Source organism: Gigantopelta aegis, chromosome 3 (genome assembly GCF_016097555.1).
Source record: "Gigantopelta aegis isolate Gae_Host chromosome 3, Gae_host_genome, whole genome shotgun sequence".
Classification (NCBI taxonomy): Eukaryota; Metazoa; Mollusca; class Gastropoda; order Neomphalida; family Peltospiridae; genus Gigantopelta; species Gigantopelta aegis.
In genome coordinates this window covers 35806082-35924561 of record NC_054701.1, presented here as the reverse complement: position 1 = coordinate 35924561, position 118480 = coordinate 35806082, and the positions used below count along the sequence as shown (strand labels likewise).

At 38.8% G+C, this 118480-nt stretch overlaps 4 protein-coding genes across 4 annotated transcripts in view; 3 read left to right on the top strand and 1 right to left on the bottom strand.

Moving 5' to 3' along the window:
- The window catches only part of LOC121389922 (probable imidazolonepropionase), a 9345-nt gene extending 6585 nt beyond the window's left edge, over positions 1-2760 (bottom strand). Inside the window, exons 1-2 of the mRNA XM_041521593.1 lie at positions 2527-2760; positions 513-619 (exon numbers count right to left, since the gene is read on the bottom strand). Coding sequence (XP_041377527.1) covers positions 513-619; positions 2527-2675 — 256 coding nt within the window. The 5' untranslated portion in view covers positions 2676-2760. The remainder of the gene's footprint in view (positions 1-512; positions 620-2526) is intronic.
- A 6937-nt stretch (positions 2761-9697) lies between these two features.
- LOC121367947 (latent-transforming growth factor beta-binding protein 4-like) lies at positions 9698-69771 on the top strand. The gene is made up of 17 exons (XM_041492417.1): positions 9698-9899; positions 11317-11380; positions 16499-16693; positions 28089-28214; positions 32600-32722; positions 33013-33135; positions 36123-36245; positions 37073-37195; positions 39520-39642; positions 44561-44683; positions 48776-48901; positions 55035-55157; positions 56604-56726; positions 58307-58581; positions 61098-61271; positions 64049-64187; positions 69578-69771. The coding sequence occupies exons 1-15, from the start codon at positions 9864-9866 to the stop codon at positions 61176-61178; spliced, it is 1887 nt and encodes a 628-aa protein (XP_041348351.1). The 5' UTR covers positions 9698-9863; the 3' UTR covers positions 61179-61271; positions 64049-64187; positions 69578-69771.
- A 15026-nt stretch (positions 69772-84797) lies between these two features.
- Positions 84798-100592, top strand: LOC121367950 (chaoptin-like). The gene is made up of 2 exons (XM_041492420.1): positions 84798-84925; positions 99569-100592. Exon 2 carries the CDS (start codon positions 99576-99578, stop codon positions 100590-100592), a length of 1017 nt encoding a protein of 338 aa, XP_041348354.1. The 5' UTR covers positions 84798-84925; positions 99569-99575.
- A 51-nt stretch (positions 100593-100643) lies between these two features.
- Positions 100644-103311, top strand: LOC121367949 (toll-like receptor 2). Its single transcript, XM_041492419.1, has one exon. The coding sequence runs from the start codon at positions 100644-100646 to the stop codon at positions 101691-101693; it is 1050 nt and encodes a 349-aa protein (XP_041348353.1). The 3' UTR covers positions 101694-103311.
- The last annotated feature ends 15169 nt before the right edge of the window (positions 103312-118480 follow it).

The following is a 118480-nucleotide window of genomic DNA, read 5'->3' as shown; positions in this document are numbered from 1 at the left end:
CAATTGACTAAATTAGAATGATTTGCGGAGATGTGTGTGTATGTGTGTCAGTGTGTATGTATATATATATGTGTGTGTGTGTATGTGTGCGTGTGTGTGTGTGTGTGTATGTGTCTTCGTGTATTTGTGTGTGTGTGTGTGTGAGAGAGAGAGAGAGAGAGAGAGAGAGAGAGAGAGAGAGAGAGAGAGAGAGAGAGAGAGAGAGAGAGAGAGAGAGAGAGAGAGAGAGAGAGAGTGTGTGTGTAGATCAGTAGTTTAGTGATAGAGCGCCAACCTGAGATCCGATGGGTGGAAGGATATATCGCTGTTAATGAACTCGGGTGTCTTCCCCGCCCCCCACATGAGCTCCACGACTAGCACAACAAAGCCCATGGTATACACTGTACTTTTTATGGGGGAACTATTCTTATTTACCCATCTTGCAGATGATCTAACCAAGTAGCCAAATTGCTAGTACGTCCAGCTTAAACCTTGCATATCATTAGGTTTGACCGAAATACATACAAATATACCTGGAATAACACATTTATCAGTTGCATCAATCGTGCGGTCAAATGTAGCATCTGCATATTTGGCTTTAATGACGTCATCTTCGCCAAAATCGGCAATTAGTCCATCACTAGAGAATAATAAAAGAAAAAAGCGATCAAACTACATGAGTACGACAATAAAACTGAAAATACTTTTAAAGTCACTGACCCTGTAACCTTTTCTGTTTCGCATAACATTCATTTACGGCGGACTCTTAGCTCCATCGGTAGAACGCTCGCCTGCGGTGCTTGAGTTATAGGATCGAACCTCTTCAACGGACCCATCCTCCCCCTGTCCCAACAGATTAATAAACAAGGCCGTGGGAAGCGGTAAGGCTGGTCCTGTCGACGCCTGAACAATATTTTACCTGGTTTTAATATTAGAAAACAAACATAGCGCATAGTGTAGTTAATCCTGCTCCAAATATAATATCGCCAAATACTCTCATCGAAAGTAATAAATTTCTGCTTCAAAATGGAAGGAAGGAAATGTTTTATTTAACGACGAACTCAACACATTTTATTTACGGTTATATGGCGTCAAACATATGGTTAAGGACCACACAGATATTGAGAGAGGAAACCCGCTGTCGCCACTTCATGGGTTACTTTTCGATTATCAGCAAGGGATCTTTTATATGCACCATCCCACAGACAGGGTAGTCCATACCACGGCCTTTGATATGTCAGTCGTGGTGCACTGGCTGGAACAAGAAATAGCCCAATGGGCCCACCAACGGGGATCGATCCCAGACCGACCGCGCATCGAGCGAGCGCTTTACCACTGGACTACGTTCCGTCCCATTTCAAAATGGCCCCAGAACTCAGCAAAAAGTAACTATTTAAAAACAAAATATCAATGGGGGCATTATTTTACACCCTCAGCGCGTGGTGGAGTTAAAATAGGCCTTACGAATAATTTACGGCGTCCAGCGGGCCTGAGAGCTTTACTAGAGCGACATAGATCTCCCCCTCCACCTGATTATAATTATATTATATCTGTTTGGTGGTTTTGGCTCTAGTTGTAAAATTTCGTCTTTGTTAAAAATATTTCTTTTTTTTATGTGAACACTAGTCTATGCAAGAAAGTGATAAATAAATAAATAAAAATAAATTTAGAAAAAGATAAACAAGACAAAAAAAAAGAAGAAGAAAAGAAAAGAAAAACTGATGTAAAATAAAAGGTACACAGTAACAGGAAAGTATAATCAATATTTGAATAAATTAATTCTACCGTACTTTTATATTTGTAGTAATTGATGTGCCTACATCCAAATAAAGTTCAAACACGCTGCTCTGGGGACATAGTTCTACAGCCTGGATTGCCTTTGAAGGATGTAATATTAATAGCAGATTCGCGATTAAATAAAGGTATCAATGATCGAAGGGAAATTACTCTTGTATTATTATTAATTTGCATGAGTTACGTTTTTCCTTTAAGTAAATCTGTCTATAATACATCGTTAATTTATTAAAAGTTAAAGTTTATTTTCTTTAACGACACCACTAGAACATATTGATTTATTCATCATCGACTATCAGCTGGCAAACATTTGGTAAATAACATATAGTCTTAGAGAGGAAACCCACTACATTATTTTCATCAATACTAATAGCAATGGGCATTTTATATGCACCATACCAGACAGGGTAGCATATACCACGGCCTTTTATATACCAGTCGTGGTGCACTAGCTGGAACGAAAAATAGCCCATTGGGCACACCGACGGGGATCGATCCTAGACCGACCGCGCCTGTGCAAGTGTTTTACCACTGGGCTACATCCCGTTCCGTTATTTTATTATTACATGCACTAGGAAACAGATAACAGATGAAATTTCAAGAGCTGAAAAACCAAACCTTTGATATACCATTCGTGGTGCACTGGCTGGCACGAGAATCGCTCATAGAATAATGGAATAACTTGTAATGGTAGACTACACGGTATACACTATATAACACAAATACCTATATAAATATAAAACATGTGCGCACCTGTTGACGACAAGACTGAGTCCCTGTCCATTTCTCCCGTCAATTACGGCCACATTCTGCATGTGTTTTCCATACAAAACTCGATCTCCCGAGTCAGTTACCTGCACCAGTTGACGAGCTGACTTCACCAAGAGTTTATACTGGGTCATTTTTTCTTTCCCTTTACGAGTCAACGTGCGTGTGTGTGTACAAAGCGACTCTGTCACTTTTAACTGGTACAAGGTCGTAACGACAACACTGGGGGTACAGTGACCTAAATGATTAGAAATACCAGTGGCGGTTCTAGGCTTGTTGGCAAATGGGGTGGGTTGGCTGGGGATATCTCAATAAGCACCGCGCAATACTAATAGGTTATATAATATGCTGTGACATTTAATGATTACAGCGTTTATTCAAGCCTCTTGTCAGATCCGAAGTACCAATACCTGGAGGGGTCTTTAGGGGAGAGAACACAGATTCTGGGTGTGGGTGTGGGGAGGCACAAGCTATATATTTATCTTTATTCATATGAAGTAGGACCTCAAGTGTGTCTGTGTATGTGTGTTCGGGGTTCGGGGGTCGCACAGGCAACACCCGCCGGTTCCTACGGGTCTATTTGACCGTGTATATTGACTTAGTAGTTATGAATGGCGGGACGTAGCCCAGTGGTAAAGCGCTCTCTTGATGCGCGGTCGGTCTAGCATCGATCCCCGTCGGTGGACCCATTGGGCTATTTCTCGTTATAGCCAGTGAATCACGACTGGTATATCAAAGGCCGCGGTATGTGCTATCCTGTCTGTGGGATGGTGCATGCTACTAATGGAAAAAAATATAGCGGATTTCCTCTCTAAGACTATATGTAAACATTACCAAATGGTTGACATCCAATAGCCGATGATTTATAAATCAGTATGCACTAGTGTGGTTGGGTTGTTAAAGAAAACAAACTTTTTAGTAATTGTGTTTGTAATACAGTGTGGTAAAATTTGTGTCTCGTCTTTACTCCCTATTTCGTCTTGAATTTTTACACACGTGTATTTGTTTCACTGACAGGCGCAGATCCAGGGGTAGGTGCTGGGGTGGGCACCTCTTTCCCGGAACTTCAAAATATCATGAAACTCATCTATTATAATATACTCCCTCCCTAGAAAAATCGTGCAGCCGCTCCTGACTAAGACCCCCCCCCCCCCCCCCCCCCTTGCATTCGCAGCTGACTAGATTATTATTAACAAGACATTTTAAGTTATAGTTTATGACCTGGTACGAATGTTTTATTTAACGACACCACTAATGCATATTGATTTATTAATGATTGGCTATTGGATGCCAATCATTTAGTAATTTTAACATATAGTCTTAGAGAGGAAACCCGCTACATTTTTCCATTAGCAGCAAGGGATCTTTTATCCCACAGACAGGATAACACATACCACGGCCTTTGATATACCAGTTGTGGTGCACTGGTTGGAACGCGAAATAGTTTAATGAGCCCACCGACGGGGATCGATCCCACATGACCTTGTGCTCTATCCACGCAATTGTTTGACTCTTGGAAGCGAAGTTTGGCTCCCACAGCATAAACAATCATGTAAGAATCGTTGGTGAGTGGTTGGGACGACAAGAACCCATCGACTTCATATCATACACGACATCGCGCCTCAAGCGAGGGCTCTACCCACTAAGCTGAATATTGCCATTATGTTACAATGACAAATGACATCACTCAGTTGTAAGACGCATGGAAGTGACGTTTTGCGTCCACAGTATAAACATCTAAGAATCGTGGTGAATTGGTTGTGATGGTAAAACAAAAGTCTTCGAATTCATATCCTAAGGCAAGCGCAATTCTTAGATGCTCGAAAGCGAAGTTTGGCTTCCACAGCACAAACAACGATCTAAGAATAGCGAGGCACTGGTTGGGATGAGAGAAAAAAAAAAACCCCAACCCACCCTCGATTTAAATCCTACACGACCTCATAAAGTATCGACAAAGCTCAACATTGCCAGTATGTTACAATCACAAATAACGAACTATGTTACAATAACAAATGACGTCCCGCAATTGTTTGACGCTTGAAAGCATCATAAAAAAACAAGTTTAAAAATTGTTGGTCAATGTTTGGGACGAGAAGAGAACCATCAACTTGATATCCTACACGACGTCGCACTTTACTAAGCTCAATATCGCCAATTGCTCCCAGAGCATAAGCAACAATCTAAGAATCGCAGGGAAATGGCAGGGACGTGAAAACAAAAAAACCCCAACAACATCGACTTAAATACTACACGATATCGCTCTCTACCCACTCAAGTCAATATTGCAGTATTATGTTACAATGACAAGTGACGTCATGTAATTGTTAGATGTTTGAAAGCGAAGTTTGGCTTCCACAGCATAAACAACGATCTGTGAATCGAGAGGCACTTCATATCCTACACCACTTCACGTTCTATCAACTGAGCTCAAGATTGCAATAATACATGAGTGGCCGTTAGATACCATTTATCTCACAACGAGTTGTTTATATAGAGAATACTACATGAGTGGCCGTTAGATACCATTTATCTCACAACGAGTTGTTTATATAGAGAATACTACATGAGTGGCCGTTAGATACCATTTATCTCACAACGAGTTGTTTATATAGAGAATACTACATGAGTGGCCGTTAGATACCATTTATCTCACAACGAGTTGTTTTAAAATGTATCTGATGAGCAAAAGCGAGTTTGATACATGTTTAAACAACGAGTTGTAAGATAAATGGTATCTAACGGACACAAATGTATTATTCTATTTCTTACATATCCTAAAACCCCCCAGTTTTTAAGCAAATTTTAACATCTTTATCGACTAAGAGATATGTACCATCCCTTGCACTTGTAGCTGACTTACTCATCACAAACATCTGATTGCCAGGTTATCTATACGTCACAGTGTAATCGATTTCCACCGTGCTGTTTTTTTTATTGGACGTATGTCATTGGTGACCTGGTCCTCACCTAGGAGCAGCCAGTCGTATGTCTTTGAATTGTTGACACACGTACATGTGTAAACAACTATGTGTTATTAAAAATAACTAATGGTGTTCTCACCAATGGGTATGTAAGAAAATCACTAATAACGTCATGCATTTGTTTAAGTCTTTGAAGCGAAGTTTGGCTCCCACAGCATAAACAGCCATGTAAGAATAGTTGAACACTGGTTGGTACGTGAAACCCCCATCCACTTCCATATCCTACAGAACACTGCACCTCAAGCGAGAGATCTACCCACTAAGCTAAATAGGGGCCGTCCAAATATTGCGTAACGCTATTTTTGTCAAAATTAGACACCCTCCCTTCTCCCTGTAGCGTTCCGTACCCCCCCCCCCCCCACACACACACACATACACCCCCGTTCACAAACAAGTCATGCTATGGGTGTGCTGTTTTGCGATTTGGGAAAGCCTAGGTATGCAATATGTTACACAACATGGCACTATATCCACTAAGCTCAATATTGCCATGATGTTAGAATGACAAATGACGTCACGCAATTGTTAGATGCTCGGATGCGAAGTCTGGCTTTCACAACATAAACAACGATCTCAGGGTAGTGGGGGAACTGATTGGGACGAATACAATTATACAGTTGGTAACCAGTTGGAAGCAAAGTTTGGCTTCCATAGCAGGGGCGTAGGCTGGGGTGGAGCAAATGGTCCGCTTTCTGAACAAAAACATACAGGTTTATACATACGGAGTTTCTGTTGGTGCAACACCAAATAGAAAAAGGGTCCACTTAGTTCATATTCGACCCCCCCCCCCCAAGGTCCAGATCACGCTACGCCCCTGTATAGTAGAAACAATATCCAAAAATTGTTGGGCATTGGTTGGGAGGAGAAAAATCCTACATGACATCGTACCTCGAGCGAGCGTTCTACCCACTAAGCGGAATATTGTCATTATGATAGAAATGACGTCCAAACATATATATACACAACAGCGCGCTCTACTCACTATACACGATATTGTTATTATATTACAATGAAAGGACGTCACGCAATTATTGTTTAACACTTGGAACGAAGCTTAACTCCCCTACTATAAACAACGGGACGAGAAAGAAAGAAAGAAATGTTTTATTTAACGACGCACTCAACACATTTTATTTTCGGTTATATGGCGTTAGACATATGGTTAAGGACCACACATATTTTGAGAGGAAACCCGCTGTCGCCACTACATGGGCTACTCTTCCGATTAGCAGCAAGGGATCTTTTATTTGCGCTTCCCACAGGCAGGATAGCACAAACCATGGCCTTTGTTGAACCAGTTATGGATCACTGGTCGGTGCAAGTGGTTTACATCTACCCATTGAGTCTTGCGGAGCACTCACTCAGAGTTTGGAGTCGGTATCTGGATTAAAACACCCATGCCTCGACTGGGATCCGAACCCAGTACCTACCAGCCTGTAGACCGATGGCCTGCCACGACGCCACCGAAGCCGGCCAACGGGACGAGAAAAAACCCATCGACTTCATATCCTACTCGACACTTCTGTTCATATTCTACACGACATCGCGCCTCAAGCGAGAGTTCTACCCACTAAGCTGAGTAGGTTCTAAGAGACCAAAACAATTCCTATTGCCGATAATGTTAACGTTTACTAATAAAACTGATATAAGCAGCGTATCAACACACCCAGGAAGTACTAAAAAATGTTGCACCTTACATCTAATCTACCTGCAAGAAAATGAGGTGTGTGTGTGTGTCTGTGTGTGTGTGTGTCTGTATGTGTGTGTGTGTGTGTGTGTGTGTGTGTGTGTGTGTGTGTCACATACCATTTAAGAGATTTAATTGTTTTTATTAGCAACCATAATTTTTGCTGAAAATTGGTCCATTTTTGGGGGTACCCCGCATTAGTTTCAGCCTCTGGTATATACTGCATAACAACTGTATAACAAATAAAAGTGTATTTATATATTGTCAATGGATAATAGTATTTGCACAAATAATCAATGTCACATATTACTATAAATCACACCCATAGCTGTTTTTACTCCGTAAATATTTGACGATACACCGCGAACTTTGACACAGAACTTTCTTTGGTACCATGCAACCAGTATAGTCATTATGTTATAATGATAAATGACATCCTGCAATTGTTAGACGCTTTGAAACGAAAGTTTGGCTTCCAGAGTATAAGTAATATGTGGTTGGGATGGGAACACAAGATATTGCGTTCCAGGCGCCAACTTACCTATTAAAATGACAGGCCCTATTTTGAGACAATACGGCGAATATTTCACTATTAGAGCCATTTATTTCATAAATGAACTGATATAGCTTGAATTTTGTTGTCTAGATTATTCATTTGCGTACATCCGAAGTGCGTGGTGCAGGGGTGTAACATTCTCTTTGAGAATGGCCAATACAGCACAAATTGAAGTTTAGAGTAAAATTCGGTGTCCGTAAAATTCTTTGATATTTGTATTTGTATTTTTGCACAGTTCTTTACACTGTTTTTGTTTGAACCTTGAATTTTTATATTGATGTTGATCATCACTTTATTTATTTGCATTACCATAGTTTGACACCCAATAGCCGATGTATTTTTCGTGCTGGGGTGTCGTTAAACATTCATTCATTACATCCGAAGTGTTTCTGATCATCCTGGTGTTTTTAATATCACGAAATACATTTTTCATTTTACTAAAAACACACGTATTTCTGAGAAGTAACGGTTATGGAAATGGACTGTAGTCTTTTTAAAATAATATATTCCTGTTTCAAGTTCACAGACTCGTTTCACTCTGTTTTAACTTTATTCAAACGTATTACAGGTTTGCAGGTTAACCAAATTTAGGTGTCCATTTTCACAGGTCTACGACTTTAATGTAGTACTAAACCAAATAACTTCCGGCTGGGTCAAACTTTTGTTAGAGCAGTTAACACCACAAGTCCTGTCATTGGTGAAAACTGTGTGCGTGTTGGTTGTAAAAAAACACAACAAAACAAACAGACAAAAAAACATTAGTTTCATCTGGGGAAAAAACATGTATACAATTTTATTTCATCTATATTACCACTGTGTCAAGTAGCCTTGTGCTTGAAAAATGTATGGGGTACCTGTGAAAAAAGTACTCGAGTTTTGTACGGAACTAGGGTAGTCATAGACAGTACGCGTTATATCTTAAAGTGAGCAGCTTCAGCCCCCAACTATTTTCTGACTCACTTTAAGGGTGAGGGGTGGTAGTATTTATATCCGTGGTTTTTATTTCGATTGATACGCTGCAGGTAGGAGTTTTAGCCACAATGTTACTATTGTCGTCTATGCGGTTTGATTAGGTGGCATACACTCTTACGCAGAATATTGCCATTATGTTCTAATAATACACTCGTCTACTCGACAGGAAATTAATTAAATAGAATCAGACTGGAGTGAGTCGACTGCCGACAATCTTAATCTGCGGTGAAATATTAATCTATCTTTTTAAGCTGCTGGCGGACTTACGCCAACGACGATTTTCGTTCGTCTAATAAAAAGAAGGACCCCCCCCCCCCCCCCCCCCCCCCCTCAGTGTGAACATTGTCAGTGTACACTGACTGTGCGGCACATTTTGGTGGAGTGTGATCTTCTCAAGCCGACGAGAAATTATATATTTGGCAACAGAAATGTTATGGAATCTTTCCATCCAGAATTAATTGTAAATTTTTAAAAACACTTTGACTTATATACAAAGTTTTAAAATATACTTACCTTGATTTTATTATACTTTTCACCCACAGCTCCTTACACTGTGTTTTTACAAAAATATGTATAAATAATATTTTCATATACTTACCATTTGTGACACCCAATAGCCGATGTGTATTTTTGTGCTGGGGTGTCGTTAAATATTCATTCATTCATTCATTCGTCTAATAAAAGTCAATCTCGACTGTTGAAGGGGTACGAAGAACATTTCTTTTGCAAAATGTTTTCTTGTTGTTTTATTTTTGTTATTTAACCATGTTTTTTGTATGTTTTGTTTTTGTTTTGTTTTGTTTTTGTTTTCGTTCATTCACCTGTCCATTCATTCATTCATTCATTCATTACACAATGTAATTACTTTCAAAATTCCTGGCAACGCCCGTAGCTGTTAGGTAACATGGGTCAATCAAAACTAACATTCACAAGATATGGCTACGGACATGTGACAAAAAACCCTAGCATGATGTATGGCCATGGTGAAGAAAACAGTAATAAAAACGACAAAATTAGGTTCACTCACGAAAAATATGTTACATAACGTAACGTACTCCGCACTATTGCATAAAACAGGTGCCCACCATACCTGTGGAAGGATACTCATTTAAGACTAGCGGATTTAATGAACATCTCAAGTAACCACAACCTTGGTCGAATTGTGAGTATAGTGTAGGTCTAGATAACTGCTCTATGTACTACGGATTTATTTATTTCAAAAATGTTTTAAACTTCATACTGGAGCAGAGATCTCTATTAAAATAACTTTAACATCACTTCCTCAAAAAGAAAAAAAAAAAAAAAAAAAAAAAAAAAAAAAGAAGAAGAAAATGTTATAGATTTTTCTTTGGAAATGTAAATTATACTTTGAACTCTATTCGGATTTTTTTTTTAAAGACACAAATGATTTCATTCGATAGCAGAAACAAATTAATTTTGTTGAAAATTCCAAACATCGAGTGATTGGCAAATGAAACATTATTGGTTATCGCACAGATTCCACGCGCGTGTGTAGGAAATTATGCAGGTGGGTCTAGATTATGGCCAGCGAAATATTTAGGGTAATTCCAATCATACTCCTCCGGAAAATATATTGAGAAAAAAAATTCGCTTTGAGCAGGGAGTAACAACCCTGCACACGCGCCTGGAATATCTGTCTATAATTCTACGACGGTGAAGAACTGGTGCTGGTTTCATGGATATGTAGCATAAATGGTTTGTTTGTTTGGTTTTTTGGTAGCTTTTTCCTTGCCAAGGATTCTTAAGGAAAGCACTGTTTACGTCGAATGACAGAACATTACAATTTTAATATTCTGCAGTGAGTTATACAATGTAAATTTGTTAACAAAATATAGCAGTTGCAAGTAAGATAATGAAACTACGTGTCTCTTTTTAAATAGCCAATACAATAATGTTCATAAATGAATAACGGAGAAATCATGTTTTTGGCCTTTAAACAGATTTCACAAATGAATGAAGTAAAATTGTACAGGTTTCATTATTTATAGCCTATATAAGTATTTTCATGAATGAATAGATGAAATGAAATGAAACAAATAACTGGCATGGACACGAATTTTCATAAACGAATAATGAAAACTAGTTCGTTTTAAGAAGCCCATACAAGGATTTTCTTACATTAACAATAAAAATATGTTTCGTTTCAAAATAAATAATGGAAAATACTTCTTTATTACTTCTGATCTGGAATGTTTTCTTTTAAATACTCCACACAAAGATTTTCATAAATAAATAATGGATAGTACATATTTCTTTTATTCCTTTTCATTTTATATTAGCAATACTAATACTAGGACCAGACTACCAACTGCCAGCAGAAAGTTGGCCAACTCGACGTACGGTTGCGTTGTAATTTCCCCACCTCGCGACTTATGACGGATGCGCTCTAATAAACAACTAATTAATGAGTTATACGACAAATTGAGTTGTAAGAGCGCTCAGGACATTGTAGAAATCATGACAGCAGAAAGTTGGCCAACTTTGTGCTGGCAATTGGTAGTCTGATGTTAGCATTACATTTTATAAGATAAATTACATTTAACAGATTATATTTTCAGAAATGCAGATCGATGTTGTTATATCTTGTGGCAGTAGCAGTGGGATGTTTGCACGGTGTTTACGGTAATGGCAACGCAATACTTCATACTTTTTTTTAAAAACCCCATTATTAATTTTCTTTAAAATGGGAGCCTGCACATTATTTTCTCAAAATGATTTAATCTATTTGTGACGGAATATGCTTTTAATTTGTTTTCGCCTGTGGCGATATTAATTGTTTTAGAGGGCCGTGTGCAATTCCAATATGCACTTAAGCCCAGATGGGCAACTTGTTACGTGATACCTTTGCGCGACGGTCGTCGAGCTTTTTTAATACACACCCAGCGCAGGCGTGGAGGCCATGTGGCCAGTAGTTACGTAATAACTCCGGTAGTGCTGTTTATGACCAGGGGATTGCTCGCGGAATGGCGACAGCCAGTCTGGGCGATCTAAGAAAAATATGCCGGCGTGGTGGCTGTGGAAAAGTCACATGATACGTGAGGTGCCGCGATGTACCCCCAGACGATATTCGGTTTTTATGATAAATAGCTAGGGTTTAGACATATCGGGAGAAACATAGGAAGGCTGCAGGGGAAACGGGACGTCGTCCACTGAACGAAATATATAAGTTCAGTCCGGGCGTGGTAAATATATTTTTCTGCTCTGTGTATAACCTTGATGTGATTGATGTGACTTTAAATATTTTAATACTGTATAATACCAATATTATTTAGACGGTGCTGCCGGTCATCTGAAGCGTTTCTCAATTATCACACGTGTGGGTGTTGTGTCACGGTGAAGTTTAGCATATTGTGTAAACTAGACACCTAGAGATTAACTAATTAAGTGATCAGTTCTGGGTTGTTATTATCTGTTGTTGTTAATTAACTACTGCGGCAGTACATTTGTCAGCGTAGGTTTATACAGATTCCAAAGTGTATTGTGTTTTTGTTGTGTTTTCTAGTGAACTAAACGTGCTATAATAATATATACTTTATATAAGATCTTATCTCTGATCATACCTAGACGAGCCAGCGGGTATAACTGCCTGTTACAGAGAGATCTAATAGATATACAGTTAGGAGAGATATTTGGACAATCGTGTTTCATTCAGTTACGGGTATTATAGGATCCCCGTGACACTATCACAAGATCTTACATATACAGCAGCTATGTTGTAGCGCCTATGATTTTTTTTCTAATAAACAATACGCGCTTATACTTAAATGCGAGTGGCATATGCAAATTAACATACCGACTTAATGCCCTTCCCGACACACACCCTTAAACACATCTGCATCATATAGTTTACTGGCTCCCTGTCAAGGATGGAAATCACCATCAATTACTCCATCCAATACAATTTTTATGTCAGATTATATTTCGTAAAAAAAAATCGACATAGGTTAACCGCGAACATTTTCAGCTAGCTACTCTTATGACAGACCGGCCTCGGTGACGTCGTGGTTAGGCCATCGGTCTACAGGCTGGTAGGTACTGAGTTCGGATCCCAGTCGAGGCATGGGATTTTTAATCCAGATACCGACTTCAAACCCTGAGTAAGTGCTCCGCAAGGCTCAATGGGTAGGTATAAACCACTTGCACCGACCAGTGATCCATAACTGGTTCAACAAAGGCCATGGTTTGTGTTATCCTGCCTGTGGGAAGCGCAAATAAAAGATCCCTTACTGCTAAGAGGAAAGAGTAGCCCATGTAGTGGCGACTGCGGGTTTCCTCTCAAAATCTGTGTGGTCCTTAACCATATGTCTGACGCCATATAACCGTAAATAAAATGTGTTGAGTGCGTCGTTAAATAAAACATTTCTTTCTTTCTTATGACAGCACCGTCCCATGTAGCTGTTATGCAGTACTCTGAGAACGGCTTCTGGCAACACATCACCATTTAGCGTGTCGTTACTTGTAACAGCTTATTGCAGTCCGGTTTAGGAAATAGTTTCTCATGAAACAAATTCTGCAAAATTCTGATATGTTTTTAAAACAAATCTTTCTTTGATGATTACACATAGGTTGACCGCTGCAGTATTTAAATAACCCATTGGTTTGAAGTCACTTGTTATATGTAGTACTAACTGATAACAACTGTGTAAGTGGTGTACTGCCACTTGTATAGCAGCAACACAAGGCGGTGCTCTGGCATGAGGGCCGCTAACCAAAAATGTTCGTGGTCGACCTATGTTGATAGTTTTACACGGTACTGGTCAGTCAAGAACACTCCTAAAATTAGCAGTCACATGACTCTCTCAAAAGTGTTGTATTTTTCACAGAATATATTCTGACATAAAAATTGTATTGAACTGCATGGAGTAATTAATGGTGGTATGTAAACTTAAACAGTATTTTGAGAACAGTATCTACATTATTTTGAGAAAGGCTTCTACAGTATTTTGAGAAATATATCTATAGTATTTTGAGAAAACTTTCAGGCTTCTACGGTACTTTGAGAAAGAGGTGGATCCATTCAACTGATTGGTTTTTTCTCGTTCCAGCCAGTGCACCACAACTGGTCAACGGCCGTGGTATGTGCTTTCCAGTCTGTGGGGAAGTGCATGTAAAAGATCCTTTATTGCATTAGGAAAATGTAGCGGGATTCCTCTGATGACTACGAGTCAGAATTACCAAATGTGGCCTCAGATTACAGTTATCTTCCGGAAGTTTCACCGCGCAAGTAGTCTGCTGTTTGACTGTGATTATTTCATGGCAGACAGCTATGAAGTGGCAACTGTTTGACTGAAGTGACAGGGGATAGCATGTAGTTTGTAAACATGTGTAACTTGTTGACATTGAAGACTTGTTTGTGGTAATTCCGGCCCATGCAAAAGTAGTGCTTTTTGTGTAAAATGGGCGTACTCCGGCCTGGTCTAGAGGGTGTGTCTGTTTAAACCAATATGCTGGGAGAAAGAGCTGGACAACAGGGGTTGTCCTTTTCAGGGTATGTGTCCCCCATGCAGGCAAAGGTACATACAAAACTTCACGGGCCTGCTGATATTAATAAAAATGTTATAGCCACTAAGGCTATATAGAAACATATAGCGAAATTAATTGTGGTCTGAGGCCATGTTTGACATCCAATAGCCGATGATTAATTAATGTGGTGGTGTCGATAAACAAAACAATTTTTTAATTTGTTTTTGAGAAAGATTTCCATGTAGAATTTTGAGAAAGTATTTTAATGTTTGTAGCCACACCACACGAGTTCAGCTGCATCCAGTGTAAAAAGTTAAAAGTTCCGTTTCTGGCAAATATTCTTTACAAATTCTTATTATAATGAAAATAGCAATGGAGCGAAATAAATAAACTGCGTAATTACAGGCAGACTAATCTGCTATTTGCATCACGTCGTAAAATATTCACATGTTCACACTCAAATACATTTATTATATCCCCACATAAACACTGCATGGTCACATTTATTAAAATGGGTGGTCGTTTAAATTCAACTGCGACCTTGTACAATGTTTCTGGGGCAGTTACATACAGGTTTTTTTATGACTGAGATGCACATAAAACATACAAGCTGCTTGTAAATAATTCACTTAGTTTTTTTTTTTAAATAGAAATTTTATAACGTCACAGGAGAAAAAAAGCCAAGTTTGTAACACGTGGCGTATAAATAAATGCTTGGTATGACAAGTCACGTTGCGATAATTTGTAGTAAAATAAGAGCAAAAAAAAGAAGAAAAAAAGAAAGAAAAGTTTTTATAAAAAAATTCGTAATGCCACAGGGGACAAACTTCGTTATTAACACATGACGGTTTGGTATGCTTGTCACTGTGTTGAGAGAAAAATGAAGACACGTTGAGATATTTTGTAGTAAAATATAAGTGATTCATTTACGTCAGATACATGGTGAGCACGACACTTGTTATACAAAGTGGTACACCGGTCACCTGACGAACGATTGATCGTAGGATCGATCACCATCTTTGGACTCGAGTGTTTTTCCCGTTCTAGACACTGTCCCGCGACTGGTGAATCAAAGGTCGACATGGGCGAGACGTAGCCCAGTGGTAAAATGCTCGCTGGATGCGCGGTCGGTCTGGGATCGATCCCCGTCGGTGACCCATCTCGTTCCAGTCAGTGCATCACAACTGGTATATCAAAGGCCTTAGTATGTGCTATCCTGTCTGTGGGATGGTGCATATAAAAGATCCTTTACTACTCATGTAAAAATGTAGCGGGTTTCCTCTCTAAGACTATATGTCAAAATTACTAAAATGTTTGACATCCCATAGCAGATGATTAATAAATCAATGTGCTCTAGTGTTGTCGTTAAACAAAAACACAACAAAAATAAAACAATGCTATTATGTATTGTTCTTCCTGTTATATATGAATACACTTACAATTAACGAAAAATGTCCTGCTGTCAGTATTAAAAAAACAGAACCCCCCCCCCAAAAAAAACTAAATAAAAAACCCATCACCACCATTACAACTACTACTACCATCACCAAAACTCCACTACCCTCCCACTACCACTACCACAACCACCATCACCCCCCCCCCCCCACCAGCACCACACAAATACCTGACAGTACATAATTTATAATGTGAATGATATGGATACATATACTAGTATATTATAACTAAAAATAAACACTGAAGCTTGTAGCTAAAAAAAGAGAGAAAAAATATAGAAGGGAAGAAAGAAAAAAGAGGGAAGAAGAAAGGAAGGAAGGAAGGAAGGAAAGAAGAAAGAGTGACTTTAAAGATGGGATTTAGAAATAGAACCTGTCAAATTTTGTTTTGTAATAAATAGCTCAAGAACAAATAATTGTTATGTCTTGGTTCTATGAATCCGGACAAAGGTGCTCAATATTTATCATATACTTTAAATTAACAGTTTTATTTAGTAAAGTATATATTTTTCAACTTGCATAAATATACGGGGAGAGATGATCATACCTTGTCTAAATCCGTGTTCTAATTTGAAACTTTAGAAACAAAAATCCATTTTGAAGAACTCTTGAGGTTGAATTATTATACAAAGTTTTATTAATTTTTACAAATAATTTGAAATTAAAGAAATCCGAAACGTTTTTCAATAAAACATTTCGAGAAAGCGAGCTAAAAGCCTTTTCATAATTGTTAAAACACACTTTATATAAACGTATTAAAACGTTACTTAAATTGTTTTAACATTTTGTTGTATTCCTTTCTTCTGGTAATTTGTTTTTGCAGGCCTGGGGTGTGTGGATCCTAACGAGTGTCCCAGGCTGTACAACCATGCCAGGTTTCTGTACCAACACTGCGGGGACTGTCACAAGTTTGTCTTTTGTGTACAAGGAATGTATTTCCCCATGACGTGCCCGAACAACCTGTACTGGAATGACGTCACATACACGTGTGATTACAGAGCGACAAAATGTCACGCAGGTGTGTGTGTGTGTGTGTGTGTGTGTGTGTGTGTGTGTGTATGTGTGTGTGTATTGTCCCTGACCATAATGCGTTTATGAACAATTATTTAGTATATTTAAGATTTATACTATTAACAGAAAATACTATTGAATTTGCATTACGATTTGGCATTATTTGCATTAAAACCAGTGCACCGTGACTGATATATCAAAGGCCGTGGTATGTGCTATTCTATCTGATCGATGGTGTATATGTAGCAGTCGGTATTTTGTGCGTGAAGCTAGGTTCAACAAAGTTCACAACACCAGCTACGGGTTAGGGCATCATCTTTTATTCATGTAAACATAAGACACACGACACACCCATATGAACTACACGTAGGCATTGTGTTGATATATTCGATAACAACTGGGGAAACCTTTAAATTAAACTTCTACTATTTCTCTCTGATCTGAACTTGTTTCTCCAAATACTAAATAATTCTGTCCTGTCTGGTCAGTCCAAAGAAAGCATGCAGATACAGGTGAGCGTTAATTAGCCAATGGGAGAGAAAGAGACAAGGGTCAAAGTTTAAAGATAGCTTGGGTGTTTGTATTGTAGCTATGGCTACCAAAAGAGCTCACACTGACTACACTGATGTGGTCACGCGTGGTTGACCAGCATACACGAACACATCACAGGTACAGGGCAATACTGGAAAAAGGTGATAAAATGTTAATTATAGTGATATGTTGTTCAACCTGTAGTTGTTACAGCCTGAAAATAAACATTAATGAAATACATACTAAATACCATACTTAAAGGTACATACTCCTCTAAGAACCTGATATTAAACATTAGTTACATAAAACCTATATGCTTAAAATACACGTGTACTACATACTTCCCCCCACCGTGAAATGATGTCCTCATCATTTACCTAAAATATGCTGAAGAAGTGCATCATGTACCACAACTTCATTGGGAAGTAGACCCTGGGAAATAAGTGAAGTTACATAATCAGCTCTAGCAACCCAGTCTTGCTGAACTGTTGCTGACATAACATAGTCTTCACTTGTCATCCACCTTGGTTTCCGCCGGTCTCGGTTTGATCTCCTTGGAGCTGGAGAAGGTGGTGAAAGTGAATGTCGAGACGTCTCATCAAGCTCAACTGGATCTGGTTTTGGGAGTTCATCCAAAACATCAGTCGGATTGACGGTCTTCAGGGAAGTCTGGTCAGAGATATCTGGGTTTGAGAAAAGTTCTTCCTGTTCATCCTCTGAACTATTCTCATCGGATCCTTCTTCAGTATCCTGTTCTACCTCATCATCATTGTGACGGTACATGCTCTTAATTTCTTTTCGCCTGTGGCGATATTAATTGTTTTAGAGGACCGTGTGCAGTTCCAAATGCACTTAGCCCAGATGGGCAACTTGTTACGTGATACCTTTGCGCGACGGTCGTCGAGCTTTTCTAATACACACCTAGCGCAGGTGTGGAGGCCATGTGGCCAGTAGTTACGTAATAACTCCGCTAGTGCTGTTTATGACCAGGGGATTGCTCGCGGAATGGCGACAGCCAGTCTGACGATAAGAGAAAAATATGCCGGCGTGGTGGCTGTGGAAAATCCACATGATACGTGAGGTACCGCCTTGTACCCCCAGGCGATATTCGCTGTCTCTGAGAGTTTTGAATAAATAGCTAGGGTTTTAGAGATATCGGGGAGAAACATATTGGAAGGCTCCAGGGAACGTTAGTCCGTTTGGACTTGGTAAATATCATTTCTGCTCTGTTGTATAACCTTGATGTGATTGATGTGACTTTAAATATTTTAATACTGTATTATACCAATATTATTTAGACGGTGCTGCCGGTCATCTGACGCAGTAATCTGTAGGCTCACTGCCCTAAATAATTATAAAAAGCTTAACCAGTCATCCTAGAGGACCTAGGTAAACTGTAGGTTATTGTCTGTATTGTGATAGGTACCAGTATTAATTCTGTATTACAAGGTTATTGAATGAGTAGATAGGGTTAATTAAAAATTAACCAGTTAGGAATAGAGTTGTAATTCCTTTATTAATTAAGTTCCCCTGGAAACGTTTCTCAATTATCACACGTGTGTGTGTTAGCGTTTCTCAATTATCACACGTTACTGAACGAGTAGTAAGGGTTAATTAAAAATTAACCAGTTAGGAATAGAGTTGTAATTCCTTTATTAATTAAGTTCTCCTGGAAGAGTTTCTCAATTATCACACGTTATTGAACGAGTAGTAAGGGTTAATTAAAAATTAACCAGTTAGGAATAGAGTTGTAATTCCTTTATTACTTAAGTTCCCCTGGAAGCGTTTCTCAATTATCACACGTGTGGGTGTTGTGTCACGGTGAAGTGATTAGCATATTGTGTAAACTAGACACCTAGAGATTAACTAATTAAGTGATCAGTTCTGGGTTGTTATTATTTGTTGTTGTTAATTAACTACTGCGGCAGTACATTTGTCAGCGTAGGTTAATACAGATTCCAAAGTGTATTGTGTTTTTGTTGTGTTTTCTAGTGAACTAAACGTGCTATAATAATATATACTTTATATAAGATCTTATCTCTGATCATACCTAGACGAGCCACAAGCGGGTATAACTGCCGGTTACAGAGAGATCTAATAGATATACAGTTAGGAGAGACATTTGGACAATCGTGTTTCATTCAGTTACGGGTATTATAGGATCCCCGTGACAATCATCATCATCTTCATCTTCCTTATGATCATCATTATGATTATGCTCAGATGGCCCATCAGCTGAATGAGCAGCTGAATCTGACGGATATCCTGATGAAGCAACAGGTATCAGAATAAATTATTCATCTTCACTCTCTGACCCCGAAAAATGGGGTTGACGTCGTTGTCGTGTCGGATTCTGGATGTTCCGTCGTGGCTTAGGTGTAGGTAAGCCGTGACCTAAGATAGCACCTATGGGAAGTAAAAGATTACGATGTAATGTCCTTTTCCTCCCTGTGACGGAACATGCTCTTATCTTTTCGCTTGTGGCTATGTCCATTGTGTTGGGGGCTAGTGCAGCTTGGTTACGTAATACCTCCGCGCGACCGTGCCTCCTAATACACACCCAGACCAGATGTGGAGGCCATGTGGAGAGTGGTTACGTAATACCTCCGCGCGACCATGGTATCTCTAGCGAACTGGCGTCGATCAGTCTAGGCTTGTAAGAAAAATACCGTCTTGGTCGCTGTGGAAATATACACATTATAAGATTCGTTCCTGCGTACTGTCTCCGGACCAGTCTGGGATTTTTATAAGAAATAGCTAGCATTTAAGATATATCGGGGAAAAACATTGGAAGTATCCAGGGAAACGGACGTTGTCCAACTGAACGAACTATATTAGTTCAGACCGGACTTGGTAACTATATATTTCTGCTCTGTTGTATAACTTTGATGTGATTGATGTGACTTTAAATATTCTAATACTGTATTATACCAATATTCTTTAGACAGTGTCTCCGGTAATCTGACGAAGTAAATTGTAGGCTTCACTGTTCTAATATTTTTATACGAGTATTTGGTAGATAAAGCTTAGCCGGTCATCCTAGAGGACCTAGGTAAACTGTAGTTTATTGTCTTTATTGTGATATGTACCAGTATTAATTCTGTATTACAAGGTTACTGACTGAGTATTTAAGGGTTAACCAGTTAGGAATAGAGTCGTAATTCCTTTATTAATTAAGTTCCCCTGGCAGCGTTTCTCAATTATCACACGTGTGTGTGTTGTATCACGGTGAAGTGATTAGAATATTGTGTAAACTAGACATCTAGTGATTAACTAATTAAGTGATTAGCCCTGGGTTGTTATTATATTGTTGTTGTTAATTAACTACTGCGGCAAGTACAATTGTCAGCGTTAGAGTTAATACAGATTCCAAAGTGTATTGTGTTTTGTTGTGTTTTCTAGTGAACTAAACTTGCTACATATATATATTTATATCAGATCTTATCTCTGATTACTCCTAGAGCCGGGCCACTCGGGTAGTAGCCTGCCCGATACAGAGAGATCTAATTGATATACAATTAGGAGAGATATTTGGATAATCGTGTTTTATTCAGTTACGGGTATTATAGGATCCCCGTGACACTCCCCTCCCCATTCTCTTTAGCAACAACAAAAACTGGAATTGAAGGATTGTGTTGGTCAAGGATAACATATACATCGTCTTCCCACTTATCTGCCAACTTATGTCTCCCGTCAAAAGCTACCACTTTAACCAAAACCCTATCAGCTATGGATAAAATAGCAGCTCTGGCTTTATGGTCATAATATTTCTTTTGACGGGACTGTGAACTCTTGACCTGTTCCGCAGCTAAGTCATAGGCACTCTTCAATCTGTTCTGTAGTGACTTGGTGTACTTCAACACCGACCTTGGCTTGCTTGGTTCAATGTCAAGTCCAAAAGCTAAGTCAACAGGAAGTCGTGGATGCCTGCCAAACATAAGAAAGTATGGAGACCAACCAGTGGTTTCATGTCGGGTACAATTGTAAGCATGTACCAGTGGTCCAATATGAGTTTTCCAGTCTTTCTTGGAGTTGGAATCCAAAGTTCCTAGCAAATCACAAAGTGTCCTGTTGAACCGTTCGCACATGCCATTGCCCATTGGATGGTAAGGTGTCGTAGATGACTTGTCGATGTTCAACAGACTACACAGTTCCGTCATAAGTTTTCCAACAAAATTGGCTCCCTTGTCCGAGTGAATTCTCGTTGGAAGGCCGTAGTGGACAACAAAGTTATTGAAAAACAATTCAGCAGTAGTCTTTGCTGACATGTTCTTACTCGGATAAGCCTGTGCATACCGGGTAAAATGGTCTGTCACAACAAGTACATACTGTTGACCTCCTTTGGATGGCTCAAGAGCAAGAAAATCCATGCAAACGAGTTCAAGTGGTTGTGATGCCTCAATACTTACCAGTGGTGCTCTTGATGCAGTTGATGTCTTGCGCTTCACACATTGATCACATGACTATATGGTTCTGGACATCTTTCGTCATACCAGGCCAGTAAAATCTCTCCTTTAACAGTGAAAGTGTCCGATCCCTTCCTGGATGACCAACATTGTTGTGAAGACTGTATAATGCTGAGGATCGACTTGCAAAAGGTAACACCAACTGTGCAACTTCATTACCATCATGTTTGGTAATCCTATATAACACTCCATGTCTCAACTGGAAATGGCTGAAGTTCTTCAAGAGTGCTGCTATTTCTCCATTTCCAATATACTGGGTTCTGTCAGGTCTGGTGTTGTTCTGAAGATTTGTAATGACTACTTTCAGATCTGGATCTCTGTTGTGTGACTGTATCCATTCGTTAGCATTCATGGTACACCTTTCTTCGGTTACTTCCACGTCGTGTGTATCAACAACAGCTTCGGACAAACACAAGCTCTCTACGTGGTTGGATACATGGACCAAATTGCAGATAGCAGTCACAGATTCCAGGGGTATCTGCTCCATCTGTATTCCATCCTGGTGATTGGGCAACCTAGACAGAACATCTGCATCTAAAGAAGCTAACCACCGATGACCTGTAGCATCAAGACGAACACTTGTCAAAACATAGGTTAACGGGTTATTGTCAGTCATGACCACAAAGTTATGACCATACAAATAATCGTAGAATTTCTCAGAAATTGACCACTTTAAACACAAAAATTCCAACTTATGGGCAGAATAATTCTTTTCAGAAGAATTCAAACCCCTGCTGGCATAAGAAATAACCCTCATCTTACCATCTTGTTTCTGATATAGAACGGCATCAGTATGCAATTCAAACGGCATGGAATAATCTGGATAGCCCAAAACAGGAGGTGTTGACAAACACGTTATCAAAGTCCTGAAAGCTTCATCTTGTTGAGAGCCCCATGTCCACGTGGTGCTATGTACGGGCTTCTTGTGTCTGTATTTCCTGGATGCAGTCTTGGGCATCAGCTGTGATAAAGGTCTGGCTATTTTGGAAAAATCCTTGACAAACTTCCGGTAATAACCAGCAAACCCAAGAAAATGTCGTGCCTGGTATTCAGATTTAGTCCTTCCAAACACTGTTCCATCAAACGTTGGTAGGTAGCGGGTGCATTTGACAATCCGAATGGCATTCTGTTGTATTCGAAGAAACCCAAAGGCCCGACTGTAAATGCTGTTCTTTTCTTGCGGTTTTCTTCAATTTCCACCTGGTGATATCCACTCTTCATGTCTAAAACTGAAAAATAAGTGTTACCACCTAAGCAGTCAAGTAACTCTTCAATTCGAGGAAGTGCATAAGATTCCTTGATGGTTCGGCTGTTGAGCTGGCGGTAGTCTATGCACATCCGAAGAGAACCATCTTTCTTCTTAGCAAGAACAACGTTGGATGCCCAGGGGCTATGTGAAGGTCGGATCACCCCTGCAGAAAGAAGATCTCTAAGATGACTTCGGACTTCTTCATACATTGCCGGTGGAATACGTCGATGTCGTTGCTTAAATGGTAAGTCGTAGTCCAAGTTAATTTGGTGCTTCACCTGGGTTGTGTGACCAAGATCACTGTCACTCTTCGAAAACAAATCCTGGTACTTCAGAATGACATCAACTCCTTCTTGTACTTGTTCTGTGGAAAGATCGTTAGTGTCAACTTCAACCTGCTCCAAGATACTTTGTGAATCCATTGATTCACCAACCGGCAAATCATGAATAATAACAAGCCGAAGTTCACACAGTAAAGCTTTGGGAGCAACAACAACAGTGTGACATTGGATACATGAACCTCAACTTCATCTACATTTGTACAGTTGTAACTCACTACAGTTGGTGTGATGTCCAGATTACCTGTCAAAGTTGAACGTGGGGTTAATTGAAGTATGGCACAAACCCGATGATAATCAATATGTCTGCTCAACTGTCCTTTGATCACTGCAGTGCTGTTACCAGGTATAATGATGTTCTGCAACTCGGCACTCCTGACTAAAGCTAATCGTCCATCATTCTTGATAAGTTCCCTCTCCTGTAGCACAATACTTCTGAAAGCTAAATACCAAGGTGTGTGTAAGTCTGCTTTCTGTAAGAATCTGGTCCCATTCGTCATTCTGCAGTCATCCAAGAAGCGAGATAAGATATTCGTACCTAGAAGAACTGGAACTCTTGCGTTGTACCTTGTGTCAGGAAGGACTAGGAGTAAACAACACTTTCCTTGATCATCTATTCCACAGCCTGATAATGAAATGTGAACTTTCACAAATCCTGAATAAGGTAAGAAACCACAACCAGCACTTTCAATATTCAACAAGTTATCCAAAGGCTCTAGAGGTATGTGTGATAGGTTTTGATCATAAAACGATTTAGACATGATTGAAACGTTAGCACCAGTGTCCAACAAAGCACAAACAGAAATATTCTCCACCTGAATATATACTTCATTGGGATCACCAACTAAACCGTCAGGAATCTCCATGGGGCGCTGACATTCACCTATGGACGCCCCCTTCCCATAGGCCTGTGATAGTTTAAAGGACGTCTGCGATGATCCAATCTAACACGACATCCATAAGATAAATGGCCGGGATAGCCACATCTCCAACAAACAGGTTCAGTATCAGAGGTAGTATGATCAATCTGAGTGGACGGTGTTTCCCGTTCAGCTGATGCAGCAGGTTGATAATGGTCATCCATGTTCTGTGGGAATCTTCCAAAGGATCTGTCACCTCTACCAGAAAAATCAGTTGACAAATTTTTAAAACCTTGTCCACGGACACGATAATTACTTCTGCCTGTGAAATGGCCACGATGTTCATCACGTGATGACCTCTGATGAAACGGGGCAGCTGTATGTTGACAAACTTGTCACATGACCCACTGCTGATTCTGTTTCATGTCGGATATCTCGGTGCGCATGTCTCAGATCATAGACTTCAGTTCTGAAACTTCTGAATGTGTGCAATCAGGAGTCGCAGCCATCTTTACTGATGCAGATATGGTGTTACCCTTTGCTCTCTGTGCCTTACTTCTATCTAAATCAAACTCAACCTCACGCAAGTAAAGTCTCAACTCATCAAAATCATGAAGAGTCTCATACTTAAAACCTGCTAAACTTTTCAATGATGGATTAAGTCCATCCCACAATCTTCTTATGAACATTTCGTTCTGTTCATAAGAGGAAATGGATTTCTGTTCTGACAACTGAAAAAGAAGACGTTCCAGTCGTCTACTCCAAGCAGTGACATCCTCACCCTCTCCTTGAATTCGGAAAGAAGAGAAGAAGTACATCTAAGTGTCCCAAAAGCACTTTTCATCTTTCCAAGAAGTTCAGACATGGATGCCTTGGTACCAAGCTTCATCGCCATCATTGCAGCTTCTCCTTTCAGTGACTTCCTTACAGATTGCAAGGTCTGTTAAATGAGACAATCCACCTCGTATCTCCAGATGTCATATTCAGCATCTTTTCCTGGCTCACCACTAAACAACGGGTGTCTAGGAAAAGACTGGTATGCAACAGGTCCAGGTTTGGTAGTTGAATCAAAGAAAGATTTCTCAGTAGCTCTTTCCTTTTCCCTCTTGGGTTTATATTGATGTGCTGTCTCGGATAACCATTCTTAAAAATCCTCAGGATTATCGTCTTTTGGAGACATTCCCATTTTCCGAAACAAAGCACTCATATTCTCTAACTCTTCTGAACTCAATTCCATTATGATTACCAGCCAAGTTATATAGAATACAAAAACACATACTAAGTTTCTGGACAAACAGCAGACAGTAAGTATAGTCAACTCCAGAAAATATCACCAGATTAATTCAACATGTTCATGTTCATAAAACAATGTGAAAAATACAAACAAAATAATTGACTAAGTTCAATTCCACAAAGTATGAAGTAAGTAGATTAAATAAATGAGTGAAACCTATTAACAGCAAAGTACAAAAGCAATATGGCTGAAAATCACACTGAAATCAAAGTAATTTTTTTGAAAACAAATGAATTATTTCTCAATGCATAAAGTACGACTCATGTGTGGCTGGTTTCGACTCTAATTCCCCAGTCAATTGCTGAAAAGGAAACAATCAATAAACTAAAACGTGATAATGTAAATTATCAACAATGCTGAATTTTTTAAATCTAATTGATACGTGTAGCTATATTCAATTGCAATCCTGAAATAAAATATTAGAAACAAATCCAGGTAGGACTTTTCTTTGGCACTGTCACCTACATGAATATATAAAAATAATATTTCCATATGATATACTTACCATTTATGACACCCAATAGCCAATATGTATTTTTGTGCTGGGGTGTCGTTAAACAAACATTCATTCATTCATTCAGTCACGTATAAAGAACATTATAAATACTTATAATAAATAGTTAGGGTTAGTGACAGTGCCAAAGGAAAGTCCTTCCAAGTTCACAACAGGAAGTTTTAGACCGGAAGCGGAAGTAGAAACCAAGGTAAACAAAGGTTTGAGAATAAACAGGAATGAGAGGTTGGTTGTGCTAAGTCATGTCTTCAGTCCAGTCAACTGTCAAATTCCTACTGCAATTTTACAAAGTAAGTTAAATTACTCTTTATGTATAGATACAATATAGATAACTGTTATACTAATGTTTAGTTAATTTAGTTAATTTACGTAGGCTACCTAAATAGGATTTAAGCGTTTTATTTTAATCAATCTCCTGACACTTATTCTGCCATTTGATAATTTAAACCATTACAAAGGAAATCTGGTATAATATCCGCCCGGTCCCCTCCATTATTATTTTGGGTTAGGGGTTAGAGGTTAGGGTTAGGGTTGGGGTTAGGGTTGGGGTTAGGGTTAGGTTTAGATTTGGGGTTGGAGTTGGGGTTGGGGTTGGGATTAAGGTTAGGGTTAGGGTTAGGGGAGGGGGGGGGGGGACCGGGCGGATATTTTTCCCCACAATAGTTCTGTAGAAACACATTCTTTAAAGTTCTGCACAGAAACAAACGTTGGTTTTCAGTGTCCAAGATCCCGCAGTTTCAGATGAACGTTGTCCCTACGTCGGCTCCAAATGTAGCAGTCGGTATTTTGTGCGTGAAGCTAGGTTCAACAAAGTTCACAACACTGGCTACGGGTTAGGGCATCATCTTTTATTCATGTAAACATAAGACACACGACACACCCATATGAACTACACGTAGGCATTGTGTTGATATATTCGATAACAATTGGGGAAACCTTTAAATTAAACTTCTACTATTTCTCTCTGATCTGAACTTGTTTCTCCAAATACTAAATAATTCTGTCCTGTCTGGTCAGTCCAAAGAAAGCATGCTGATACAGGTGAGCGTTAATTAGCCAATGGGAGAGAAAGAGAAAAGGGTCAAAGTTTAAAGATAGCTTGGGTGTTTGTATTGTAGCTATGGCTACCAAAAGAGCTCACACTGACTGCACTGATGTGGCCACGCGTGGTTGACCAGCATACACGAACACATCACAGGTACAGGGCAATACTGGAAAAAGGTGATAAAATGTTAATTAGAGTGATATGTTGTTCAACCTGTAGTTGTTACAGCCTGAAAATAAACATTAATGAAATACATACTAAATACCATACTTAAAGGTACATACTCCTCTAAGAACCTGATATTAAACATTAGTTACATAAAACCTATATGCTTAAAATACACGTGTACTACATATATAAAAGATTCCTTGGTACTAATGGAACAATGTAGTGGGTTTTCTATCTACGACTAAATTTTATTGACATTCAATAGCCGATAATTGATAAATCAATGTGCTACAGTAATGTCGTTAAACAAAACAAACTTTAAAAAACCCCATTATATCAAATATTTGTTAAAAAGGTAAAGAAATATGGTTATGTTGCATTGCAGAACTACGCACATATTTAATTTTGGTGAACAAGCTTTACTATATTTAGATCTGTGTTAATTATATATTGTATTACAGTGGTCTCTCCAGTATTCAGGAAAGGGATGGAGGAAATCGGTAGAGCTGGTTCCACTTATAGGAAAGGATGATACCTAAGAGTAAACGACGATGAATCTGATTACTCTTGTAGTTCAAGACGATGATATGACTTGTGATTTTGGATGGCGGTCGAAATAAATGGATGGCGGTTATATTACTATCGCTGCCAATGGATGGCGGGCGTATTGAAAATAAGTCTTAAAAAATGATGGGCCCGCCATCGCTTATGACATGTAGCGAGACCCCTGTATTAACTGTTGAAATTATTAGTTAGATTCGTACACTCCTATAATGAACCAATGTGCTCTAGTCGTGTTGTTAAACAAAACAAACTTTAACAAACTTTAACTTTCTTTCTGTAGATGAATTCACTATGAGATTGTGTAAAGGGTATTTGTATTTACATGCGTTTCGTTTGTCGCTGAGTATATATTCTTGTGCTTTTCTTTTTATAGACGAATGCACCCTTGGAACACACAAGTGTCATCAACTCGCCACGTGCTTTTGGTACAGGACGGACTCAGCGTATCGGTGTATCTGCAGAGCCGGCTATGAAGGGAATGGGGTCACAGAATGCAATGGTCAGTTTACTAAATATTGCTCCTCTCAGAATTCAAGATAAAACACTTGTTGTCTGAAAATTAACAGTTCTCAATAGTTCATAGATACAAACATATATGAATACACTTACAACCCTGGCAATGAACGAGCACCACAAATACACCACCACCTGTAGTAGTAGTAGTAGTAGTAGTAGTAGTAGTAATAGCAGTAGTAATAGTAATAATAGCAGTAGTAATAGTAATAATAGCAGTAGTAATAGTAGTAGAAATAGTAATAATAGCAGTAGTAGTAGTAGTAGTAGTAGTAGTAGTGGCAGTAATAATAGTAGTAGTGGTAGTAATAGCAGCAGCAGTAGTAATATTAGTAACAGTAGTAACAACAACAACAACAACAACAGTAGTAGTAGTCGTAGCTGCAGTAGTAGTGGAAGCAGTAGTTGTTATGTTAATAACGTATAAAGTCAAGGTATTAAATCTTAACATCTGTTTTAAGATATAGACGAATGTAAAGACGGAAGTGGTAATTGTGATACCGGCACCGTTTGCACTAATACTGACGGCTCATTTGCGTGTTTGTGTCCAACTGCAAAGGTAAGATTCATGGACTGTTAGTAGTAATAGTATTATTACTACTACTACTACCACCACCACCACCACCACTACTACTACTACTACTACTACTACTACTACTACTACTACTACTACTACTACTACTACTACTACTACTATTATGACAACAACTGAAAATACCGCTACTATTTCTACTACTATTACTACTACTACTACTACTATTACAAATAAAAAGACCACTAGTACCACTACTAGTACTAGAAGAAGAAGAAGTAGTAGTAGTAGTAGTAGTAGTAGTAGTAGTAGTAGTAGTAGTAGTAGTAGTAGTAGTAGTGGTAGTAGTAGTGGTAGTAGTAGTAGTAGTAGTAGTAGTAGTAATAGTAGCAAAAGTAGTTGGAGCAGTAGCATTTGTAGTAGTAATGGTAGTAGTGGTAGTAGTACCAGTTATAGCAGTGGTAGCAATAGTATAAGAAAAGTATTAGTATTAATATTGTTAGTATTTGTATCAGTAGTAATAACAGCAGTAGTACTAATAGAAGTAGCCGTAGATGTAGTTATATCATGATGGGTGAACCAGTTTCAGTGAGCATAAGCATTCGGTTCAATATTTATAAACAGACAGTTATTATCCAAATAGCTTCCTTTGTAGTCATGGGCCAATGGGGACTCTTTGATTTAGGGAGGCTGGAGGGGTTGATTTGCCCGAAATTTTACCCAGATAAAAACTGCCCGAATTTTCCCCACTGTTTCCCCACTGTTTTGCAATATATAAACAAATATCCAGAAATATATATATGTTAAAACATATAAGGACCATGTCATGTCATAGGGTTTTACGTGCACATTCAGAACAAGCTGTTGTAGCGCACGCCTGTCGTGGGCACAAGGCCGGCTCCTCCGTTCATGACAGGAAAGGTGGGGGGAGGGGAGAGGAGGGACCGCCTGCACTGGCAGGTGCAAGGGTACACCAGCAGCCCGATCAAATCGATAGCAGGCGGGTGGGGGTGGTGCTATGGAATTTGAATGGAGCAGTTAAATGCCAAAGAGAAAAGGGTGCGCAATTTTGATTGAGGGAATTTGGCGCAATTTTGAACGGTCGGTCGAAAGGTAAATGGCCGAGCTAATATAGGTTTTGATATTAGTGAATCGAGAGTAGCTCATTAATTTTAGACCTCTACGATGCTGTGGTGTCTCCCTAGGTTGCCCATGTGGTGTCTCCCTAAGTTATTACCAGCAGCAAGTATTGGGGGTTTGGGTGGGAGAGGCTGATATTCTTTTGTTCAGCTTCCCCCGGGTGCATTGCAATTGTGTACTCGGAACCGGTATTCTTTTGTCCGGTTCCTTATTAGAGTACGTGCTGGGCCATTAAATGGGGGCGGGTGCATTGTTATCATTAGTCAATGCACCCTGTGTACTGATGCAGTGAGCGTGTAGTCTGTGTGTGAATCCTAGTTTTGTGTTAAGGTTGTACCTATTGTCTTAAGTCCCTATTCTAGTGAGTTCAACGGTCATTCATGACCACCCATCCCCCTCCGTCCTTGTATAGCATTGAATACAATGACGGAGGGGGGGGGGGGGGGGTAAACTAGCCTAGCTATCTAATTTGAAGGGTTAAACCCTTATAGTGTAGGTATTGGTTTAAAAAGCCTAGTGCTTGGCATACTTAACTTTATTACCAATGCAATAAAACGAAAATAACGGTGGCAAGTAGCAATTGTATACATATATGCACCAATCTAGGTACTTAGTTTGAAGAATTTTGATTCCCGCCCCCTAAATATAGGATTTTAGTAGGCTTACTTGGTTTGTCTTCAGGCTATCTGGATAGTTGGGTATCGGTTTTCCAGCATGTCTTTGCTTCTGGAACCCTAGTTGACTTACCTTAGGATAGCTAGGATGGAATGCATCAGTAATAAAAAACATGGTGCGGGTGCAAAGACAAATTCGAGCAGTTTATTTACAGTTAGGTATAGTGGGGTTCTTGATCCGTGATTGGCTGGATTGGACCAATGAGAGTGCTGCAAAAAATAGGCGATAATTAGTGGTGTCCTATCTTGGTTGATTATCTAACGATGTTGATTGGCTGGTTAATTAGCCAATTGGGTTACTGCGACTTCGATCCTGTCTTAGTAAGAAAGAAAGAAAGAAAGAAAGAAAAAAAAAGCTACTGTTTCGCTAATGGAAGTGATATATACCAATTGCCAATCACGGGTTTCAGAACATGAATATATATTTACAGTAATAATATGGTTATCGTGGTTAGGTCTGGCTGGTACCCCCACTGTCGTCCCCCCGGCGTGGAATGTCTATTGGGTCGCGATGCTTAGGGCCGCTATTCCATTTGGGGGTCCGTCCATATGGGGGATTGTTCGAGCTATTTTGTTAGGTATAAGCCCGATTTAGTCATTTCATAAGGACCACATATTTTTAGCAAGTATCTGTAGAGTTTTGCCAGCAGACGCCGTGACAATCATGTGACTTCAACAACGAGATAGGAGTACAGCTGGGAACAGACAAAAACAGTTTTTAAAAATAAGTTTTCTTTCAAAGTACAGTCTTTAAAAATCATAGAAAAAAGGTATTAAGAAATGTGCCGTGCTTATGAGTGGGTTAAGTTCAGTCTTGTTTTCGTTTCTCGTTTTAACCTTATTTTTACGAACATTTCTGAGAATGTGACAGACATTTGCAAAAGTCAATGACGTCAGAAATCTTCAAATGTACGTATTGTTGCGCACAAACGATGCAGCCACCGAAACAGGTCGCTCAACGAAACATATCCACGGACGATAATAGTATTTGTAGTAGTAGTAGTAGTTGTTGTTGTTGAGTATTGTTGCAGTTGTTCTTATTATTGTAGGACGTGGAAGCCATCTCGAATAAAAAAAATAAAGAAAAATAAAAAAATAAAACAAAACAACGTTAAACCGATTTTCTGTTGAGTGAAATGCAATGAAACTAGGTACATGTAATAAACTGTAGAGGCTAATTGCAGACCATGAAAACAAAATTGCCACACGAAGGCAGACATCTTGGATTTATGGCGGACATATTTGATTTTACTTGAACAAGCCCATCTCCAAAACTAATGAAATGATCAAAAAGAAACTTAGTGGAAATTATAAGACATCTGCCCTTCAAATAGAAATATCAATGACTAAGAGCGTCGGTTTTAAACAAAAGTTTGTTTTGTTTAACAGTAATCATCGGCTTTTGAGTCAGCATAGTAGTAGTAGCAGCAGTAGCAGCAGCAGCGGCAGCAGCAGTAGTAGTGGTGCAGCAGCAGTAGCAGCAGCAGCAGCAGTAGTAGTAGTAGTTAGTAGTAGGGGCAGCAGTAACAGTAACAGTGGTAGCAGTAGTACAGGTAGGGGCGGTAGTAGTTCAGCAGTATCAGGTCAGTAGTAGTAGTAGTAGTAGTAGTAGTAAAGCAGCGGCAGCAGCAGTAGTAGTAGCAGCAGTAGTAGTAGTAGTAGTAGTAGTAGTAGTAGTAGTAGCAGCAGTAACAGTAGTAGTAGTAGTAGTATTAGTAGTAGTAGTAGTAAGTAGTAGTAGTAGTAGTAGTAGTAGTAGTAGTAGTAGTAGTAGCAGTAGTAGCAGTAGTAGTAGTAGTAGTAGTATTATAGTAGTAGTATAATAGTAGTAGTAGTAGTAGTAGTAGCAGCATCAGTAGTAGTAGTAGTAGTAGTAGTAGCAGTAGTAGTAGTAGTAGTAGTAGTAGTAGTAGTAGTAGTAGTAGTAGTAGTAGTAGTAGTAGTAGCAGCAGTAGCAGTAACAGTATTATTATTATTATTATTAGTAGTAGTAGTAGTAGTAGTGATATGAACATCTATTTTCAGATATCGATGAATGTACAGATGGAAGTCATAACTGTGATCCAAAGGCAGTGTGCTCTATTACTGAAGGTTCATTTAAGTGTACGTGTTTAACTGGATATAAAATAGACGGAAATGTGTGTAAAGGTAAGATTGACAGAAGACTGGTCCAGTCCTAGTAGTAGTAGTGGCATCAGTAGTAGAAATAACAGCAGCAGCAGCAACAGTAGTAGTAGTAGTAGTAGTAGTAGTAGTAGTAGTAGTAGTAGTAGTATTGGTAGTAGTAGTAGTAGTAGTAGTAGTAGTAGTAGTACTTTGAAAACTAAAAATAATGCCTCGTAGCAATTTCTGTTTATTTTGTAAACAATAACGAATTATGGTACACACAACTATGATAATGTACCTTTAAGACACTAAATATAAACATCTATTTTCAGATATCGATGAATGTAAAGATGGAAGTCATGGCTGTCATCCTATCGCTGTGTGCTCTAACACTGAAGGTTCATTTGATTGCACCTGTAAAACTGGATATATCATGGATGGAAATTCCTGCATAGGTAAACTGGTTAGTTAGCATGATGAACAAATTTGTTTTCTTTAACGACACCACTAGAGCACATTGATTTATTAATCATCGGCTATTGGATGTAAATCATTTAATAATTTTCACGTGTCGTCTTTGAAAACCCGCTACTTTTTTTCTATTAATAGTAAGGAATCTTTTATATCAACCATCCCATAGACAGGATGACAAATACCATGACCATTTGATCGTTCTGACGTCTAGTCTCAGAGAGGGATATTATAGCAAGGGCTATTTTATATGCACCATCCCACAGATAGCAGATACCACGGCCTTTGATATACCAGCCGTGGTGCACTGGCTTCAACGAAAAATAGCCCAATGGGCCCACCGACGAGGATCGACCCCAGTCCGACTGCGCATCAAGCGTTAGCATAATGAAACCTGGGACCTGGGGCCAATTGTTTGAATGTTAGTTAGCTTAACCAGTGAACTGGATCAACACAAATTATAATTGAAAACATATGTGGAAGTTTGATTTAGGAGAACCAAAAGTAGCCATACACAATCAAATCTAAAGTTTTATTTGTGTTCGTGCAAACATAATTAAAATAAAAGTATTAGGCTAACTAATTAATTTAATTATGCAGTGAACAGCTCGGCCCTGGAATGTTTTCCATCCCAGATCCAAAATCACTGATGGATACCATAAGATATTACAAGCAGGAATAACAGAAATATCAATAATTTTAATAGTTAGTTTTGTTCTTGTACTAATAGCAGCGGTAAGAATAGTTGTAGACACACAACAGCATCAGTATCATCATCTTTATATCCATCATCATCATCACCATCATCATCATCATCATCATCATCATCATCATCACCATCATCATCATCATCATCATCATCACATCATCATCATCATCATCATCATCACCATCACCATCATCATCATCACCATCACCGTCACCATCATTAGTAGTAGTAGCAGCAGCAGCAGTAGTAGTAGTAGAAAGAAGAAGAAAAAGTAGTAGTAATAGTAGTAGTAGTAGTAGCAGTAGTAGTAGTAGTAGTAATAGTAGTAGTAGTAGTAGTAGTAGTAGTAGTAATAGTAGTAGTAGTAGTAGTAGTAGTAGTAGTAGTTGTAGTAGATGAGGAAACACAAGTAGTATTAGTAGTATGAATAATAATAATAATAATAATAATAATAGTAGTAGTAGTAGTAGTAGTAGTAGTAGTTATAGTAGTAGTAGTAGTAGTAGTAGTAGTAGTAGTAGTAGTAGTAGTAGTAGTAGCAGTAGTAGTAGTAGTAGTAGTAATAGATATATACTCTTCAAAAAAAGAAACGCAAAAGGGTACAAATGGGTTATAACTCTGATTTTATGTTTCCTACCGGTTCATGCTTTGTGAATATAAGGTCATTGCATGTCCCAAACACATTCCCACGGTTACATTCGATAAAACGCAGCTACTGTACAATAAAGTTCCAAAATGTGAATATTCGCAAAAACGCAGCCACGTGCAAACCATGTCACCACTGCACGTGCGTTGTCTGCACGTGCAACATGAACACCGACAGTATAAAAGTGCAGGGTGTTCGCTTGCCTGGCCTCTGTATCTGGCCGACAGTTGAGAATCCAGGACATGCCACGTCTCAGTGAACCGCAGAGAAACAATGCCATCGGCCGACTAGACGCAGGCGAATCCAGAACGGCCGTTGCCAGGGCATTCCATGTGTCCCCAAGCACCATCTCCAGACTGTGGGACCGTTACCAGGAACATGGATCAACACGTGACCTCCCTAGATCCGGTCGACCACGGGTCACTACCCCCGGGCAGGACCGCTACATCCGGGTACGCCACCTTCGGGAACGATTGACTACTGCCACCTCCACAGCCGCAGCAATACCAGGTTTGCGCAGGATATCCGACCAGACCGTACGGAACCGCCTACGTGAGGTAGGAATTCGTGCCAGACGTCCAGTTCGAGGTGTCATCTTAACACCACAACACCGTCGACTCCGACTGCAGTGGTGCCAGATTCATCGACAATGGCCTCAACTGCGATGGAGACAGGTGTGGTTCAGTGACGAGTCCCGATTTCTGCTCCGACGTCATGATGGAAGATGTCGCGTGTATAGGCGTCGTGGTGAACGTTATGCGGCAAACTGCGTGCAGGAAGTGGACAGATTCGGCGGGGGTAATGTCATGGTGTGGGCAGCCATCTCACACACTGGCAGAACTGACCTGGTCCACGTGCAGGGCAACCTGAATGCACAGGGCTACATTGACCAGATCCTCCGGCCACACATCGTTCCAGTTATGGCCAACGCCAACGCAGTGTTCCAACATGACAACGCCAGGCCTCACACAGCACGTCTCACAACGGCTTTCCTACAGAACAACAACATTAATGTCCTTCCTTGGCCATCGATATCACCGGATTTGAACCCAATTGAGCATCTATGGGACGAGTTGGACCGACGCCTCCGACAGCGACAACCACAGCCCCAGACCCTGCCCGAGCTGGCAGCAGCCTTGCAGGCCGAGTGGGCCACCATCCCCCGGGACGTCATCCGTACTCTGGTTGCTTCAATGGGCAGGCAGTTGTCAACACACGCGGAGGCCACACCCGGTATTGACTCCAGATGACCTTGACCTTGGTGGTGTGTCCTATCACTTACTCACAATGGACTAGAGTGAATTGTGAACAATCCTGCAACATTTGGTAATTATCGGACTCACCATTCAATAATTAAATCAATTCTCCAAATGTTACGACAATGTGGTTTTGCGTTTCTTCTTTTGAAGAGTATATAATGTATATTTTTATCATTATTTTCGATTTTTTACTCAAAGCTGTTGAGAAAGCTACTGTCTAAGCCAACTGACAGCACATTGTAATTGTTATATATTCTCGAGTTAACCATACAAAGCTTTTGTGTAGGATACATTAATTTATAGATACAACAATGATAATGTATGTTAAAAATATTAACCGTGAACAATTATTTTCAGATAAAGATGAATGTCGAGATGGAAGTCATAACTGCGAAGTTAACGCTGAGTGCTTTAATACTATTAGTTCCTTTACTTGCAAATGTCATACTGGATTTACCCTGGAGAATACTGTCTGTGAAGGTAAGCTGTTTAATTAGCATCATAAAACCCGGGGGATGAAATATATGACATTAACTATGTTTATCATGCAACCATGCTTGCTGTGACCCGATAAATCCTACATGATAATTCGCATAATTCACATAATAAAATACTAGAGGAATGTTAGAAATAGCAGTAGCTGTAGAATTAGTCATAATGGAAACAGTAATAGCAGTAGTTGTAGAATTAGTCATAATGAAAACAGTAATAGCAGTAGCTGTAGAATTAGTCATAATGGAAACAGTAATAGCAGTAGTAATAGTAAAAAAAGAGTTTGTTTCGTTTAACGACACCACTAGAGCACATTGATTTATTAATCATCCGCTATTGGATGTCAAACATATGGTCATTTTGACATAGTCGTAGATATGAAACCCGCTACGTTTTTCCATTAGTAGCAAGGGATCTTTTATATGCACCATCCCACAGACAGGATAACACATATCACGGCCTTTGATATACCAGTCGTGGTGCATTGGCTAGAACGAGAAATAGCCCAATAGGCCCACCGACGAGGATCGATCCTAAACCGACTGCACATCAAGCGAACGTTTTCCCACTGGGCTATGTCCCGTCCTCCAATAGTAAAAGCAATAGTTGTAATGGTAGTACCATACACGTTTGTTTGTTTTGTTTAACGACACCACTAGAGCACATTGTAGTACTTTACAAAGTTAAGTTATTAATTTTGAACATCTACTTTCAGATATACCATACAAGTTTGTTTGTTTTATTTAACGACACTACTAGAGCACATTGAAGTACTTTACAAAGTTAAGTTATTAATTTTGAACATCTACTTTCAGATATAGATGAATGCAAATCTGGAGGAAATAATTGTGACAATGGCGCCAAGTGCGAGAATACCGAAGGTTCCTATGTGTGTGTGTGTCCAGCTGGATATGTCCTGAAAAATAATGGCTGTGAAGGTAAAACAATCAACTAGTTGATTTCTCTAGCAGCAGCAGCAAAAACAGCAGCGGCAGCAGCAGCAGCAGCAGCAGCAACAACAACAACAGTAGCAACAGCAGCATTAACAGCAACAGCAGCAGTAGTAGCAGTAGCAGCAATAGCAATAGCAACAGCAGCAGCAGTAGCAGCAACAGCAGCAGTAGCAACAACATCAGCAGTAGCAACAACATCAGCAGCAGTAGCAACAACAGCAGCAGTAGTAGCAACAGCAGCAGTAGCAGCAACAACAGCAGTAGCAGCAACAACAGCAGTAGTAGCAACAACAGCAGCAGTAGCAGCAACAGCAGCAGTAGCAGCAACAGCAGCAGTAGCAACAACAGCAGCAGCAGTAGCAGCAACGGCAGCAGTAGCAGCAACAGCAGCAGTAGCAACAGCAGCAGTAGCAACAACAGCAGCAGTAGTAGCAACAACAGCAGCAGTAGCAGCAACAGCAGCAGCAGCAGTAACAGCAACAGTAACAGCAGCAGCAACAACAACAGCAGCAGTAGCAACAACAGCAGCAGTAGCAGCAGCAGTAACAGCAGCAGCAACAACAACAGCAGTAGTAGCAGCAGCAGCAGCAACAGTAGCAGCAACAGCAGCAGTAGCAGAAGCAGTAACAGTAACAGCAGCAGCAACAACAACAGCAGCAGTAGCAGCAACAGTAGCAGTAGCAACAGCAGTAGCAGCAGCAGTAGCAGCAGCAGCAGTAGCAGCAACAGTAACAGCAGCAGCAACAACAGCAGCAGTAGCAGCAATAATAGCAGCAATAGCAGCAATAACAGCATTAGCAGCAGCAGCAACAGTAACAGTAATAACAGCAGCACCAGTAGCAGCAATAACAGTAGCAGCAGCAGTAGCAGTAACAGTAACAGCAGCAGCAGTAGCAACATCAGCAACAGTAGCAGCCATAGCAGCAACAGCAGCAGCAGTAGCTTCAGCAGTAGTAGTACATAGTTTTACACCCAATAGCCGATGTATATTTCGTGCTGGTGTGTCGTTAAACATTCATTCATTCATTCAGTAGTAGTAATAGTAACACAGGGTTCGAAATAGGGGCCTTCGAAGGGCAGGTGAAACAAAGATTCATTGGTTAAAATCCGCTAAAAAAATCCATCACTGGTCATTTTTTTAAATATAAGAGACCGATGTATGCACGATTATCTCATATGTTTCTTAGAATTCTGTTATTTTAATACATCTGAGTTTCCAAAATGTTCACACATTATCTCAAACACTTCCCCCATAGTTCTACCCTGTAGTAGTAGTAATAGTAGTAGTAGTAGTAGTAGTAGTAGTAGTAGTGATGGTGGTGATAGTGGCAGTAGTAGTAGTGTGTTAGTAGTAGTAATAGTAGTAGTAGTAGCAGCGGGCAGCAGCAGCAACAGTAGTGGTAGTAATAGTAGTAGTAGTAGTAGTAGTAGTAGTAGTAGTAGTAGTAGTAGTAGTAGTAGTAGTAGTAGTAGTAGTAGTAGTAGTAGTAGTAGTAGTAGTGGTGGTAGTAGTGGTGGTAGTAGTGGTAGTGGTAGTAGTAGTAGTAGTAGTAGTAGTAGTAGTAGTGGTGGTAGTAGTGGTAGTGGTAGTAGTAGTAGTAGTAGTAGTAGTAGTAGTAGTAGTAGTAGTAGTAGTAGTAGTAGTAGTGATAGTAATAGTAGTGTAGTAGTAATAATAATAGTAATAGATATATGACGTACATGTATATTTTTGTCATTATTTTCCATTTTTTACTCAAAGCTGATGAAAAAGCTACTGTTTAAGCCACCTGACAGCATATTGTAATTGTTATATATTCTTGAATTAACCATACAAAGCTTTTGTGTAGGAAAGAAAAAAGAAAGAAAGAAATGTTTTATTTAACGACGCACTCAACACATTTTATTTACGGTTATATGGCGTCAGACATATGGTTAAGGACCACACAGATTTTGAGAGGAAACCCGCTGTCGCCATTACATGGGCTACTCTTCCGATTAGCAGCAAGGGATCTTTTATTTGCGCTTCCCACAGGCAGGATAGCACAAACCATGGCCTTTGTTGAACCAGTTATGGATCACTGGTCGGTGCAAGTGGTTTACACCTACCCATTGAGCCTTGCGGAGCACTCACTCAGGGTTTGGAGTCGGTATCTAGATTAAAAAGCCCATGCCTCGACTGGGATCCGAACCCAGTACCTACCAGCCTGTAGACCGATGGCCTGCCACGACGCCACCGAGGCCGGTTCTTTTGTGTAGGATACATTAATTTATAGATACAACAATGATAATGTATTTTTAAAATATTAACCGTGAACATTTATTTTCAGATAAAGATGAATGTAGAGATGGAAGTCATAACTGCGATGTTAACGCTGAGTGCTTTAATAGTATTAGTTCATTTACTTGCAAATGTCATACTGGATTTACCCTAGAGAATACTGGCTGTGAAGGTAAGCTATTTAATTAGCATCATAAAACCCGGGGGATGAAATATATGTTATTATGTCACTGCCTGATAACACCTCCAGTGCTAGCATTATAACCTTGGCGTTGCTATGCTTTATCAGGTCACAAGGAAATTAATTGTGCGCATGACGAATGTTCGCTCAATTTTCAGGCATATTGAAAAGAAAAACCGACCCCCCCCCCGACCCCCCCCCGACCCCACATTGGCTACGGGCCTGCAAAACTGTCGGGAATATTCTTGGAATTCGTGGCACATTCGGGATAAATCATGAGGGGTCGTACTGTATTCGTCAAGGTACCGTAGTGGAGAGTAGTGCAATCTCAGTATTAACGTACAGCAGTCGTGAGTAGTCGTAGCCCCAGTCATATATACACGATTTTTGCCCCGAATCGCCACGAATAGCCCGGATCCTATCCTGCCACGTTTGCTCCCGAAATGTAACCAAAATCGGCATGAATCGGATTCACTCACGACCTCACCACGACTACTCACGACTGCTGTAAGTTAATACTGAGATTGTACTACGTTCTTGAAGCCGATTCATTACAAATTGCTATGACGTAGTACGCCTCCACTACGGTACTTTGACGTATACAGTACGACTCGTCTCGAATTATCCGGATTGCGCCACGAATTACTACGACTGTACTAAGACTACTCACGGCTGCCTTCCGGTTTACTCCGACGTCCGCTAGACTCGCATAAAAAGGCCTGCGGTCAACAAAGTCCCACGATTACCCCCGACTATCACGACTGTGTCTACGGTGCACCTACTGATATGCAGGATACACGCACGACTGCTTTAAGAATGTGTCACGAACTGAAAAATTCCAAAAATACTCCCGACAGTTTTGAACATGATTCATGCCGATTTTGGCTATAATTCGGGAGCAAACGTGACAGGATTTATTAAAATGATCAAAACCTGTTGCACGGATAAAGTAAATGGGTATGTTTCAAACTATTTCAATCTCTCTAGGGGAATTAGACAGGGTTGCCCGATCAGCACAGTATTATATATTTTAGTAGCAGAAACTTTGGCAGAGGCTGTTCGGGAAGATTCCGAAATTAATGGGATAACTTTACCAGATGGCTTCGTTAGTAAGTGGGTAGGGTATTCAGACGACGGTAACACGACCGTATCAGACTTAGACTCAGTAAAACAATTATTTAAAATCTTAAATATTTATGAACGTGCATCAGGTGCTAAAGTCAATCTTCAGAAAACTAACGGTTTCCTAATGGGATAACTTAGGTACGAGAAAGATACGCCTCTTGATATAAGATGGACAAACGATAAAATTAAAATCTTAGGCTTTTATTTCGGAAATGTTGATGTCTCAGCTGATAACTGGGAACCCAAAATTCAAAAAATCAAAACAATCTTAAATATATGGAGTAATCGAAATTTAACTTTAGCCTACATGGTAAAGTAGTTGCAGTAAATTCTTTAGCAACTAGTGGCATTTGGTATTTATCAAACGTTTTGGAACTTCCGGAAAAATATGCCAAACAAACTGATAAAATGATTTTCGACTTCATTTGGATTTACAGGACATTTTATATCAAAAGAGCAAATTCAACTACCTAAAAAATTAGGCGGGTTGGGTGTTGTAAATATTCGGCTAAAAATTAAAGCACAAAGAATTAAATTTGTAAGTAGACTATTAAGTCCAGAAGGGGGAAGGTAATTGGAAATCCCTAGCGGATTATTTTTCAGGCCAATACAAAAATTTAAATATCGAAATACACATCTAAAATGTAAGATTCTTTTAATTTGGAATGACCTTGACATGACTCGAGACACTGACAGTTACCAACAAATGAACCGCTTCACGACAATCCTACTATATCACACAAACAGCACAATATTATACGTAGCGAAGGACTAAATTTAGTCAAAGACATCTGGGACATGGGAACGAACGACTTTTTGGACCTCGCTGGTTGCTCAACTAGCGCGGCATTTTATCGCCAACTAAAAGACCTACAAGACAACGTACCGCCGACTTTATTATGGACACTACGAAATGAAGACCCCTTTGATGGTGACTTAGACGCCATCTTTTGTATCAACGTAGGTGATACGAAAAAGGACGTGACAGTCGCGAAAACGAAGGACATATACGCAGTCTTGCTATTAAGAACTTACAAAGATGCATCATTTAAAACCAGGTGGGAAATAGCCTTTAATGAAACCATAAACTGGCAAAACATTTGGAAAACCTTAAACTCCGGCTTTATTGAAAATTTCCATTTTGACTTAATTTATAAAATGATTAGAAATGTAATTGCAGTTAGAAAACATCTATATGACTAGAAGATTGAGCCCACCCCGGAGTGCCTTGTGTGCGACAGAGTGGACTCAGTCTTGCATGCCTTTTTTTCACTGCAAAAAACCCAAACTTTTTATTAAACAACTTGTACCTATCTTCAAAAAACTCTTCGGCAACAAATTCCGTTTAAACCCATATGCCATGATTTTTGGCATCAAATACAATCCTGGAAATTATGCATCGCAGCTAGGAATTTTTCTCTGGAGCAAAGCAATAAGGGTAATATGGACAACTAGAAAACTATTGGAGGGAAATAAGCCATGTAATGAAATGGCACTTTTTAAACACTTGGTTTACTCAAGGGTGGAAACAGAATATTTTGCCGCCTTAGAGCGGCCAGACAGAAAAGAAAAAATCCTTAAACACTGGTGTTTTGAAGAGGTCATTGCCTCGTGCAATGACGCCTTCGACATTACTTATAAACTATGAGAAATAATGACTAATTGCACAAAAATGTAGAAAAACAGACTTGGACCCCCAGGCTTGTAGCTTTGGGGGCCAGGTTCGCAAACCAGGTTAATTTATTGTAAATACAAAATCTTAACATACACTAAAGAAGATAAATAAAACAATAATACAAACATGCACTAATTAAAAGTTTTCAAACAAGCACTAATATTCATATGTATATTTTTTTATTTCACATTCAAAGAGAACCTGGTTCATTGTATATAGGGAGGATTTTTCAAAATAAATTGAGCACCCGGCATGCTCGGGAGTGCTTGAATCTAAAAAAAAAAGAAAAAAAAAAAGAGGATAGAATCGGGGCTATTCGTGGCCATTCGGAGCAAAAATCGTGTATATGTGACTGGGGCTTTATTCATTCCCATTCGGAACTTGACATCGTTTTGAATTAAACATTTCAAAACAAAAAAGCAAGTAGCTTCCTGCAAAGAATGATCACATTAGAACAGCGTCTGACGTCACAGTCACTAGCAGTCAGTGATGGAGATCTTCAGGTCACACATAAACTTGCATAAAATTGTAATGTTGTGATACAAGTGACTTTGAAATACAATCAAAGTATTTTATTTAAAATTTGAAAAACATAACTTTTTGGCTGGCTATGCCATTCCCAAGATGCTTTCGGGCACATGCTATTATCCGACTTCCGGTAGTATTTTCTACACGATAAAACTATTAGTTTCCATACTTCTTTTGACTGAAACATATTATAAAACTATAACTAGAAAGGGTTTGCATGATTAAAAAATTATCAGGTTACTACGGTTTATATCGTGGTTATTTTGCTCAGTTCGATAACGCTGAAGCTCAACTATTACACTGTTGTCTAAACCTCGCCAAATATCCATTATCATTATCATCAACAGTAGTAGTGTAGTGGTGTGGTAGTGGTAGTAGAACTAGTATTAATCTAATATTGTACCGAGGAAGCAGTAGCGATAGCAATAGTCGTAGTCATGGTAGAAGCAGTAATAGCAGCATCAAAGGTAGTAGAAGTAGTAGTTTTGAAGGTGTTAAGTCTGGACATCTATTTTCAGATGTAGATGAATGTAAAGATACAAGTCATGATTGTACTGCTAGTAGAAGAGGTAGTTTTGATGGTGTTAAGTGTGAACATCTTTTTTCAGATATAGATGAATGTAAAGATACAAGTCATGATTGTACTGCGTGAAGAAGCAGTAGTTGTGAAGGTGTTAAGTCTGGACATCTATTTTCAGATGTAGATGAATGTAAAGATACAAGTCATGATTGTACTGCTAGGAGAAGTAGTAGTTGTGAAGGTGTTACAGGGACACACCCTAGTTACGGCTATTTGTTAACCATTACGGCGTTGTTTTTCGCTATTAAACCCCATTTTTCACAAATAAAACTGCACTTTACTTACATTTTATTATTTAGAATACACATTTCCATTCACCTGAAGTGCTTTTTGGTAATCCTGATGTTTGTAAAACCACGAAATGCATTTTTTGCATTTTTTTCACAAGACGTGCTGTCGAGAAAAAAACGTTAAGCAAGCGAGGTCCAATCTATTTTTAGAGGGGATATTTCCATTTCAATGTCACAGACGTTGGTATATCACGTGACCGTTATCATTTTGGTTCGGTCTGTTTTCTCGTGCACGGTTTGCGCAAACCCTTAAAACCAATAATTTTGCTATGTCTTACGATATCTGGAGAGGGGATACAACCAGGACAGAACAGTTGGAACATGTCCAGGAGAGGTGAAACGAACGCACCCCAAGTCTGTGAAATTTGTCGTGACGTAGGCATTGTTGTGCTTCGAGCGACATCTACCGGTGACATCAGAATACTATCTTTCAAAATTATTTCAAGCAATTGGGACATGGGGATTCCCATGGTATTTATCGATATAAAACCTGCTTTTTCACTTCATTTGATAAAAACGTGATCTAAATGTGTTACAGGTTTGTAGATTAACTAAATTATAATTTATTTTCGCTGGATGGAACTAGGGTGTGTGGCTTTAAGTGTGAACATTTATTTTCAGATGTAGATGAATGTAAAGATACAAGTCATGATTGTACTGCTAGTAGAAGAGGTAGTTTTGATGGTGTTAAGTATGAACATCTATTTTCAGATATAGATGAATGTAAAGATGGAAGTCATGATTGTGATAAAAGCGCGAAGTGCTTAAATACCGATGGTTCATTTGTGTGTGAGTGCCCACCTGGATATGCCATGGGAAATAATATCTGCGAAGGTAAGGTGTTGAGTTGCAATCAGCTAATAGATGTCCTTAATAATAGTAGCAGCAACAACAGCAGCAGCAGCAGCTACATTTCAACTAATTTTCGTGCTTATAATCCAATTAAAGTTCAAGCACGCTGTCCTGGGCACACACCTCAGCCATCTGGGCTGTTTGTTCAGGACAATAGGTTAGTTGTTAGTTGTTAGTGGTTAGTGAGAGAGAAAAAGGTGCAGTGTTCTTACACCTACCCACTGAGTCGTTAAAACTCGCTCTAGGTGGGAACCGGTACAGGTGTCACATATAATTTGCACTGTACTGGATTTGCACTCCCCAATCAAGATTATACGTAGAATAAGCACTCCCCAGTGCACATTATACATGTAATATACACTCCCCCAGTCTATAGTGTATGTATAAAATGCACTCCCTCTGAATAATATGCACTCCCCCAGTCTATATTACACATAGGCTATAATAATTTGTTAAGCACTCACATAATTATATTTTTTAGTTTTGTTTTATGTTTGTATGGCCAGTTCACTTTGTATAGGTTGGTATAAATCTCAGTGGCGAATCTAGACGAGGGTGTTGGGTATATGAATCAGGGGCGGACCAAAGGGGGCCAAAACCTTCCTGGATCCGCCTTTGCAAAGTTGCAGAATAAAAATAATAACTCATCATGTGTAGTGATCCCAGAATCTCTTCACCCATCCTTTGCTTCCCTTACTTCAATTAATATGACAGAAATGGTGTGGAGATAACATTGCAAAGCTTTGTCTTGAACAGATTCATATTTTAGAACCGAAAAATCATTACTTCAGACCCACCCTACCCCAGTTAAGTGCCATCTTATGCCCATAATCATTGCTGCATTCTTTGTTCATATCTGGGATCCGATATTGACAACCATTTTTTGTTTAAAACATTTATATTGTTTTTTAATAAAGGAAGTTGTAGATGATCTGAAAGACAAAGGAAGAAAAGCGAATTTTAGATGACCTTGCAAAAGATTTTCCGTTGTAAATAGAAAATGATTAATCTTAAGAAAGCAGAAGACTGGTAAATCAAAGGTCATGGTATGACCTATCATGTCTTTGGGATGGTGTATATAATAAATTAATGGGAAAATGTAGCAGGTTTGTTAATTCTAAGACTGTATATCAAAATTACCAAATGTTTGTCATCTTATATTCGATCATTGATAAATCAATGTGCTCTAGTGGTGTCGTTAAAAAAAACACCAAAAATATTGCACGTGCCTAGGAGCAGTGAGTTCAGTGCGTGATAATAAATAGATCATTATTAATCACATAACCTGGAACTCAAATTAATTATTACACATCTGTTAGTGTTCATTACTATACATATCATCTACACTAGCCATTTGTTATTATACACATATCTAAACTCCACATTCATTAATCTAACTAATCATAATCTAAATTCACATTAATTATTATACATATAACTTACCCTCAACATTCATTATTATACATATAATCTGCACTCCCCGTGCATTATTATACATATAATCTACACTCCCCATTCATTACTACGCATATAATCTCCACTACCCATTCATTATTATACATATAATCTACACTCCCCATTCATTATTATACATACAATCTACACTACCCATTCATTATTATACATATAATATACACTCCCCATTCATTATTATACATATAATCTGCACTTCCCATTCATTATTATACATATAATATACACTCTCCATTCATTATTATACATATAATCTGCACTACCCATTCATTATTATACATATAATATACACTCCCCATTCATTATTATACATATAATCTGCACTACCCATTCATTATTATACATATAATATACACTCCCCATTCATTATTATACATATAATCTGCACTTCCCATTCATGATTATACATATAATATACACTCTCCATTCATTGCTACACAGACAATATGCACTCTCCCTTTATTACTATATACATGTAAATGTAACCTACCCTCAACATTCATTGTTTACTATGCATATAATCTGCGCTCCCCGTTCATTATTATGCACACAATCTAGACAACACATTCCGTTTTATATGTATAGCAATGAATGTGCAGTGTAGAACATATATATAATCATAATTATGCAATGCAGAATACATTTATATTGAAAACAAATATAGTAAGTTCAAGGATCAAAATTCAGTCAAAATGTGTAAATCGTCATGAAAGTCAAACGATATGTAATGGTATATGACAAAATTATATACAAAATTTCAGCTCAATATCTCGAGGAATTGTGAAGAAAAAACCCATCCAGAAAACTTTATGTGGGACAGACGGACGGACGGATGGACAGACGGAAAGACAGAAATACAGATATGAAACCTATAATCCCCTCCGGTTGAACCGATAGGGACTAATAATGAATGTGTATTATATTCATTGAATAGCACTTAAATTATTATCAATCCAAAGTTCATTTAAGAAACAATTAATGTATTCAGTATTTAAACATAGTAGTGAAGAGTGCATATTATATTTGTAATAATAACCAGGGGAGTGCAAATAATTCAAGGGGAGTGCGTATTATATGTAATAATAACTGAGGGAATGCAAATTATACGTATAATAATGACTGGGGAGTGTATATTCTTTGGGAGTGCAAATTAAATGCTACACCGGGCTGCAAACCCAGTACCTACCAGCCTCATATTCCGTGGCAGAACCACGACACCACCGAGGTCGGTCTACAGCAACAATAGTTTTACTAATTACTAATTTCAAAATTCTGTCCACTAGATCACATTGATTTATTAATTAACGGCTATTAGATATCAACCATGTGGTTATTTTTACATTAGTAGCAATATTTCTTTTATATGCACCATCCCACAGACATAATAGCACATACCACGGCCTTTGATATATCAGTCGTGGTGCACTGGTTGGAACGCCAAATAGCTCAATGGGCCCACCGACAGGGGTCGATTCTAGACCGACCACGTATATAAAAAAAAATCTAATTTGAACAAAACCCCCAACACCCATGAAATAGCCTCTATATATTTTAGATGTAGGCTTTTTCTCGTTCAAGCCAGTGCAGCACGACTGGTATATCAAAGGTCATGGTATGTGCTATCCTGTCTATGGGATGGTTCATATAAAAGCTTCCTTGCTACTAATAGAAAAATGTAGCGGGTTTCAAAATTACTAAAATTATGTTTGACATCCAATAACCGATGATTAATAACTCAATGTTATCTAGTGGTGTCGTTAAACAAAACACACTTTAACTTTTATCTTTGAAGGCGAAGAATAAGATAACTTTTTCTGTTCATTTTCTGTTTTCACTCAAAATTGATGAGAAACTATTGTTTACACATTCATTCATTCATTCATTCATTCATTTATTTCAACTTATTTTCGTGCTTATATCCAATTAAAGTTCAAGCACGCTGTCCTGGACACACACCTCAGGACAGTGGGTTAGTGGTTAGACTGTTAGTGGTTAGAGAGAGAGAGAGAGAGAGAGAGAGAGAGAGAGAGAGAGAGAGAGAGAGAGAGAGAGAGAGAGAGAGAGAGAGAGAGAGAGAGAGACAGAGAGAGACAGAGACAGAGAGAGACAGAGACAGAGACAGAGAGAGACAGAGTTGGTGTAGTGGTCTTACACCTAATCATCGAGTTGTTAAAACTCGCTCTGGGTGAGAGCCGTACCCGGCTGCGAACCCAGTACTTACCAGCCATCGGTTGTTTACACTTGTGACAACACATTAGTTATGACATTCCCGAGTTAACTGTGCAAAAGGTTTTTGTGTTGGATAGATTAATTAGTAGTAGTGATTTTGGTTTTTATCACAAACAAATGTAAACAAATAGCGATTTATTATACATGCAATTATGATAATGTATCATTAACCAGGGACGTAGCGTGAGCTGGATCTGTGGGGATTCGAATATGAACCAAGTGGGCCTTTTCTATTTTGTTTTTGCACCACCAGAAACTCTATATGTATAAACCTGTATGTTTTAGTTCTGAAAGCGGACCATTTGCTTCAGCGGGAACCCCCCGACCCCCCCCCAGCCTACGCCCCTGTAAACATGAAAAATATATTTTCAGATATAGACGAATGTACAGCTGGAAGTCATGACTGTGATCCTAACGCTGTGTGTTCTAATACTATTGGATCATTTGATTGCAACTGTCGAAATGGATATAGCATGGCGAAGGGAAATGTCTGCACGGGTAAGCTGGGATATATATATATATATATATATATTTATCTTGATACCCATGATATCCATGTCATAAACCCATGTAATAATTTACTTTATTAACCCGGTTAATAATGGTATGCAAATTTGCAAGGTCTCTAGGTAATGTGTTGCTGTGGATGGGTCATTTGCTTACAAGCCAACAAGACCCGTGTACCTGAGCGTAACGTTTTCAAAGATTTGTTTAAAATGTGTGACGTCAAACTAATCTGTGCTAATCGTGATGACGTCACTGTGATTTACTAAAATAAATAATTAAAATTTTATCTTAGAAGTGTTATAGGATAAATAGAATTCGCTACTCGATTAACATAGACTCGGTTGATATTTTCCATATTAAAAAAATCCTCTATATATCCTCTCTCTCTATATATATTTCTCATCAAAGATTTGACATCATCAAAGTAATAATAAACATTATAGAAATATGTCTTGACATTACGGAAGCGTATTAGTGCCATCACACACAGTAAAACAATTCTATTTTCCAACATTTAAATCTTGGAAAAATCAACTTTAATGTTGGAAAAATTAATTTTCCAAGATTATAAATTATGTAGGCAAATAGAATTATTTTATTGTGTTTGATGGCACTAATACGCTTCCGTATGACATATATCTTTCTTTTAGACTTCTATAATGTGTACATGATACGGTAACACGCATATAATTATTATGTACGCCAGAATGCATCTAAAGACAACTCTCTGAACTCAAATCCTGGGGGACATATTGCCCAAGTATCCCTGACCTAACACGCTAACATGGCATGGTAAAAATGCTATTTTTTTTTCCTAGTCAAGATATAATTTATATTTAGGATTATTTTACAAATGACCATTAAAAATAACATGTTTGCTCTTAAAATAGTTTATAAAAATTAATATATGGTAGTTGGCGTACTTGTACTACTTGTACACCAATGTGATTAAAATTAGCTCTACTGGGTCTACCAGTAGATCTAACAGCATTGCGTGGACTTCGATGTCCAGATGACATTTCATCTATAAATAACAATTTAAATATCGACCAATTACACTTCGCCTTTTATAGCGTTATTCGAGAGCATACAAATTCTAAAAATATCGGGCGAGACTATTTATGCAATAGGCGAAGTTGTTGTTCTATTTCAGCATTGAAAAAACAGGGGGGAAAGTGCTGTAATAAACTCTGGATTGTATACTAGTATAAACAGATTTTATAGCTATAGCATCAGGATTTTGTTTTTCGTCTTGAAACTAATTTTATATAAAATTTTATATTGCAATTAGTTTCCGGCATACTTCGTAATTCACCCGAATCATTTCGTATACCCTCGGCATAATCCCGAATGTTTTCAAATTCTTTTTAAATCACTGGCATGATTTTGCAAGTAAGGTTTTGATTGGTCGAATAAAAGGTCAACTGGACATGAGCTCCAACGGGCTGCTGTTACATCCACATGTAATAGTGGAGATAATTTTAATTAGATTGTTGTAAAACGTGTCGTGAATAAACCGAACCGCGAATAAATCGAACCGTGGACCAAAAACCGAACTGAAAAAACAACAACAAAAAACCCCGGAACCGTCCCATCCCTAGTTGGAACCGGCCTCGGTAGCGTCGTGGTAGCCATCGGTCTACAGGCTGGTAGGTACTGGGTTCGGATCTCAGTCGAGACATGGGATTTTTAATCAAGATACCGACTCCAAACCATGAGTGAGTGCTCCGCAAGGCTCAATGGGTAGGTGTAAACCACTTGCACCGACCAGTGATCCATAACTGGTTCAGCAAAGGCCATGGTTTGTGCTATCCTGCCTGTGGGAAGCGCAAATAAAAGATCCCTTGCTGCTAATCGGAAGAGTAGCCCATGTAGTGGCGACAGCGGGTTTCCTCTTAGAATCTGTGTCTGACGCAATATAACCGTAAATAAAATGTGTTGAGTGCGTCGTTAAATAAAACATTTTTTCCCCTCCTAGTTGGAAGATGTACCAGGCTGCAAACCACGTAACTACCAGTCTGTAGTCCGATGGCTTAAAGCCGCACACCCTAGTTCCATCCAGCGAAAATAAATTATAATTTAGTTAATCTACAAACCTGTAACACACTTAGATCACGTTTTTATCAAATGGAGTGAAAAAGCAGGTTTTATATCGATAAATACCATGGGAATCCCCATGTCCCAATTGCTTGAAATAATTTTGAAAGTTAGTATTCTGATGTCACCGGTAGAAGCACAACAATGCCTACGTCACGACAAATTTCACAAACTTGGGGTGCGTTCGTTTCACCTCTCCTGGACATGTTCCAACTGTTCTGTCCTGGTTGTATCCCCTCTCCAGATATCGTAAGACTTAGCAAAATTATTGGTTTTAAGGGTTTGTAACGTTTTGTATTGAGACACTTACTTGTCTGAACTTTATTGTTACTGAAAATGTTCACGAACTGTGAAGAAAAATCTCACAAATGAACAACAACAAATCGGATGTTAATTGCGCGAACCGTGCACGAGAAAACAAACCGAACCAAAATGATAACGGTCACGTGATATACCAACGTCTGTGACATTAAAAATAGACTGGACCTCGCTTGCTTAACGGTTTTTTCTCGACAACACGTTTTGTGAAAAAATGCAAAAAATGCATTTCGTGGTTTTACAAACATCAGGATTACCAAAAAGCACTTCAGGTGAATGGAAATGTATATTCTAAATAATAAAATGTAAGTAAAGTGCAATTTTATTTGTGAAAAATGGGGTTTAATAGCGAAAAACAACGCCGTAATGGTTAACAAATAAACGTAACTAGGGTGTGTCCCTTTAACCACAACGCCATCGAGCCAATTGTTCAAACATTAGTTATTTTAACCAGTGGGCAACAGAAAATGTCTAAACCAAGGACAGAATCAAGACAAATAATAATAGAAAACATACCGCTTTTTGTTTATTTTTTATTCAGGAGAACGAAAGCTATCCAATACATAATCAAATCTAAAGTTTTTGTGTTCGTGCAAAAATAATTAAAAAGAAAGTATTAGACTAATGCTAGGCTGAGACTGCCAACTGCTAGCACAAAGGTGGCCAACTTTTTGCAACTTTCTGTTATCAGTTGCTAGTCTGAGCGCCCTTACAATGTTCGTCGTATAAACCATTAGTTGTTAATCTGATGGCACCCATCATAAGTCGGATGTTAGCGTGTACTTTTCTCAACATGTCCACGTTGACCAGTTAAAGGTCAATATTGATCAAAAACGTAATTCACTATTGTTTGGTATCTACGTATACCTTTTACAATATATATAAAGTATCAATAAAATAAAATTAAAAAGATTTACCCGCTTTTAATATATCCGCAATACAAAGTCAGGTTTTCCCCATCGCTTGCCAAAAACGCCTGTCGACTCGAAGAGCCAAGAAACGTGACCCCCCCCCCCCCCCCCGTGACTTGCTAACCGGCATAACATGAAATCGTGATTCGCAGCTTTTCAAACATTTTACTGGGAAGGTGGAACACGTATATTTTTAAAACGCAAAATTTTATTGTATTGAATTGAATTGTGTGGATGGAATATTCTTTTGGAGATAATTTTCAAATGTAAAATGTGGTGAACCATTGTTGAGTGTTTGGATGTATCAAAGCAGCAGTTTTTCCGAACTTTAAACCAACCGACAAATCGCAGGGTATGCATGGAAGTGGTTCTTAAACAGAACCCGTGCGTAATGGAAAGGCCCATTACTATGGGCAGAGGAGGATCGGGGGAACTGGGGGGGGGGGGGGGGGGGGGCTTTGAAAGCTCCAGCCAGTGCAACAATTGTATAATGTAGCAACGAAGCTTTTTATATATATATTTATACATGTACATGTATCTCTCTCTCTCTCTCTCTCTCTCTCTCTCTCTCTCTCTCTCTCTCTCTCTCTCTCTCTCTCTCTCTCTCTCTCTCTCTCTCTCTCTCTCTCTCTATCTATATATATATATATATATATATATATATATATATGTGTGTGTGTGTGCACCCTTCCCCTCAACATTTTAGCATCTTCCAACGCCCGTGCTAAAACAGGCACCAGAATATCCAGAAGACATTTGTGGCGAACAGACGTTGAAATAAAACTGTACACGCCAGAATGTTCACGTTCAGTGTTGCGACAATGTGCACGTTCAGTGTTGCGAGAATGTTCACGTTCAGTGTTGCCAGAATGTGCACGTAGTTAACAATGCTTGACCTTTTGTTCTGGCTACATAATTCATGAAAATTCCGGGTATATGTTATCAATTCCGGAATTGTGGATACCAGTCAATAATTCCGGATTGTAGTAGTAATGGTGGTGGTAGGTGGTAGTGGTAGTGGTAGTGGTAGTGGTAGTGGTAGTGGTAGGGGTAGTAGTAGTAGTAGTAGTAGTAGTAGTAGTAGTAGTAGTAGTAGTTAAGCAACGTTAAGCAAATCCATGAAAGAAGTTTTGATCATAGATTTAATAAAGTGTTGTTATGATGTTAAATTAAAAACCGTTTTTGTAAGATATAAAAGAAGGTATGTAGTAAATACAAATGTTTTTTTCGCTTCTTATTTATTGTACTCGTTTATTTCGTGAAAGAATATATTCTTGCGCAAAATAAACTTGTGCAACAAATAAGAAGTGAAAACGTTTGTGAAGTTCTGTGTGTGTGTGTGTGTGTGTGTGTGTGTGTGTGTGTGTGTGTGTGTGTATATATATATATATATATATATATATATATATATATATATATATATATATATATATATTGTGACGGTACATGCTCTTAATTTCTTTTCGCCTGTGGCGATATTAATTGTTTTAGAGGGTCGTGTGCACTTGTTACGTAATACCTCCGCGCGACGGTCCTCGATCGGTACGCCCAATACACATCCAGCCAGGTGCGGAGGCCATGTGGCGAGTAGTTACGTAATACCTCTGCGAGTTCGGTTTTTACAACCGTGATTTGGCGACGATGGCGTCAGTAAGTCCGACGATCAGAGAGAAATAATACCGCTTGGTCGCGGTGGAAATATCAGATGATAGGGGGAGGTACCGCCTTGTACCCCCAGGCGAATTTCTGATTTTATAATAAATAGCTAGTTTTTTAGAGTTATGAGGAGAACCAAAAAGGAAGGTATCCCGGGGGAACGTGTCCGTCCGGACTGGTAAATATATTATTTCTGCTCTGTCGTATAACCTTGATGTGATTGATGTGACTTTTAATATTTAATACTGTATTATACCAATATTCTTTAGACAGTGTCTTCGGTCATCTGACGAAGTAAATCGTAGTCTTACTGTTCTATATTTTATACGAGTATTTGGTAATATAAAGCTTAGCCAGTCATCCTAGAAGACCTAGGTAAATTGTAGGTTATTGTCTTTATTGTGATAGGTACCAGTATTAACTCTGTGTTACAAGGTTACTGAATGAGTAGTTAGGGTTAATTAAAAATTAACCCGTTAGGAATAGAGCTGTAATTCCTTTATTAATTAAGTTCCCCTGGAAGCGTTTCTAAATTATCACACGTTACTGAACGAGTAGTAAGGGTTAATTAAAAATTAACCAGTTAGGAATGGTGTTGTAATTCCTTTATTAATTAACTTCTCCTAGAAGCGTTTCTCAATTATCACACGTGTGGGTGTTGTGTCACGGTGAAGTGATTCGCATATTGTGTAACTAGACACCTAGAGATTAACTAATTAAGTGATCAGTTCTGGGTTGTTATTATTGTTGTTATTAATTAACTACTACGGCTGTACATTTGTCAGCGTAGGTTCATACAGATTCCAAAGTGTATTGTGTTTTGTTGTGTTTCTAGTGAACTAAACGTGCTATATTACTTATACTTTATATAAGATCGTATCTCTGATCATACCTAGAGACGAGCCATACTGGGGTTTAACAGCCTGTTACAGAGAGATCTAATATATATACAGTTAGGAGAGATATTTTGATAATCGTGTTTTATTCAGTTACGGGAATTATAGAATCCCCGTGATATATATATATATATATATATATATATATATATATATATATATATATATATATTACTATGCTTGCATGTGGTTGTGATCAAACTATCTGGTTTAATGAGAATATTAAATATAAGCATCTATTTTCAGATGATGATGAATGTGAAGATGGAAGTCATAACTGTCCTCCTCACGCCCTGTGCTCAAATTCTGATGGTTCATTTACATGTATCTGTGACGATGGGTATACCATGGAGGGAATTGTCTGTAAAGGTAAGCTGTTATACTGATAGTTCATTTACCTGTATCTGTGGCGATGGGTATACCATGGAGGGAATTGTCTGTAAAGGTAAGCTGTTATACTGATGGTGCATTTACATGTATCTGTGGCGATGGGTATACCATGGAGGGAATTGTCTGTAAAGGTAAGCTGTTATACTGATGGTTCATTTACCTGTATCTGTGACGATGGATATACCATGGGGGAAGATGTCTGTAAAGGTAAGCTGTTATACTGATGGTTCATTTACCTGTATCTATGGCGATGGGTATACCATGGAGGGAATTGTCTGTAAAAGTAAGCTGTTATACTGATGGTTCATTTACCTGTATCTATGGCGATGGGTTTACCATGGAGGGAATTGTCTGTAAAGGTAAGCTGTTATACTGATGATTAATTTACCTGTATCTATGGCGATGGGTATACCATGGAGAGAATTGTCTGTAAAGGTAAGCTGTTATACTGATGATTCATTTACCTGTATCTATGGCGATGGGTATACCATGGAGGGAATTGTGTGTAAAGGTAAGCTGTTATACTGATGGTTCATTTACCTGTATCTATGGCGATGGGTATACCATGGAGGGAATTGTCTGTAAAGGTAAGCTGTTATACTGATGGATCATTTACCTGTATCTATGGCGATGGGTATACCATGGAGGGAATTGTCTGTAAAGGTAAGCTGTTATACTGATGATTCATTTACCTGTATCTGTGACGATGGGTATACCATGGAGGGAATTGTCTGTAAAGGTAAGCTGTTATACTGATGGTTCGTTTACCTGTATCTGTGACGATGGGTATACCATGGAGGGAATTGTCTGTAAAGGTAAGCTGTTATACTGATGATTCATTTACCTGTATCTGTGACGATGGGTATACCATGGAGGGAATTGTCTGTAAAGATAAGCTGTTATACTGATGATTCATTTACCAGTATCTGTGGCGATGGGTATACCATGGAGGAAATTGTCTGTAAAGGTAAGCTGTTATACTGATGGATCATTTACCTGTATCTGTGGCGATGGGTATACCATGGAGGCAAATGTTTGCGAAGGCAAGTTGTTATACTGGTGGTCCATTTATCTGTACTAGTTGTAGTAGCTGTATTAGTTGTACTAGCTGTTCTAGTTGTAACAGCTGTTTTAGTTGTAGCAGCTGTAATAGTTATAAGTAATGCAGTAAGAGTAACAGTAGCAGTAGCAGTAGCAGCAGCAGCAGCAGCAGTAGTAGTAGTAGTAGTAGCAGCAGTAGCAGTAGTAGCTGCAGCAGCTGTAGCAAAAGCAGTAGTAGTAATAGTAGCAGTAGCAGTAGCAGTAGCAGCAACAACAACTTCATCACCAGCAGCAGCAGTAGCAGTAGTAGTAACAGTAGAAGAAGCAGTTGTATTGGCATACCTTGTAAATTGACGATATTAAATATGAACATCTTATTTTCAGATATAGATGAATGTCAAACTGGAAGCTATCAATGTGTTGTTAAATCAGTGTGCTCTAATACGGACGGCTCATATACGTGTACGTGTGAAGCCGGATTTACCATGGAAAATGATGTCTGTGTAGGTAAGCTACTGAATTGCAGTGGTAAAACGCTTGCCTGATGCGCGGTCGGTCTAGGATCGATCCCCATCTGTGGGTACATTGGACTATTTATCGTTCCAGCCGGTGCACCACGACTGGTATATCAAAGGCTGTTGTATTTGCTGTCCTGTCTGTGGGATGGTGCATATAAAAGATCTCTTGCTATTAGTGGAAAAATGTGGCGTGTTTCCTCTCTAAGACTATTTGTCAGAATTATCTATGCTGTAGCGGTGTCGTTAAACAATAAAAACGTTAACTTTAGTTTCAATAACTTAATGTCTGCATTACCTAATTATTGTGTGAGAAATATTCGATTAGTAGCTGGATCGATTGACTTGAGTGAAATTGGTGTTTTCCCCTTTAAGGGGCGTAGCGTGATCTGGACCTGGGAGGGGGGGGGGGGGGGTCGAATATGAACCAAGTGGGCCTTTTTCTATTTTGTTTTTGCACCACCAGAAACTCCATATGTATAAACCTGTATGTTTTAGTTCTGAAAGCGGACCATTTGCTTCGTCCGAACCCTCCGAACCCCCCTAGCCTACGCCCCTGCCTTTCTCAACCACAGTCCATCGACTAGTACACCAATGAGCACGATATGTACTGTCCCCCCACTAAAAGCACGTAAAACATTTAAGGAAACACTGGCTGATGCAATGTCAGAGAAAAATCACACCTGATAAAATAGAAACAGCCCTGACAAGACTCCAGAAAAGATAATCACAAGGCCCAGGCAGGATAACCAATGAAATGATGAAAAAAGATGGGAAATTTCACCTAGAATAAACTGCTACAAATATTCAACCACAGCTGGGAAAACAATGAAGTTCGTCATGCTTGAAGAGGGGCTATCATGATCCCAGATCCCAGATCCCTGAAGAAAAGGAAAAACAAATCCAAAGCAGCTAGATATTGTACCATCAGTTTGCTGCTAATGGAAACTAGAAAAAAAATGTAGCGGGTTTCCTCTCTCAATCCATACGTCAAAAATACCTAATTTTTGACATCCAATAGCCGATGATTAATTAATAAATCAATGTGTTCTAGTGGTGTCGTTAAACAAAAAACCCATTAACTTGTAGTTTAAAATGTATCGTTGTGTCGCTAAACAAACATTTCTTCTTAGTGTGCCCGTACCAGCCTCGATGGCGTCGTGGCAGGCCATCGGTCTACAGGCTGGTAGGTACTGGGTTCGGATCCCAGTCGAGGCATGGGATTTTTAATCGAGATACCGACTCCAAATCCTGAGTGAGTGCTCCGCAAGGCTCAATGGGTAGGTGTAAACCACTTGCACCGACCAGTGATCCATAACTGGTTCAACAAAGGCCATGGTTTGTGCTATCCTGCCTGTGGGAAGCGCAAATAAAAGATCCCTTGCTGCCTGTCGTAAAAAGAGTAGCCTATGTGGCGACAGCGGGTTTCCTCTAAAAACAGTGTCAGAATGACCATATGTTTGACGTCCAATAGCCGATGATAAGATAAAAAATCAATGTGCTCTAGCGGCGTCGTTAAATAAAACAAACTTTACTTTAAAACAAACTTTTAGTGTGCCCGTCAGCTTTCAGAACTTCCTAAGTCGTGCCTTGATATCAAGAACGCAGCCGACGCCAGTTTATCGGATAAATTTTACGAGATATACCCCAAACGTCTTGGTGGCGAGCCACTGAAAGTGTACTGCCACAACATGGCCTCGACACCTGTTGAGTTCCTGGAGTTCGTGGTGACAAATGGCGGACAGAATCCAGATTCTGAAGACCGTACGTGTAATGGTGAAGTAGACAACGTGGGCCGACCCGATGCTGGGATCACGCTATACAGCAGAATTCGAATAAATCCTGAGGTATCTAGCCTGAGATAACTGTACCAAAAAAAAGCTTGACTAATGAAATATCTGAGTCATTTCTAATCTGAGATATCTGTATCTGTACAAAACAAATTGTTGAATATATATATATATATATATATATATATATAGAGAGAGAGAGAGAGAGAGAGAGAGAGAGAGAGAGAGAGAGAGAGAGAGAGAGAGAGAGAGAGAGAGAGAGAGAGAGAGAGAGAGAGAGAGAGAGATAGATTTGTCACGAGTATTTTTTAAAGTAACTGAAAACGTATTTTTTCGGTTGTTTTAATTGTTATTATATTATGGAAAGTATATATAAAGTCATGGACTTTCTGCAAATTACATAAGTTCAAAGTACAAATAAAAAGTGCAAAGTTTGGCCTCTGTATCTGGCCGACAGTTGACAATCCAGGACATGCCACGTCTCAGTAAAAAAATATATCGGGCGACTAGAAAATAAACTTTTGCTGTAAGCAAGTAAGCAACATTCATAAATGAATCTTCGCCAGGACCGCTACATTCGTGTCAAGCCGGTGCGCATGCGTAACCGAAGCTACCGCCCCTCACACACACTTTTTGGCACCTTCATACACAAATGACAGGCTTGTCGGAATAATTGTTCAAAGTGGGGGGCATGGTGTGGGCATATCTAAAAAAACTGACCCATCGCTGCTCAGGGCCACAAAGTGGGGGGCCAACATGTCCAAAATGACTTTCACACAGGCGCCCCCCCCCCCCCCATCCCGGATTTCCTACGCCAGTGTTTTGACAGTAATGTGAAGTTATAATGCGTTTCTGGAAATTACAGAACCCTTTGAGGACCTTGACCTCATCTGTTTAGCTGACTGGGATCAAAGCTATACGTTTGATCGCCAAATATAACAACCTTAGATGTAATATTACAGAACCCTTTGAGGGCCTCACTCTGTTTAGCTGACTGGGAATTGTATGTTACGACAATGTGGTTTTGTATTACAGTGGCATATTATTATTTGTTGCATCATATACAAGTCTAAATATAACAATTTGGTGATCAAAAGTGGCAATAAAAGTCTTACATCAGAATCCATTTTCGAGTTGCTTTCTTTGTGCACGTGACACGAGGTAATGTTTTCGGATTTTGTTGGATTAGCGGAAAATGGCGAACTTTTCAAAAACTGACTTCGAGTTGGGTTTTTGTTTCTCGATTATTATACTTATGTGGTAGAGTTTGAGCACGCACATTTCCAGATCGGTAAGTAAATAACCGATGTAGTCAACAAAGATTTATTTTATGTGTTTTGACACATCAATTGATACCTGAAAAATACGTTTTTAGTCGCTTTAATACGCTAAAGTCTTATATTTTTTTTAGGATATTTGCCTGTTTTAACATCACAGACTCTTGTTTCACTCTGTTGTAACTTTATCCAAATATGTTACAGGTTTGTAACTTAACCAAATGTAGTGTGCATTTTAAGCGGTTGAAACTAGGGTCTGCGACTTTAAAGAAATCCGAGATCGAATCCAAGTTCTAACTTAATTGTCTGTCACGTGAGGAATGTTAAACAAGAAACTATCAACAAACAATGGCTGGTTTGATTACATTTCATCTTATTTTCGTGCTTATATCCAATTAAGATTCAAGCACGCTGTCCTGGGCATACACCTCAGCTATCTGGGTCCCGTTTCACGAAGTGATCTTAGCGCTAAAATCACCTTAAGTGTATAAATACCTTGAGTATTTAAGAAGATCTTAGGACTAATATCGCTTCGTAAAACGTCCAGGACCCCGTTCCACGAAGCGATCATAGCACTAAGATCACCTTAAGGGCATAATGTAGTTATGCACATACGATGATCTTAGGGCTAAGATCGCTCCGTGGAACGGGCCCCTTGATAGTGGGTTAGTTATTAATTGTTAGAGAGAAGAGGGCGTAGTGGCCTTAAAGCTACCTATTGAGTCGTTAAAACTCGCTGTGGGTGTACCTACCAGCCTTGTTCTCTCCACGGCTGAACCACGACACCAGCGAGACCGTTGCTGGTTTGACACCCGATCCTGGGGTTTGATGACAAATGTAAGCGGATATACCAGTGGCGTGGTCAGAAGACCGAGCACACACTCGCAAATAATTCACTGATACCATCGTGTCTCATCACAATCATCTAACGCAACAGACAGAGAGAACGAGGGAGAGAGAGAGAGAGAGAGAGAGAGAGAGAGAGAGAGAGAGAGAGAGAGAGAGAGAGAGAGAGAGAGAGAGAGAGAGAGAGAGAGAGAGAGAGAGAGAGGAAGGACAGAACACCGACAGAAAATCGACAGTGTATGTATGCGTGCTTGCGCAGGTGCGGGCATAATGATTACATAAATTAGCTTAGGGAATGTAAGGCCATGCTTCACGCCGAATGTATTATCACTAAGGGTTAACTGAATGTAAAATCTGCGCAGAATGATTAATCAAATGATGTAGCCAATAGTAAATCTTCTTACTGTCGGTAGAGTGTTGGACTGTCTGCTTGTTTTTGGTTTTGGTTAGAAACTCATCATAGTGCAGGACACCACGTTTGCTAAAACGATGGGCAGCACCATCAAGTATGGCCACGCGTCTGACTGCTAAACGGCACACCTCAATGGACAGAAGGCAAGATGTGGACCGGCAGGAACTTTCATCATGCGTTTTACTGGTGTCGCCGTTAAAATTGATCCACAGGTATTGTATTTTGTGTATTTTAATACATAACACGTGCATGTGATATATATACACACACACAGTAATATACTCTTGTAACGAACCGTAAGGGACCATGATAGTCAGTTCGTTATAGCAGTAGTTCGATTATATATATATATATATATATATATATATATATATATATGACAGACGCACACACACACACATGTATGTGTGCATATGTATGTGTGTGTGTGTGTGTGTGTGTGTGTGTGTGTGTGTGTGTGTGTGTGTGTGTGTGTGACGATGTACAGATAATTCGTAACTGCTCGTAGCGAGTTAATTAGTTAAAACCGGCCTCGGTGGTATCGTGGTTAAGCTATCGGACATACGGCTGATAGGTAATGGGTTCGCAGCCCGGTACCAGCTCCCACCCAGAGCGAGGTGTAACGACTCAATAGGTAGGTAGGTGTAAGACCACTAAGCCATTTTCTTTCTTACTAACCACTAACCACTAACAACTAATACACTGTCCTGGTCAGACAACCCAGATAGCTATGAATGAATGTTTAACGACACCCCAGCACGAAAAATACATCGGCTATTGGGTGTCAAACTATGGTAAATGCAAAAACAATGTGATGACCAACATCAATATAAAATTTCAACAGTTAAATTAAAACACAGTGTAAAGAACTGTGTAAAAATACAAAAATCACAGATATATAAAATTAAAATTTAGAGTAAAAGTCAGTATCGCGTAAAAATTGTAAAACTAATTCTGGATGGAATCGAAATGATTCCATCACATTTGTTTGTCTAAATATATCTTTTCGAGTTTCTTTGAGATGAGGACACTCCAACAAAATGTGGCGTACCGTCAGAGTACACTGACAGTGCTCACACTGAGGTGGAGGATCCTTCTTCAAGCTAAATGAATGGGTTAGCTAAGCATTACCGATGCGAGCACGGCCCAGATAGTTAAGGTGTGTGGCCAGGACAGTATGCTTGAACCTTAATTGGATATAAATAAGTTGAAATGAAAATGATTGGTTATTCTATTTATTACCCACTTTCACCTTTAACTGGTTTTTAATTTTTAAAAACACCCTTTACTGCCATTACGCCATATAACCTTACACGTATTACATGACGTAAATTAATGTAGATCGAACCACCTCGGTGGTTCCATTCAGCTGATTGGGTTTTTTCTCTTTCCAATCAGTGCACCACAACTGGACAAAGGCCGTGGTATGTATTTCCCTGTCTGTGGGAAAGTGCATATAACAGATCCCTTGTTGCATTTGAAAAAAATGTAGCGGGTTCCCTCTGATGACTACGAGTCAGAATTACCAAATGTTTGACATCGAATAGCCGATGATTAATTAATCGATGTGCTCCAGTGGTGTCGTTAAACAAAACAAACTTTAACTTTTAACGTACTGTAAGTGACGTCGGAATGGTGCATATATTTTATAAAAGCATTCTTGCTACTAATTGAAAAATGTAGCGGGTTTCCTCTTTAAAACTATGTGTCAAAACGACCAAATGTTTGACATCCAGTAGCCGATGTTTAATAACTTGAAGTGTTCTAGTGGTGTTGTTAAACAAAACAAAACAAACTTTAACTTTTAACTTTTATCGCATAATGACATTCTTTTAATAGCCAAACGTTTATAATAATTCAAAATATTACTATGGCTGTGGTTTTGGGAAGGCCCGTAGGGACGACTTTGGAAGTGTGTGTGTGTGTGTGGAGGGGGGGGGGGGGGGGGGGGGGGGGGGGGGGGTACTGACGGATCGGGTACAAACTCTATCAGATTTTGGTTACAATGGCAAACATTAATGTGATAAAAAGAAGGCTCACAAGTTGGTTCCAACGGGCCTGTTGGGTGCATTAGAAAATAATTATGTTTCTATGCTATTAAAGCCACTGCTTATAAAAAATATACCTGTTAATCTTGGTAGATCGTACTTTGTACAAAGTTAAATGTTGATTTGACTATATAGCCGGTCCTTATTTGCCAAGTCTCTATACACGGCGGTCGTGAGTGTAAAGTTCAAGGGTACATTACACGGCCACTGTATATATAGCCTCCACACTACCCGTTTCGCTATGACTTTTAAGACTCCCAGTAAAAAAGAGTTCCAAGATTTAAAAATGAAATTTGCTCAGGGGTTGCCATGGGATTCCTTTCATTGTGGTTCATTTAAAATGTTTTGGATGATACAATAGCGAGGTTTGTTATTCGAAATGAATGTGGTTTTCATTTATAGATATAAATATATCCATATTTCGAGAAATAGGGCCCTGTAAATCCGCGAGTGAATGTCTTTAAAATGGGCAGGGACAAAAATGGAAGGTCAATTAATATTAAACAAAAGTTCCAAAATAAATGCGGCGATGCGGCTTTATTTTTATTTTTTTTATTTTTTTATTTTTTTTATTTTTTTTTAAAGCATGGATTGCACAGAAAATGTGTGTATATTTAATACCGAAATATGGGGCATATTTAAAATGAAATCAGAATGCACGTCCTAGTTCATGCGCGATGGCATTTTGGCTCAAAATGCAGTTTTATGTCATAGCAAGAAAAGCCCGGCAAAAATCGACGTTATACCGCGGGAAATTAAAAACAAAAAATTTTGACGGTCGCGGGTCAAATCCGACGCGCGCGCTGACGAGAGACCAGACATTTATTTTGTTTGGCCTTAGTTAAAACTAGCCCGTAGAGTTACAGAGTAGAGTAAGCACAAAAGTTAATTGCCATCATCATCATCATCATCATCATCATCATCATCCTTGTCATTTTCAGCAAGAGTGGGAAACTTTCGGACAGAATTCATTCAAGGAAGTAGATAGACTTTCCAACGGTCAGATAATTAAACTCAAATGTGGCGGATACTGTGGCGGTTGTCAGCCTGTAGGCGATCTTCAACTTGTGTTAAACACAGGTATTTATTTTAAATTTATCATGGCAAGCTGGGTTTTTTTTTGTTCTTTTGTTTTTTTTTATCTGCTATAACTGTGATGCTGGTTTGGAAAATCATCATACCTGGTAGGGTCTCCGCGAGCACTAGAGTACTCGGGTACGGGCCGAGTCTAGCAAGACTCAACTCCGTTCACAGGACTCGAGTACCCGTTCAAAGAAGAGTACTCTTATTTAATAATATTTTTTAACGTCATTTTGCCATATGCTTGCTGCCGGTTACATTATAGGACTATGGGAATGTGTGAAATGCAATATAATGGCATGATTTGTCATTCATGTTCAGCGCTGGAATTAAGATACATAATGCTATTTTACTTTATTTCTTAGTCTCATTGTCATCTACTGTAAGTATCGGGTACTCGGGTCCGGGTCGAGTTTGAACATTAAGTCCTCGAGTCCGATATTTTATATTGATAGTAAATCTTAAAGCAGAGATGAATTGCATTTCATTGCATTTCAGGACATCAAGTTTTCAAAATTGTACGGGGAAACATACCATCGAACCCCCTGGAAACTTTTCGTTGCGCCCTCGATTTCAGTCAGCACCCCAATGTCTACATGCTTCCGTCGTGCCTGAAATAGTCTTTTCGTTTTGTCAAATTTATTTCTTCCATTTCTTTTCCTTTTTCGTGGGACAAGGGAAGTAACTCTTTCTTCTTTTTCTCATCAAAAACAAAACTCAAGTTCGAGTTACAGTTAAATCGGAGTGCAAATGTAACTGTGAAGAGAATTATCACGGGCAACGCTACCCTAATAATTAAAACAATATTCCTTGCTTCATTTATACATAAAATAGTTCTTTGAACTCTTGGTAGTCACCTGGCAAAACACTTGTATACCACAAAATGAAATCCCATAGACGACAATAGTAACATGTGTGACTAAAACTCCTACCTGCAGCGTATCAATCGACATAAACGCCACGGATATAAATACTACGACCCCTCACACTTAAAGTGAATAAGAAAAAATTGGGGGTCAAGCTGCTCGTTTCTGAGATAACGGGTAGCGTCTATGACTACCCTAGTTCCGCACAAAATTCGAGTACTTTTTTTTACAGGTACCACATACATGTTTCAAGCACAAGGCTACTTGACACATTGGTACTAGATGAAATAAAATTGCATATTTGTTTTACCCAGATAAAACAATTATTTGTTACAGCCAACACATTCACATTTATAACCAATCAAAGGACTTGTGGTGTTCATTTCTCTATCAAAAGTTGGGTGCACCTCGAACTTTGACCCAGCTGGAAGTTATTTGGTTTAGTACTACCTATACTGATAACATACATTTTTCAAAAAGTGTCCAGCTATGTGTCTTTGTGACAACCAGGGTCTGGTGTATTCTGACATAAACTGACAACCTCACTCAAACTGTTGTTTCTACAGTGCAACCTAATATAATGTACACCTCTATATATTGCACACAGTTTTGTACAAATGCAATATGTCATATTAAACAACAAAATGTTTTAAAATAAAACTCCTGAAGATATTTACTTTCAGTTGGGTGTGTGTACTCAGGTATATATGTAGAGACAACAAAGATAGTCAGAGTACCTCTACCCCTTTAAAGAATTCCATTAAAACACATGCACTTGATTGACCCCTAGATTATGAAGACCTTAACAGGCACATCAAAGAAATATCAGTATTAAATAATGCACTGTCTGAGGAAGGAAACACCAACATGACGGTACCTGTATGAAGTAATGACTTAATGTCCTGAACATTAGTGTTGGGAGGAAATCCTGTATGCTGGGTGTGGGTGTCTTCAAGTTACCAGGTGTGGGAATTTCAAATCCATCAGCCATGCTGATTTTCATAATGAATCACCAAAACCATTGCCAGCCACAAATATTCCTGACTATATTTTATTCATAGCCTAATGTAATTGGAGGTTTTAATAGTTGTGATATCTGGAATTATCATGCAGCTTTCACACGTTTATTTTTGATTAATTACTGAAAAAAGCTATTTTTAAATGACAAAATTATCCGAACATCTATTTTCTTGCATTATGTTCTAATCCAGATGAATACAATATGTATATTGGATGTATTCCTACAATCTGTAATCAAGCATTTTATTTAGCTAGTAACATTAGGTAATACAGCTTTAACAATAAAATAAATTATTAACTTAATCCAAGGCAGATAACCAAATCTGAAAACAATTGGTTCTGAATCTAGTATAAACTTAAAATGCTTTTCATGAGAGCTAACTAAGTGATTATTAAAGAAAATGTTTTATCTGGAGATCTAAATATATGTTTAACAACCTTATTGTTATGTATAAATAAGATCAGAAGGCAAAATAGTGACAACAAATTTAATTCTGTTTTTGGTAAAGTTTTTCTTCACATTTACTTTAAATTTTGCATAAAACTACAAATTTGTCTAAAATATACCTTAGCATCCTATAAATATCTCAAAATTACAATAAAAATCAAGTTCTTTACAAATTTGAGTTTTCAGAATTTCATACATGAAAAATTAAGTATGTTAATTGAAACTAGAGACATTAACCCACTATTGGCACATGCTATTTTTAATATAAAAATAAATTGCTATTAAAATCTTAGTTCAGGTTGCCTATATATAATACCATATTTAAGAGCAGTTGTATATGGCAATTCAAATACCATGTAAAAAGAAATTATTGAAATCTTTACAGTATGAATTATAGGCCAAAACCAATTTTTCCTCAGTGCTAACTTTGATTCAAACTCAATTCAGAGCCATGTACAGAGATTATTTTCAAGGTCAAGGTCATTGTGAACTTGAATGGTCGAGTGATGGCTAATTAATCAACCAGTATAATTTAATTAAATAAAATGACAAAATCATAATATTTTTTATTATGCACTGAATATGTGCTATAGGGTGTATACTACCAAATAAAACCCATAGACGACATTAGTAACATATGTGGCTAAAACTCCTACCTGCAGCGTATCAATCGACATAAACGCCACGGATATAAATACTACCACCCCTCACACTTAAAGTGAATAAGAAAAAATTGGGGGTCAAGCTGCTCGTTTCTGAGATAACGGGTAGCGTCTATGACTACCCTAGTTCCGCACAAAATTCGAGTACTTTTTTTTACAGGTACCCATACATGTTTCAAGCACAAGGCTACTTGACACATTGGTACTAGATGAAATAAAATTGCATTTTTTTTTTTTTACGATGAAACTATTATTTTTTACAACCAACACACTCACATTTATAACCAATCACAGGACTTGTGGTGTTCACTTCTCTATCAAAAGTTGGGTGCACCTCGAACTTTGACCCACCTGGAAGTTATTTGGTTTAGTACTACCTTCAGCAGATGAAACGAATAACATCACAAATTGGTATCTCTTCCTTGCTGGCATGTACTTTTACTTTAAAAAAGAAAAATAATGCTATCATTCCTAAAACGAATATCTATTCATTTTTAAAATAAGCGATGAAGTCAGTGGATTCCTTATGTCTACAGATCTGAAAAAGGACACTTTATTTGTATATTTATGTCGTAAAATTGTTGAAGATAGTGACTAACAGAGCTGTGCAGTTCATATGGCGGCCATCTTGGATTTTTTCGTTTATGGGTGTCGGTGGAAATATATTGAGCATGGTATGCGAGCCTATACAGATAATGAACTATACGAGATTCAAAACAAAAAGTAAATGCCAATTATTATTTTTTTTAATTATGATTTGTTTTGAAAAAATACAGAGATTAAAATGGCCGATAGGCCAAAGCTTATTTTAAAGGAACAGTCCTAACTTAACAGCCATTGTAAGATGTTTCCGAGTAACGGATCCATTATAACGACTAAAATGACATATTAAATAATTATCTTGTTCAGTATACCAGTGTCTGTAACGTTGGTAGTAGCCACTTTTAATTTTTTTTATTTTACTTCGTAAAATGTTTTTTTTTCTTTCATAAAACGGAATTATTAGAAAGTCAAATCCGTTTTGGTCTACTATAAACATATGGACGACAACATAAACCGTGTTTATACAGATATTGATATTCTAAACAAGTAAATATATTTAATATATCATTTTAATATTTTTTTTCATTTCATTTCAAATTATTTCCGTCGTTATAGCCAATTAAGGTTCAAACACGCTGTCCTGGGCACACACCTCAGCTATCTTGGCTGTCTGCGCAGTATAGTGGGTTAGTTGTTAGTGAGAGGGAAGAGGGTGTAGTGGTCTTAAAACTCGCTATGGGTCGGAGCCGGTACCGGGATACGAACCCTGTACCTACCAGTCCGATGGCTTAACCACGACACCACAGAGGCCGGTTTTAATCAGTAAAAAGACTCTGCTAGTCGGAAACGTCTTACAATAGGAGTAAGCACAGGCTGTTCCCTTTAAAGGGACAGCCCTGAGTTTACAACTATTGTAAAATGTTTCCGACCAATAGAACCTTTTCGATGACATAACATACAAATTAAATTCATTTTCTTATTTAAAATATCAGTGTCTGTATTTACAAGGTGTTTGTTGTTGTCCTAATGCTTGTAGTAGCCGGAGTTTACCTCCCAATTATTTTGTACTACAAAAAAATATATATCACGAATTAAAGTAAAACCCCGAGTGCTATAAACATTAGTATACGACCGCAAAAACATTCGATATACAGACACTGGTATTCTAAACAAGAAAATGTATTTTGTATGAAATAGTAGTCGCCAACAAGGCTCTGTTATCACAAACATCTTACAATGGCTGCAAACTCAGGACAGTCCCTTTAAGGCATTTCTGTATAACTACACTCCCTGCCCACTTGGCCAGTACCTAAACAGGCTGTAGTGTACGTAGCTCTGTGGTAGTATGTTCGTCTGACATGTGATTGATCGGTCGCAGGGTGGATCGCAGTCGATGGATTCCGGATGTTTCGTCCCACTCACATACATCAAAGGTTACAGTATGTACTGCCATATCAATGGACACGGTTTGGAAAGGACTTTTGTTTGGTACTGTTAACTATGTTAATATGTTTATTGAATTTGTTTTTTTAAATTTATATTTAGACCTCTGCTGGCATTTGAACCCAATGTTCTATGCTTGCGAGTTTATTGAGGTAGCCACTACCCCTAAATATTTAATTAACTCAACTTGCTATTAGCTGTTATGTATTTGGTCATTCTCACTGAATAAACCGAATCTTGACAAACTAATTTTTTAAAGGAATGAATCTAATCTTTACTGAATTGATTTGTCTAGGTTTTATTTTATATCGTAATATACTTGACAACCAGAATTACTATCATATCCTTAGCTTTCAAAGACACTCATCTTAATAATAATTTAAAGGATATGCATGTTTTATTTTTCAGAACAATAGCAATGTGTCAGAAAGTAAGCTCTATCGACATTGAACTGGAACAAATGGCTATAGTAGAAGTAAACCATTTAATTCGATATCGAGCTTTTTGTGTGAAGTGAAAAACAAAAACAACCCCGATGGTGCGAATTATTCCTTCAAACAGCTTGTACATACTATATTTTGAGAGTAAACACATTTAGTATCAGTTGCACTTTGAGATGTTGGTTCTGGGTTTTTGTTTAATACATTTTACGTATCCACCACTTATAGTAAAACCTATCCATTACTGAAACGCGATCGATCTAGGATCGATTCCCGTCAGTGGGCCCATTGGGCTATTTCTCGTTCCAGCCAGTGCTCCGCAACTGGTGCAACAAAGGCCTTGGTATGTATTATCCTGTCTGTGGGATGGTGTATATAAAAGATCCTTTGCTGTTAATCGAAAAGAGTAGCCTATGAAGTGGCGACAGCGGGTTTCCTCTGTCATTATCTTTGTGGTCCTTAACCATATGTTCGACACCATATAACAGTCAATAAAATGTGTTTAGTGCGTCGTTAAAAAACAACAACACTTCATCTTCCTTTCATTACTGAAAGGTAACATCAGGTTTGGGCCGCTACAAGAATTAAGACGACAAATACCATATTTATACAGTTTTTGATATTCTAAGCAGGAAACCTATCTTTAAATTGCAAAGTTAGTCATCAAATTAGGATCTGTTACTCGGAAATATGCATGCTACAATGGCAGCACACTAAGGACATGCCCTTAAAGCAACGCGCTCCTTAATGATTATCTACAGGCTGGTAGGTACTGGGTTCGCCTCCTGGTACCGGCTGTCACCCATTCAGTGGGTAGGTGTAAGGACACTTCACAGACACAGCCCAGATAGGTGGGGTTGTTTGCCCAGGACATTGTGCTTGAACCATAATTGGATGTAATCGCGAAAATAATTATGAACGTTAAAGTTTGTTTTGTTTAACGACATCACCATAGCACATTGATGTATTAATCATGAACAATTGGATGTCAAACATTTGTGTAATTCTGACATATAGTCTTTGAGAAGAAACCCGCTACATTTTTCCATTAGTAGCAAGGGATCTTTTATATGCACTTTCCCACAGACAGAATAGCTCATATCAAGGCCTTTGATATACGAGTTGTGGTCCAGTTAGTCCACCGACGGGGATCGCACCTAGACCGACCGTGCACTTTAATTTAACGCTGAGCTATTATGAAGAAGGAAGGAAATGTTTTATTGAACGACGCACTCAACACATTTTATTGACGGATATATGGCGTCAGACATGGTTAAGGACCACACAGATATTAAAAGAGGAAACTCGCTATCGGCACTTCATGGGCTACTCTTTTCGATTGGCAGCAAGGGATCTTTTATATGCACCATCCCATAGGCAGGATAGCACATACCACGGCCTTTAATGTACCAGTCGTGGTGCACTGGCTGGAGCGAGAAATAGGAGCTATTATGAATGAAATGAAATGATGAGAATCTGTTATCGAACGCAATGGGAGGCATCAGTTATTAAATGTGATATTGTATGTACGTGGTTTGTGTGCACGCTTGTGTGTGTGGGGGGAGAGAGAGAGAGAAAGAGACACAGAGAGAGAGAGAGAGAGAGAGAGAGAGAGAGAGAGAGAGAGGAGAGAGAGAGAGAGAGAGAGAGAGAGAGAGAGAGATTTGTTTTACATAATTATACACAATATAATTATATATAATTGTATTAAAACAGTTTCTAATAACATGGAAAATTATGATTTAAGCCTATATTCTAGATTGCCGTATTTAGATGGTCTTTAAACTGGGGCGGGGGTGGACGTGGAGGCAACGCAGACCCTGGCCCCTTCAGGATTACATGTATATACATTGTATAATATGTGAAATAGATAAAATACTAATCCTTTGATTTTAGATTCATGACGTCAATATTTATTATTACCTACAAATCCAGTTACATTAACCAATTGATCCCCATTACATTGATATTACCCATAGGCATCGGAAGATGGCTACTTAGACGAAGTAAAAAAAACAGTTTGGTTCCGGTTACCCGACCGTCCCTAGATTTGTTTACCTTTTTTCCTTTTTTTTTTTTTTTTTTTTTTTTTTTTTTACACCAGTTTTATTTAATAATTCATTAAGCTCAAACCTAATTTTCGTCGACTCTATAAACAACAACTGCAGAGAGATGCCACGAGATCTGTCAGTCCGAGATCTACATGTAGCTATTCGGGGTCGCGTTTTTTGGTCAAAATGATAAAACGCGTTTAGAGTTGCGGCCCTTAGCTTGGTGGTTGCAAACAAATATACGCAGCGTGTCAAGCAGAAATGAAAGAAAGAAAGAAAGAAAAAAAGCTGAACGAGGTGGAAATATGATACCCCTGAAGCTATAAGGAAATGTTTTATTTAACGACGCACTGAAGCTTACAAAGTCGAGTTTAATTTTCCTGTGTTATATTTAGCGAATTTCCTGAGTTATATTTTTCAAAGACAGAAAGAAATACAGTGGAAAAAGCAGATACACTTATTCGGTGGCCAGTAGGGGGAAGAAAGGAATGTGCGTAACACCCCAGCCCATTACAAACATTAATAAAGGAATGTATAGACGGCTTAATTGTTAAATGAAATAATGGAGTGTGTGTGTGTGTGTGTGTGTGTGTGTGTGTGTGTGTGTGTGTGTGAAACACCCCAGCCCATTGCTTTGAAGAAAGAACGTGTGACTGCAACTCAACGCTCCAACCTAACCTATGATCTTTTAACTGCATTTGAAACACGAGTATTTCCGTAGAGTACAAGCCTTTATAAACAGCCAGTGTATTATGTCTGGTATGTAATAAAGTAGCGGTAGAAATATCCAATCAAAAATCTAGTCATAGAGTAGAAAACACAAAAAACAAACGCAATGGTTTAGAGAGAGAGAGAGAGAGAGAGAGAGAGAGAGAGAGAGAGAGAGAGAGAGAGAGAGAGAGAGAGAGAGAGAGAGAGAGAGAGAGACTATATTTTACCAAATGGGTAAATACAGTGGCCGATCTAGGATTGATTCCCGTCGGTGACCCATTAGGCTATAGCCAACCTGTGCATTATGTCTGGTATATCAACGGTTGTGGTATGTGCTGTCCTGTACACACAGCTCTAGCTACTATAAAGTAGCGGGGTAGAAATAACAACTGATATCCAATCACAAATCTAGTCATGGAGTAAAAAAACACCAACAACAAACGCAATGGTTTCGGTTGTTTTTTTCTGTTTTTTTTCTCTTCTAAAGAACAATCGCTGGTCTCTCTAGAGACGACTACGAATGCAATGGACACACACTGGGTTACATCGAGAGGCCTTAAGGGCGACATGTGAATAATATGAGTGTTCATTTCTCTTCACATTGCCAGTTCACGTCGAACACTTCAACAGTCAACATCATGAATCAGTGTCACATTTGCGAAAAAAATAAAATGTTTGGACCCACGACCTAACTCGGCACGAACGAAATAAACATGGACTCTTGGAATCTGAAAATAAGCCTTCCCAACAGCAGCAGCAGCAACAGCCGGAGCCATAGGAGCCGGAGCCGGAGCCAGAGCCGGAGCCGGAGCCGGAGCCGGAGCCGGAGCCGGAGCCGGAGCCGGAGCCGGAGCCGGAGCCGGAGCCGGAGCCGGAGCCGGAGCCGGAGCCGGAGCCGGAGCCGGAGCCGGAGCCGGAGCCGGAGCCGGAGCCGGAGCCGGAGCCGGAGCCGGAGCCGGAGCCGGAGCCGGAGGTGCCGGAGCCGGAGCCGGAGCCGGAGCCGGAGGTGCCGGAGCCAGAGGAGCCGGAGCCGGAGCTGGAGCCGGAGCCAGAGGAGTCGGAGCCAGAGGAGCCGGAGCTGGAGCCGGAGCCAGAGGAGCCGGAGCTGGAGCCGGAGCCAGAGGAGTCGGAGCCAGAGGAGCCGGAGCTGGAGCCGGAGCCAGAGGAGTCGGAGCCAGTGGTGGAGCTGGAGCTGGAGCTGGAGCTGTATTCGTTGTGGTAAAATATGTACATTTAGCCAGTGCGTATCATGTTCCATTGTTTGGAATAAATCTTTGCACATTCTATTCATGCTATTCACAGTGTCGCCCTTAAGGCTTCTCGATGTAACCCAATGTGTGTCCATTGCATGCGTAGTCGTCTCTAAAGAGACCAGCGATTATACTTTAGAAATAAAAAATGAAAAACCAAACCATTGCGTTTTTTTTGTTTTTTGTTTTTGTTTTTTTACTCCATGACTAGACACACACACACACACACACACACACACACACTCCATTATTTCATTTAACAATTAAGCCGTCTATACATTCCTTTATTAATGTTTGTAATGGGCTGGGGTGTTACGCACATTCCTTTCTTCCCCCTACTGGCCACCGAATAAGTGTATCTGCTTATGTCACCCTATAAAATGTGTAAAAGCAGTGCCCTCTATCTCCACGCCACCCCCAATAAAGAATCCTGGCTACCCTAATATGTATATATATATATATGGCTAGTGAATTGTTAAAATCACCTATTAATACAACAGCATTAGGGTTTGGGGTGGAAGAAACATTCCTGAAACATCCCTGATCACATATCTGACGAGTCCCCAAAAATCCTCTTTGGGCATTTTGCATAATTAACCTAATTTGCATATTAATGAACAAATGCCCCAAAAGTCAGAAAATGGACCAAACAGCTCATAGTATCGCCAACTATTACCTTGAATTGAGTAAAAACACTTGAGTTTAATAATATTTTATTAAAACTTTTAGTATTTATGGGCCTTACAGACCAATCAGAACATTGCAAATACCTCCTAATTTGCATAATTTGTATGCAAAATGGCAAAAATCAGACAAATTACATGTATATACTATTGCTATTGGAGCATCTAATATTTTTCAGGGAAATGTGGGACAGTTTTCCTCTGAGCTTTTGCAAACATTTATCATCTTTGGGCCGGCATCCTTTTTACAATAAACAATTCCCAGGCATTTTCATTTTAAATTGCAACTTAAATTAATTTTTTATATAATATTCAAATTGTCTACAAAATACAGACATAGCTAGATCATAATTTTTAACTAAGGTTGTTGCATATGGGAGCCATGTTTAAAAAACAGAAAGAAAGAAAGAAAGGAATTTTATATTTAATGACACACTCAACACAACTACATGTATGTGGTGTCAGACATGTGGTTAATGACCACAAGTATATTTTAGAGAGGAAACTATGGGCAACTATTTTTTTTATTAGCACCAAGGGATCTTTAATATATGCATCATCCCACAGACAGGATAGTACATATCATGGTCTGTAACACCAGTTTTGAAGCACTCGCTGGAACGAGAAATAGTCCAATGATTACACCAACAGGGATTGATCCTAGACTGACCGTACACCAGGCCAGCACTTTACTACTGGGCTACGTCCTGCCCCCGGCAAATTAATTTAATTATATTATGTTTTTCCTCTAATACACATAGTAACTATTCAGACTAAAATAAGGGAAAACAACTTTCCTGTTTAACTAGGTTCTCTGTCTCTGTTGAGTATATATTTTCTTAACTGCGTGTTTCTTCTGTAGAACTAAATGAACTCTGCAATCACTTCTTATTAAACTATTTCCATAACCGACATTTATTCAGCAAACTAGTTAACAACACACACATTTTACCACATTCCAGATGTCTAAGAACTAAACACATCCAGCCCCCCCCCCCCCCCCCCCCCCCCCCCCCCCCATTGTCTGCAGTCCATCTCAGGTTATCACAAACGGACCGGTCATCGTGATGTGTAAACAGTCAATTCTAGCTACCTCAGCCAGAGTTGTTATTTCTTTGTAAGCCAAAACACCCAGCCAGAGATAGTTTATATAAAACACCTTCGCTGGATGTAAACACTTAGAGCTAGCATATGTCATTAGCCTGTCATGCGGTATGGCACCTAGGATTCAATATTCTCAGACAGTTTACAGCCCACCACAATCCAGTGTTGTAAGCTAACGCGTTATGTCTGTCAGCTATGGGTGATACTACAAAATTCTAGAGAGACAGAATAAGGTAGTGCTAAAAACATGGTTTTTGCCTTTTGTGGATATGGACATACAAGATAATTGGTTTGGGTTCTGTTCTATAAAAGCATAAATAAATGATTGGTTTGAATGAGACATTGTGAAATGATAGTACACGTTCCCATGATGCTGACAAGGTGATTAACTCATTTTTGTATAATTCACCATATAATGGGTTCTGGCACTAACCCCTCGATATATATATACATTACCCTCACCTTGCCGGAGGCCATTTGTTACATTAAAGTTACAGGAAATATATGCACCCCATTTTACACAAAACAATTGGGTTAAATACCATGCTTTGAGAAAGCGAACTACAAAAGGAGGCACACCCTTTTTCAAAAGGAAAGGAAAGGAAATGTTTTATTTAAGACGCACTCAACACATTTTATTTACGGTTATATGGCGTCGGACATATGGTTAAGGACCACACAGATATTGAGAGGAAACCCGCTGTCGCCACTTCATGGGCTACTCTTTTCGATTGGCAGCAAGGGATCTTTTATATGCACCATCCCACAGACATGGTAGTACATACCACGGCCTTTGATATACCAATCATGGTGCACTGACTGGAACGAGAAATAGCCCAATGGGCCCACCGACGGGGATCGATCCCAGACCGATCGCGCAGCAAGCGAGCGCTGTACCACTGAGCTATATTGTACGTCCCGCCCCTTTTTCAAAAGTGTCATATGTAATGTCCAATGATTTACTAGGTGAAAGGCTTTTTTCGCATCCAGAAATCAAACATACACAGGACTACCTTATGAAATGTAAAAGTTAATAATTTCCTTAAAAGCAAATAAACACTTATCGGTGGATGTCCTACTTTTAAAACCAAACTGATATTCCGATGTAATCAGGTCTGTTTGTGATAACAATACATGTTCTATAACTTTTGATATCACAGTTGCTAATGCAATTGGACGGTAATTAACCTTTATCTGTTACGTCTCCGGTTGTGTTTTTCACAATAGGAACAAGAATAACATATTTCAAACTACTAGATACATGCCCGTGTACAAGCATGGCACTGAAACAAACTGACAATACAACAAACAATCTCTTGGACGTATACTGGAGGTGTTCCGCTGAGAGGCCGTCATTCCCTGCTGATTTCCCACTGCTAAGTTTAAAAACAAACTCCATTACCTCACTGGGATTTACGTTCATTTCAGCAGCATAACTTGAATAATTAGTAATATACTCTTCAACATATAGTCGATGATGCTGACCCGTCACAGAATTTAGAAGTTCTTTATAATGTTCTTTAAACATACCTGCAATATTCTCTTCCCCGGTCACACCATCCACAGTTGTTGCCAACAGAGGTTTTTCTCCAAACTTCAGGAAAGTTCATGTCGGTCAAATTTTGTGCTATAGCATCTGCCTTCATTCTATATTTCCCATTTTGACACATTAAGGGGTGTATACTACCAAATCAAATCCCATTTCCGAGATAACGGGTAGCGTTTATGAATACCCTAGTTCCGCACAAAATTCGAGTACTTTGTTTTACAGGTATCCCATACATGTTTCAAGCACAAGGCTACTTGACACAGTGGTAATTGATGAAATAAAATTGCATACATTTTTTGCCCAGGTGAAACTATTTTTGTCACAACCAACACACTCACATTTATCACCAATCACAGGACTTGTGGTGTTCTCTTCTTTATTAAAGGTTCGGTGCACCTCGAACTTTGACCCGGCCGGAAATTATTTGGTTTATGTCACGGGGATCCTATAATACCCGTAACTGAATAAAACACGATTATCCTAATATCTCTCCTAACTGTATATGTATTAGATCTCTCTGTATCAGGCAGTCCAATAACGAGTAGCTCGGCTCTAGGTATATCAGAGATAAGATCTTAATTAAAGTATATAATATAGCACGTTAGGTCACTAGAAAACACAACAAAACACAATACACTTTGGAATCTGTATTAACACTACGCTGACAAATGTACTTGCCGCAGTAGTTAATTAACAACAACAAATAATACAACCCAGAACTAATCACTTAATTAGTTAATCACTAGGTGCCTAGTTTACACAATATTCTAATCACTTCACCGTGATACAACACACACACACACACACACACACACACACACACACACACACACACACACACACACACACGTGTGATATTTGAGAAACGTTGCCAGGGGAACTTAATTAATAAAGGAATTACAACTCTATTTCTAACTGGTTAATTTTTATTTAACCCTTAACTACTCATTCAGTAACCTTGTAATACCGAATTAATACTGGTACCTATCACAATAAAGACAATAACCTACAGTTTACCTAGGTCCTCTAGGATGACTGGCTAAGCTTTAATATTTTAGACAGTGAAGCCTACAATTTACTTCGTCAGATTACCGGAAACACTGTCTAAATAATATTGGTATAATGCAGTATTAAATATTTAAAGTCACATCAATCACATCAAGGTTATTACAACAGAGCAGAAAAATATATTTACCACGTCCGGACTGAACTTATATATTTCGTTCAGTGGACGACGTCCGTTCCCCAGCAGCCTTCCAATGTTTCTCCTAAATATATCTAAAATCCTAGCTATTTATTATAAAATCCCAGACTGGTCCGGAGACAGTACGCGGGACCGAATCTTGTCATGGGAATTTCCACCACTCCCAGAGTCGATATACTTTCTTAGGTAACCACTCTCCACATGGCCTCCACATCTGGTCTGGGTGTGTATTAGGGTGCACGGTCGCGCGGAGGTATTACGTAACTACTGGAGACATGGCCTCCTAAAACAATTAACATCGCCACAGGCGAAAAGATAAGAGCATGTTCCGTCACACTTTAGTACTACCTATACTGATAACATACATTTTTCAAAAAGTGTCTACACCTCATAAGGCATATATATTGCATACCGTTTTATACAAATTCAATAGGTCATATTAAACAACAAGATGTTTTAAAATAATACTGGTACCTATCACAATAAAGACAATAACCTACAGTTTACCTAGGTCCTCTAGGATGACTGGCTAAGCTTTAATATTTTAGACAGTGAAGCCTACAATTTACTTCGTCAGATTACCGGAAACACTATCTAAATAATATTGGTATAATGCAGTATTAAAATATTTAAAGTCACATCAATCACATCAAGGTTATTACAACAGAGCAGAAAAATATATTTACCACGTCCGGACTGAACTTATATATTTCGTTCAGTGGACGACGTCCGTTCCCCAGCAGCCTTCCAATGTTTCTCCTAAATATATCTAAAACCCTAGATATTTATTATAAACTCCCAGACTGGTCCGGAGACAGTACGCGGAACCGAATCTTGTCATGTGAATTTCCACCACTGCCAGAGTCGATATACTTTCTTAGAAGCCTAGACTGGTCGTCGCCTAGTTCGCTAGAGATTCCATGGTCGCGCGGAGGTATTACGTAACCACTCTCCACATGACCTCCACATCTGGTCTGGGTGTGTACTAGGGTGCACGGTCGCGCGGAGGTATTACGTAACTACTGGCCACATGGCCTCGTAAAACAATTAACATCGCCACAGGCGAAAAGATAAGAGTATGTTCCGGCACACACCCCCACCTCAAAAAGGATATTTCCTCTACTCTAGGATTAGGGAAATATACTACATTTAAACAAAACAAAGTGTGCGTTAACCGACGCATCCGGGCATATAACACATAGTAATAAGGTGATTACCAGTAATCTCACTGAGTCTCTGAGTCCCTGGTATACAATAAAATATATAAAAACAAAACAGAAATCAAGAACGTCAACACATTATCACAACGTTCAACTTCGGGACAGGGCATCAGCGATTACATTGGATGTGCCCTTGATATGTTCAATGGTAATTGGGAATTCCTGCAGAAGAAGACTCCATCTCAAAACTCTCTGGTTGGTGGCTTTCATTCTGTGAATGAAGGTAAGCGAATTATGATCAGTAAAGACCACCACTTGATGCACTGCTGATTTCACGTAGATCTGAAAATGCTTCAGAGCTTGTACCATGGCCAAAGCTTCCTTCTCTATAGTGGAATAGTTCACCTGGTGTTTGTCAAAAATTTTTGGAGAAGAAACTTACAGGATGGTCCAGTCCATTTTCGTCGTCCTGGAACAGCACAGCTCCAGCTCCCACGTCACTGGCATCCACAGCCAGCTTGAAAGGCATTCGGTAGTCGGGGGCTGCCATCACGGGAGACGAGGAGAGCATCTGCTTAGGACGGTTGAATGACTTCTCGCATTCATCTGACCACTGGAACTTCGTTTCCTTCTTTTTCAGTGTCGCACGTTTTCCAGGTTTTCTCCGATAGGCATGCTGTCGAATCGGTGTAGCGTTCGGTTCCATGCGCACATCCTGGATTAAGGTGTTGGTAACCATTGGAAGGTCCTGACAAATGGAAACATTGTCTTGTATCAACGTAGTCAACTCTGCTCGCTGGGGGCTCAAGTCTGCTAGAATCTGGCTGTTAGTTAATTTGATCTCTGCAGTCTTGACGTCATCACAGGAAATTGAGTGACTCTCAATATGGACAGGTAATACTGGAACTATCGGCAGTCTGTCAAAATAACTTTTTAGCAAATTGATGTGACAATACCTACTTTTCCTAACCCTATCAGGAGTGTTTATCACATACCCTGTCTCATTAACCCGTTTGTGCACAACATAGGGCCCGAAATACCTGTTCTGCACAGAACCCCGTTTAATGTGAAGGTACAGCAGCACCTTATTCCCTGGTTTAAATTCCCGACTCCTAGTCTTCCTATCAAACACTGATTTTATTTTGCTCTGAGCATGGCTCAGTTGCTTCCTGGCTAGTTCGGACGCCTGCCACCTCCTATCTCTAACTCCCTTATTCATTAATACTCCCTTGTCCATATAATAACCTGACCTCTGATCCTCCATCTCACCCTCAGTTAACAAAGTAGTGCGAGCTGCCAACAATTTTGGATCAGCCCCCTGCTCTAAAATTAACTCTTGTCTATTACAAGGTAAGTCCCCTCTATCAAACACAACTGGTTCATTTCCCCTCTGCGGGAGGTCAACAGGTTCCACCACATTTAGTTCATCAGTTGACTTATCTACCATTTTACTGATAACCTCATCCACTCCAGTTTCATGGCTCACACACGTATCAGACAAATCACAATTTTCCTCTGGGTCTCGTGCTACCCTTCTGGCCATAGCCCTAGTCATTACACACGCAGGATATTTAATCTCATCAACCTCACACTCTTCTATGGGTAAAGGGCTGTCTTCAATTAACACTGGGTCACGTTGCGGCTGGCAACACTGACTAGTCAAATTGTTACCCAACAAAACTCCAATGTTTTCAACAGGCAAGTCCTTCACAACACCCATAATGACCGGTCCCGTCACAAACTTCGAACACAAGAAAACGTTATGTAACCGGACAACCATATTTTCTCCAGTAACCGAGGTTAAGGCCAAACTACGTCCTGTATCTGAATTTTCAATACCAGCTAAACAATCTGACGTGATAAGTGACTGGCTACACCCTGTATCTCGATAGACTGATATTGCCTTAGGACACAACTCTTGTTTGACATCACAAACCATACCAGTGGACACATACGGGTTTACTTTCTCTGCCATGGGACTAACCATTAACCCTCTCGCTAACGGAGCTGACCTCACTAAACCGACCACTTGCGCATTATCGCGTTTCCTTTTAAAACAGTCCCCGACAAGATGTGTATTAACACGTAATCATCTGCCACTATGCCTGCCTCCTCTATTTGTTTTTGATATCACGATCCTCTAAATGAATACGTAAGCTAACCGGTAATCCATTTTTAATGTCCTGTAAGATCAACAACTCCCGTAACTCGGTATATGACTCTACCTGATGAGAAACCACCCATTTATCAAACATCCCTGCCTTCTTAGCCACAAACTCACTATAAGACTGACCCTGCGTTTTCCTCAACTCGCTATACCGTAAACGATAATCCTCAGGTCGCAGCTCATAAGCCCTCAACACCGCAGACTTAACTAGGTCGTACTGACTTGCTCGCTCATCACTCATTGAATTATAAGCTACGCTAGCCTTCCCCTTAAACTTAGACACGGCTAACAATGTCCACTTAGACTGCGGCCAATTTACCTGCTTAGCGGCCCGTTCAAAAAGTTGGAAGAACATATCTACCTCCTGGTCGTCAAATACAGGCACTGATCTATAAGCCTCCGACATGTTAAACCCATTTCCTGCTTCTCGTCTAACTTCTTCAGTATTCAACTTTAACTCATGTTCCACTTTTAATTTTGCTAACTGGAATTCTCTATCCCTATCTCTCTCTCATCTCTCTCTCTATATCTCTCTCTCTTCTCTATCTAATGCACGTTCTTCTCTTTCTCAAGCTTTCTCTTCTCTATCTAATGCACGTTCTTCTCTTTCGTACTGAAGTTTTTTAAAAGCTAACTGTTGTTCCACACTCAACTCATTTATCTCTATCTCTGCAACAATCTTACTTTCTTCCATAACAGGACTATCACCAAAAACTTCCTGGATAATAATTGTTCTTTTATCTCCTAACGTTTTAGCTGATGTTAAATCAATTTCCCCTCACTCGCGATTTCAAATAATTCGGCCTAACATGCTCGCTTAATCTCCACTACACTGAGCGTAGGCCTATCCAGCAAATTGTTATCCATGTTTAGGTATGACGCACTTATTATTTTTTTCTTTCTAGTGAACAACGTTGCTACTTCTAGTTAATTTGTAAAAATAATTTATAAAGCCCCCATTTACAAACAATACTTTTTAAATATGCATGTCCCGTTTCAGATCCGGGACGAGCGCCCCATTTTTTACTCCTGTCACGGGGATCCTATAATACCCGTAACTGAATAAATCACGACTATCCAAATATCTCTCCTAACTGTATATCTATTAGATATCTCTGTATCGGGCAGTCCAATAACCGAGTAGCTCGGCTCTAGGTATATCAGAGATAAGATCTTAATTAAAGTATATAATATAGCACGTTTAGTTCACTAGAAAACACAACAAAACACAATACACTTTGGAATCTGTATTAACACTACGTTGACAAATGTACTTGCCGCAGTAGTTAATTAACAACAACAAATAATACAACCCAGAACTAATCACTTAATTAGTTAATCACTAGGTGCCTAGTTTAACACAATATTCTAATTACTTCACCGTGATACAACACACACACACACGTGTGATATTTGAGAAACGCTGCCAGGGGAACTTAATTAATAAAGGAATTACAACTTTATTCCTAACTGGTTAATTTTTAATTAACCCTTAACTACTCATTCAGTAACCTTGTAATACCGAATTAATACTGGTACCTATCACAATAAAGACAATAACCTACAGTTTACCTAGGTCCTCTAGGATGACTGGCTAAGCTTTAATATTTTAGACAGTGAAGCCTACAATTTACTTCGTCAGATTACCGGAAACACTATCTAAATAATATTGGTATAATGCAGTATTAAAATATTTAAAGTCACATCAATCACATCAAGGTTATTACAACAGAGCAGAAAAATATATTTACCACATCCGGACTGAACTTATATATTTCGTTCAGTGGACGACGTCCGTTCCCCAGCAGCCTTCCAATGTTTCTCCTAAATATATCTAAAATCCTAGCTATTTATTATAAAATCCCAGACTGGTCCGGAGACAGTACGCGGGACCGAATCTTATCATGTGAATTTCCACCACTCCCAGAGTCGATGTACTTTCTTAGGTAACCACTCTCCACATGGCCTCCACATCTGGTCTGGGTGTGTATTAGGGTGCACGGTCGCGCGAAGGTATTACGTAACTACTGGAGACATGGCCTCCTAAAACAATTAACATCGCCACAGGCGAAAAGATAAGAGCATGTTCCGTCACACTTTAGTACTACCTATACTGATAACATACATTTTTCAAAAAGTGTCTACACCTCATAAGGCATATATATTGCATACCGTTTTATACAAATGCAATAGGTCATATTAAACAACAAGATGTTTTAAAATAAAACTCCTGAAGATATTTACTGTCACTTAGGTGTGTGTACTCAGGTATATATGCAGAGACAACAAAGATAGTCAGCGTACCTCTACCCCTTTAAAGAATTCCATTAAAACACATGTTATTCTTTTTCTTTTCAACCCCCTTTCGCTTTATACGTCCACAACTTTCCGTATTATAGCAAAGGTCAAACAAGATTGTCTTAGCATCCTCAACTTTATGATCTATGAAAACATCAGAACACAATTTTACAATGGTATCATGCGGTAATACATCAATTTTGTTTATTTCAAAACAAAGCAGCTCGCGTTTCCTCAGGCCACAGACCACAATTAATTTCGCTATATGTTTCTATATAGCGTTAGTGGCTATAACATTTTTTTATTAATATCAGCAGGCCCTGTATGTACCTTTGACTGCCTGGGGGACACATACCCTGAAAAGGACAACCCTTGTTGTCCAGCTCTTTCTCCCAGCATATTGGTTTAAACAAACAAACAAACACACCCTCTAAACCTGGCCAGAGTACACCCATTTTACATACAAAGCACTACTTTTGCATGGGCCGGAATTACCACAAACAAGTCTTCAACGTTAACAAGTTACACATGTTTACAAACTACATGCTCTCCCCTGTCACTTCAGTCAAATAGTTGTCACTTCATAGCTGTCTGCCATGAAATAATCACAGTTAAACAGCAGACTACATGCGCGGACAAATTTCCGGACAACCAAATGGGAAGATAACTGTAATATAAGGCCTTCTGTGGTGTACTTCTATAAAAACGGATTGCCGCCATGTTGGAACCACATGTATTCTCGTCATTACTGCAACGGTATTCTCGCATTCTTCACATATACGTATAGATGAATTAATAAAGAAATTTACATATCATAACTGATAAAAATTAAAACAAAAGAAACAGGATAGCTCTTGAAGATATTAAGATTGGCGGAGCTCCGACAAACCACGTCCTACCATCTCGCTGCCCATACGCATGAGTCGATATGTACGCTATCGATTTGTTTATTTCCAAGAAAAACTGTTACACAAAGTGGAATTTCCCACTGCACGAGTGATGTGACGTAATGCGCTATAGAGAAAGGGTGTATAAATTAAAAGAGCCTGCGTCCTTGGCACCCGGTCATTCCCGTGGACGAAGCTAAGCGGACAGGACTAAACATCTTTATCGGATTACCACATCCAGGTCTACGCAAGGTTCGATTCTCTTTATTATTATTATTATTATTATTATTTTTTTTTTTCTTTCTTTCTTTCTTTCTTGTTTTTCAGGCTAGCTTTTTTTATATTGGGGTTTATTAATTATTTTCTTTAGTTTTTATCAGTGTGTTTTTGGTTTTCTTTTGTTTTTTTGTTTATTTTATTATTATTTTCGGGGAGGGAGGGGGGGGGGGGTATATAAATGTTGTCATAATATATTGTGTGATTAATGTTTTTTTAAATTGGTTGGCGGAAAATGTATACAACGCAAAACCGTGAAGGTTTGTACAAAACCAGTATATTGTCATAATACATGCAATTGTGTTATATGTCGATGGTAAAAGTTCCATAAAATGGTATCTATAGTAGCAAACGTATACAAATACTACACCATCGAGAAGCCAGCCAACATGATTGAACATGCAGGGCCGTAGCTAGGATATTTTGTTGGGGGGGGGGGGGGGGGAGGACTGAGTAGTTAATAGTCTAAAAGTCCATAAACGGTTAAGAAGATAATTTTCTTTAAGTTTCTATAATTTTTTCCGGAATTTGTGTGCTCTCCCACCCGCTAGCTACGCCCCTGACATGCACTGAGTGTACTGATCATGATGATCGACTGGCTGCCGTTTCCTACCACACCCAGAAATCACACTCACAAGTACTAGTAGTTTTCTTCTAGAATAAAAACGCTTCCTTAATTCTTCGAGAGGTGTATGGGTTTGTTGTTGTTGTTTTTTGTTTATTTTTGTTTGTTTGTTTTGTTTGTTTTGGGGGTACATCCTTGTTATTTTGGTTAGAATCAACAACGATATAAATGACATTACCATTGATATTGAAGAATACCTGATAAGACAAAAAAAACGCTGCTAAGACGATATGCTGACGATACGCTAATAAGACGATAAGCTGCTAAGATGATACGTTGTTAAAGGTAGGGTCAACTCAAACAAGAGCCTTATGTGTTGGAAAGATGCATACCCGGACCACCAACATATACTGACACTTTAACAAATGGAAAACGCGTAATTTTAGAGTTAATAAAAAAACATGATTATTCCTGCTAACTGGGGGCAGCCATTTTGTTTCGTTTTTGTGACGACCGGTAGTATAGCTTGGGACGAAGTGACGTCAGCTCCGTCCATCTCCTCTTAAGCACAGTATAAACAAACGCATTAATTTACGACAAGGCGCTTCGCTTTCATTAACCTGATTTGTAAAACAACGAAACCTTTTTTGAAACTTTCACCAAAAATATAGCAATATATATATATATATATATATATATATATATATATATATTTTATTATTCATTGCTACTGAACGCTGTAAAATCTGGTGGGGTTTTTTGGGGTTTTTTTTGGATGGAGATCAAAGATTAAATATTAATAATTCGTTTATCGCTGTTAAAAGACCATTCCTGCCTTTTAAATTAAAACTTTTATTAGGGAACACATATCAGTGGCGGATCCAGAAAATCCATTGGGGCCCCAAACCATGAGGCGGAATTCCAATGGAAATTTGGGGGAGGTTTGGAGGGGATCGTAAAAAAATGAAAATTAATATATAATAAAATTATAACTATCGTAAACTTTAAGGTGGGGGCAGGGTCCCTGCCCCCCTAGATCCGTCTCTGCATATGATATTTTACCTTCTGAATCTTTGAAAGATACCACTATAATATGGGTTCAGTATGTACTGTTCCACAGAATCCTTGGTACAAATACTTTTTTTCACATGATAAACTACACTGATTCAGATAAATGGACAATCTCCAATAGCTTGCGTGAAACTTTGCAAACAAATTTCTATGATTGTGACAAAAGCTTTGGATAGCTGCAGAAAATTGGATACTTGACAAAATAGAAGTTCACATTTCAATTAATACAAATGTAGATATATACTGATTTGGCTATAAAACTGTAAACCGGTTAACTGTAAAGAAAACCAAACAAAAATCTTCAGTGATCTGTATCGAGAAATAAAGACTGGTTGACGTCTGTCAGTTTTACAAACTGGCCAGATAGCCTGAGTCGGAGCTCAACCCACACTTGGCTCATACTTATATTGAACGTCAGTTATTGAATCCCAACATCGACTCGATTTAGTATTATAATATTCATATGCGTACGGGCTCCCATTTGTGTGTGTGTATGTGGTGGGGAGGGGAGGGAGTGGGGCAGGCCGATTTTTTTTACTGAATTAAATAAAAGTATCTGGATTACAATGTTTATTCATATTAGCATTACTGTTAAACAGCAAACGTATCGATACGTATTTTGACATGGATTACAACTAATACTGTGGGTAGATTGATGGAAATACATGCTTGAACGTGTTCAGGCCAGCTCATTTTGCCCGAATTGTATTCTCTTTTTGAACCCCCCCCCCCCCCCCCCCCCCCCCCCCCCCCCCCCCCCCCCGATTTTGAAGATGGCAGACGTGGTGGCACAGCTGGTAGAAACTTTTAGATAAAGGACGCAGAATTAAGTGTGTATCCTCGAAGACTGTTCGAACTACCTATATATATATACTAGCCCGAGTACTCTGACTGTAGAGGGCTAGACGGACATTTGGAGGGCTCAATATCTGTCCAAATGTCCGTCTAGCCCTCAGCAGAGTACTCGGGCTATCCTACGCCACTGAATAAAGTTTACACACAATATTATAAACATATTCAAGGCTAAACAAAATTATTAAAATATATATTTTGTTAAATTACGCTGCTAACATTAATTATAAGAATTGACCGCAAGTATTTTTCTGATTTAAAAATATGAATTGAAAGAACCATAAGCACACTTTTTGCATGAAGATCTATGCTGAGTTTAGTTCATCAAGGGAAACATCTACGGTCCATTTTTTACAACATTTTGACAATTATTGGACTTCCGATAACAATGAACATCATAATAATAAATATCGCGCCGGAGACGTTTATCTTGATGTTCTATACGGAGTTGTAATGTGTGACACAGTCGATCACCTGATCAGAGGTCATGACCTCTCAAAAGGCATAATATTACACATATCTCTTCCACCGCGGTGTAAGAAAGTCAAGTATGTGCCACTGTGGATTCGATCATGAGCGGCGAAATTGGATGAGTTACGGGTGCCATGCCTCCCCACTCCCTCACTTTTCCCGTTTACTCTGTTCAGAAGGTTGGAAATGCCATACTGTAACACCTGAAATTCATTATTTTCTTAGGGGAACATATAGACTGAAGTTTTGTGCATATACTTCATTGTAAACGCATGCACTGCACGCATCCAGTGTAGAAGCTCTCATTAAAACTAATTATGTATTTCGGCTAAACGGGACGTAGCCCAGTGGTAAAGCACTCGCCTGATGCGCGGTCAGTCTATTTCTCGTTCCAGCCAGTGTACCACGACTGATATATCAAAAGTCGTGGTATTCTTTGCTATCCTGTCTGTGGGATGATGCATATAAAAAATCCCTTGCTACTAACGGAAAAATGTAGCGGGTTTCCTCTCTAAGACTATATGACAAAATTACTACAAATTACTAAAAAATAATTACATCCAAGAGCCATGGTGCCCTTAAACAAAACAAACTTTGACTCGTTTATGACTGGGCTCGCTCCGTTACGTTTGAGGTTGCATTGTACCAAAGACCCCTGCGCGTGATGTAACCTCACCGTGGTGCAGGGGTGTAACATTCTCTTTGAGAATGGCCAATACAGCACAAATTGAAGTTTAGAGTAAAAGTCAGTATCTATCTGTGATATTTGTATTTGTATTCTTGTACAGTTCTTTACACTGTTTTTATTTATATCTTGAATTTTTCTGTTGATGTTGATCATCATCTTGTTTGTTTCCATTACCATAGTTTGATACCCAATAGCCGATGTATTTTTCGTGCTGGGGTGTCTTAAACATTCATTCATCCATTCATTCATTCATTCATGTACCAAAAAAAAAAGTTCTGTGTCAAAGTTCGAGGTGCACCGATGTACGGAGTAATATGTGACATTCATTATTTGTGCAAATACTATTATCCATTGGCAATAAATAAATACATTTTTAAAAAGTATTTGTTGAACAGGTACTATGCAGTATACACAACAATTTGAAACCAGTCCAGATAGCTCCCAAAATGGAACTGCAATTTTCATTAAACATTAAATTAATTTTTTAAAACGGCCACGCCCCCAAAATTTCTTGCAGGTAGATTAAAATGTATGTGAGATGCCACACCTTTTAGTGGTGTACTGCCAGTGTGTGTGTGTGTTAATACGCTGCTTGTATCAGTTTTATTAGTAAACGTTAACATTATTGGCACTAGGAATTGATTTGATTCACCTAGAGATGTTTGCTGAGACATATTTAGTGTAAGGTGACTGATCGCGCTCGCCCGTTAGACTGGTTTTGGCTAAGTATGTATTTTAAATTTTATTATCATTACTTTTTTAGTCAAGTATAGTTTTTAGGTGTTTTTTTAAACCTGTTTTCGCCGAGTGAAATGACATCGCAATGTTCAAATTCTTTGATTAATTATGCAAATATGATGTGTAATCGTTTAACACATACAAATATACACACACATTTTCAGTTATAAAAGTTGAAGTTTGTTTTGTTTAACGACACTATTAGAGCACATTGATTTATTAATCATCGGCTATTGGATGTCAAACATTTTGTAATGTTTTACAATATAGTCTTAGAGAGGAAACCCGCTACATATTTCCATTAGCAGCAAGGGATCTTTTATATGCATCATCACACAGACAATCATCACACATACCACGGCCTTTGGTATATACCAGTCATTGTGCACTGGCTGGAACGAGAAATAGCTCAATGGGCCCACCAACGGGGGATCGACCACGCATCAGCTGAGTGCTACGTCCCGTCTTCTTTCAATTACAATGCACCTTTAAAATGCAGAGCAGTGTTGTCGCGCAGATATTCATCTCTTTTTTTTAATCCACATGCATTGTCGATACACAAATGCTCCTTTCTTTCCTGTTATGTATATGCCTGTCTTTCGGAATGACACGATTACCGAGGCGAGCGTTACGCACAAAAGTTGAAAGTAAACGTATACTGCGCATGTTTTCTAAAAACCAGGAAACGAATAACTGTACGTACGTTTTTCCTCATGTACGGTTACAGAAAGTTGCTACTTATCAGTTTAATGCAGCTGGAAGCACCGTTTGATATCAGTTGACAACATTATTATCATTAAACAACAACAACAACTACAGGATTTGTGACGAATTTCGTGCATCTGTTGAGTATTTCTAATAGACTCGTGCTAGGTTTTACGAGTCTTTGGCATATGTAAGTACTTAGTATACATATTTTTCGAAACCCCTCCCTTCATAAGCAAAAACAATTTTTTTCATTTTTTTAACGCCACCAGTCTAAACGAGTACTGCTACAGTTTGGACTTTTAAACAACATCCCAAAATTATCCCGTCACGTAATCGAGACGGGTCGGGACGTAGCCCAGTGGTAAAGCGCTCGCTTGATGCACGGTCGGTCTAGGATCGATCTCTGTCGGTGGGCCCATTGGGCTATTTCTCGTTCCAGCCAGTGCACCGCGGCTGGTATATCAAAGGCCGTGGTATGTGCTATCATGTCTGTGGGATGGTGCATATAATAGATCCCTTACTACTAATGGAACAATGTAGCGGGTTTCCGCTCTATGACTGTTTAAATTGACCGTATGTTTGACATCCACTAGCCGATGATTTATAAATCGATGTGCTCTAGTGGTGTGTTTAAACAAACAAACAAACAACCGTAATCGAGACATTTGGCTTACATTGCCAGGAACGTGTGTGCATATAACAGGAGGGAGACGTGGTTTTATTTTTTTTCAATTTAATATAATACATGTACTAATAATAAAATATTAATAATTTCGACATCTTTATTTGTATGTTGAATTTATTCATTATGAGAAAGTGCTTAAAAACTAGTCTCCAACAGTCTCGAGTCGCGACTAAAGGCTTATATTTGGATGAACCGGTCAAATAATATAGCTTGCTCACTTAAGCGTAGGAGACAGGGGGTTGGGGGGGGGGGGGGGGGGGGGGGGGGAGGGGGGGTATGTGGGGGTGTTTGGGTGTGTGTGTGTGGATCCGACTGCTGGAGCAAAACCTAAAATTCGGGCAAAAATTATAGAGATATTCAGGAAAAATGTGCTAACCTGATACCTTTCTACGTATTTCCATCATTCTACCCTCAAAATTAGTTGTATACCATGTAAAAATACGTAGTGATTCGTTTGCAACCCTATATAGCTGTTTGGTAGTAATGCTAATATGAATAAATGTTGTTATCCAGCTTGGGACATTTTCGTTTACTTCGGGCAAACAACAACCTGCCCCCCACCCCCGCCCCCTACAAAATGGGAGCCCGTACGCCTATGCTTGCTCAAGTACAATAAACTCTATTTTAATACTGATTCAATCTTGTATTACTGAATCGGACTACTTACTGTGGGATAATAATTGTCTTCCAATCCCTCCTGCTGGCCGATAATGATTTCTATTGTCATACAGAAAGAAAGAAATGTTTTATTTAACGACGCACTCAACACATTTTATTTACGTTTATATGGCGTCGGACATAATATGGTTAAGGACCACAAAGATAGTGAGAGAGGAAACCCGCTGTCGCCACTTCCAGGGCTACTCTTTTCGATTAGCAGCAAGGGATCTTTTATATCCACCATACCATAGACAGGGTAATACATACCAGTCGTGGTGTACTGGCTGGAACGAGAAATAGCCCAATGGGCCCACCGACGGGTATCGATCCCACACCGATCGCGCACCGAGCGAGCGCTGTACCACTGGGCTATGTCCCGCCCATTGTCACACAGAGTTATAGGTAGTAAATGTAATTTAGTATCATAACACATCTGTAGTAGGCCTAATATTTTTTTTTTTAAAGTTTCTTTTGTTTAACGACACACAATTAAAGCACATCGATTTATTAATCACCTGCTATTGGATGTCACACATTTGGTAATTTTGACATCTAGTCTTGGAGGAAACTCGCTACGTTTCCGTTAGTAGCAAGGGATCTTTTATACTATTTGTATTTTACTTTGTATTATGCACCATCCCACAGACAGCATAGCACATACCACGGCCTTTGATATACCAATTGTTGTGCACTGGATAAAACGAGTAATAGTCTAATGGGCCTGACGACAGGGGTCGATCCCAGGCCGACCGCGCATCAAGCGAGCGCTTTACCAATGGGCACCGTCTCGTCCTTGTCATACATAGTTATAGGCAGTGTAAATGTAGTATCAAAACACAGCTTAGGTTTAATAAAGCACACAGATGACAGTCATATCCGTTGTTCTTATGAGAGGTGACAATCATAAAGCAATGAACCACTAGTATTTATAATACTTATTATTAACAGAACAAACAACTAGCATTAATAAAATGGCACTAATCTCTTTGACTGAAACAAAACATCAAAGCTTATAACCGGCCTACTCGTCGTAATCAAGAGACAGTATTGCAATTCTTAGTGAGAAATAACCGGCCTACTCGTCGTGATCAAGTGACATTATTGCAATTCTTAGTGCGAAATAACCGGCCTACTCGTCGTGATCAAGTGACAGTATTGCAATTCTTAGTGCGAAATAACCGGCCTACTCGTCGTAATCAAGTGACAGTATTACAATTCTTGGTGCGAAATAACCGGCCTACTCGTCGTAATCAAGTGACATTATTGCAATTCTTAGTGCGAAATAACCGGCCTAAGCGTCATGATCAAGTGACAGTATTGCAATTCTTAGTGCGAAATAACCGGCCTAAGCGCCGTAATCAAGTGACAGTATTGCAATTCTTGATGCGAAATAACCGGCCTAAGCATCGTAATCAAGGGACTGTATTGCAATTCTTAGTGCGAAATAACCGGCCTACTCGTCGTAATCAAGTGACAGTATTGCAATTCTTAGTGTGAAATAACCGGCCTACTCGTCGTAATCAAGGGACAGTATTGCAATTCTTAGTGCGAAATAACCGGCCTACTCGTCGTAATCAAGTGACAGTATTGTTAGACTCCAAGTAGTTTTTTTAAAGAATTTTGTATGAATATTTTCAACATCCCTTGCACAGTGGAATCCCCAGACCTCTGACCTATAGCTAAGAATACTGTTAACATAGGTGTCAAAAACAGATAGCATTGTTTCAATATTAAAATATTGTCTTTTGCATACGTTTAATAATGAAAACAAGGCTTTTCTTCCCTGATCAGCGAATCGTTTTTGTGTTCGGTTAAATTTACCGTTATAACAGAATAGTAAGCCATGATAAATTAATTCATTTACGACCTCTAACTGTTCACCATTGTATAACCACTTTTCGTTGTCTCGAATGATCCCCCCCCCCCCCATTTCTAAAAATGATGACCTTAGTCTTAGTTGTATTTACAGTTAGGTCCCATTTGGTAGTATATTTTGATAATGAATTTAGCATTGACTGAAGGCCTTCTGGTGTTTCGGCTAGAAGAACCATATCATCGGCATACATAAGTAGGAATATATTTAATGATTGGATGTCGATATAGGGGCAATTATCTGATAAGAAATGCATTTCGCAGTCATTTACAAACATGAAAAATAATATCGGTGATAATACTTCACCTTGGAAAAGGCCGTTTCTACAATTGAAAAAGTTGGATAGCATATTGTTATATTTAACGCAGCATTTCACATTATCATACAGTGACCGAATAACATTAACTATTTTACCATCGATACCAAGTTGAATCATTTTGTACCGTAATTTTTGTCTATTGACATAATCAAATGCTTTACTATAGTCCACGAAGCAGCAATACAGTCGCTTTTTATTCTTCAATATTCGTTCAATTAAAGATTGAAGAATGAAAGCGGCGTCGATCGTTGAGAACTGTTTTCTAAAACCAAATTGAGCGTCACTTATGACATGATTCATTTTATGCCTCTGTAATTATCAGGGTCGTTTGCATTGCCTTTTTTAAAGATAGGAACAATGCACCCCATTGACCAACTGTGTGGAAATGTACCCGAATGGATGAATGTTATGGTTTTGTTGATATATTGCATATGGTGTTTTTAACCACAAACGTTAAGATTGTTGCTTACAGGATTTTATATGGTATAGTATAACCTATAACGGTATCCCAGTCGCCTATCTTGATGCAAAGCCTCAAGTTCGAAAGTCGATCGATCGAGATAGTAAGTCAGTCGATCGAGATAGTAAGTCGATCGATCGAGATAGTAAGTCGATCGATCGAGACATTAAATTGATCGACCGAGAAAAATAATTTGATGTGACGTCCTTTCCCAGCCACCGTACATTCAGAATATGGAACTTTTAACATTTTTCTACCCGGAATAAGGAAAAAATAATATACTGTGCTTTTTTATCGATCTCAAAAAAGCTTTTGATACCATTTGGAGGATAGGACTGAGGTCTAAACTATTAAAATATAATATTGATGGGACATGTTTCAGGGTGATTCATACCATGACGTTTTACTCTCTATATTAATGTTTTACTGCATGCACTGAATGATTCTGTTAATGGTCTTAATCTGCCCTGGAGGCAATGTCCTGACATACTCCTTGCAAAGACTACTTAATATTACAGAAGTATATGCAAATAAATGGAAATTACGATATAATGCAAGTAAAAGTACTATATTGCAATTTGTGCGTACAAGAAAACCATTGTTACAAACTACACTACATTTGGGCAAAATTAAGCTACCTGTTAAAGAATCTGTTGTATATGCTGGTGTCTTGATTATTTCAACTAAATCAACATTAGAACGAACAACCCGAGCTTGTGAGAAACTTAGAAAGCTAATTAATGCTAATCATGATTTTGGTTTGTGCTTTGGTGGTTTTAATCCCATTTCCTCTCTGAAAATCCTGGAAAGAGTTATTTTACCATGTGGTTTATACAGATGTAATGTGTGGGGACGACTATCACTAAAAGAATATGAAATGTTAGAAGTAATCCAGCGCTGCTTCTGTAGAAAGGTGCAGGGTTTCCCTAAACAAACTCCTAATGTAATTACCACATACTCAATTGCACTAATTTCTTTACAAGATCACCAAGCACTGATATTCCTGGGTAAACTTTGTAATGCAAAGTCATCGTTTGTTTTTAAAAATATGTTTTCAGCCAGACTTGGGCAGTACAGGTGTAAGTCACTGTTAATTCATAAAGAGAACTGGAATACTAAGTCTTCTATCTTTAATATGTTACTAGTTTGTAAATATGATTTGTGTGGTGTGATAGATGACTATGTATATAATTCTATGTTTATGACTAAAAGCATATGGTCTCAACTTTTAATGCAAAATATACGTTCTCATGAAACTACGTTAGTAGAAAGACAACTCAAACCTAGACTGTCTCTCTCACGCTATTGTACAATTAGATCTGGTTCTGAACATAGACTATGGAAACTTGCTTTAGAAAAACCACACAGCTTTCGTGATATCGCTAGACTCATTCATGTTGGTTCAACTCCATTGCAATGAAAAGAATGTTTATGTGGCACAGTAGCTCATGATATAGTTAAACACGTGTTTATGTCTTGTCAAATTGAACTTAAAGAAAGATATGTTCTATTTAACAAGGTATGTGACTTGCTTAATGTTGAATTATTTGTGAAGTTATGGGAAGATGAAGATTTGTTTCCGTCATTTTTACTTGGCGGTTTGCCTGTAGATTGCCAATTGTCTCTAGATTACGATATGTGGGAAAGTGTAATGCTACTGGTTAGCTATACACTACGAAGGTGGAACATTCTTCTTCAACACTAATAGTAAAGTTGTACGAAGTTATTTAGATTGATTAGTAACCGTTTTTTGTATTTTTACATTTATTTATTTTGATACTGTATTATGTCCTGTCTATTTGTTATTGTATTTTTTTTTTAATAATCTTCATTTTATGGAGGAAATAAGGAATATCTATCTATCTATCTATAGTAAGATTGAATAGGTATGTAATGGGACATGTTTCAGGGTGATTCATAGCATGTACAGTGGAATTAAATGATGTATCAGAAAGGACGGTGAACTACCAGAATATTTTATGTGCGACATAGGCATGAGACAAGGAGAAAATGTATTCCCTATTTTATTGTCGTTGTTTTTATTTCAAGGCACAACAGTGCAAAGGTATTACGATTAACGCCTTTGATTTTGATATATATCTTGACATAGATCTAACGATTGTTATTGTTATATGCTGATGCCACTGCCCGACTAGACTAGAAACAAATATGACCTTCAACATATGTTAAATGCAAGACATGGAAATTAACAGTAAACGTGTCAAAAACAAAGATTGTCATATTCGGAGGTTCGAAAAAGGACTACAAGAAATGAATGAATATTGTTTGTCAAATGAATATCGTTTACAATTATTTGATGCAATTGTTGTTCCGATATTACTCTGTGGTTGTGAAAACTGGGGATTTGAAAATATTAATATATTAGAAAGTGTACATATCGAGTTTTTACCATATTTATCAAATGCAAGAAAAAGCACACCTGTATATATGTTTGTGACGGTACATGCTCTTAATTTGTTTTCGCCTGTGGCGATTTTAATTGTGTTAGAGGGCCGTGTGCAGTTTCATTGCACGTAGCCCAGATGGGCAACTTGTTACGTAATACTTCGCGCGATCGGGCATTCCAATATGCACTTAGTCCAGCTGGGGAGGCCATGTGGCGAGTAGTTACGTAATACCTCTGCGAGTGCGGTTTTTACAACCGTGATTTGGCGACGATGGCGTCAATAAGTCTGACGATCAGAGAGAAATAATACCGCTTGGTCACGTTGGAAATATCAGATGATAGGGGGAGGTACCGCCTTGTACCCCCAGGCGAATTCTGATTTTATAATAAATAGCTAGTTTTTAGAGATATCTAGAAGAACGAAAAGGAAGCTTCCCGGGAACGTTAGTCCGTTTGGACTTTGGTAAATATCATTTCTGCTCTGTGTATAACCTTGATGTGATTGATGTGACTTTAAAATTTTGATACTGTATTATACCAATATTCTTTAGACAGTGTCTTCGGTCATCTGACGAAGTAAATCGTAGACTTTTTGTTCTAACATTATATGAGTATTTGGTAATATAAAGCTTTGCCAGCCATCCTAGAGGACCTAGGTAAACTGTAGGTTATTGTCTTTATTGTGATAGGTACCAGTATTAATTCTGTGTTACAAGATTACTGAAAGAGTAGTTAAGGGTTAATTAAAAATTAACCCGTTAGGAATAGAGCTGTAATTCCTTTATTAATTAAGTTCCCCAAGAAGCGTTTCTCAATTATCACACGTTACTGAACGAGTAGTAAGGGTTAATTAAAAATTAACCAGTTAGGAATGGTGTTGTAATTCCTTTATTAATTAACTTCTCCTGGAAGCGTTTCTCAATTATCACACGTGTGGGTGTGGTGTAACGGTGAAGTGATTCGCATATTGTGTAACTAGACACCTAGAGATTAACTAATTAAGTGATCAGTTCTGGGTTGTTATTATTGTTGTTATTAATTAACTACTACGGCTGTACATTTGTCAGCGTAGGTTAATACAGATTCCAAAGTGTATTGTGTTTTGTTGTGTTTCTAGTGAGCTAAACGTGCTATAATAATATATACTTTATATAACATCGTATCTCTGATCATACCTAGAGACGAGCCATACTAGGGTTTAACCGCCTGTTACAGAGAGATCTAATAGATATACAGTTAGGAGAGATATTTTGATAATCGTGTTTTATTCAGTTACGGGTATTATAGAATCCCCGTGACAATGTTATATGGAGAGTTTGAAAGAAAACCACTACTGCTTATAATATCCACGTGTATTGTGTGTTTTTGGGCTCGTCTTCTGACAGATAAATGTCCCAAGCTATCAGTACAGATCTACAAATTATTGTTTCTTGACTATATACAATGTGGAACAAACCCTAAATGGATTATCAGTGTTAGAGATATATTTTATAAGCTTGGCCTAAATAATATCTGGGACAAGCAAATGTTTAGTTCAGCAGCATGGTTAAAGACATTAGTTAAAGAAAGCCTGTCAGACCAGTTTTTACAGAATTAGCAAAGTGGCCTTTCAAAATCCAATAACGGTTTAACTTACAGACTATTTAAAGAGAACTTAGTGTTTGAAACATATCTCAACATACTTGATACAACTATGTGCAATACATTTCTTAGATTTTGTATAGGTAACCATTTTTTACCTATTGAAACAGGGAGATGGACCAATATTTTATATGAAAACAGGAAATGTATCTTTGTACTGCTGATGATGTTGGTGATGAATTTCACTACTTATTTATATGTACAAAATGTACAGAAGATAGATGTAAATATATTCACAAATAGTATTTTACAAGACCAAATTTAAACCAATTTACGCAGCTTTTCAATTGTAAAAATATAGTCACCCTTAGAAACTTGTGTAGATTTATAACTATTATTAACAAACATTTCTGTGTTTCTTAAGACTTTCATTATTTACAGTTTATGAATTGGTTTTTCAAACTCTGTTATCTTGATGCTGTTATATTATATATCTATATCTGTATTCCTCAAATGCCATCAAACGATGGCCCAGAGTGTAATAATGTTCTGTTCTGCTCTGTTCTGATGGACAAACCATTAATTAGCACCGTCTAGACACAAAATTACGTACAGGCGGCATTTTGTTTAATATCACAGGGTATTGGGGGTATACCTGCACCCCTAAAATGGTAATGGACATTATCAGCCGTTATGCTTTGTTACTATAAATCATTCTGTAAAACGTAGACGTTCCCATCTAAAATCACAGAACTGACCAATTACGTAGTCCCAAAGAAAAGAACATTATCACTTGGGTATCGTGAATGGTCGTTTTTGCTCTAACGTAGCCTACCAATAGGCCTAATGGTGTAGTCTAGTGATAAAGCATTCCAGCGAGTTCTCCACAGCTGGTGTAACAAAAGCCGTGGTATGTACTATCTTGTCTGTGGGATGGTGGATATAACAGATCACTTGCTGCTAATCGAAAAGAGTAGCCCATGAAATTTCCTCTCTCAATATCTGTGTACTCCTTAACCATATGTCTGACGCCATATAACCGTAAATAAAATGTGTTGAGTGCATCGTTAAATAAAACATTTCCTTCCTTCCTTTTTTCTTTAGATTTCTTAAGAGAGAAAAATACTATAACCCCATTTCGTTCTATTAATGCAAATTGAAATATATTTGGTTAAATAGTTTATTATATTAACCAGTCATTTATGTTGTTTTACAAGTCAGGTTGACGAAAGCGTTTGTTTACACTGTGCATACAGGAGTTGGTAGGAGCTGATGTCACTTCGCTCCAATCTAGAAAACCGGACGCAAAGAAAATAAAAGAAAATGGCTACCCATAGTTAGCAGGAATAATCACGTTTTTTATTATTAAATCTAAACTTACGCGTTTTTCATTTCATTTGTTGGTGTTCCGGGTATGAATCCAACATATAAGGCTCATGTTTGAGTTTATTTCCCCTTTAAGAACTATGGTTTAACTAGTATACCACCAAACCCAGTATAGTTTTAATCAATCAATGACATGTTTTATTATTTTATTACAGGACAAGAATGTTCAGTATGACTTATCGACATGTATGGGCACTCTTAGCGGTTCTTCTCTTCACACGCGACCTTGCATTTGAAGACACTTCCACCACGAAATGTCCAAGTGTGTGCCAGTGTCGACACCACAAAATCGCGATATGTGGCAAATACAACCCCGGCCTGACAAGCATTCCTGCGGTGCCATCTTACATAAAGACATTCGTATTGCTAAATGCCAGAATTCCTATAGTTAACAGGTCGGTTCTGTTACCAATTTCTACCTGCGTCTTGCATACTCTGGAACTTCCCGGCGACGGTATAACGGTTCTAGCAGAGGATACGTTCACAGACTTCCAGGACCTCGAGAAACTTGACCTCAGTGGAAATATCATTCCAGTACCTTTGTTGAGAATGGCTTTTCGGTCTGTTGGAAAACACTTGAATACAATCATTCTCAGTAACATGAGCTCGAACAACGTCAATGAGGACCTGTTTAAAGACACCAATGTTCAAAACGTGTCAGCATTTATTTTTAAGCACAACTACCTTTCGTTTCTAAACGAGTCTGTGTTCGCAAACATGCCATCATTGTCAATGTTGGATGTGAGTTACAATCATATACAAAGTCTTTCCAGCTGGCAAACAATGAACATTAGGATTATAAATATTGGATACAATTGGCTGAGAAAGGTGCCAGATTTCTGCTGGCCCAATGGCAGCACCCGTTATAACAGATTGGAAAACCTGAATGTTGAGAATAACGGAATTTGGACAATTAAGAAGTCTTCATTTTCTTGTCTCGACAATCTAAAGAAACTGACCTTAAATGGCAATCAAATGGGACTCATCCCAAACAATGCCTTTAGAAAACTCCCTCGGTTAGAAATTTTGAATTTAAATTCTCTCGATCAACTGAAAACTATAGACAAGTTTGCATTTAACTCAACCATTCTGCGGCTCCAGTTATTAAAAAATCCTAAAATAACACAGGAGTTGTTTAAGAATGGAATTCCTTTTCGTTTTGCCACTAAATTAAAATAACTAGTTTTGCAGGAAACGCGAATATTACTCCCGTTGGATTCCTTAAGAACGATGCTACTCCAACTTAAGTCCATTGAATATCTGAATCTTCAGAGAACTCAAATAAACACTATCCCACCAAAGACTCTTTCAAATCTTCCCTTTTTGAGAAGATTAGATCTCCAAGGAAATTATCTGGCCGCATGGGATTCCGAGACTTTTAGCAACGTGACCCACTTAGATTATTTAAATCTTGATGGCAATCGCATTAGCATCATCAACGAAACGTCATTCCCGTTTGAGATGAGAAGCAGGATCAAACATATCAATCTGGGCAACAACGACTTTCTTTGTACGTGCGACTTGCTGTGGTTCCGTACGTGGATGACACAAGCGATGAAGAATAAAACTGTCGTGTTCGTTAACTATCCCCAGCGATACTACTGCAAGAATCCCACACACATTCGCCTGGACAAATATAATCCTACACCTGAATCCTGTAAAAAGCTGAATCCTTACGTTATACCTGTGTCAGCTGCTGGGTCTTTTGTCGTCGTGGCGGTGGTGGTCATGGTCGTAGTGTACCGTAATCGCTGGAATATTCGATACTGCTTCTACTCCAGACGACGACGCCAGTATCAGCAGCTCCCGGGAAGAGACGTCAACATCAAATACGACGCGTTTGTGTCATGCGATTCCAGGGACATGGACTGGGTCCTGGCGGAGGTGTGTACCTTTCTGGAAGACGAATTAGGACGCAGGTTGTGCATTCACGAAAGGGACTTTGAGGGAGCGAAGATGATCATTGACAATATTATGGACTGCATGGAGGAGAGCGAGAAAATCATCTTGATAATATCGAATAATTTTGCCAGAAGTAAATGGTGCCAGTGCGAGTTGAAGATAGCTATTGATGAACATCTGGAAAGCGAGAAGCAGGTCATCGTAATCATCCGTGAACCCGTTTACCGAAAGCATATGACTCGACCTCTGAAAGCGCTGTTCGACACAACTACTTACATTGAATGGGGGGAGGATGTCAATGCAAGAGAGATGTTCAGAACTCGCTTGGCTGATTTAATGGGTTGTGAGGATACTGATCGGAATGAAGTGAGGGCCTAAACAGGATTAAGCAGAGCTGTACCTAGCAAAAGTGATATGCAGGGAAGCAGTTGCAAAGGGGCACAATACTGAAAATAGTTTTCTAATGGTTCAAAATAACCTCTTTTTTGTCTAGCGGGACAAGATAGTGTGTCTTTTATTAGCATCTCCCCTTCCAGTTATTTTAGGCTAGGTACGTCCCTATTAATAGATGTTGTGGCGAAAGGGAACGAGCTCGGGGAGCAGAAAAGGATTGGAGAGCAATTACCGCGAGAAGTTCCAGGACGGCAAAAGAAACTAACTCCTGTGATGATAAAAGTATGGAAAATGACAAAAGTCCTGGCTCAGAGTTTTTTAAAAAATATTTTGGATCGACTTGGGTCATTTTATTGTAAGATTGTTTAATTGTAGCTACAATTTGAAAGAAATGTCATGTACACAAAAATTTGGAATAATTACCTGCATCCCAAAATCTGATAAACCAAAACAGTTTCTAAAAAATTGGCGACCAGTCACGTTATTAAATTGTGTATATAAAATAGCCTCTGGTTGTATTGCCAACCGAATCAAAAAAGTCCTAAATAAAATTATATCAGATGATCAAACTGGTTTTATAAAAGGAAGATATATAGGTGAAAATATCAGATTAGTATATGATATTATGCAATACACAGAGGTCCATAATATACCAGGTATGTTGCCGTTAATTGATTTTGAAAAAGCTTTTGATTCGGTGTCTTGGCAGTTTATTCAACAAGCTCTAGATATTTTCAGTTTTAAAATGTCCATAAAAAACTGGATTCTAACATTTTATCATAACTCAGAGTCAAGAATAATACAAAATGGTTTTTTATCTGAAAGTTTTAAACTAGAAAGATGATGTAGGCAAGATGACCCTCTCTCCCCGTATATTTTTATAATATGTGCTGAAATTCTATCAATATTAATAAGAAATAATAAGAATATTAAAGGAATAGAAATTGATGGGCAAGAGTATCTCATATCGCAATATGCAGACGATACAACTTTTATCTTGGATGGATCTCACAAATCCCTTGAAAATACTTTAATCATTTTAGACAAATACGCTATCTCTGGCTTGAAAATAAATTACTCAAAATCGAAAGTTATTTGGATAGGCAGTAACAAATTCTCAAAGGAGGTTTTCCATCATACTAGATGGAGGCTAGAATGGGGTTCTGACCAATTTACTCTTTTAGGGGTGAATTTTTCTGTAAATCTTGAAGATATTGTTATTAAAAAATTGGAACCGAAAATATTAATGATGAAAAAATTAATAAAACAATGGTCTACAAGGAAATTAACAGCATTAGGTAGAATTATTGTTCTGAAAACCTTAATAATCCCTAAAATAACTCATCCCTGACATTGCCAAATTGTTTTTGCTGGGACAATAAATCATTTAAAAAAAAAAAAAAACCCTCCTGTGATGAAACGTCTGAGAGGGACTGGAATAAATATGAAACTGTCTGCTGATAAACTGTATGTGGATGGACGTATTCATGATGGTCCGGCCTCGGTGGCGCAGTGGTTAAGCCATCGGACTACAGACTGGTAGGTACTGGGTTCTGATCCCAGTCGAGGCATGGGATTTTTAATCCAGATACCGACTCCAAACCCTGAGTGAGTGCCCCGCAAGGCTCATTGGGTAGGTGTAAACCACTTGCACCGACCAGTGATCCATAACTGGTTCAACAAAGGCCATAGTTTGTGCTATCCTGCCTGTGGGAAGCGCAAATGAAAGATCCCTTGCTGCCTATCGGAAAAGAGTAGCCTATGTGGCGACAGCGGGTTTCCTGTAAAAAAAACAGTTTCAGAATGACCATACGTTTGACGTACAATAGCCGATGATAAGATAAAAAAATCAATGTGCTCTAGTGGCGTCGTTAAATAAAACAAACTTTTTTTTATTCATGATGGTCCGAGAATTTCAGAATAACCATACGTTTGACGTCCAATAGCCGATGATAAGATAAAAAATCAATGTGCTCTAGTGGCGTCGTTAAATAAAACAAACTTTTTTTAATTCATGATGGTCCGAGAGTTGGGTATAGAACAGCGATGAGGAGCAATTATAATTTTTATATTTTAACTATGAAAGTTTTCAAATAAAACTTAGTGACCCAGGTGTCATTGAATTATTTTGTAAATATATTATGTTTTATCTGAAACATGGCTATCTATAAAAAAATAAAAAAAATAAAAAAAATAAAAAAATAAAGCAAAAAAAAACATTCACAGATTTTTAGACAGTTATACATCAATTCATTGTCCAAGGTTAAGTAAACATAATCGGGCCAAACGTAATAATGGCGGTGTATCTATATTTTATAGATCTACTTCAGAAAAAGGGATTAAGCTGATTGAATGTGATAACAAGGGTATTTTGTGGTTGAAGTTATGTAAAGATTTCTTCAAAGTTAATCAGGACATTTTTATATAGTTAGTTTATATTTCACCAGTTAGTTCAAATCTTCATAGAATTTATATTAAAAAAAAAAAAATTGATTCTGAAGCACTAAACATGCTATCTTAATGTTTTTACAAAATGGCTGTGTGCATATTTGTGGAATTGAAAGCGATAGTATTCAGCTTGAGTATTTAGACAAATATATTGATGGCATGCCATTTACTGATGGTGGATAGACTTTATGAAGACAAAACAGAGGACATTTCTTTATTTATGCTTAATTAGGCAGACGATATGATTTCATTTCTTAAATCGAAAATGGTTTGCATATATTATTAAATAAATTGACAATTTACTGTGATTAGTTTACTGTGAAAACATAACGCTATTTTATTAGAGCTTGGAAGGTTACCTACATGTATCTCTGTTGTATGTAAACAGAAAATATTGATGTATTGGTTTAAAATAATTCATAACAAGGATTCTCATATCTACAAAATGTATAGAATACTACAGAAAATGCTAATACTATTACTAAGTGTAAAAACTGGGCAATGTGTGTTTATGTTTTGTTACAAGAACTTGGATTTTGGTATCTTTGGGAGTCTTAAAGGCATATTGTCACAGACCATTGACCTATTTAACAAAGTATTACCTGAACAAAAATAATTTGATTTGTCCCTAAATGTACTTTATTCACCCATCTTCATAACCACCATACTCCATTTATTAATGACATTTTGTAAAAATAATTGAATTATGGCAATGGTCCAGAATTCAAAAACTAAAATTGCCAAGAGGGATGACATGGATTTCACTCCATCATGGTTCAGTTAAGGTGATGCGATAGCTAGATTTGGTTTACAACAATTAATGTAATTTTTATTTATTATCAATTTTTAGAGAAATGAGGTCCTTAAATCCGTGACAGTATGCCTTTAAGATGTATCAACTGTATCACCACAAAACACTAAACAGTGACTTGGAGATCAGTTATCCAAAATGTGTTTGCTAACATTTCAACGTCTTCATGCTTAAGAAACTATTACAAGTTCAAAACTGATTACTGTTGTGAAGTATATTTAGATATAACCGGCCTCGGTGGCGTCGTGGCAGGCCATCGGTCTACAGGCTGGTAGGTACTGGGTTCGGATCCCAGTCGAGGCATGGGATTTTTAATCCAGATACCGACTCCAAACCCTGAGTGAGTGCTCCGCAAGGCTTAATGGGTAGGTGTAAACCACTTGCACCGACCAGTGATCCATAACTGGTTCAACAAAGGCCATGGTTTGTGCTATCCTGCCTGTGGGAAGCGCAAATAAAAGATCCCTTGCTGCCTGTCGTAAAAGAGTAGCCTATGTGGCGACAGCGGGTTTCCTCTAAAAAACAGTGTCAGAATGACCATATGTTTGACGTCCAATAGCCGATGATAAGATAAAAAATCAATGTGCTCTAGCGGCGTCGTTAAATAAAAAACAAACTTAACTTATATTTAGATAGTATATCTTGTACAAAATATATGGTTGCTTTGTTTAATTTTAAGGTGTAGTGTGCTAGATATCAATATTATAAATGGTAGACTTAACAATATTCCTAGTTAATTCAAACCTGTGACGTCACACTATTGTTCCAGGTGTAGATTATTTTTCAAGAATCAAGACCTGCGAAACAATGCAATTAGAACTTTTTATGCATCCACGTCAGGGATTGAAACCCACTATTGAACGTATTCATTGTAAACAAGACCAACGCTTTAGCCCATGAGGGCAAACGTCAGCAACATCAAATAAAAATGTAATTTAAGCCTTATTAGGTCCGAAAGGATGCTTTTGGTTATTAGTTTTGTAAAAAATATTTTCATTAAAAAGGATAACATAGAAGTTAATTTAGCAGTCACGTAATTTGTTTTAATGAATTGAGAATTAAGTTGGAGAATGCACTCAGAAGTGTAGATTCATGGAAAATAATTAACTCACACATACGGGGCTCGTGACTTATTTTTCCCGAATCTACACCTCCTCAGACATTCTCCATTACAGAAGAACGACTATACACTCTTTGTAATTTAAAAAAGATTGAAGGTGAATATATCGGTTTTTTTTAATTAGATCTATCAACATTTATTTGTCTGGCAATGCAAAAACTTAAAATGTTACTGTTATAGTTCTTGTTTCCTCTACTACTTCTACTACTACTACTACTACTACTACTACTACTACTACTACTACTACTACTACTACTATATTATCATCATTATTAGTATTACTACTACTATAACTACTACTACTACTACTACTACTACTACTACTACTACTATATTATCATCATTATTAGTATTACTACTACTATAAATACTACTACTACTACTACTACTACTACTACTACTACTACTACTACTATTATTATTATTATTATTTATTAATCATTAATTCTTATATACATTTACTTGTTTTGTATTTTTTCATTTTTTAAATGTAGTTTGGTATCATATTTTATTTAGATGTATATTTGTAATACTGTTGTATTAATAACTATGCACTGTATTTTGTTTGTTACCGTCAATGGCTGCTTTTAGCTTCGGCATAATAAACTGATTGATTTATTGATTTATTAATTAATTTGTTCATCATCATCAACCGAGTAGAGGCAGTAGGTGCAAGAAACTTAAACGACGTCTACTGGACTCGGTGGTGTCGTGGTTAAGCCATTGGACATAATGCTGGTAGGTACAGGGTTCGCAGCCCGGTACCGGCTCCCACCCGGAGCGAGTTTTAACGACTCAATTGATAGGCATAAGACCCACTACTCCCTCTTCATTTGATAAGTTGAAATAATTAAATTTTCTTTGCGTTTATACACTTTACAGCATTCTGACTGGTCGAGAGGTGCTTACTTTTTTTTGTTCATATCTCGATGAACCAAACAAAATTAAGCCACTGCTAATACACACACTCCCACCACTGACTCGCATTACTTATCTGTAACTAGTCGGATGATTCCAAGCAACCATATTAGATATTTTGAAGAAACCACACACGAAAGATACAAAAAGCAATACAATTGTGCAAGCGCCGTATCCTCCTGGGGGGGGGGGGGGGGAAGGAGAGGGCATTTGCCCCCTGAGGAAATCTCACTTTTTTAACTCCAGAAAAATATCATACACCTCCCAGGGTTTTAATTTTGTATATGTGGTTCATTTGTTTTTTAAAAAGTAGTGCCCCCTCTCCTCCCCTCTGGTACGGCCCACTGACATTGTGACACTTTTTATACGGATGAATTAATGGAAAACTGCTTACAGCAGAGTAACATACGTATAGATCGCTAATGTAAGGAGACCACTTTTCTGTAACTGGCCGGATTATTCAAGCATAACTGCAGGTCGGACTGTCATGTGATTAAAGACTGCCCCAATATTGAGTGTCATTTTTGCAAAGGAAAAGGACATTATGCGAGAAACTGCAATAACATTTTTCTTTGTGAAAGATGTGGGATTAATCAGGATGAGTGTATTTGCAGTGTGCATAAACGTGCCAGTGAGTCGTTTGATGATAGTGACAGTGACAGTGACGGATTTAATGAAGCAGTCACAGTAAGATTAGCCACGCAGGAAAAACATGCTGAGGCAAAAACTGCTTCTAAAACAGGTCAGGTCAGGTCATAGGGTTTTACGTGCACATTCAGAACAAGCTGTTGTAGCGCACGCCTGTCGTGGGCACAAGAGTCGGCCTTGGCCGGCTCCTCCGTCTAAGACAGGAAAGGTGGGGGGAGGGGAGAGGAGGGGCCACCTGCACTGGCAGGTGCAAGGGAGCACCAGCAGCCCGATCAAATCCGTAGCAGGCGGGTGGGGGTGGTGGTGGTGCAATGGAATTTGAATGGAGCAGTTAAATGCCAAAGAGAAAAGGGTGCGCAATTTTGATTGAGGGAATTTGGCGCAATTTTGAACGGGCTTCTAAAACAGTTATAATTCCATTTTATAATTACTGTTTTGTAATAGGCGTCTGGATTGGTTAAAATGCTATCATGTGATCTACGCCATTCATACAGTGTGTAAAATGGTTTTGGTGTTTATCATCGCATGAACGTCAAAAATATAACGTTCAGTTCTTAAGCAACATCAGATTTGAATTTGGACAAGTCGCACAGGAAAACAATTGTCCCGATAACTGAAAAAGTTGAATGCAAGGGAGTGAAATTGATTGCGACAACTGTGACAATAAGGAAGCGGACACCATGACAACAGACACTGACAACTTTGAACAGAAGAAGTTAAGGCGTCGGTCGCAGCTTATCAGCTACGTGGTATCATACAGTGTACAGGGTGCGGGACGTAGCCCAGTGGTAAAGCGCTCGCCTGATGCGCGGTCGGTCTATTTCTCGTTCCAGCCAGTGCCAGACTATATGTCAAAATTAGAAAAAATTTGACATCCAATAGCCGGTCATTAATAAATCAATGTGATCTAGTGGTGCCGTTAAACAAAACAAACTTTGACTTGTTTATGACTGGGCGTTCTCCGTTACGTTTGAGGTTGCATTGTACCAAAGAACAAAGTTCTGTGTTAAAGTTCGAGGTGCACCGATGTCCGGAGTAATATGTGACATTCATTATTTATGCAAATACTATTATCCATTGGCAATAAATAAATACATTAAAAAAAATAATTTGTTGAACAGGTGTTATGCAGTATACACAAGAGTTTGAAACCAGTCCAGATAGCCCCCAAAATGAAACTGCGATTTTCATTAAACATTAAATTAAATTTTTAAAACGGCCACGCCCCCAAAATGTCTTGCAGGTAGATTGTATGTGAGATGCTACACTGTTTAGTGGTGTACTGCCAGTGTGTGTGTTAATACGCTGCTTATATCAGTTTTATTAATAAACGTTAACATTATCGGCAGTAGAAATTGATTTGATTCACCTAGAGATGTTTGCTGAGACATATGGCCTCAGATTACAGTTATCTTCCCATTTGGTTGTCCAAAATCCGAAAATTTGACCGCGCAAGTAGTCTGCTGTTTGACTGTGATTATTTCATGACAGACAGCTATGAAGTGGCAACTATTTGACTGAAGTACCAGGAGAGATCATGTAGTTTGTAAACACGTGTAACTTGTTGATATTGAAGACTTGTTTGTGGTAATTCCGGCCCATGCAAAAGTAGTGCTTTTTTGTGTAAAATGGGAGTACTCCGGCCTGGTTTAGAGGGTGTGTTTGTTTAAACCAATATGCTGGGAGAAAGAGCTGGACATAGACCGTGGGCCCACTATAACCGCCTCTACCCCATCCCCGGGATTTTTCAAGATGAGGATATCTTTGAAGCCTATCCATAGACATATTCAAATCAGCTTGTCTGCAGGCAATCTGTTGGTGGGTGTGCCTGTAGGGCACGTTTGAGTGTAGGCACCCTATTTATTTTTAACAGGGCAAATTTCTGATCAAGGTGAATGTTCCACATAATTTTCAAAAATATTTGAAAATAATTCTGGACTATATCACTGCTTTTACTTTAAAGCTGGGTTACTGGTGAATGTATTCCACCAAAAAATAATACATTTTTGGCATCTGACTAAGCATAGTGAGTCAATGAATTTGAAATGTCCTAAATATTACAAACATAGTATATATATGAAGAAACTGCATGGATATATTGAAGTTAACATTCAGACATATTTTGAACAGGTTTAAGACCAAATTATGAATGCTATTCATGCTAAATTACATGTTCATAACAACAAACCACAAAGCAGTGCAATATATGTGGTATGGATATAGTACCGGGGGTATACTCGCCAGCAAAAGTTACACAGTTCCCGATATACGTAATTCTCTATGTACATGTGTATATATACATACCGTACGTAAAACATTCTGATCCTTTTATTATTGTATTGTATTTAATATCTGAAGGCAGCATTACTTAAATATGGTGCAGTACATGCTGTCTAAACCATTTACATGGATATTTTGAATATTTTTTATATTACACACAAGTCTTACAAACATAAAAAGTGAATTTACATACATTCTAGGCAAGTCTGCATAACATATACAATTTATCTATCTCACAACAGTTCATCTTACAATAGCTAGTTTTTTTGTTGCTTTTTGTAATATTTTAGTATTGCAGTTCTTTTTATAGTATGCTTAACTTATGTTTTGGTGTATATAATTGATATCTACATAGAATATTGTCATCTGGCAAATATCTAGCACTATAAAAAATCTAACTTTCATTCTCAATTCTCAATCATTTTATGTGACCCAAATATAATATATGCGAAGTTTACAATTTTCTATTTCTACATCCTTCCTTTTATTCTATAAAGTAGATGTTAATAACAATTACAAAACAATATAATATGAGGTATGAATAATTATATACTTCGCAAAATAAGTTACTAGTAAGCAATGCCAGAAATGTATTAATTTCTATGTATACACATACTTAGGATTGCCTGAAGCTTTTATTATTAAAAAACCCAAATTGACCTGGCTTTTTTCTATAACATATTGAGGCTTCATTATTCAAATGTGGTTAAGTATATGGAGTTTATATACTATGTTCACAAATTTATGAAGATGTCCCTCTGTTCTTAGTACCAGCCAATTATAAGTACCTTTCCTCGGCATGTGTGTTAAAACATTTACAATTCATCTATCTCACAGAAGCTTGTACTACTTTTTAAAAACATATTTGTATTTAAATTGTGCTTAATTTATGCTTAGGTTTATATAATTGACATCAGATATAGTCATCAGGCATATCTAGCACTTGACTTTCTTACCTATTTCAGTCTTATCATCTGACTCAAATATAATGTCTATTATGTTCACAATACCATATGAGACCATGGCAATTTGCTCTCTTCCAATTTGCTCTATTGGTACAGCATATTTTCAGGGAATATCTACTGGATGGAAGGTTTGCAGCTAATCCACAGTAGCATAATAACAGCATTCATGGTTTGGCACTAAATTTCTCACGTGAAAGGGGTTCTTCCAAGCCACACTTGATCTAAGGAATCTCTACAAAGGTCTTAAGAGACTGGAAGACCTTTTAAATGAACAAAGAGAAAACTCTGCCCTCAGCTTCTTGGGAAGAGGGTTCTATTTGTGAGACAAAGTACATGTTTCAAACGCAAACCATGTCTGGGGGTGTTGTAAAGTGCACAAGAAGATGCAGAGACAAAGATTATACTTCAATGTCTGTACATTGCTGCCAGTTCACCATCCCAGATACAGACATTTGTATACAATCAATTTGGCAACAAGAGGCATCTTATATATGTGCACAGCATCATTAAGGATGCAGGGAAGACACCAACTAGCAATTCCAGCTGTGCTTGCTATTACTGGCTATGATACCAACAGTGCTTTTATGCAGAATGGAAAAACTGGAGGTTTTGAATATTCTCAAGCAAAACCAACACTTCCTTGAAATGTTGTTAGCTCATGGAAGTTCAGCAAAAATTGATGTTCATATATTTAAGAAGTAGATCATTCTCATATACCTTCTCTATGGGAGAGCAGGTGTGAATAACATACAAAAACATCATGACTTGAGAAATATCTGGAAATGTTTGTTGCCAAACCAAGGATGATAATATTGAACTACAGTAAAATATAAATCAGCCTTCTCCACTCTACATGTATGCATTCACTGAGAATGCTCTGACAATGCACATAAAGAGAACAAATTGCCAAGTTGTCATTTGGTATCAGTCATACCAGCCAGTCCAGGCTATTCCCTAACCAAATTGTCATATGGCTGAGAAATTCTAGAAGGCACACTAGAGATGAAATAGTGATATGATACCATGAGAGCTGATGGACATACTGATGGGGGAACCAGAGCAGAGCCTGGAGAAGGAGAATACCAGAAATTGTGAACATGACAGACATACTTTAATTGCATGAAAATGCAACGGAATATGAAAGGAAGTCAAAACTTTCCTAGAAAATATTTGATGTAGAAACTAATTATATACACTTGAGCATAAGTTAAGCACAATGTAAATATAAAGGCAAATCTAAAAATATTACAAACACAGACTAGTATAGGATGAACTTCTGTGAGATAGATGACCTGTACATGTAATGCAAAAGAAATTATGGTAGGTACACAAAACTGATGCTTTAAATTTTTAACACTGGTGTTTAGTAAAGAGGGACATATTCATAATATTGATGCATATACATGTATACTCAACAAAATTAATTATGGGCTAGTAAACTTTCTTATATTATAATATAATTCTTTGTTACTGTCATATTATTTTAACATGTTTTGGTCATATATATGGCTTCTATACATTGTTTCATTAAACCTTTACTGGGTATACACGCAAAAAACACTGGGATTTCACATACTTATGAAAAATATTGAAATGAGCACTAGGCAAGTATTTGTTACACATTTGTTCAGAATGTTTTTTGTCATTGTGTTCCCTCAAAATTGTTATTTAAGTCATTAAGTTTAAGAACATGCCACAATGCTGACAACTTTCAACGGAAGAAGTTGTATTTTCCCCCATATTTAAAAGAAAATGCTAAAATATCTATTGGACCTTAATTAATTTTGTTGAGTATAGTATAGGCAGATATACTGAACCATATTTGAATAATGCTGCCTCAATATATTAAATACAGTGCAATTTTAATAGTAAAGGTTCAAAGCAGCCCAAAATATGTGTAAATATAAAAAATAATGCATTTCAGGCATTGCTTAACTTTTGCCGATGAGTATATCACTATTCATACCACATATTACATTGTTATTTGGTTTCGTACTATTAACATCTAGTATAGGATGAATATCATTCATTTTGGCCTCATATCTGTTAAAAATGTATATGGATGACAACTTTATCACTATATTTAATTTTTCAATATAGTGTTTTTGGGACCAAAAAAGTGCAACGGTACCCCCATTCAAATGGCGATATTTTTTTAATCCACCAACATTTTTGCTGCAGACAAGCAGATATTAAATTCATATATAATGAGGTATCTAAAAATACTTGTCTCCAAAAATCCCGGGTGGGGAGGGGGGGGGGGGGAGGGTTTCGGTATCTGGCCCATGGACTAACAACAGGGGTTGTCCTTTTCAGGGTATGTGTCCCCCAGGCAGGCAAAGGTACATACAACAATCCATGGGCCTGCTGATATTAATAAAAATGTTATAGCCACTAAGGCTATATAGAAACATATAGCGAAATTAATTGTGGTCTGAGGCCATATTTAGTAGGGTGACTGATCGCGCTCACCCATTAGACGCCGCATAAATATACACACACACACACACACACACACACACAGGTTGCAGTCGTTGAGTGAGGTTGTTGTTGTATGAGCTCTTGTCTCATATAAAAAAGTATTTTATTACAACCTTAATTACGTTTATTTTATTAATTAATATCGACCAGGAGCTGATAGAAGTAAGCAAGTGTGTTTAAAGTAAGTCTTGTGTGTCTTTTTGTGCTCGCTGTTTTGTTTAAGCCCCGGGGCTTATCGCTTATAATTTGCGTGTTTACACCGGAGTCGGGTATTGCCAGATACCTTGGGGCCAGTCTTTCACGTTATACATAAATAAATGACAAACGCGGTCGATAAACTTTTAAACGACATAGATAAAAGCCTAAATGCGATGGCGGTTAAGTTGGCGACCGAGCGTGCTAACCGTTCGGCTTTTCCCGACACTTTTGCATCGGACACGCTGCCGGATGTCTCGATGACGGTAGGTCTCGGCTGGGATTCCCTGGGAGACGTCGGTGTTAGTTTGAAGAAAACACCGGTTTCGTTTACTCCCTCGAAGCGGGCTAGGCGCGATACACCACTCCCCGAGGATGGTGTGTCCTTCACAGCCAGTGGTAGTGTGATGGACGGGCCAACCCGGGGGGAGGGGACGTTGGATACTAGTAGTTTGGCTAGGGAATTGAGTTACGAGCGCAAGCTCGATCTTAGTGAAATTTTAAACTCAATTTCCGGAAATACTGTTGGAGATACTAGCCCTACCCCCACAGAAGACTGTTTTGTGATGGAGGGGGGGGGGGGGGGGGGGGGGGGTGAGAACTCTGGGGGATCGGCGGCCAAAATAAAGAAATTAAACAATAATTATGACTCTGTTGTTAGTGTTGGCGAGGTAAGCGCCTCTCATTCGGATACACAGACCCTCGGCTGAGCTACCAACTACACCAAGATCGCCGACACCACCACCCCGGGCCAGGATTGGGTGAGAGTAGAAATAGGAAGGCGTCTGTAGCTCAGACCGAGGGGCCAATACAGACGAAGACACAAGGTGAGTCTTTTGATGCAAATGACATCAGTAGGGGCGGGCTTGTCCCGTTCCAACCAGTAACCCCTTTGCTGTTCTGGATGATGCCCTAGCCCCACCTCTCCCTCCCCGGGTAAAAGTGAAGGTAAAAGCAAATACCCTTAAAAGCAAAACTGAAACCCAGAATATACCGGGGTTGAGGAGGATTTATTTTGGACCCCTAGACCCCACCCCCTATGGCTTACAGTTTTTTTAAACAATCAGTTTGGGAAATGCAGCAAAATTCAACATCGGGTATTTTTTTTCTCTCAACTCCCAAACGGGTAAACCTTCATGAGAAGTGGTACAGACCTCCCCTTTGCCGCCCTGGGACATGTTTTGAGTATACGGCCCCACCCAGACAGCAATGATGAGGTTACGGCGTTGTTAAAGGAATGTTTGCGTGAGCCAACTGACAGTTTAAATAGTGATATTTGCAGTACACTTGTCGGTAGACAGTTATGTAGACGTGCTTGGACCCGGCCCTAGCCAAACTATGGCTATGGCCGACCAAATACACGAACACTTATCAAAAATAGTCTCCCCCGGGTTCAAGGCCACTGCTACTGTTGGCAGTCGAAAAGGAATCGAATCCGGGCTTCAGATAACGGAAACAGGACAGGGTAGTGTGTACGCGCGCGTCCGCGCTCCGTTTGAAAGAGGCGATTTCGATCCCTCTCAGGCGGAAACATTAGTTTCTGCACGTTTACCGACAGGGATTCCTCAGCCATGACATGGATAACAACACCATCCACAGAATCATGAAGATCGTCACCGGCGCCCAGTACCCACAGATGGTCCTCTGCCGTAGTACCCACAGCTACAGGAGACTGGTGCCTCACTTTGAGGAGAGGAACATCATCACCTCCCCGTAGATGCCACTCGCGTGGACATATCGATCGGACTTTAAACTTTTAGATCTGCGTTCAAAATTTTATGTCGAAATTACTTCTTTTTAAAAAAAAATATTATTAAATATTCCAATCCTCTCTTCTTTCTCTTATTTAATTTTGGACTGTCCTTCTCATGGTCGTCATTTGCAAGGAAAAAGTGGGAGGGACAATTGGGTTCTAACAATATTTCGTGCGACTAATCGCGAGCGCCCTAGGCGTGAAGCGACTCTAGGGGGGTCTGGGGGCATGCCCCCCCCCCCCCCCGAAAATTTTGAAAAATGAAGGTCATTGTGGCTGTCTGAGAACATTATTTAGAGTAAAGTGTGGGGGGGGGGGGGCATCAGATATTCTGTCCCCCCACTGCTAAAAGTGACACCGAAGTCCCCCACCAAATGACGCCCATGGTCCTTGGTCTTTTTTTTTTTTGGCTTGTAACCTTTTTTTTATTTTTATTTAATCTATTAACTTCTTTACTAATTGCTATTTTCAAAATTCTGCCCATTTTCAACCCCAAACCCCCCCCCCCCCCCTCCATCCCGAGTCAGGCCACCGATCTTATCGGAGGTCGGACTCGGAATGGGCGTGTTCGAAACCCTAGTGGTATATGGGCACGTTAAACTAGTCATCATCATCATCTGCAGCTAGGCCATCTGGCGACTCGCAGCCCGATAGTAGTTCACGAAGAGACCCGAATGACACTTCGGCTGTCTCCGCCGGCGAGTCGGAGCGCGTAGCAGCCGGGGCTATGGCGACTCCGTCAGCCGGAGGGGGACTGGCTGGTATGGCCTTTTGGGATGGGTGTTTAGCTGAGATTCGTGACCGGGGCTCCCTTGAGTGCAGCTTCACAGAAGTTACTCATAAAAAGAGGAAATGCCGGCCAATAGCTTCCCCAGAAAATAAATCCCAAGAGGCGGGGAATTTTCTTAAAAAAGAAACAATAGCCCCCCCCCCCCCCAGCAGCAAAACGTACTAGAGCAAAACGGGGAGGGGTGGGGGGGGGGTGGCGTTACCTTCTACGAGGGCTAGACATAACACTAGCCTTCCTACACAATTAAATGCAACAGAAATGGAGGTAGACCCCCCCCCCCCCCACCCCTGGAACTAAGAGTGAAAACCCCCCAAGGGCAGACCCAAAGTCAACCTGCCCCCTTCTACAGACAGGTAAAGCCAGCTAGGGAGGGAGGAGGGTTGAGTCAGGTTAGGCCCCCTACCACCCAGGCAGGAACACATGTCCCATACCAAACAGCTGATAGGGGCAGATACAGTCAACAGGGGGGTGGTCCCTGCCCCATGGAACTTAGGAAGTTAGTAAAAACTGACTTAAGGGGAGTACGGGGGACAGATATCCTCCCCTTCCTTAGACAACAAAATATGAATTTGTCCATCGTCAATGTGACGGTATGGGCAAATGGCTACCTTGATATTCTGTTGAGGAGGCCCACGGGGGTGGATTCAATCAATGTACATCGTCTGCTTCCCTTTATTCCAAAGCCCCTGAAATGCGCTAGATGCCAGAAGTGGGGTCACTCGGCCAAAAAGTGTCGATCCACCAGGGAGCACCCGATCTGTTTCAGGTGCGGAGCAGCCCACCCGAAAAGGTCCCCCGAACATCCGTGCACGCGACCCATGTCGTGTGCTAATTGTAGGGGTGACCATTGCACTCATGACAAGGAGTGCCCGGACCATAGGAGGGCGATCCGAATTCTGGCGGATCGGCGGGCACCACTGGGAGGATCCACTAGGGGTGGAGTGTCAGCGCCCCGGCCCCGACCCCCGGGCTTGGCGACTGGCGCAATCAACTATAAAGACTGAGTCGTCAGCAACTACGTCTCAGCAAACAAGATATAACACATATGCTGGCGCTACCTCAGGGACTACAAACATTCTTACTTCTGACCATCAAATTACTGCTCTCGATCTTGTTAGAGTAATTTCAGGTTTATTTTTGACTCGAGAGCTACCAAAAGTCCCTTATGATACTTCCAAACTTGATGATATTATTGTAGCATCCAGAGATGCCTGCGAGGTACTCAATCACCATTTGTTCATTAAGGTTGACCCTAGTGCTATTGAGAAACGAACGGTAAATTGGTACAGGGCCAAGCTTATGTTGGATACTGAGAGTAGGAACGAAGTCAGTGTGGATTAACTTTGTAGTTATTGCCAAACTGGAACTGTTTTGTCTCTCATAATGCCGATACAAAGAAATAATAATAACAATAATAATAATAACAATAATAATAATAATAGTAAGTTTATGGTTGATAGATATAAGGGACTTGGTATCCTCCAATGGAATGCCAGAGGCCTCAGAACTAATGGACCAGAATTAAAGAAATTTTTGGAATTAAATACAGACATTGATGTAATTGTTATTCAAGAGACCTTTATTGCTAATGTTAATGATAAAGATAAAAAGAATAAACCATTTATAGTTTACAAAATTCCGGGATATACTGGTCTCTTTTACAATTGCGGTAGCACTTCTAGGGGTGGGGGGTGGGGGAGGGGGGTGGGTGGGTGCGTGGGTGGGTGGCTACCTTTGTCAAAGATTGTATATCCCACTCTAAAATTCCAAATAATGCGGGTTCACCCACAAATCGAGTCATTGGGGGTATTACTTCATACAATGGGGGGGGGGGGGACATAGATATTTTTAATATTTATATCCACCCAACACATGGGGCAAATATATTAAAATTGGATAAAAAAACATTATATTATTGGTAACCATAAATTAAATCTTATTATCTTAGGGGACTTTAACAGTAAGAATATACTTTGGGGATCAAAGGTTACCAATACTCAAGGCCGAATTTTTGAAATTTAATGGACAGATTAGATTTAGCCTGTTTAAATGATGGGACTAGTACCTATCTTTCTGATACCACCAATACTTGGTCTTGTTTGGATGTTACCTTAGCATCAGGTAATATAGCGGTTAAATGTGAGTGGGAGGTACTTGATGACCTAGGTAGTGACCACCTCCCTATTAAAATTACTTATAATGGTTTAGATATGTTAGTTAATAATAAATGTAATTTTAAAATGAAATGGATTTTTGAAAAAAGAAACGGGGAACAGGTTTGGTCACATGTGTGCGAATATTGATTCATGAGCAGGATTAGGGATATAGATGGAAATGTTTAATAAAAAACTAAAAATATAATA

What these genes read in the sequence shown, in the direction of transcription:
- LOC121367947 (XM_041492417.1), top strand. Translation starts at nt 9,864, where the DNA reads ATGAACATCTCAAGTAACCACAACCTTGGTCGAATT. An exon ending in GGAGGGAATTGTCTGTAAAG is followed by an intron (nt 55,158 to 56,603) that starts GTAAGCTGTTAT and finishes TCTTATTTTCAG; the next exon opens with ATATAGATGAATGTCAAACT. An exon ending in GAATTCGAATAAATCCTGAG is followed by an intron (nt 58,582 to 61,097) that starts GTATCTAGCCTG and finishes GGTTTTGGTTAG; the next exon opens with AAACTCATCATAGTGCAGGA.
- LOC121367950 (XM_041492420.1), top strand. Translation starts at nt 99,576, where the DNA reads ATGTTCAGTATGACTTATCGACATGTATGGGCACTCTTAGCGGTTCTT.
- LOC121367949 (XM_041492419.1), top strand. Translation starts at nt 100,644, where the DNA reads ATGCTACTCCAACTTAAGTCCATTGAATATCTGAATCTTCAGAGAACT.